The 144,179-nt window shown below is 42.5% G+C and overlaps 1 protein-coding gene and 3 long non-coding RNA genes across 7 annotated transcripts; 3 read left to right on the top strand and 1 right to left on the bottom strand.

The window, feature by feature from the left end:
• Positions 1 to 22,829: 22,829 nt before the first annotated feature.
• On the bottom strand, positions 22,830 to 80,223 carry LOC134807841 (uncharacterized). Its single transcript, XR_010149219.1, has 5 exons — positions 79,909 to 80,223; positions 73,343 to 73,456; positions 38,896 to 38,968; positions 24,471 to 24,665; positions 22,830 to 23,371 (listed from the first exon to the last, which is right to left on the bottom strand). It is a non-coding gene; the product is annotated as an uncharacterized LOC134807841 (long non-coding RNA).
• A 1,076-nt stretch (positions 80,224 to 81,299) lies between these two features.
• Positions 81,300 to 90,320, top strand: SOX11 (SRY-box transcription factor 11). The gene has a single exon (XM_009441951.5). The coding sequence runs from the start codon at positions 81,656 to 81,658 to the stop codon at positions 82,979 to 82,981; it is 1,326 nt and encodes a 441-aa protein (XP_009440226.2). The 5' UTR covers positions 81,300 to 81,655; the 3' UTR covers positions 82,982 to 90,320.
• A 7,534-nt stretch (positions 90,321 to 97,854) lies between these two features.
• LOC107972122 (uncharacterized) lies at positions 97,855 to 120,033 on the top strand. 4 transcript variants are annotated; one of them, XR_008546154.1, is made up of 4 exons: positions 97,855 to 97,952; positions 117,766 to 117,831; positions 118,407 to 118,900; positions 119,899 to 120,033. It is a non-coding gene; the product is annotated as an uncharacterized LOC107972122 (long non-coding RNA). The 4 variants fall into 4 exon arrangements; XR_001714923.2 differs by lacking the exon at positions 97,855 to 97,952 and adding an exon at positions 116,145 to 116,259; XR_001714924.3 differs by having other exon boundaries at positions 97,878 to 97,952; positions 118,407 to 120,033.
• Positions 120,034 to 127,138: 7,105 nt separating this feature from the next.
• On the top strand, positions 127,139 to 142,254 carry LOC134807840 (uncharacterized). Its single transcript, XR_010149218.1, has 3 exons — positions 127,139 to 127,316; positions 132,073 to 132,258; positions 142,031 to 142,254. It is a non-coding gene; the product is annotated as an uncharacterized LOC134807840 (long non-coding RNA).
• Positions 142,255 to 144,179: the final 1,925 nt, after the last annotated feature.

Below are 144,179 nucleotides of genomic sequence, written 5' to 3'. Positions count from 1 at the left end.
TGGTGTCCAAGAAAGCACTTTTAAAAATGAAATATAAAGCCATGTACATTAAAAACTTAAAAAGCTTCTAAATTCTAAAAGGTAGAAATTAGACATGAACTGTATTTTCAAAGCCATGCTCAATTGTGGAGGGGGAGACCCCACAGTGTGACGTTTCTAAGTCATAGACAAGAGAGCAGAAATATGAGAAAGATTTGTTGTCTCCCAGAGAGCAGATATTTCTTTTAATTTTTCATTTTGATTCAACTAAGATCTTCCCAAATGTGTTTTTGGTGAAGTGGTTTGAACATTTAAGGTTTCTCATTTTGCAAGACTAACCAATTATCATTTTTTAAATTAAAAAAAAAGTTCTAGGACAGTTGAAATAGAAGAGTTATATTTCAAGAATCTTCTGTCTCTACTTTCTGGGCTGCTCCCTCCCCCTTACATTGCATTGGTGACATAAGTGATTGGATGTGGTCATTGGTGGGGCTGGAGGCAGGGAGGAGAGGAAGACTCTAGAGTTACAATTGACTTTACGAGTTTTAATCTAAAATTATTTTTAAAAAATGGTAGTGCCATTTTCTAAATATCCCACACTGAAAGAACAGGTTTGGGGAGAGTGGGGGATTTTGAGTTCATTTTGGACGTGCTAGTTTTGAGGTACCTGTGAGGCACATCACTGAAGATGCTGAAGTGGCTGTTAGAGATTCAGGGCAGAGCTGGGAATAATCTAGCTCGGAGTCTCATGCTGGAGGGCACCAGAAGGCAGCAGGTCAGTAAGGACATTGGCGTGGGTGATGGTACTCAGGGAAGGTCCCAAGTTATTAGGAAAATCAAGATGCTCCCAAGGACTCCAACATTTAAATGAAAGGACAGAGAAGACAATGTTTCCAGGAGAATGGTCTAGCAAATAACCCATGCTGAGGGTTTGTCTTAGTTGTTCTGGATTGCTATAACAAAGCTGTCATAGACTGGGTAGCTTAAACAACACACTGATTTCTAACAGTTCTGAGAGCTGGAAAGTCTAAGATGAAAGTCCCTGCCAATTGGGTTCCTGGGGAGAATTCTTCTTCTGGTTTACGGAGGGTAATTACCTTCTCCCCTTCTTGCTGTGTACCTATATGTCAGAGAGAGAGAAAAATTACCTCTCTCTTACTGCTTATTAAAAGGGCACTAATCCCATTCACAAAGGCTGCACCCTTATGTCCTAATCACCTCCCAGAGTCCCTGTATTAGTCAGCATTAACCAGAGGGACAGAACCTAGAAGATATATATCTATATAAAAAGAATTTTATTAGGCTCACACAATTACAAGGTAAAGTCCCATGATAGGCCGTCTGCAAGCTGGGGAGAGAAGCTGGTAGCATGGCTCAGTCCAAGTCCAAAAGCTTCAAAACCAGGGAGCTGAAAGTGCAGCTCCCAGTCCAGGCCCCAGGAGGCTGCTGGTTCAAGTCCCAGAGTCCAAAGGCCAAGGAACCCGGAGTCTGATGTCCAAGGGCAGAAAAAGAGGAAGCAAGCGTTTGGCATAGGGAGGAAAAAAGAGAGACAGGAGACTCGGCAAGCTGTGTCTTCTTCCCCTTCTCCCACCTGCTTTGTTCTAGCCTCAGTGGCAGCCGATTGAATGGTATTCACTCACACCAAGGGTAGGTCTTCCTCTTCCAGTCCACTGATGCAAACAGCAATCTCCTCTGGCAACACCCTCCCAGACACACCCAGAAACAATACTTTACCAGCCATGTAGGCATCCTGCAATACAGCCAAGCTGACACCTAATATTAACCATCATAGTCTCCACCACCTAATGCCACCTCATTGGACATCAGGGCTTCAGCATATGAATTTGCAGGGAGTGGCACAAGCTTTCAGTCCATAGCAGGGATTCAGGAGATGATGGTGCCAAAATGTTACTGAAACTCAGTGCTGTAGAAGTCTTTGACAATGCAAGAGAAAACAGTTGGTGGTATGGCTAGGGTGGGGCACAGCAAGCTGAGGTGAGGACGCGTGTGGACCATGAAGGATGGAGAAGACAGAATTCATTTCAGGCTGCTCAGCTGAGAGGCATGGGAAAGATTGGTTGAAAGCTGGAAGGGGACATTGGATTTAGAGATATAACAACATGTTGTTAAAGATAGGAAATATTTGAGCATGTATGAGTGCTCACTCAGAGGAAAAGGGAGGGTTATCAAAGTAGAGAATAAAGACAATGATGAAGAAAATAAAAATTCTGGGAGACTCAAAAGAAGAGGCTGACTTAGGCAGGAGATTGGTCCAAGATGGCAGAGGACACCTGGAGTCATGTGGGGAAGAAATAGTGACAGGGTGTCCTAGACACACAGCGCCTTCACATTCAAGTTCCCGCTCTGCCACTTTCTAGCAGCAATTGTTGGGAGCTGAGTTGGGCTCCCCAAGAGATGTTGAAGTCCTAACCCAGAGTATCTCAGAGTGTGACCTTATTTGGAAATAGGGTCTCTGCAGATGATCAAGTTAAGAGGAGATTATTAGGATGGGCCCTTAGCAGATATGAGCATGTCCTTATAAAAAGGAGAAATTTAGACACAGACATGTGTGGACGAAGGCTTTAGGAAGACACGGGGAAGTCAGCCATCTACAGGCCAAGGAACACCTGAGGGACCAGAAGCTAGGAGAGAAGCAAGGAACAGACCCCTCAGAGCCTGCAGAAGGAATTGACCCGGCCAACACCGTCATCCCAGACGTCCGGCTTCTGGAACTGGGAGACAATACGTTTCTATCTTTTAAGCTACCAGTGTGTGATACTTTGTAATGTCAGCTCCAGAAAACTATAGTAATCTTGGTTCTTCATTTAAAATTAAGTCATTCCTAAATTTGAAGGATTTCTGTAGAGGTTAAATAAGGTACTATATGAAAAGTATTTAGTAGGCACTCAATAAAAGTTTCCCATGAATCTCATTCAGGTTTGGGTGATAATTATAAATGTCTCCCATTAAACATCTATAATTAAAGCCTTTATTGTTAATTATATTAATTATCCTAATAGGAACAGCTGGGGAAACAATCACAACACTCATTTAGCAAAACAGTTCTGGGTCACACTTCAATTGGCAGGAGCAGGGCTATTTCAGCTTTGTGCTGTTACTGCAGTACTCTCCGCCACGGTGCTTGCTGGATCTTGGCTGAAACAACAGCAAGGGGAAGTGAGGTGAAGCCCAGCCCAGCTGCAGAGGGGGCTTCCTGAGAAAAGGGGCTTAAATCACTTCACGCCAGGGTATCCACGAGATACGAGGAACATGGAGACCTTGTCTTTGGGGGCTCAAATATGGCAATGGTGAATCCCCAAGTATTAAGAAGTTGTATTTTTCTTAAGAGACAGGGTCTTCCTCTGTTGCCTAGGCTGGAGTGCAGTGGTGTGATTGTAGTTCACTGCACCCTTGACCTCCCAGGTTCAAGTGATCCTCCTGCCTCAGCCTCTCAATTAGATGGAACCACAGGTGCATTCCACCATGCCCAGCTACTTATTTTATTTTTTGTAGAGATAGGGTCTCACTATGTTGCCCAGGTAGGTCTCAAATTCCTGGTCTCAAATGATTCTCCTGCCTCAGTCTTCCAAAGCTCTCTAATTAAATGCATGAGCTACTGGACCCAGCCAAGTAGCTGTATTTTTATCAGAAAGAAGCAGCAATAGAGGATGTTCTCACAAAGTGAGCCTTGCCAACATAAGAACCATATTATGTATGTTTGGCTTGTAACATTTTCTGGTTCTCATTGAGCAAAATGATATCTACTAGCCTACTTGGCACAGAGTAGGAATAATGAATTGTATTGGCTGACATTTGTAAAGTGTTGGCTATGTGCCAGGCATTGTTCTAACACACACACACACTCGCACACACACTCACACACACATGTTTATGTGCTTTGTTAATCCTTACAACACTATGAAAAAAATCATTTATTATCCCCATGATACGGTTTGGTTGTGTCCCCACCCAAATCTCACCTTGAATTTCAATTCCCATAATTCCCACGTATCGTGGATGGGACCCATGGGGAGCTAATTGAATCATGGGGGTGGTCACCCTCATGCTGTTCTTGTGATAGTGAATGAGTTCTCAGGAGATCTGATGGTTTTATGAGGGGCTTTTCCTCCTTTTGCTCAGCATTTCTCCTTGCTGCCGCCATGTGAAGATGGAGCTGTTTGCTTCCTCTTCCACAGTGATTGCAAGTTTCCTGAGGCCTCCCAGCCATGTTGAACTGTGAGTCAATTAAACCTCTTTTCTTTATAAATTACCCAATCTCTGGTATGTCTTTATTAGCGCTGTGAGAACAGACTAACACCATTTTATAGATGAGAAAAGATAGGCACAGAGTTACTTAGGTAACTGCCCATGGTCCATGGTCATATAGATAATAAGCAGCATTTGGTAGTTTAATTCTTCTTTACCATTTCCCATGAAAATTGAATCTGGAAAACCACTAACTGTTGGGAGAAATAGGGGAGGGAAGATAGATTTGGATTCCTTGGGTTTGAGGTGTCTGCAGGATTTTAGTGAAGATAGCCAGCCAGAAGGTGATTATATAAGTCTGTCATCGAGAAAAGATGCCAAGAACCCAGCCTGGATATACAGATTTGTTTAGCCATTAGGAAAGTTAAGAAGCACATAAAAAGACAAATGGGATGGAAACAGACACTCTCTGGGAACTTCAAACGCATCCTTAAGATCTGGAAGTAGAGGGCTACAAAGGGAGAGAGAGAATACATTAATTAAAACACGCACACAAAGCTGAGATGCTGGAACAATAATTGATCCATATGTGAAAAACATTTTAAGAGCCCTGATTTTAAAGTTTGAAAGGCAAAGCATTACAGCATTTTAAAGAAAATCTAGGAGAATATTTTTATGACTGCTGGGATATGGAAGTCTTTTTTAAACAAGACTTTAAAAATCCAATCTATAAATTAAATACATGGTAAGTTTGACTCTATTAAAATTGAAATGAATATCATAAACAAAGTTATAAGAACAAGCCACAGACAGAATGAAAATATTTGGAACTCAGAAAGCATGAAAGAAGTTAATAACCAAAACGTATGAAGAACTACTATAAACACGTAAGATAAGTAACCAAAATGAAAAATGCAAATAGAAAGGAGAATTTGAACAGCTAAAAGACATGGTGAAATTCTCAGCCTCATAAGAAAACAGAGAAATATAGACTAAAACCATGTCCTTTCAAAACTATAAAATGAGGAAAAATGTAAAGGTTTGATAATTTCAAAAGTTGAAGAAAATACGTAGCAAAGGGAACTCTCATACATTACTATTTGGTAGGTAAATTGGTAGAGCTAATTTGAAAAATAAGTTTGCTTTTTCTAATAAAGCAAAAAATGTATGGATACAATGACCTAAAATCATGCCACTGCATGTATAAAACTTAGAAAAGGTGATATATTGGGTTAGGGAGACACATAAAGACTGTCTGTATGGTGTCTGAAATAGCAAAACGCTAGGAGCCATCTAAATGTCCAGCAAACTAACAATTAATAAATATTAACGTGAACTCTTCATACAATGTTATGCTATATAGCAATTAAAATTCATTGACTAGAACTCCATATAGTACCAAAGATGCCCCACAAAAATATAATGCTGAATTAAGAAGCAAGATGAGATGCATATGTACAGTATGAATTCACGACATAAAGTTATAATTATATTAAATAATACCTGTTATTTATAAATATACTCATGATTAGTTCACATTTACAAACATGCATAGGAGAAGGAACAAAAATTCAGAAAAATAGTCAACTCCGAGAGGGATGAAAATGGGACTGAGGGTTAAAGACATGGCAAAAGTCAAACCAGAATGGGTCATAAAAGACATTCCTTTTGACAAACGGAATGGGGCCACAGCTTGAAAGGGAAAGGAAATAGTGAAAAGTCAGCTCTTCCAAGAGGAAAGATCAGCTCCTCTTCTCTCCAGTATGGAGGCTTTAAGCATGAGAGAAATAGTCACCACTTCCTCAAGAAATGCTACTGCCCTTTGCCAGAACACTACCAAAATATCTGTACAAATGTACGATGTCTCCAAAGTGATTTGTACCACATGGGGAGGGGAATGTATATGGGATAAGGAGAAGACAGTGGGGAAAAAACAACTGAATATCCATGAATATCCAACATAGGAATATCCCAGTTGGATATTGCATGGAAGAAGGTTCCGAAGAGGAGGGAAATAAGAAATGGAGTCAAATAACACACAGGAATGGCATCGGTTTGCCCTGAGATAAGCAGAAGGAAGCAGAGAGGTCATGAGTTATTATGAAATATTGAGGTGGAGGAAGAAAAGAGTTGAAGGGAGGGAGGGAATTCACCTTTAGTAACTTCTGTGATCCATGAAATAAGTTAAGGATTACACTGAGAGTGTGAAGGTCAGTGATTCAGTTAATGTCAAGAGAAGTCTCAAAAACTTGGTGCAGCCAGTTCGGGGAATAGGTAACTAACAAGGAATCCACCACTGAAGGCCAAATTGAGTTTGAAAGTTTAAAAATCAGTCATGGAGCTCATGCACACATCTGTGCTGGGCTTGGCAGTTGAGCAGCAGGGCTGGTTTGATCTAAAGACGGAGCTTGGCAATACTGTGTAGACGGGCATGGGGAAGCACAGATGATGGTGGCTACAGTCCCTGTGATTCGATTATCCCGCTTTCCCGCGAATGTCCAGATGTACTGGCTGATCATGAAATTATTTAGCCCTTTCTCAGAATCTAGCTATACGCTGGGCTCAGTGACCTTGTTAGGCAGCTGGTGGAGAAAGCTGTCTTGGTGGTCTCCTGAAAGGAATCTCCCATTTATGCTTTGGAATACCAGATTCTCCTGTTTTTTCCTCCTAATCTGTTCTGGTTTTGCCATCATATCGGATTCTAAACTGGTGGGTTGGATCTGCTGTGGATTCACTCTTTACACCTCTGCCTGCCTCGACTAATACTCTTCCTTGTACCACTTCTCCTTGAGTCACAGAAAAATATTTTTGTAGAATCGTTTATATTTAGGAATACAAATGGAGGTAGCTCTGAGATGGGGCATAGCACAATTTGACTCGCTTGGAAACATCATTAACAGCTGCAAGCATCAATTTCCAGGCAAATTTCCAGGCAAAACATCCAGTGTAAAAAGTTGCTGGGCAGGACTCTTTTAGAGAAAAAGGAGAGACAGAGTAGGGAGGATAAACTTTATTTGTTTGTTTGTAATGAGGGAGACAAAGTACCCAGAGCCATCAGAAAAGGCCATGGCTATTCAGCCATCAAAGTTCAAGGATTCCCACAGGGTCATGACTCTGATTTGAAACACAAATACACCAAGGATGAGTATCATGCTAGTTATAATTTTACTGAGTCTCAGTTAAGCAGTTCATACTTAAAAGACAGGGAGTTCATATTTAAAAGACAGAAGAAGGACCTGCGTCTTGGAGATGATATGCTTTATTAAGAGGTGGAGACAAATCTTTACAGTCAAGCTCCTGTTCTTCTATCTGCTTCATAAGACCAAATTCCACCCATTCTAACAGGGCTTCGAGTCCACAAACTTGCCTTGAGCCCCTGCTGTGCGTCAGGCATGGACTTATTTGTGTTGTTCTGTCAGTCTGGTGGAATTCCTCCAGCTTTGCTAGAATAGCTTCTTCTAGAACAAACCAGCAATTGTTTATCCATTCAAAATGTTCTGAGACCGATAACTTGCATTGGGAAACAAGGCTTCTGATATACAAATTAAATATCTCATGTGACATTACTGAAATTCTGAAAAGAATAACTGACTAATCTCAAATTAGTTCTTCTACCTTTATCAATGATGGGAATCTGATTCAATTGCTTTGCTGGCAAACAATATAGTTTTCCTTCATGGACTATTTTCAAAGAGCTCATAACATTAAGAAACTCATTTGCTACTTTATCAAGACCCCTATGGAGTCAATTTATACAATGCACTTGAATAGCTTCCCATTTCATGAGAAATGTTAGACTAAATTTTTAATAAATATCTTTTATTATCACAACAGATATTCGTACTGCATTTGTGTTGGTGTATTTATGCTTATAAAATGTGAATCTGATCGGTGATGTTGAAACAAAACCATTATGTTGTATGGATTATAATTATTTTTTCATAAACCCAATCCTATAAATGCATGGATTTGAACATTATTGGACTGATTAATTGGCAGTTCTTTCAAAATTTGGCCTCGATTTATTCAGTCATTTGAGTTCTATCCATTTTTGTGCTTGTGTTTCTAAAATTAAGTGTCTTAACATTTTCTTGGCCTCTTTTTAAATTTAATTTGAAGTCTTATATATTTTACTGCCTTGATGCATCCAGTGAATATTCAGCCAAGATTTTAACCTCATTTCTCACTTCATGAAAAAAAAAGATGATGTCAACTGGGTGGGCACAGTAGAGTGTAGCAGTAATCCCAGCCACTCCAGAGGCTGAGGCAGGAGTATCACTTTAGCCCAGAAGTTCGGGGCTGTAATGAGCTATGATTTTTGCTGCTGTACTGTAACCTGGGCAACACAGCAAAACGTTGTCTCTAAATCTTTTTTTTTTTTTTTTTTTTTGAGACCGAGTCTTGCTCTGTCACCAGGCTGGAGTGCAGTGGCGCAATCTCGGCTCACTGCAACCTCTGCCTCCTGGGTTCAAGTGATTCTTCTACCTCAGCCTCCAGAGTAGCTGGGACTACAGGTGCATGCCACCATGCCCAGCTAATTTTTTTTTGTAGTTTTAGTAGAGATGGGGTTTCACCATGTTGGCCAGGATGGTCTCGATCTCCTGACCTCGTGATCCACCCGCCTTGGCTTCCCAAAGTGCTGGGATTACAGGCGTGAGCCACCGCATCCTGCCTATTTTTTTTAATTATAAAATAATTAAATAAAATAAAACGTTAAAAATTTAAAGATGTTATAATCTTTCATAAGAAGTATAATATGTTGAACCTGGAGGGAAAAAACTCTCATTCAATTCTCATAGTAGAAACAGACCTGATGTCTAGGAAAGATTTTTGAAGCCTGAGTCTTAAATAGTAAGAGAGCAAAACTTAGACCCTAAAATCATTCTCCTGGTGTAGTGGTCTTTCTATTACGCTCGTAAGGATTATTTACATTTTTAAATACTCTTGCTTTGTATGCAGAGTATTTAATCTCTTCTATATTTGGTGATGAACTCAGCTTTTCTGTTGAAATATTCTAAGTTAGATATTTCAAAGTCTCTCTCAGTCCCCTCCCCTTATCTCCATCCTTTACTTTTTTCTCATCCCGTGCCCAAATGCACGACCAGAGTCTTTTTCAACCTCACTCCAGCTAAAGGAGTCCACCTGTGGCCCAGGGTGTGCCATCACCAGAGATGATGGGGGCAGGGTAGGTAGGGTGGAGGCAGGTAATTGACATTGTTATGAAATTGACTGTTTACTTATGTATCTCTAAGAATGCACCTTCTTAGAGAGAGCAAGCCCTGTCCTATCCCCCATTAGATATTCAGTGTCCAGCAGAGTATGAATATGAATAAATTTGTAGAATAAATTCATTAAGTCCTTGCTGATATCATGCAATTGTTGTATTTTCTTTCAGTAATTTTGTGATATTTGAAAGAATATTTATCCACTTGAGCGTGAGCTTTAAGAGGTTACTTGATTAACTGAAGGCTCCGTGGAACAGCCCTGTATTAGACAAAGCCTATGTTCTCTTCAATACCCCACACAACCTCCTAACATAACACATAGATGTCAATGAGCCTTTTTCCAAGGCCCATTTAAGGTCTTAGCTCATTACCATTCTTTGGCAAAGTCTGTCAGTCTGTCTTCATATTTACTATGTAGAATAACAATTCACTTTTTGTGTAAGGGCATTGCCTTAATGCAAATGTTAACAAAAATAACAAGAAAGAATGATGTAGAAGCTATCAGTTCAAGAATCAGCTCCTTAAAAAGACTGTTTCGGGTCCAGTTCAGAATTGGAGAATAAATACACACATTTGTTCTCTACCTTTCAAAAACCTCCACTGAAATAAAAGCTTAGGATCCCTCAAAGAGTGGATTGGATAGGTGGGGTTTATAGTAAACAAGAGTTAAGGGATTTCTGCCAATTTCTGGAAGGAAATGGGAGAAGATAGTAAGCTGAAACAAGCAAAGCAGCTCAAAAGCTTTAAAAGGAAGGCAGGCAACCTAGCCATTGGAATTCAGGGAGGCCCTGGGTTCAGAATTAGAAAGTAGGAGAGAGGTTGATATTTAGAAGTAGGACTGGAAATAAGAGATTAGTTAATAGTGTACAAATGAGTCAACCACACCACTGGACACACTCATCCTTCCTCAGTAGCCCAAGTCCATTCAGGTGGTTGGCAGCATTCAGTTCCTTGCAGTTATAGGACCGATATCCTCATTTCTTCTTTGGCTGCGTGGTGAGAGCAGCTCTGTGCTTTTACAAGCCTTTACAGGTAGCCTGCAGGAGAGAGGATGTTATCATGGAGCCACACACACACAAAAATGCTGAAAACGACTGTTCTTGGAGAGTAAATATATGAGGACTAATATATACTTCACAATAAAAGTTTTCAAAAATAAAATTTTTAAAAATCTCCCAGACCTTAAAATGAAATTAAAAATACAAAAGAAAACTCAGACAAAATCAATGTAAGAGACAGATATCAAACTGATAAAGATCCTAGAAAAAAGTAAAGAAAATAAAACAGAGAGCAAGAAATAGCAGAATAAATAGTAGAATGACAAAAATAACAGAAGAAACTTCCTCCAGGCTGAAGAGTGACCAGAATCTTCAAATGAAAATTTCCACCAAAAGCTAAACACACTTAATTCAATAGCAACAAAGATACACAAGGATTAAAAAGAAAAATTCTAAAACTTGGGCCGGGCACGGTGGCTCATGCCTGTAATTCCAGCACTTTGGGAGGTCGAGGCTGGCAGATCACAAGGTCAGGAGTTCCAGACCAGCCTGACCAACATGGTGAAACCTCATCTCTGCTAAAAATACAAAAATTAGCCAGGTGTGTTGGCGCATGCCTGTAATCCCAGCTACTCAGGAGGCTGAGGCAGGAGAATTGCTTGAACCCGGGAGGCAGGGATTGCAGTGAGCTGAGATTGTGCCATTGCACTCCAGCCTGGCAAAAGAGAGAGACTGAAACTCGGTCTTAAAAAAAAAAAAGAAAGAAAGAAAAGAAAGAAAAATTCTAAAATTTTCCAGAAAGAAATAATCAAGTCACCTGCAGACAGAAATAAGACTGACATCAAATTTCTTATTAACAATATTTGATAACAAAGGACAAACATACAATGCCTCTAAAATACTGTAGGAAAATGATTTTCAACATAGAATTTATACCCACTGAGGTATCAATTACATTTGAGGACAAAACCAAAATATTTCCAGATACGTAAAGACGTGGAAAGTGTACCTTCCACGCAGCATTTGTTTTTTAGGGAGTTGCATTGAAAAATATACTTCAGTAAAACAATAGAGAAGCCCAACAAAGAGTAAAAAGAAGACATACAAGGAGATTCTAAAAATAGTTGACTCTGCTCAGGAAATGAAAGAGAAGTCCCAGACGACTGCTAAGATGCTGCCTGGGAGCAGCAAGATAATAAAAGACAAAAAGGAGATCTGGAGGTAGAAAGGTAACTTGCTAAAATAACAAGTGTGTTTAAGAGTTTGAAAAATATGTAGGGTAGAATAATAAACAACACTGCAATAAAAAAAGGAAAACAAAATTCTGTATGAAATGAATGGTTCCATTATGAAGAAAACTGATAGGATGATTTCATGCAATGCCAATGGACGACAATTTATTGGGTGGCTTAGAGCGTCTTGAGAGTATGCCTGTGGCAAAGAAAATGTGAGCCTAGCATCGTCCTTAGCCTAGCATTGAACGGTGTTTACACGGTCATATAATACTGATGTCGTTTATTGGTTTTCAAAGTTTAAAGTTGGCAGATAGGCAGAAGTGAGTGCCACTAGTAGAAATGTTGAAAATTTACATGTGAAACTGACAGACAATAGAACCCAGACTAGGAGGAGGGTTGGGGAAGGCTAGATCCAATAAGAATTTTCTAAAGTAGGGAGTCAAGAGATATTGTCAAATATTGATAGGACATCAAAAGGAAATCTAAATATGTTCTAAAGCCAAAAGGCAACCAATGAAAATGATGATGATGTATGAAAGTATTGACAGGTGATAGGGAAGACCAAGTAGCGTTGGTGAGGTAAGTCCTCATCTTTCACGTCCAGAAACAAAGAAATAGAAGTATAATAATATGACTGGAATGAGAAGGAAATTCACCACAGAGCCAAAAATAGAAACTCCTAGTACTAGAGCTACACATGGTGGGGGATAGTGGGGTGGCCGTGGCCAGAGGCATGTCCTGATCATCCAACTTTATTGTGCTTTTGTAATTCACAATTGCAAAAATATGGAACCAGTCCAAATGTCCATCAATTAATAAGGGCATGAGGAAATTGTGGTGAGTGAGTGTGTGTGTGTGACACACACACACGCAATGGAATATATGTGTATATATATATGCAATGGAATATATATATGCAATGGAATACCACTCGTCCATAAAATGGAACAAAATAAAGGCATTCACAGCAACCTGGGTGGAATTGGAGACCATTATTCTAAGCAAAGTAACTCAGGAATGGAAAATCAAACATCGTATGTTCTCACTCAGAAGTGGGAGCTAAGCTATGAGGATGCAAAGGCATAAGAATGATACAGTGGACTTTGGGGACTCAGGGGAAAGGATGGGGGAGGAGGAGTGATAAAAGAATACACCTTGGGTACAATGTACACTGCTCAGGTGATGGGTGCACCAAAATCTCAGAAATCATCACTAAAGAACTTATTCATGTAACCAAACACCACCTGTTCCCCAAAAACCTATTGTAATTAAATAAAAATAAAAGATAAAGTTACAGTCCCACCAAAAAAAAAAAAAAACACTTTTTATGCTTTTGCTGTGTAATTATAGGTTCTTGTTTTGACAAAAAAAATTGAAAAGAGACTAATCTGAGTGATCAGTTGGTGTCCCTAAATGAATCTATGGAGCCTTGGGGAAACAAGGGTTGTTGTTGTGTAATAGAAAGGAAAGTTGCATTTCAGGTTTTTTCTGACAGTAACAAGGAGTGTGACATTGAGAAAGTCCCTTAAAGTATCTTGCTGAGAATTTTGTTAGCTGCGAAATTCATTGCTTGTAATATATTGACAGTCTATACATAACAACTTAGAAGGCATTCAGGAAATTGGCACACAGCAGAAAATGACCTCCCAATCGAGTTATTTATTATTTATTTATTTATGTATTTATTTTGAGACAGAGTTTCCATCTTTTTGCCCAGGCTAGAGTGCAATGACACAATCTTGGCTCACTGCAACCTACGCCTCCTGGATTCAAGTGATTCTCCTGTCTCAGCCTCCCAAGTAGCTGGGATTACAGGCACACACCACCACACCTGGCTAATTTTTGTATTTTTAGTAGAGATGGTGTTTGACCATGTTGGCCAGGCTGATCTCAAACTCCTGACCTCAGGTGATCCACCCACCTTAGCATCCCAAATAGCTGGGATTACAGGCATGATCCACTGCGCCCGGCCAAGTCAAGTTATTTAAATAACACTAGTCTCATTCAGAAGGCCCACAGTGTGTTTTCATGTCACCTCCTCTCCCTTCTTTGTCAGAAAAAAATGGAAGAGCACGTGGATATTTTGAGATGAGAAGAGATGCGTTCACCACCTTCACCTCCTTGTAGGCTTGTTATTAAGAGAAAGGGAACAAAGGAGTCTCACTTATGTAAGATGACCTTACATAAGAAGAAGAAATTCGAGTTGGTGAAAAGAAAGAAATTCAATTTCGGCCGGGCGCGGTGGTTGACGCCTGTAATTCCAACACTTTGGGAGGCCGAGGCAGGCGGATCACGAGGTCAGGAGATCAAGACCATCGTGGCTAACACGGTGAAACCCCGTCTCTACTAAAAAATACAAAAAAAATAGTTAGGTGTCGTGGCGGGTGCCTGTAGTCCCAGTTACTCGGGAAGCTGAGGCAGGAGAATGGCGTGAACCTGGGAGGCGGAGGTTGCAGTGAGCCGAGATCGCGCCACTGCACTCCAGCCTGGGGGACAGAGCGAGACTCCGTCTCAAAAAAAAAAAAAAAAAAAAAAGAATTCAATTTCAACAGTCTAATATCCTGGCATGCAAGAGAGAAACTCTAAGACTGTCTCAACTGTAGAAATGTTCAGGGGGAAAAAAAATAGATGATTATTTATTCTGGTTCATTCATTGTCTCGTTGAGTTTGTCAGATGCCAGATGAGGTGCCTTACATGTGTTCATAACCTCAAGACATAAAAGGGAAGAAATTTTAGAATGATTCAATGATATCACTGTTTTGCCTAATAAGCAAGTAATTCAGTAAGAGACACTTATTAACAAATCTAAGAATAAAGCTTCCTTTTTAATCACAAAACTGCCTTTCTTCACATTATCTTTCTTTACATTCTTTGACAAAGTACCTCAACCCATCAATATTGTCTGTCTTATCCAAACTGAAGGATTATAATCCAGATTTAAGAAAATATCTACCAAAATAATGACACCATTGACCATGTACTCAGTATCTGCTGGGTATAGGGCACAACAAATATCTCTCGAGTTAGAACCAGGCCCTGTGCTGAGGCCTCCACTCCTCTCTAGCTCATGTGCACTGAGCAGCGAGTGCCACTGGCTCCTTGAAAGCTGCTCAGGCACCACTGTTTTTAATTCCCACGAGAGGTGCTGTGTGCACCCCAGTGGACAGATGAGGGAATGGAGAGCAGGTGGATACCCTTGGGTAGAGAGCCACACACGGTTGGATCCAGCTCTAGAAGGACTGACCCCTTCTCTACCCAACTCGAGAAAGCCCACTGTCAATGATCTCAACCTCTACTTTATGTCTCCTATTTCTGGAACAGAAATGACCTCATGCATATTTCAAATTCTCCAGCTTTTCCTTGCCTTTCCTCCATCTTGTCACTATTCAGATAAGAAAATGATATATACATATATGTTAATCATGTTCACTTAATTTCCTAGATGTAATTAAGTATAAATTTCAGGCAAAATGTTAACTTGAATATATTTTTATGTTAAAACTTTTCCATATTTCATTCACTTATCATTAAGAAAGCAAAACCTTTGCACAAAATATTGTGCTAGCCTTTGCCAGGAGACAGAAATGAGGAGTCATGGGCTGTGTTCTTCAGGAGCGTTGAGTTCTCCCGACAGTGGGAGAATACACAGGTAAGCCCAATAGAAAGCAAAAGTCAGGGCCGGGCATGGTGGCTTATGTCTGTAATCCCAACACTTTAGGAGGCCGAGGTGGGCAGATAACTTGAGGTCAGGAGTTCGAGACCAGCATGGCCAACATGGTGAAACCTCATCTCTACTAAAAAAAACCACACACACACACAAAAATTAGCTGGGCGTGGTGGGATATACCTATAATCCCAGCTACTTGGGAGGCTGAGGGAGGAGAATCACTTGAACAAAGGAGGCAAGGGTTGCAGGAGGCGGTGATTGTGCCACTGCACTCCAGCCTGGGTGACAGAGCAAGACTCTTGTCTCAGAAACAAGCACACAAACAAAAAGCAAAAGTCAGATGACTGAGGCAGTGATGATTGCCACATCCTGTGCAGGGCAGCCTCTGGGATTTGTCTCAAAACACACTCGATCTAGTGCTTGACGTCCATTGAGATGGATGCTATAGGCAGTTACATAAGATCTTTGAGCCTCAGTTTCCTTATCTCTGAAGTGAGAAAAGTAATATTGATATTGTTAAAAAGGCATGAGATTTAGATATAAGTAAAATACTTGCATTTTACTTAGTACCTACTTAATCTTCATGAGTGAGTCAAAGATAGCAAGTAGAATTAGGCAGGGTTGTGGGGATGGGGAGAGGCAAGCTGTGCTAAAGACAGGGGAAATGGGCAGATAGAATGCAGGGCTAAACACAGATACCTACAACCTGCAGCAGAGGCAACTTACTGAGCTTAACATAGAGAATACGAGTCACTTTAAAATGTACAGCTCTATGTTACTTTTCACCCCACAATAAAATCGGTCCTTACCTAGAAAAAAAGTAAAGATAAAAATGAAAGAAAAGAGGGGTGGGGAAAGTAACATACAGGTGTACACATTCAGACCTTTGGCATGCTTACATCAGAGGAAGAACACTTTTGCAAGTTTTCTTGGCACAACGAATGGTAATAATTTTTTAAGTCTATTGTGTCTGTCATCTATTCATATATTCTGAAACTGCTGACCTCTCATTGACAACAGTATGCCTCTTTTTCTAAGATTAGAAATTTTAAAATGTAATTGCTGATAATAAACAATGGACATTATGCTAAGTGAAGTGAGCCAGTCAAAAAAACAAACAAACAAACAAACAAACAAATAAATACTACATGATTCAACTCATTTTAGGTTGGTGCGAAGTTATTGTGGTTTTTGCCATTAAAAGTAATATAAAGTACCTGGAATAGTCAAATGTATAGCAAGAGAAAATAGAATGGTGCTTGCCAGGGGCTGGAGGGAAGGAGAAATGGGGTTGTTGTTCAGTGGGTGCAGGGTTTGAATTTTGCAAGATGAAAGGGTTCTGTGGCTGGATGGTGGTGATGGCTTCACAGCACTGTCAACGTGCATGATGCCACTGACCTGCGCACATCTTAAGTGGTTAATGATAAATTTTATGTCATAGGTATTTTTTCACAGTTGAAAACACTTTTAAAAACCATTCTTGCTAGTATTTAAAGAACTGCAAAATAAAAAAGAGACATTTTTAAAGTGTGAAGTGGTGTGCACAGGTTCATCGTCTAGGTGTGTACTCATGAAAACAAATCTCTTGTGTTGCAGATAGCGCTCGTTAAGGTTGATTTCTGCATATCAGTGAGAGTTCAATGATCTTACATTCAACATAAATATGACAACTTTACAAACATCCCCCCTTTCATCCACTGAGTGAGTTTATCAGGAAAACCCAACAAAATCCTTCCAGGCCTCCCGGGGGGAAGGTACACAGTCCCCTGCTCTGGAGGAGGACATGGAAGCTCACGCTGGTTAAGGGAGTTTTCCAAAGTCACCAGCAGCAGGGAATCTTCTGAAACTGCTGACAAGTCCGTGCTTTTCCCACATCCACTTACATTATTTAGGCAAGACCCACTTGGGAAGCTATTTCTTCAAGGCATGATCGGGACTAGGTTCAGGATGGTAGAGCAGGGCTGTTTTTGAAAGGCGGTCTCTTTCTCTTTGCACCAAGCTTTCCGTAAGTGTGTGGGTGACCCTCCCAACTTCCTCCTCTGTCCCACAACCACCGCCCTCGCTGCTTCTCTCAGCTGCTCTCCCCGACACCTGGATGACTCCTCTTGGATACCTGGGGGCTGGCATTGTGGGAGGCAGCCGACGCCAGTGCTGCTGGGATCCCTGCCCACACCCAGCAGTTGCCTGGAGATGGAGGTATGCCAGGTATGTGGGCCAACAGCTGCAGAGTTGCCACTGACAGGCCGGAGGAGGATTCTTTGTCAGTGACCGCACCAGCCCGAGCCCCTGCCAGCTGTCCCACTCAGTATGCCCTGGCTTCCAGGGCCCCAGCCAAGGAAGGGTGTGGACATGTGATACAGTGGTGGCCACAAGGCAGGGGTCAAGGGGAAGGCAGGCCGATACTAGCAACAGAGGAAATGACACTTCAGAAGCGTCCTCTCTTACAAACAAGAGCAACTGTGTGTGTCCCAGTGAGTATGGGAAGCTCAGTCTCCTAACATCATTCAAGGGTCTCCAAGTGACTGTGCATACAATTTTAAAAATATCACCGAACTTGTTTTTCTTACCCCAGCCATTTTTTATAACCATCTAGGGAATGGGTTGGTTGACTCTAAAGAGCCAGGAACTAAAGAAAAGATAATCATGGAAACTTCAGGTTTTCCAGAATCTTGCATATTTCCCTCCTGTTTCCCTATTATAATTTACATTTAAAATGGAGAGATATGCAGTTTAAGCCAAATGTTTTGAATCATGAAAACAAGTGAAACTCTTTTGCCTGTTCATGATAAACCTTCAAATTTGGTGACTTCTTTCCACCAAGGCAAGATAGGTTTCACTGGGGGGAACTGAACTGGTGTGGTGTTTTCTGCCTTCAGCCATCTGTGTGTACACTGTGACAATATGGTTCTGTGCTGGATGAGACGCCTACTATTTTTTCATTTCACTAAAGAGCCTCAAGTTGCTCAGCTACAACCTGGAGGAAGTGTTTGAAAGCTGATTTTCTGATGCCCAGCCCCAGGCCTCCTTTTCCACCGCACAATATCAGACCTGCTTTTCTCTAAATCAGAATTAGGCACGCCAATCCAGATGAAAGAGCCCTGTCGTTGAAATGCCTTTCTTTGGCCCACACTAAGTATAATTTCTGCTCCCATTTGAACTCAAATATCACATTTATATTTTAACAGCTGCTGCTCTCTAAGCAAACTGATTCACATAGAAAATCCAGGATTGTGACTACTTATTTTTTCCTCTCTACACATGAAACAGATTCCCTGGAAACACAGTTATCTTAAGTAGCTGGAATTGTCTAACTTCGGTTACTTTATTATTTACAAATCAGCCAGGTGAGAACAAGAAACTGAAAAGCAGGAAACAAGATAGGCAGAGAAACAAAGGGCTTGATCGGAAGAGCAGCAAGATGCCTGAGCAGGCCCACCGGGTTCTCAGGGCTGCAGCAAAAATCAAAGAACAGTCGTGGTCTCAGGACTCGCCATAGATCAGACCACAGCTTCCAACCATGCCACAGGCTGTCTGTGTGTTCCCTGCACACCGTTCATTTTTTTCCTTCTATTTTAATGATCTGAAACCAAGTTTGGGCCATGTGTAGACAGGCCATTCGGAGGAGGCTTCGGGAAGGAGGGTGCATCTGAGACTAGTTGTAAAAGAGGAGGAGGATTTCCACAATCGCTCAAAGGAAAGGGGCATTTCAGAAAGAGAGAAGAGCACGTTCACGTGAGCCCAGGTAGGAGCATGGGGCACACGCATGAAACTTCCTGATGCTGGAGTTCATGCGCATGGTGGACGCAGGCTTGGCAGCCCGCAAGGCAGAAGGGGAGATGGTGCAGGAACAGTGGCTGCTCCAGGAAACTTGAGCTCCATTCTGCAGGCTCAAGGAGAGATGGAGTAAGAGGAAGGACTCCTTGGGTGCATTGTTCATGGGAGGACAAATTAGAAAGGGGGTTATCTCATGGCAGGCAGCCACTTCCAAGTAGGGAAGTTGGAGAACTTGTTGTCAGGTGGAAGAAAAGAGAAGACCCTTGAAAAGTCATCCAGGAACGGGTGTGCACACACATAGAGTGTGTCCCTCGTGTCGTAATTCTGATCCAGGTCCTTGACTTAACTGCATTGCCATTAAGCTTGTGAAAGGAGGGGAAAGCCGATACCAGACATTGGTTATATGTCCAATATCTGTTTGACTCTTTGTTAGAGGTATTACCTACGTTATTTTACAATACTCTAAAAGCAATTCTACAAAGCCCATTGGTATTTTACAGAAATGAAATCTGAAAATGAAGAGGGTCAAGTAAACTAAGAAGTCTACGCATAACTAAGAAGTGGGGCTGCCTGACCCCAACCCTGCACTCTTGGCTCTTTATGACTTCACTTGTGAGCATACTGAACTCAAAGTGTTCTGGATGTCTCCAGGTAGAGGGCTCTAGGAGGCAGCTGAGTACGTGAGTCTGGAACTTAGGAGAGTTCCAAGCAGGGCTGTGGGTGTGGGATGGGGTGCATGGGAAGGAGGTTGTCAAAGCAAAGCAATGCACAGCTGCTTAGGGAGGGGGCACAGGAGAGTGGCCTGGCCCTTCTTAGATCATTGTCAACTCAACTTGTCTAAATGGCTTTTATGACCTCAGTTATCACCTGTATTAATTCTGGCCTATGGTATTTTGCAGCTCTTCGGGAAATAGTGGTCCTTTGTTTCTGACAAAGTTCTTCTTAAAGGGTTTATTGTCTTATTTACTAGGAATCATGGGGAATAGAGTGTTACACAATGTAATTTTTTCCCTAACAAATAAAGCTTATTTTTATAAATTCCAGGGCTTTTAATTTGAATCATGCTTAACTATTTTTCTATATTTTATTACATTGTTTGCTTCCTCCCTAAAGACAGTATATTTTAGTATTTTCACAGAAAAATGAGAAGCCCTCATTATGAACATACCTGATTAAATTGAGCATTTCCAAGTGATATCCACATCATTGCGCAAGTGTTATGAGGCCACAGGATGAACTACTGCCCCCTGAATGATGCTAGAATGCTGTGCCTTTATTTATTTCATTGGACAACTCATTCAACATATATTTATCAAGTGACTCCTATAAGAGTAACTAAAATAGAATTTCCTGCTTTTGTAGACCTTACACTATAGTTGATTCCATAGTGTCTAGTGTTTCATGAAATTATACAAAATTTCACTAAATCTAAAATACCATTGGTAATGACATACACTTTTTAATGCACTAATATTAAATAATGCTGAAATTAAGTTATGCTTATCTAATGTAAGATACATTGCAATTTCAGATACTAAAATTTGAACAAGTAGACAAACATTTCTCTTGAAATCAGTGAAATCTATATCTAAATCCCTTAGAATAGGGTTAGCACATAGTATTCCAGGAAAGCAAAGCTCTAATTATTATTGTTGGATTGTACCCAGATTATGTTACTATTTAAGTTTCTACTTTATGTAAAGCACTTTTTCATATGGATATTCTTTATCCTAACAATAGTCCATTTGTTACACCAGAAGTAACACCAGATACTTCTGAATAATAATGGCAGTTAAATCTGTGGTTTTGTGGAATTTTGCTTATATACGTCACTGTTGATTCAAACAATATAGCAGCTCTAAGAACATCTGTGCCTCCAGCCTCTGCATTTCAACCATGAGAGCGTCATTTCTCTCCATGATGCTTAAATTAAAAATCTAAATATTTGGTAAATTTTACGCTTTTCTAGAATATGTTTTATTAATATTATATTCTAGAAAAAAAAAATAATGTTCTTAGCCTGAGAAAGATTTTACAGAAAAGCTTTAGTAAACATTATACTTCATAATGTACCTGTACTACACTAAATGTATAATGTAGTTATACTAAAGAGTGAACTATATTATCTTTGAGTTTAGGAATAAGATGAGTAAATATGTAAATGTAATAATGAGAAACTATTAAAATGCAGTAGTTTCAATATGATTTTTTAAATAGAAAATCCAAAAATTTGTACATGAATTAAATTAATAAACAAATTCAATGAGTTTACTAGATACAAAATTCATTGTCCAAAGGAATTGTATTTCTTTACACCAGCAATAATGTTAAAAATAATAATTTATAAAATTAACTTCATATTTCATGAAAAGTATAAAATTTAAGAATAAATTTAAAAATAGTGTACGAAGTCTTTATATACAATAATATAAAACTTTTGTACAATAATAACATCAAAATGAAGGGTGATATGTATGTTCATAGGCTAAATGTCTCACTTTTATAATAATGTTAATTCTCCTCAAACATATTTATATTATGCTTGAGTTTGACAAAATTATATAGGTTTGACAAAATTCCAATAAATTCCCAATACATGTTGTGGAGCTTATAAACTATATAATAAAGGCCAAAACAGTCCTTAAGAAAAACAAGTTGAGAAGACTTGACATATCATGAATGATTTGAAATTTACAAATTTCAGAATTTTTCCCATTGTAATATAAGCATGTAATACTATCACATTTCCCCAAATGGCTACTTTAAGTGCATCCTACAAATTGTGATATATTCTGTTTTTGTTTTCATCTTCGTTCTCTTTGAAATACTTTCTAAGTTCATCTGTGACTTCCTCCTTGACTCAGGAATTTTTAGAAGTGTGTTGTTTCATTTCAGAACATTTGGAAATTATGTATTTCTAGTTTCATTTAGTTGTGCTTAGAGATCATACTGTGTATGATTTCTATTCTTTTTAATGTACTGAGACATGTTTATATAGCCCAGATTATCATCAATTTTAGTGAATGTTTTAAATGTGCAGTTGATAACAATGTCTTTTATATTGCTGTTTAGTGGACTGTTTTAGAAAAGTCAATCAGGTAAATTTGATTAAGAGTATTGTTTTTCTTCTATCCTTTTGCTGGTTTCTTATCTCATTCTATTAGTTACTGAAAAAAATGGGTTAGAATCTACAATCTCCAACAATAATGGGATATATCCATTTCTTTTTTCTGTTGTATATTTCTTCTTTGTATATTTTAAAGCTTTATTGTTGGGCAATATTTGGTATTGTTGTGTCTTCTTGTTGAATTGACCCTTCTAACATCATGAAATGTTACGCAATTCTGGTAACATTTCTTATTGTAAAACTTACTATTTCTGTCCAAATCTATGCCCTGTCCCTTTATAAAATAATGATGATAACAAATAATACATAATATTTATTGTTTTTTTATCTCCCATTTTTAAAAATTCTGGGGGTTTAGATTATTTGAATTTATATAATTATTGATAAAACTAAAATCAAATCCACCATCTTTCTATTTGTTTTCTACTTGTTCCATCTTACTTCTTAATTTTATTTTTATTTTTAAAATTTTTATTTCATCTAGAGTTTACAATACACATCTTTAACTTATCACAGCTCTATGTAGAGTATAAAGAATGTACAGCAGGAGAAGTCAGTTTTTCTCTTCTGTCTTTGCACTACCGTTATCATACATTTTACTTCAAACACATACATTTAACATGTGCCACAAATCCTATAACACTTTATTGTTTTTGCTTTAAATAATCAATTATCTTTTAAGGAGAAAAAACAAAAATTTTTTACATAATTTTTATATATTTCTGGGACTCTTAATTTCTTTTTTTATAGATCAAATTTTCCTTCTGGTATTATATTTCTTTTACTAAAGAAATTTTCTTTAACACTTACGTAGTGCAAATGTGCTAATAAAGAATTAGCTCAGTATTTGTTCTGAAAAGTCTTTTTCTTTTTGGAAGACATTTTGCTGGTTAAAGACTTCTAGGTTGGCAAAAATGTTTTTAAGTACTTTAAAGAACAGCTCTATAGTTCCTGGCCATTTTTTTCTTACTTGCATAGATTCCGATGAGGAGTCTGCAGTATTCTTGTTTGTATGTAGTGGGTTTTCCCCTCATGAGCTGTTCTGCCCCTCTCTCTCGGTTCTCTTCTTCTGGCACTCCAATTACATATACATTCAACTCCTTGACGCTTTCCCAAGTGCAGTGCTGGAGACTGAAGATTTAACTGCAGTGAGCTTGGACTGTGAGGATTGAAGCGGAGCCAAAAACTGACAGACAGTTAGTAATCATTGCAGATGTCTGCCGAACAATTGCAAGGTAGCAGGCAGTATTCTACTTTTCACCTGTATAATTCTGACTTATCCTCAAGATTTATCTTGAAATTTTCCAGAAAGCCTTCCTATACCATCCTTTCTCACCCTAACCTCTACCTCACCTCTCACACTAGGTTAGGTAGCCCTCTTTTTTAGTTTGACTGCACACTGGGTTTCCAGTGTTTTTAAATCTACTACTCTTTATTCTATTAGATCTTTTTATTTTTAATCTCCATGGCTAGGCTGTGAATTCCGTGAGGGCAAAGACTATGACTATTGTCTTGTGTCATAGTCAAACGACCTCTCCTTTGCCCAGGGTGTGTTACATTCTCAATGTGTATTTCATGAAAGAATGGATGAATAAATGGTGTCTCCCACTAGACTGTGAGTTCCTCAGAGGCAGAAATTACACTTTTCCCATGTTTTCGTGACCCTGGTTCAATATATATGATTGATGAAAAAGAGCGTTTCAGCAATTACAGTTTTTGTTTGTTCGGTTTTTGTTTTTTGTTGTTTTGAGACAGGGTCTTGCTCTGTCTCCCAGGCTGGAGTGTAGTGGCACTATCTCAGCTCACTGCAACCTCTGCCTCCAGGATTCAAGCGATTCTTGTGTCTCAGCCTCTCAAGTAGCTGGGATTACAGACGCAAGCCACCATGCCTGGCTAATTTTTGTATTTTCAGTAGAGATGGGGTTTCGCCATGTTGGCCAGGCTGGTCTCTGACTCCTGACCTCAAGTGATCTGCCCGCCTTGGTCTCCCAAAGTTCTGGGATTACACTAAACTCATGGGAGGCAGAGAAGCAACAGCTAACAGAAGTGGGGAGGAGGCACTGTAACAATTACATTGAGGGCCATCTTTGTTTAACATCAGAAGATTACAGGATAAAATTATTTGTCATGTAGTGAGCCAGGGGTAGAAATCCTGTTTTAAAACTGATTTTCCGTGGCTTCAGCAAATCATAGAATTGTCAGAGCAATTACCCAAAGCTCCAGTGGAAAGGAAGAGTCAGTCTTGTTTGCATACTTGCCTGGCCTAGATCTTTTCATGATCTTTCTGCCACCATGTTGCTGAAGAAATCTTCACTCCCTTTGCCTGTGTGTGTTTGGGATGGAATTACTGAAATCATTCCTGAATTCTGCTTACGTGAAATGTTACTCCATGTGGTTTTAATTCCATGAAGATATTTCCTCCAGTGTATGTGAGTTATATAGGTTGGGAATAACTAGAAAAAGAGATGACTGGGTTAGAAGCAGGAAAGAAAAGGAAATAAAATACAACAAAACAAAGCACAAAGCAGGCAGAACAGGCAGAGGTCCTGCAAAAGGGCTTTGGGCAATGGAGGGGAGTGCTGAGAGCCAGACGATGCCTGGACATGCATTAGAGGCGGTGAGTGCAGGTCTTTGGGGAATCTTCCTCTGTCCCTGTAGTCACACTGTCCATCAAAGGTGGCAGACAGGCCAGGCACAGTGGCTCACGCCTGTAATCCCAGCACTTTGGGAGCCCAAGGCAGGCGGATCACCTGAGGTCAGGAGTTCGAGACCAGCCTGGCCAACATGGTGAAACCATGTCTCCACTAAAAATACAAAAATTAGCCAGGCATGGTGGTGCACGTCTGTAATCCCAGCTACTCGGGAGGCTGAGGTATGAGAATTGCTTGAACCCAAGAGCTGGAAGTTGCAGTAAGCTGAGATAGCGCCACTGCACTCCAGCCTGCGGGATAGAGTGAGACTCTGTCTCCAAAAAAAAAAAAAAAAAAGTGGGGGACAGACAGACCTTCACTCCATCAACTCAACCAGGAATCTTGTGGAGAAACCCCCTAAGAAGAAAAAAAAAAAGCAAAGGAACATGTCTCTCAGTGGGTGTATTAACCACGAGGAATGAAAATGAATGTACAAGAGTCTAGTTGGAACAGACAGAAGGGGAGATCCCGAGAAGATTCTTCCAGCAAAAGATATTAATAGGAAATGGGCTTCAGAGAACCCAGTACATGAAGATGTGCAAAATGCCTTGTATAGCCTTTTTTAGTTTGCCTTTATTGCTGTATTGTAATAGATATTAAAATAGATATTTATGAATGTCTTCAGGGTGAGTCACAGCTCTTGTTTCCCAGCCCTCCCTTTCTCAAGTCTTCCATTCCTCCATTGCAAGTTTTCCAGCACAGATATTTTCAGAAGCTAGATTCCTGTATTGGGGAAGTTGTTCTGCACTTTAATCACTGACTGGTACCTTCACAAGGGGAGAGATTGTAACTCGGGGAGCTAATGTAAAGAGAAGCTGTACCATTCAACATATGTATATGAATGTTGTCATTTTTACTTTACATGCATTTATTTGCTTACAGAAAATTGCACAGTGCAGCAAATCTATAAAAAGTCAAGCTTTATTGTCAAGAAGCTTAGAGTGACCAAAGACAAAGGGAGACCCATAATATGCTCATTACTGCTTACACTTTTAACTCGAGCTAATCATATTCTTATGTTCGCCACATGTACACATTAAAGAAAATGTCAGTAATTACTGAAGAATTTAACATAATGAATCCATGTAAAAACAAGGTTTTAATTACAGCATTTACACAGGTTACAAACTCTAACGTGCCTTTGTATAAGAGACAATCAGATCCATACATTTTGTTTTCTAAGCCATTTTGGGGAGAAAAAAAAAACAGCCCTTGATATTTGAGTCATGCGAATACTCTGGGGTTCCAAGATAGTACTCTTGCATTTTTCAACAAGGTCTTTTTCCTCACTATGGAGAAAGCGTCAGTCTCAGAGTTCACGGTGTGTAGTCACATCACTGAGAAATGTGCATGCATCTGACCTCACACTGGGATACTTCTCCCTGTGTGACCAGTTCCAAAGACCTCTTCTCAGTTTAGTTCCAGGACAAGCTAAAGTGAAATGTTGACTTTCAGTTTCATCAACTGCTGATGTTGACCACACTCCAACGATGGAAAGAATTTGAGGTCATCAGCAGTTACTGGGCCATGGAGCCTATTTTCCTCAGGAATCCAAGAGAATCAAACCCTCAGTATGGACCAAGAAGCAATATGGACTTATCTGATCTACAAGATGAAAAGTATTCAAAATTGGCTTTAAAAAATAGCCAATTTTGTTCTGGAAATAAATTGTGAGAATTTCTATATCTATTTCTATTATCTTAAAAAGTAGGCAAATATCTAAGTGTTACTAATATTGAACATGTAGACTGATTCTGGACTCCTCACTCAGGCTGCATGTCAGAGATTTGCATAGCAAGTGAAGTCACTGGTTTCCTGAGAAATGTGGGCCCTGCAGAGGGCAGAGGAGTTCCCACAGCCCCACTCACAGGATCTCTTGCAGCTATTGTTAAATGGCACAGTCATCTGAACCATGGCAAGTGAATTCAAGGATTAAATTGTCTACTTTTGACTAAACTAACTTCACAAAAGGTTAAGTGGGTTAAAAAATTTCCTACAAAGAAATACCAAATTTAGATAATATGATAATTCAAGAACAATAAAATATCAGAGCTACATTTCTTCAATTAGTTGTATATACTCTTGTCAACCACGTAGCAAAGTTTAAAACAATGGCAAGGAGTCAGCCAAAAATTCTACATTATCATCAGGAAAGCATTTTGAAACATAGGTTATATCCATTGTCATCAATGTCAACTCACTCTAAGTGCATATTCTAACTCAAGATTTGAAGTTGATGATAGTATTCAGGAAACACGTACGATTTGATTACTCATGCTCAAAGCCATGTGATATTGAACCAGCCACTTTACAAAATTTAATTAAACTTAATGATGAAAATTAAAAGTCCCTCTGAAAGATCTTATCAAAGAGCAAAAGACAAAAGCCACTTACTATTGGGGGAAATGTGTTCCTTATAATATGCAAGCTTATTTTCCCATCATTTTGATCAAAACAGAAGAAAAAATATATGAAAACACATAATAACAAGCTTAATAAATAAAACATGCAAAAATATGGTGTGTTACTTATTTTAACATGAATTTCTATGTATTTACAGTTATCTGAAACAAATATAAAATAGTTTGGATCCTTGTGATCGGTCACAAACTTAGAAAGCCTGCCCTTTACATGCAGCAAACTTTTAAAATTTTTGCACATAACAAACTTTTAACTGATTAAAGTAATGCCACTCTAGTTATTTATGAAATACATCAAAAAGGCCGGGCATAGTGGCTCACACCTGTAATCCCAGCACTTTGGAAGGCCGAAGCGGGCAGATCATGAGGTCAGGAAATGGAGACCATCCTGGCTAACATGGTGAAACCCAGTCTCTACTAAAAAATACAAAAAATTAGCTAGGCGTGGTGGTGGGCGCCTGTAGTCCCAGCTACTTGGGAGGCTGAGGCAGGAGAATGGTGTGAACCCAGGAGGTGGAGCTTGCAGTGAATTGAGATCATGCCTCTGCACTCCAGCCTGGGCAACAGAGCAAGACTCCATCTCAGAAAAAAAAGAAAAGAAAAAGAAAAAGAAATACATCACAACGTAGATGGTATTTTATTTGGATTGATAGATTTATCATTTATAAATGCTTTTTTCTGTAGTATTCATTTTGTCCATAAAGCACAAAGATGCTAAATCATATACAAATTCTTCCAGGTACTTGTCTAAGTGCATTGATTTTTGTTTTCTAACTATGTAGAAAGTTAAATTCATCAGTTGCTTTACCAGACGGACCCATTTCAGGTCTCTTAACTACCCTCACCTATGTGAGCAGAAGGATTCAGGGGATCCTTGGTGGACTGCTGAAGAATGAAGCATGTGCACCCACTTTACTTCTACACTTTGGCAGCTGTAGAACAGAGACAATGGTGGTGCATGATACATCCTTGTATCTGGGAATTAATTCCTTTCCGAGGTGTATACTACTTAGCTTTGTGACTAAAATCTACAGGCTTCAGTTTCCTAGTCTTGCTAAATGGGAAACATGTTAATATCTATGATTGTAGCACATCACAAGTAAAGATAAATGAGAAAATGTATGCTTTGGCTGGGCATGGTGGCTCACACCTCTAATCCTAGCACTTTGGGAGGCCGAGGCAGGTAGATCGTGAGGCCAAGAGATTGTGACCATTCTGGCCAACATGGTGAAACCCTGTCTCTACTGAAAGTACAAAAATTAGCTGGGTGTGGGGGCGGGTGCCTATAGTCCCAGCTACTTGGGAGGCTGAGGCAGGAGACTCACTTGAACCTGGGAGGCGGAGGTTGCAGTGAGCCAAGATCACGCCACTGCACTCCAGCCTGGCGACAGAGCGTCACTTCGTCTCAAAAAAAGAAACCAAAAAAAAAAAAAAAAAAAAAACAACAACAACAACAACAAAAAGGACAATGTATGCTTTGTAAACTTTAAGTCTGGGAGATGGCTAACATTATGGGGGAAGACTTGGCCAAGACAGCCCAGAAACCACAAGGTGAATAATAGCACCCAGAACAGAAGGTCCACCATGAAGATAAGGACTTAATCTATCAGGAGGGATTAAATGTAACCGTCAAGAGTAGGCTTGATGGAGGAGGGTGAATCTGAATGGAGCCTTGAGCTACAGTGGGGTTTACAGCACAGGCAAATCCTGGTGACTGCATGCTAGATGAAAGGAATTGGACAAATGAAATAACTGAGGCAAGAGAGGTCGGGCATGTTCAAATGCGTATCTGTATTGCATAGATAGCTTATGAATGAAGTAGAGCCAGAAAAAACATACTAGGCTCAGATTACGGAACATGTTTAATGCTAGGCTAAGAACTGTGTTCTATTATATATGCAAAGAGGATCCATGATCGCTTTTTGAGCAGAAAAATCACCCAACTTAATGTGATGTTTTAGGAAGATACTTGGGTAGCAATGTGGAAGAGGCACTGAAGCAAGCAGATTGAAGGCAGATGCTACGTATAAGACCATAAAGCTTTTGCACTGGATTTGATCAGTTGCAGTGAAGGCTTGAGTTTGGATGGTGGTCTTGGGAAAGTTCAAAAAAAAAAAAGGAGAGGAGGGGTCATAACTGAAAGCCATTTTATCATGACTAAGAAGTCAAACATGTTAATAACCTCAAGAGATATTGGAACAATCAGAAAATATTCCTCTTTTGTGCATCCATTCTTTTATTAAGAAAAGCTTAACTGAGCTTGAGATATTTATAGAAAAGGCCAGTACCATGAGGAAGGAGATGTGTTCCTAGAACACGTTTAAAATGATGGTGTTCTTTAATTTTAAAATATGATGGAGGATAGTTTTCGAATTTTGTGTCGCAGTTTTTGCAAAGTTACTGAAGTTTCCAAATTCTAAAACCACATGGTAGTCTGCCAGCTACACATGGAGCAAATAACCTGCCCTGATGCTCCCCACTTGTAATCCAGCCAGCAAGCCCTGTCTCTCCATTCCCAAGGCTGTGTTCACAGACAGCATTGACCAAAACCAGCCAGTTCCCCCCAAACCCCTGCTGCACAGTATCTGACAGATATCAGTGATGGCTTATCTTCACTTGTCTTTCAACCCCTCTTTATTCTCTACCCCTCTTTATGCACCCCAAAAGTGCCAATATCTCTATAAATAGCATGACTCTGGCTTTCCTGGGCTTGAACTTCCATGTGGATTTGGCTGATGGAGATCAATGTAAGGTGATGGGATGCCCAGAAGACAGAGAGTTGGGGGTAATTTTCTCCCACTCCTTTTCTGCAGTGGGAACTGCAGTGATGGCAACAGTATTCTCTCCACGAAAACACTCCCTGCCTCCTGCTATGGTTTCAATATTTGTGTCCCTCCAAAATTCATGTTGAAACTTCATCCTCGGTGTGACAGAATTAAGATGTGAGGCCTTGAGGAGGTGATTATATACCCTTATAACAGCACTCTAGGGGACTAGCTAGATCCTGTTTGCTTTTATATTCCTTCTGCAATGTGAGGACACAGCAAGAGTCGTCATCTTGGAAGCAGAAAGCAACCCTCTCCAGCCCCCAGATCTGCTGGCACCTTGATCTTGGACCCACAACTGTGAGAAATATGTTTTTTTTTCAATAGACTACATAGCCTCCATGTCCATGCTCTGTTAATGCAGAACAAACAGATTAAGACATCCCACAGTTTGGGCATTGACCAGTGCCCTCTTTGCCCACCTTTGCTGCTGGTAGCCTGTCTTGCAGATACCCAGTGGCTTTACAGAAGGGGAGGTGGCTTCCTGGAGGTTCTTGCACAGTGTGAGCTGAGAGATGGCATGCTGCAGGCCTGGAGCACTCCTCTCCAGCATGCAGAATGACTGTGGAGCAATGACCAATGTATGACTCTGTCTCTTGTGTGACCATGTGCTCCAGTGTTCCCAGGACATAATAATAATAATTTCTAACATAATTATTAACAACAACCACTTTCACCGTCAAAAGTGACCTGACTTAGATAACTGAATTGTAAGTTCACTCCACCTTTTCCACAAAGCCAGAATACTAGAACATACGGTCAGAAAACAAAAGGGTGAAATTGGGTATGACCTCCCTCAGTCTTACACTGATGGGATCTGTATTTTTCATTCTTAATTCCTTATACTCAGTGTGTTGTGAAGTCCTAGGGCCAAGGGAAGAATTTTGCATCAGGAAACATTGTCCTGGTTTCATTCAATGAGAATCTGAGACTGTTCTATAATCATGTTGGGCTTTTCATGTTACGAGATAGAGAATTCCTATTTTGAACTGGCATTTTACAGTGCCCAAAGGATGTTGGAGTGTTTGTATACAATGGGAGCAAAGAAGATTACATCTAGAACATGGGCAATTTACTGGGGCTCCTTAATTCACTAGTGTCCAAAGATAATGGTTAGTGGGAAACTGTAGCTGTAAAGGATTTGCAGTCTATTGGAATGAAAATTTTGGTCATACTACTAGTTTAAAATTTCTGATAGGGCAAGGTGTTGGTAGAAGGTAAAGGGAGCATTGATAGGTGATTTGAAAAAATAAAAAAGAGGAGCTGACTATCAACATAGAACATAGACCAACAGCAGAGGCAGAACCTATATCAGCTATTGTTTACTTGTGCTGATTAATGCCTTCCTTCCCTTTATCATGCTGCCTGATCTGAAGAGTACTGGTGGAACTAACATTACAACCTAGGTTCCAGGTAGGGGTATGACTGAGTTGATACCAGCCCACCACCATACAGTGGCAGGTGCCCTTTGTAAGTAAGGAGGATAGTAAATGTTATCCTCCTTACTTTACCATTGCACTGCTAAGTAGGCTTTTATTTTGCTGTGTTTGCCACCTTTAAAATTTATCCTTCGCATCATAGTCATAACAAGTGAGGTAATTAATGAGGCTTCCTTACCTTCACTATCTTTCTTCACCTTTGACATGGTAAAGTGTATTATTTCTATGTTATTGGGGCATATGACATTTCCAGCCTATTCTGTAACCCTAATCCACATTTGGCTTCAGTCTACAGTAAAATACATTCAATACTTACAACTTTTTTTTTTTGCTGTATTTTACCAAAGCATCTTCCTTTAATTGGTTGTTATTGTTTTCCTTCCTTCTGTAACTAAATGTATTGCCCTTTTTCTCCACATACCCATGTTTTTGTTCTCTCAAAAACATTAATGAAAATATTTTTTCCTGAATTCTTGCTTGATAAAAACCGCAACAAATTGTAATATATCATGTCTACATAGTAAGACTAGCTTGGCTGCACATAAAAATCCTTGGTTGGCATTGAGAGTCTTGTTGGTCTTCCCTCATTACCATCCAGCTTCAGTACAGCTAGGGGAGCCAGGACAGCCTTCTTCATTTCTCCTGTGAGTGACTTATTCTTTTTTTCTGGCTGCCCAATAGATACCTTATTTTTTTAAGTCCAATACCTTCATTAAGATGTGGTTCACTTTTTGCCTGTCATGAATGGATATACCTTGCTTCTGATGTGCCCTTTTGAAAGGTAGATTCAAGTCTTCATGCATTGCACAGAAGTGTTCTTTAATTATAATTTTGAAGCATTCGTTCTGTCTCTTTTGGTTTCTTCTTTGGATGTTCCAGTAACGTATGTGTTCAATCCATTTGTCTGTCTTCCATAGTTCTCATTTTCTCTGTAATACTTGAGTTTTGCTTTTCAAATGTTTGCTTAGATAATTTTTGTATAAATGGTATCTATTTCCTTTTATTTTTGTAATATACTACTAAATGGTTTGGGTTTTCCTAGATAACTACAGAGGTTCAGAGAGAGAATTAAGACAACCTTCTGGGCCTCACACAAGAATGGCTCTTTCCAACTGGGCTGTCACAGAGACAGACTGCTTCCTACAAGTATGGCTCCTCTGGTGATTCTCTGTGTGGTTGAATCTCCCTTGTTCCTCCCTTGAACAAAACTGGGTCCAGGAGGGGACTTCTTCTGGTAGACTGTGTACCCTGGTTCCCACTCCTGTGGTTAAAAAAAGGGGTATAAGTTTTGAACATGGAAGTGAACTCCCAAATTTTCAGGGAGTACATTTTGTTGGTGTTTTCTGAGATTATCAGCCATTGACCTCACTACCTCCATACTTCATTTACTCCCATGTGGCTTGTGCCTGATTCCAACTAGATTTAGTCATCTCTACATATGTTTTGAAATCTTTGGATTCTAACTTTTTCTAGTTTCACTAAGGATATATTTGGTTCTTTTTTTCTCCATTTTCCTTGTTGCTTTTTTATGTGTTCTGGAATAATATGAGGAAAAATGCTGACTTTTACAGCCTGTGTATACAACTACCTCTACAGAAAACTTTAAGATATATTAGTTCTTTATATTCACACAATAACTTTGCAAATAGTCCTAGTGTACAAAGCTTATTCCGATATTGCTGTGTTTTTAAACAAACATATATACATATATGCTGTGATAGTTGATGTTGAGTGTCAACCTGATTGGATTGAAGGATGCAAAGTATTGTTCCTGGGCATGTCTGTGAGGGTGTTGCCAAAGGAGATTAACATTTAAGTCAGTGGATTGGGAGAGGCAGACCCTCCTTCTATCTGGGTGGGCACCATCTAATCAGCTGTCAGCACAGCTAGAATAAAGCAGGCAGAAGAAGATGGAAGAACAGACTTGCTGAGTCTTCTGGCTTTCATCTTTCTCCTGTGCTGGAAGCATCCTGGTCTCAAACATCAGACTCCAAGTTCTTCAGCTTTTAGACTCTTGGACTTACACCAGTGATTTTTCAGGGGCTCTCGGGCCTTTGGCCACAGACTGAAGACTGCATTGTTTACTTCCCAACTTTTGAGGTTTTGGGACTCGGACTGATCCACCACTGGCTTCCTTGCTCCTCAACGTGCAGATGGCCTATCATGGGAATTTATCTTGTAATCATGTGAATTGATTCTCTTTAATAAACCCCCTTTTATATGTACATCTATTCTATCAGTTCTGTCCCTCTAGAGAACTCTGACTAATACACATATATACACATATGTGGTCATGCAGACATGTATACATGCATGCACACATATGTGACCACACGAACATGCATACACATATGTGATCTTTGCCATTGTGGATGGCTAGGATGATTTTTCTCAGGAAAGTTATCTGTGTTATTAGAAAAATAGCCCTGGTTCTCATCCTAAAGTCATAAAAATCAGGAGGTAACTCAGTGAAAGGAGACACACACACACACACACGATGTTATATGTATAAGGGATTTAATATTTTATATATATAATCAAATCCTTGAAATTGCCCTTTGTATTAATCAGAGTTCTTTATAGAAACAGAATCAAGAGTATGTGTGTGTGTGCGCGCGCGTGTGTGTGTATATATATACACATATATATTTAATACGTGTGTGTGTGTGTATATATATATATATATATAGACAGAGAGAGAGGGAAAGAAGGAGAGAGAGGGAGTTTATTATAAGAAATTGGCTCATGTGATTATGGGGGCTGAAAGTCTCACGATCTGCCATCTGCAGCTGGAGACCCAGGAAAGGCAGTGATGTAGTTGAGAGAACCAAAGTGTCGATGGTATAAGACCCAGTCAAGAACAGCACAGGGGGCTGATGTGTCAGCTCAAGCAGTGAGGCAGAGGGTGAAGTCACCCTTCCTGTGCTTTCTGTTCTATTCGGGTCTCAATGAATCGGATAATGCCCACTCACACGGTGGAGGGCCACCTGCTTTACTCAGTCTGCTGATTCAAACGCTAATCTCATACAGAAACAGCCTCACAGGCATAGCCAGGACCCATGTTTAGTCTGGGCACCTCATGTCTAAGTGAATTTGACACAAAAATTATCCATCATACCCAGAGTTCTTAATGAAAGTTTCAGTGACTGAGGCCAGTCCTGGGCCGCTAATGTTCGTCCAATATTGCGTCTAGTTTTACCATCCCTTCCGTTTGCCAGAAATAGAAACAGAAAATGTTCTACATGTTTGCACCACCAAATAATGAATAAGCAATCAAATGCCATTTTGATTATTGACCTTCTAGCTTTTACAAAACACAAAACTTGCACAAATAAAGATACTACTGGAAGCCAAGGAACCTAGAGACACATGCAAATTCTCTTTATCTCTGCTCGATGCGTAAAGTATTCCTATTTAAGAGTAAATTTCCTCTTGTTTCAGTGAAAGATATTTTTAACTGATATTTTTACCTTCAGCAAACACATAAACGGTGAAAGTTATCCCAAACATTGCCATTTTCAATTTCCAAAGGAGCTTATGCTAATTTCAGAGGCATCTCTATGGTTTATATGTATATTTAATATATAAGGCAGGTCCTACCATCTCCATTTTACAGAAGAAGAAACTGAAGTTCGAAAGATCAACAAGCTTTCCTGAAGTCACAGGGCATGAGAGTAAAGGAGTAGAATTTTCAACCTAAGTTTATATGATTCTAAAATTTTCCACTACCATGCTGCTAAAAGAAATTACTCAACTAGTTCTTCCTGTTCAGGTAAGTCAGTTCAGACTTTGCTAATTCTGAATAAAGAGGACAGAAGTTATGTGCTGTAACTATTTGACATAGACTGTGTTAGATTAGAGATGAGAGGCAAAAATCTGACCCTAGTATATTTGCTTTCATTGATTCCAATGTCATCTTTAGGTTTTTGTATATTTCTTTCTGATTTTAACATATGATCCTTTATTTTCTTCTTACTTTCCTGCATTCCTCCTTTCTCTGTCAAATTGTTTTCCTCTTCCTCCTCTTTTAAAAATTCTCAAAATTTGACTATAAATTGCTTTTTCTTCTTTGCTACTTTTCACAACTCTTTCATTGCCACAAGGCGTTCAGGTAGAAAAAAAGGCCGAGGTAGTCTGCAGTGTGCTAGCTATTTACCCAATTGACCCACCATATCTTTTATATAAACAAATAAATTAACAAGTTATGTAAATAATTTATATTCAAATATTCAGAAGTGTCTTAGACATGTTTAATATGCTACCAGTAAACTCCTTTTAGGAGGAGACCACATGCAGCTTTAGAATAGAAAATAGAAGAAAGGAAAAAAATAAACAAATGAAGGTTTTTCTCTGCAGTCTTTATGCAAGCAACGACTTATTTCTTAAACTCTCCCCTTTGTGGCTATCACTCAAAGAAAATAAAGAAGAAAAGCTACTGGCTTTCTAGTTTAAATCACAGTCTCATTATTCTGTAGGTGAATGGGGAGGGGGATTGGAATCGTAGGTCCGAGTGGGCAGTAACTTGAAGTCAATGGAGATACATACAAAACAGAAGCACAATCACGATCCAGCAGTTCTGGAGCTGCTAACTTTTTCTGCCTTTTTCTAAATGTCCAATAATAAGGTTCTAATGGAGACTGAAGATCCATCACCTGCTCCACATCTCCAGGGGGCCCATGTGTGCATTGCAGTGCAGGTCATACATGCTTCTTTCCCCTCCCATGGCAAGGGGAATACTGAATGATGACAACTCACATGTGTAGCCCAAGGGCTTTGCTACAGTTTACTGAGGACTAGTGCACGATACATTCTTTGAGTGTTATAATAACATTAAGTCAATGCACGAATTATAATCCCTATTTCACAAGTACAAAAACACATTCAAAGAAATTAAATTCCTTGCTCACCAAACAGTTATTGACAAAAAATACAACATTTATGTTTCTTTTGAAAAATATTATAAAGATTCTCAAATTGTCTAACCAATCATATTATCCGTATTTGTCTCTTCTCAAGTTGCTAATAAAGACATACCCAAGACTGGGACATTTATAAAGGAAAAAGGTTTAATTGACTCACAGTTCGGCATGGCTGTGGAGGCCTCAGGAAACTTACAATCATGGCAGAAGTGGAAGCAAATATGTCCTTCTTCACATGGTGGCAGCAAAGAGAGGTGGGAAAAAGGAGGGAAAAGCCCCTTATAAAACCATCAGATCTCATGAAAACTCACTTACTATCAGGAGAACAGCATGGAGGTAACTGTTCCCATGATAAAATCACCTTCCACCAGGTCCCTCCCATGTCAGGTGGGGATTATGGGAACTACAGTTCAAGATGAGATTTGGGTGGAGACGTAGCCAAACATATCGTTATCTTGATAAGATATTGCTTTGGATTGAATTGTGTCCCTGCAAAAATCTTATGTATAAAAGTTCTGATCCCTGATGTGACTGTTTCTGAAGACAGGCAGGGCCTTTAGTAGGCACTTAAGGTCAAATTAGGTCATATGGGTGGGACCTCAGTCTACTAGGATTGGTGGCTTTATACTGAAAGAAAGAGACAGATGTTTTTCCCCTTGACCTCACATGTATAAAGGCCACATAAGGAAAAAGCAGCCCACGCCGGTAAGAGGCCCCAACAGACGCCAAACCCTTCCAGCTTCATGATCTTGGACTTCCCTGCCCCCAAAACTGTAACAGAATGAAATTCTGCTGCTTATGCCATCCAGTCTGTGGCATTTAGTTACGCCAGCCTGCACTGGCTAATGCAGATATTCAGAATCAAATGAGTCATCCCAAGCAATTTCTTAGTATATACAGCACAGATTTTACCTTCTAAACTCACCCTTGTCTTTGCCTTTTTTTTGTTTTTTTGTTTTTTTGTTTTTTTTTTTTTGAGACGGAGTCTCACTCTGTCGCCCAGGCTGGAGTGCAGTGACGCGATCTCGGCTCACTGCAAGCTCCGCCTCCCGGGTTCACGCCATTCTCCTGCCTCAGCCTCCCGAGTAGCTGGGACTACAGGCGCCCGCCACCACGCCCGGCTAATTTTTTATATTTTTAGTAGAGACGGGGTTTCACCGTGTTAGCCAGGATGGTCTCGATCTCCTGACCTCGTGATCCGCACGCCTCAGCCTCCCAAAGTGCTGGGACTACAGGCATGAACCACCACGCCTGGCCAGTTTTTCTTAATTATTAAATAATCTTTCATTGATTTAAGAAATATTTTCATATGGTTCCTATTCAGTCCCAGGCATTGTTTTTTTGTGCTGGAGACAATGTGTTAATAAAAGCTGTCCAGCCTTGTTTGTACATCATGACATTTATATTTGACAAATCCTCTACTTAGATATGTATCACCTCCATAATTTTTTGGAACACATAAATTTTTTGAACCAAATGGAATAAAGAGCTAGGTATATATGTATAATGAATATATTTGAAACTTTGTACTTTGCTTTACAATTTGCAAAAGAACATCATATACAGTGTTGTATTTGAGTCTCCTTTAAGCCCTATTAAGAAGAAATTTTTCTAGTTCTGCTGTTCAGTGAAGAAAATGAGCAAAAAAAGGTGCAGCAACTTCCCAATATCCCATATTTACAAACATAAAGGAGTGGGACTTTAATGTAGACTCTTGGTGTCCAAGTTTGTGCTCTTTATGCTTCATGGCACCAGGTAAAGTGCAGTGAGCACAGGGAATGTGCCCCCTCAGGAGCCAGCTAAGACCTTCTGGGGGCTTCTCCTGGAAGTACAGAGTCTGCGACCCCCATCCTAAATACACAAGCATTGGCATCACTGTCTCACAGTAAAACAAAACAAAACAAAACAAACAAAAAAAAAACAAAGAAAAAAACAAATACAATCTGTTCAGCAGAGTAATTGTACATAACACAAAAGAACTTCTGAGAAAAACACGGAACGCATATTGAAATCAGAGGCTCAGTCATGTGAAAATAAAAGGTCTTGTTGGGTGCCTAAGTCTTGTCTTTGCTAACAGCTGTTTTCGTGCAATACCAGTAAACCCAGCCAAAGGCATTCTTTTGAGCGACTACAAGAAGACTCCTATACACTTCAATTTTCCAGCAATCCATAAAATTGAAACATAAAAATAGGATTCTATTTCTCTTGTTCATTCTATATCTTACCAGTACTTATATTTGCATATGTATAGAAACTCAAGGTTTACAAAGCATATTCACAGTCTTTATTTTATTTGATGCTCCACGAAATGTTGCAAGGGACTCAGACAAAGTCCTGTTTGTACTATGTTACAGGTGAGGATGCTGACATGTAGAGAGGCAAGTACTTACCTGATCACGTTGTCTTGGCATGATGAAGACTCACTTAAACCCATGATCTCATGTCTTCCCTTAAACGGATGCACTGAAATACAGTCAGGTAAAATAAAGAGTTAGGGGCACATTTTAAAATACATTTAAGGTGCATCAAAGATTTAAACCAATCACTTGTAACATCTCTATTTGTCAAACTCATTGGTGATCATTGGCATTTAGAGAGACCCAGGACAATCGCAAGATTCTAAATAATTTTCAAACCATAGTAGAGGATACTTTGTTTACTGTTATTTATGTATTAAATCTCTTTTAATATACTATAGCTTTATAAGAACAGATAATCCATTTTTGGAATAAATTTGTGTTTTAATTGGCCAAAGAGTTAAATCCATTTTTTCTAGATCCTCTGGATAATTGGGAATTGGTAGTAAAAAGCAATTGCATTTTTCCAATAAAATAATATGCTCAGTTGTTCAAACCCACATTCTTGATAAAAACAACTAGAAATTCTGGATAAGATAGAAGAAAAAGAAGATTTTGGAGCAACAAAGAGCATACAAGATGGTAAGGAATTACAAGACCAAAATCTAAGTGATGTCTTGATCTCAGAAAAGAAAGCTAAATGTTGAATTCCCTTTGGCCCTTGGATAATTCATGAAAGCAGTGAATTTGAGCTTCAGTTTTTCAGTCTCTGTGGAGTGATATGGAAGAAGGAAAAAATCTCAAGTTCCCAGCAACACGCATGTGATCATAGAAGACTTTCCCCCTATGAAACAAGACCTCCAAAGAGCTATAATTTCACAATAAGCATAAACCAAAAGTAAACCCACACTACCCTACTCCTGCTTCCATGTGTCGTCAAGGAAGTGTTCGTTGGTGCTGAACAAAGCATGGGGAAAATGCTGCTGTTGCATAAATTACAATCTCAAAAACTCAAGCTATAAATTTAGTTTAAAACAGTTCACAATACCTAATAGAAACAAATGTGCAGTTCCTCCTCATCCTGAAAGAATTTCCACAATAATATTCCAAGGAAAATAATGCACTCACAGTATATGTATGTATCACCTATATGATGTATATAGCTGATAGATAAGTACATATGTATCATATATATATATATACACATATATATATATACATATAACCATTACAGAGAACTAGAAGAAATAGTGGAGAAAGAAACAGTTCTACAAAGACCCTAGATTTAAAAATAATCAGGGAAAAATGTTGTAAAACAACTCTTCTCAAAATGTACAAAGCTAGAACACACTTGAAACAATCTCAGCAAAAGAAAGCTGTCAAATATGCAGCCATAAAAATGGATGAGTTCACGTCCTTTGTAGGGACATAGATGAAGCTGGAAACCATCATTCTCAGCAAACTATCGCGAGGACAGAAAACCAAACACTGCATGTTCTCACTCATAGGTGGGTACTGAACAATGATAACACTTGGACACAGAAAGGGGAACATCACACACCAGGGCCTGTCGTTGGGTAGGGGGACGTGGGAGGGATACCATTAGGAGATATACCTAATGTAAATGACAAGTTAATGGGTGCAGCACGACAACATGGCACATGTATACATATGTAACAAATCTGCACGTTGTGCACATGTACCCTAGAGCTTAAAGTATAATAATAATAATAATAACAATAATAATGAAAGAAAGCTGTTAAAAATGACCAGCATGGAATCTCTCTTCCCCACTGTCAGACAACATTTCAGTGGTCCCTGTAACTATTGCTCTGGTCCTGAATAAAATCTTTCTCGCCATGCTTGAAAAAAAAAAAACAGAATTGCAAAATATGCCTCTGACAAAGGACTAATATCAAGAATCTACAAGGACCTCAAAGAATTCAAGAAGAAAAAAATAACCCCATTAAAAACTGGGCAAAGGACATGAACAGACATTTTTCAAAAAAAAATGCAAGCGGCCAACAAACACATGAAAAAATACTCAGAATCACTAATCATTAAAGAAATGCTCATTAAAACCACAATGAGATATCATCTTACATCAGTCAGAATGGCTGTTATTAAAAAGTTGAAAAAAGAAAAAAACAGAGGTTGACTTGGATGCAGAGCAAAGAGAGAACTCTTATACACTATTGGTGGGAATATAAATTAGTTCAAGCTCTATGGAAAACAGTATGAAGATATCTCACAGAACTGAAAACAGAACTACCATTTGACCCAGAAATATTCATAACTGGACACCTACCCAAAGGAGAACAAATCATTATAGGACAATACCATGACAATAGCAAAGTCATGGAACCAACCTAAGTCTAACCTACGGGTCCATCAATAATTGATTGGATAAAGAAAATGTGATATATATACACACCATGAAATACTACACCACCATAAAAAAGAATGAAATCATGTCCTTGGAAGCAACATGGATGGAGGTGGAGACCATTATCCTAAGTGAATTAACTCAGAAACAGAAAATAAAATACTGCATGTTCTCACCTACAAGTGGAAGCTAAACAATTGGTACACATGGGCATAAAGATGGAAATAATAGACACTGAGGTTTCCCAAAGGGGAGAGGATGTGAGTGTTGAAAAACTACCTATTAGGTACAATATTCATTATTTGGGTAATGGGTGAACTAGAAGCCCAATCCCCACCAGTATGCAATATACCCATTTAACAAACATTCACATGGACCCACTGAATCTAAAATAAAATAAATATTTTTTAAATGACTGGAATGTGTGAAAAAGGAAACAAAGAACATTTCTAAAATAGAAAGATGCAAAAAATAAATTTTTAAATGCAAGGGCTGTTCACTATTTTGTAGTAGCTAAAGTAGGTATTAGTGAATCCAAAGATCAGTCAGAAGAAATTATGCAGAATGCATCACAGCAAAACAGAGGCAGTGAGACATTTTACCATATTTTTACTTGGATTCCTAAACAAAGAGGAGAAAGAACATAGAACAGAGAAAATGTTTGTAAGTAATATTTTAAGATAATGACTGATTTCCTACATCAAAAGAAAGCCAACGGGAAGTTCCTGAATCTATAGAGGGTACACAAACATAAAACTACACTTGAACATGTCATGGTGAGTTGGACGAACCAAAAACAATAGTAAAACCAAAGAACAACCACACACATGCATAAATCCACAAGGTAGTGAATAAAACAGCTTACTTTCAAGGCGGCAGAATGGCATTGACCACTAACTACCCAACAGAAATGATGAAAGATGGATGCCAGAAGAATGAGATCACCAAAGTGCTAATAAAAAATAATTGCCAACCTAGAATTTCTAGGACCCACTTTTTAAGAGTAGGATGAAATGCAGACATTCCTGGGCAAACAAAAAAAGAGAGTTTATCTGCAGCATATCCTCAGAAAAGGATGTAATTAAATCAGAGAAAAAGATGAGGATCAAGAAGGTAGGAAACATGAAAAAATCATGACAAATAGTTTTTGCCATTAAGAAAAAGATGTAACTAATTAATTCCACAAAACAAGTCAAGAATAACTCGTGAATTAGAGAGAGCAGAAATGGAGTTGCCATCTTCAAAGGTACTCGTTTTCAGGAGATGTATACAATTTTGGGAAAAACTTGTATTTGAAAAGTTAAGTATGCATTTTGCAATTTTCAGAGAGTGAAAGAATAGCAACAAAATACTTATAAACTAGGAAAGGAAAAATCTTGAATAAGAAAATAATCTGTACCAAAAAAGCCACATTTAAGTACTATGTTTATTTTGTTAAATTAATTTAAATTTTAAAAATTTATCTTCACTCTATGCAATAATATTTGTGAAATTTTGACTCTGGTGTGTAAATTAACTTGTTTACTGTGTTGAATCCTTTGTCATTTTTGTAATACTTTGATTATCTCCATCTAAATATTCAAACATCACCTCTTAACATAACCAGTGGTACACTTTCCATGATTTAGATATGGTGATCTGACTAGAGTTGAAACTTGAGAGAAGCTAGCCTCAATAACAGGACCCAGGGATAACCATCTAGTTCTCCAGCGAAGGGCCTTAAGCCCTCTGGGGGTCCACATTGTTGGTTACTCACTAATCAAAGATGTGCCCCGCCCCTAGTTTTCTCCTCCCTGACTCAAGTTCATGTCATTCAACTCTCTGCCTGGTTCACGGGCTCATGGTATTCTGCCCTACTCCTGCTGCTTGGCTATCCACCAGTTACCAAAAGCTGAAGTTGATGCAACCACGTGAAATTTCTACAAGACACTCCCCTCTTTGGGCTCCCATCACATTGTCACTACTGCCAGATGTCATCATCGTGAGAGAATCAGTGGTGGTCCACAGGAGCATCTTGTTGTCCCTCCCTAAATGATCCCAGCACCACTCTCCTCCCAAAATCAATGCTCCCAACCACAATACCCCCCTTGGCTTCACTTGTGTTCCCAGCAAGCCATCAAAACTAGCAACAAGGCTCTCTCTAGGAGACTATAAATATATATGTTTTCCTTTTTTCTGTCTTTAAATGGTGAGTTAACACAAACAGACCTACGTACACCAGACCCCAAGGTATCAATCTGGATCCCTTCACAGGATCCTTTGAAATTTTCCATTCACAGAACCAAGAAAAAAAAGCAAACTCTGAAGCCCAGCCCTTCCCTCCTCTATTCCGGAGCAGACAGCTGATGGGATGCAAATGGGGCTGCTGAGCTTCAGGGTGGAAATGGAAGCCAGTGCCTTGTGCTCCTTGTGATGTGAAACGTGTTGCAGCTGCGCAGAGAAACAAGAGTTTTCACTGGACACAGTGCAAGGAGCAAGCAGGATGCCCTTCATGGATAGAAGCTGCATCTGTCTATACTTCAACCATTCAATCAACAAACATTTCATGATCATCGGTTACTGCTATGAAAGGTAGATGCTGAGGGTAAAACAAGGAACAAGATGAGAATGCCCCACTCCCATATGGCACATGTAAAAGCATAAAAGTCTATCTGAATCATTTTTGAAACAGAAGGCCCATGACATTGCCTGCTGAGTCCACATTGGCTCTTGTTTGTGGATACCAGCACATATTAAAATTATCTGAAATATTCAGTTGTGAGCCCCCTCCCCTGATATGGTTAGGCTTCGTGTCCCCACCCAGATCTCATCTTGAATTGTAATCCCCATAATCCCTATTTGTCAAAGGAGAGACCAGGTGGAGGTAATTGAATCATGGGGATGGTTTCCCCCATGCTGTTCTCATGATAGTGAGTGAGTTCTCCCAAGATCGGATGGTTTTATAAAGGGCTTCTTCCCCTTTGCTTAGCACTTCTCCTTTCTGCCACCTTGTGTAGAAGGTGCCTTGCTTCCCCTTCACCTTCCACCATGATTGTAAGTTTCCTGAGGCCTCCCCAGCCATGCTGAACTGTGAGTCAATTAAACCTCTTTCTTTTATAAATTACCCAGTCTCAGGCAGTTCTTTATTGCAGTATGAAAATGGACTAATACAGTGAGAAAAAAATAGCTCTGGAGGGCTGGGTTACATTCAGGACATGTACTAAATATTTTAATGCGTTTTTTTAGCAAGCATGTAAAATGTCTCCCCCAAGGCTTTAAGCTCTCTTTCTACTTCCCTAAAAGTTTCCCCATCAAAATAGGAAATAAATATTGAAGCTAGAAAAGGCTTGTCCCCTTCAAAGTAAGTAAACGCACGCTTCATGACAGGCATATCTTTCTTCAGACAGTGGGGGAGGACCCTTAATTCTTTCACCTAAGAAAAAAAAAGTTACAAAACAGCAACCTATGGAAACAAAAACATGGAATCAATGCATCTCCTGAAATAACTTCTCTGTAGTCCTGAGGGTGGTGTTTTGTTTGGCTTGTTCTCCTTCCCACCTTTTTATACCCCCCAAGGATCCTCCTCATTCTGTTGTAGCCAGGGCTCCTAGAGAAGGCTGTCAACATTGAAGGGCCCAGATCCCTTCTACCAGTTTTTCTTGTGCTTCCTATGTGCTTGTAACTGTGAATCTCTTGCTTTTCAAACAACTCTTCTGCCTTTTGTATGGGTATACATTAAAGGGGAAAATCAGGGCCTCTTCACACTACTCTGGCAAAATCAACCTGAACTGCTAGATTATAGGTCTTGGCATCTGGAGCTGCCTGCTTGAGCCCTGGCAGGTCTGGAGGCTTGGGGCTCTTTCATTGACTCAGGAAATATTTCTGCTTCCCACCCAGGACTTCTGTTGTCTCTTCCTCCCTTCTCCTCCCCTGCTCTCAGGACTCTTAGATGTAGCCCAGGTTTGCTTCCACACAGTTGACATTGGCGGTGCACGGTCTTCTCCCCTCTGCGCCCTCAGATCTCCACGCCTGTGCCTATGACACGTGCCACCTGCACCTGTGTTGCCAAGCCTGGCTCCTCATCCGTGGCCACTCCTGCCCCCACAACCTGCCAGTTCTGCCTCCTTTTTGCCTGCCTCCTGCCTATCTTTACTTCACTGATTTCTTTGGCTGGAAAATATTTCTACAACTTCCCCTCCCACACTCACCTGGGGCTATGACATTGTTGTGGGCACTGGTTGGGCCTCTCCCCTGCCACCTAACAAGGACATCCTACAGGCCCAGGAGGGCATTATCTGTGGTTTTGAATTTCTAATGTCTCTAACTGTACTGGCCCAGAGAGGACCTCAAATATGGAAAACTGAAGTGATTGCTTTCTGCACGCGTTATCTATGCACCCATGCATAACTCACACAAACTTACTGAATCTTCATTTACTCTTCTGTAAAAGGGGAGTAATCAAAGAAATGCACTTTACTAACAACAAGAGGATAGCACAGTTTATCTTTTAAACTGATAAAGATGTTCTGAAATAATAATCTATGTTTTCAAGGGTACAGGACTTTGGTAGTTACACCATGACAGTAAAGATGCATATTTTAGGAACTTGGTGGAGGATAATTTGACAATACACATCTACATGTTTACATTGTACATACCTTTGACTGACACTCCACTGTTAGAAATTTGTGCTAAGGAAATAATCAGACCTACAACATAAGCACTTAGCTATAGGAATACTGGTCAAAGAATTGTTGCTCATACTCAAAAATTAGAAACAATCTAAATATGCAATAAGAAAATATTTAAAATAAATTATATTGCATTCATCTGATGTAATATTATACAGACATTTAGAAAGCTCTTGTAGTCAAAGGATAAGTAGGTTACCTTTGGCATATTCAATGAGTAAAACTGATACTAAGTTGATATACCCATTGTGATATAATTTTCTTTGGTTCTTAAATATTTTTATATACCTAAGGAAAAAGATTAAAAGCTTATGAAACCAAAATATTCACAGTTTGGTTATCACAGTCTAGTGTGATTATGGGTAATTTTTATTGTTTTAATTTCATATTTTTCTATTCAAATTTCCATTGCTTGTTTAATTAAAAAATACTTTTAAATAATATTATAAAATGACCATCACAGAAAAAAATATCATTAGGCAATATTGCCATGACTATAGACCTTTCTCCCTACAACTGTTGTTTCTAAATGCCATGAAGGAATTTAAACTCTCAAGCTATTTCTGGCCTGGGCAGTGCTGAGCTATATCTTACTCTCTGTAGGAGGATGAGTGTGTGAGCTCCGTGGTATTTAGGAACCCAGATATCATTCATTTGCAGCCTCTCCATCAGCACGAAGTCCACGTTTGCACTGTGACAGGAATTTCAAATATGAGTTATTTCTTATTACTTGTGTATTGGGTTTCAAAAATGCACAAGCTTCCCTCCGCATGCATTTAAAGAACCTCTTTCAAGATATCTTGCACCCAAAAAGGATCAGGAGCTCAAAGTGCCCATTAATAAAGAGAAACTATCCATATCCATGACACTTTCAGGTTTAAAATACTTTTCACATAAATGTAAAGACAAAATTAAAAATTAATGTCTATTCAAATTGAATGTAGTAACTCTGTCCACAGAAGGACGTGGACAGGCCACACTCAGAAGAGGCTTAGTTCTCCAGTAGGACGCGGAGCTCCCAGTCTCAGTGACCTCACAGGCCATGGGCTCCACTGTGAGGCACATCTGTCCCACACCAACTCCCTGTTTTCCTGACAAGGAAGCTAAAGTTTTGAATGAGTCCAAAATCACATAGAGAGGAATCAGGAGGATGTCCTTCTGTCTCCAAAACCATGCTCACTCTAAAGATGGGGAAATTAAATTAGAGCATGCATTAGTAAAATGTATTGAATATTACTGGCAATAATTACACATTTCCATCCCTCGAAGAAAGCCATGTCTCATCCATATGCAAAACTGACACCATTAGGAGAAAAACGTGATTAAGCCAAATTATACTATGGGATGATTGTCATGATACATAACCAAGTACCTCTGCATCACCAATGCCAATCTCAGGGCAGGGAGCCATGAGGCTACACACAGGGCAAGTCCCACAGTGGAAACCCCCTTGATAACCCCTATCATTGAATCCTACCCCAAACTACCCCTGCAAGACTCTGCTTGCCTCCTGTCCCTGTACCCACCTCCAAACTCTTCCCATTGCCCTGGCCAGCACTGAGCTTCTTTGCAGTTCTTCCTCAGCCCTGCACCCTTCGGGCTAGAACTTTCCTTCCTCTACTTCTTTCCTTCCTGAGGCTCCAAAGAGCCCTTGTTACAATATTAGATACTAATAGCAATGTCTGAGGGAAGCCACATGTATGGCATGCCACAATAGAGAAAATAAATTGAGATAATAAACTTAGGCCAGACGTGGTGGCTCACGCCTGTAATCCCAGCACTTTGGGAGGCCGAGGCGGGAGGATCACAAGGTCACGAGATCGAGACCATCCTGGCTAACACAGTGAAACCCTGTCTTTACTAAAAATACAAAAAATTAGCCAGGCGTGGTGGAGGCTGCCTGTAGTCCCAGCTACTCGGGAGGCTGGGGTGGGAAAATGGCATGAATCTGGGAGGGGGAGCTTGCAGTGAACGGAGATCACGCCACTGCACTCCAGCCTGGGCAACAGAGCGAGACTCCATCTCAAAATAATCATAATCATAATCATAAAGTTAAAGCAACAGAAATCTCTAAATGCCCTTAAAAATCATAAAATCAGTGCACTAAGTTGCATATTTTGCTTTTTAGGAAGTGCCTCAAACCCTTATTCGGAAACTATATATTTTTACTTTAATTGCAATGTTTTAGGTCCTCATTTTCCCCTTTAATGTTTAACGTAATTGCATTGAACCTTATAGTCCTGTTGTGGAAAAAAAAAGCAATTCTTTACCTTTCTTTTGTCTATAATACATATGATGTGTATACGAATTTTTATAGATAGCTGGATCTGAAATTTTGTGAGGCAATACTATTTTAATAGTTGTGCTAAAATCTTTCTACAGATTTCGTTTCTTTACAAATTTTACTTCAGTTAATTCTCATAGTATTATTTCATACTATATAAAAAAAATGCATATATTTCATATTACATATTCAAATACACATATGTATATGCTATTGGGGAGTGTGTATAAAATAAAAAATATAAAAATTACTCCCAGTATTATTTCTTATTTAATAGCATATATAAATGCATTTTTCCTATTTATATATATTTTTATATTTAAATTACCATTTTTTGTTGCTGAGATAACTGGCTACCCATATACAGATTAAAACTGAACCCCTTCAGGCCAGACGTGGTGGCTCACACCTGTAATCCCAGCACTTTGGGAGGCCAAGGCGGATGGATCACAAGGTCAGGAGATGGAGACCATACTGGCTAACACGTTGAAACCCTGTCTCTACTAAAAATACAAAAAATTAGCCGGGCATGGTGGCGGGTGCCTGTAATCCCAGCTACTTGGTAGGCTGAGGCAGGAGAATGGCATGAACCCGGGAGGCGGAGCTTGCAGTGAGCCGAGATAACGCCACTGCACTCCAGCCTGGGTGACACAGTGAGACTCCAACTCAAAAAAAAAAAAAAAAAAACTGAACCCCTTCCTTACACAATATACAAAAACTAATTCAAGTTGAATTAGAGACTTAAATGTAAAACCCAAAACTATGAATACCCTAGAAGACAATCTAGGCAATACCATTCAGCACATAGGCATGAGCAAAGATTTCATGATGAAGACACCAAAAGCAATTGCAGCGAAAGAAAAAATTGACAAATAAGACCTAATTAAACTAAAGAGCTTCTGCACAGCAAAAGAAGCTATCAACAGAGTAAACAGACAACTTACAGAATGGGAGAAAATATTTATACACTATGTATCCATCAAAAGTCTATTATACAGCATCTATAAAGAACTTAAACAATTTTACAAGAAATCAAACAACCCCATTAAAATGCAAGCAAAGGACATGAAAAGACACTTTTCAAAAAAAGACATACATGTGGCCAACAATCAGGTGACAAAAAGCGCAACGTCACTGATCATTAGAGAACTGCAGGTCAAACCACAGTGAGATATACCATCTCACACCAGTCAGAATGGCTGTTACTAAAAAGTCAAAAAAATAACAGATGCTGGCAAGGCTGTGGAGAAAAAGGAATGCTTATATACTGTTGGTAGGAGTGTAAATTAATTCAACATAAAATTATGTCTTGTTACATGGGCTACAGAGTAAGTGTTGTGTTAGTAGGCAGGAAAACAACATCAGGGCCCTTGCACACCTACGTTTTAGACCAGGTGCACTGTCAATGAGCAGTAATGTTTTGGAAGGAATCTATTTCTCAGAGCAGCAGGTGTCAACAGTGGGCTTATAATATTCAGTAAACTATGCTGTAAACAGATGTGCTGTCATATAGGCTTTTTGTTCCATTTACAGAGGACAAGCAGAGTTGGTTTAGCATAATCCTTAAGGAACCCTAGGGTTTTCAGAATGTTAAATGAGCCTCGGTTTCAACTTACAGTCACCAGATGCATTAGCCCCTAACAAAAGAGTCAGCCTGTCCTTTGAAGATTTGAAGCCTTGTATTGACTTCTCCTCTCTAGCTACTAAAGACTTAGATGTTATCTTCTTCCAAAAGTAGACTGCTTCATCGACACTGAAAATCTGTTGTTTATGTAGCCACCTTCACCAATTATCTTATGTAGATCTCCTGGATAACTTGCCACAGCTTCTGCATTAGCACTTGCTATTTCACCTTGCACTTTTATGTTCTGGGAAGAGATTCATTCCTTAAACCTCATGAACCAACCTCTGCTAGCTTCGAACATTTCTTCTGTGGCTTCCTCACCTCTTTCAGCCTTCATAGAATTGAAGAAAGATAGGGCCTTGCTCTGGATTAGGCTTTGGTTTAAGGTACATGTGTTAGGCCATTGCTGTAAAGAAATACTTGACGATAGGAAATTTATGAAGAAAAGAGATTTAATTGGCTCATGGTTCTGCAGGCTGTACAGGAAGCATAACACTGGCACCTGCTTCTAGGGAGGTGTCAGAAAGCTTATATTTATGGCAGAAGGTGAATGGGGACTAGGCTGATCACATAGAGCAGAAGCAAGAGAGTGGTATGGGAGGTGTCATATAAACAACAAGATCTCATAAGAAGTCACTATCACCAAGGAGAGCACCAATGGGATGGTGCTAAAACATTCATGAGAAATCTGCTCCCATGATCCAGTCACCTCCTCCCAGGCCCCACCTCCAACACTGGGGATTACAATATTCAACATGAGACTGCATCTTCAACATGAGGCTGGGGCAGGGACACACACCCAAACTATAACAGGAAGGCTGAGGCTTGTTTGATCTTCCATCCAGGACACTAGAACTTGCTTCATGTCAGCAATGAGGCTGTTTCACTTTCTTATCGTTCCTGTGTTCACTGGAGTAACATTCTTAGTTTCCCCCAAGAATTTTTTTCCTTTGCATCCAGGTGCAGAAGCACATGCCTGTAGTCCAGGCTACTTGGGAGGCTGAGGAGGGAAGATCACTTGAGCCCAGGAATTTTAGGCTGGCCTGGACAACATAGCAAGACTCTATCTCAAAAACAAAAAAAAAGTAACTTTTTCTTTTTATTCAAAACTTGGCTATTTGCCACAAGAGGCCTAGCCTTTGCTCTCTCGGATTTCAACATGGCTTCCTCACTAAGCTCATCATTTCTAGCTTTTGATTTAAAGTGAGAGACATGCGACTCTTCCTTTCACTTGAAGACTTAGAGGCAACCATAGAATATCGATTGGCCTGATTTTAGTATTGCTGTGTTTCAACAAATAGGGAGGCCCAAGGGAAGGGAGGGAAATGGGGGAACAGCCTGTAAGTGGACCAGTCACAATGCACAGATTTATCAATTACACTTGCTGAATGCCACCTGCATAGTTTGTTGTGCCCCAAAACAATAACAATAATAACATCAAAGATCACTGATCACAGATATGCTATGACAGACACGATCATAATGAAAGAGCTGGAAATATTGCAAGAATTACCAAAATGTGACACAGAGACAAGAAGTGAGTCCATGCTTTTAGAAAACTGGTGAGAATAGACTTGCTCAAAACAGGGTTGCCACAAACCTCCAATTTGTAAAAAGGAAAAAAAATGCAGTATCTACAATACACAATCAAGTGAAGCACACTAGAACAAGGTATTCCTGTAAGAACTGAAATCTGTAGTTTACATGAGGGTTAACTCTTTTTGTATTACATTCCATGGATTTGACAAACGGATAATGTCCATCATTATAGTACCACCGAGACAATTCACTGCCCCACAAACCTTCTGTGCTCCATCTCTTCCTCCCTCCTTCTCCCCTACTCCCTGGTAACCATACATCTTTCTAGTGTCTCTAGCCTCTTCCAGAACATCCTATAGTTGGAATCATACAGTGGGTAGCCTTTTCAGATTGGTTTCTTTCACTTAGTACAATGCATTTAAGAGTCCCCATGTCTTTTGGCCGTTTGCTAGTTCATTTATTTTTATCACTGAATACTATTCCATGGTGTGGATGTGCCACAGTTTGTCTATCCATTTACCTATTGAAGGGCATCATGGTTGTTTTCAATTTGGGGCAATTATAAATAAAACTGCTATAAACATTCATGCACAGGTTTTTGTATGAACAAAATAATTCAGCTCCTTTGGGTAAATACACAGGAGTGATGGAAAGGTAGAGCACAAGGGATTTTTAGTACAGTGAAACTATTGTATCATATTGTAATGGTGCATACCTGACATTTTGCATTTGTCAAAACCCACAGAATGTACTGTACAACACAGAGGGAATCCTATCAGAAACTATGTTACATTCGTAATAATGTGACGATATTGGTTTATCAATTGCAACAAATGTGCCACAGCAACGCAAGGAGAAACCATGTCTTGAGAAGGATATGGGAACTCTCTGTGATACTATTCCATTTTTCTATAAGTTCTATAAACTTAAAGCTGCTCTAAAAATAGGGTCTATTAATTTTAGAAACTCGTATGTGAAGTTGCTAGTCCAAGAAACTCAAATATGAGATCTTTTCTTGTAACTGATGCCAATAATAGATTCTGTCCATCCTCATCATTAATGATTCCCAAAATGTACACCTGATAGAAGAATCAGGCTGAAGCAAAACCATGAGAAAGCTTCGCTGAGATACTCTCTTCCTTTTGACAGTCCCTTAGTTCTAAAAACTTTGGTGACTTTGATAATGTCCCTCCTTTCTCCTTTACTGCAATTGATTTAATTGCTAAAAATAAAATATTCCAACATTTATAAAAAACCTACCAAGTACCAAAGACTGTTAGGTGATTTATGCGTGTTATCTCTGACTCTTATGACAACATTTCAAATTCAGTGACGTTACCACCACTTGACAGGTTGAAAAACTGAACCAAAGAAATTGAGGACTGTGCCCAGGGTTATGTTGCTAGCAGAGGACAATTGAAGAAAGTAAGCCCAACTCTGATTACGAAACCTTCCTAATATCTCCACAAAACCTAAGGACCCAATGCCTTTCAGCCTTATCTCAAATGGCATTATTTGACTTAGGAGCCAGTGAGCATATAAATATGAAAAATACCACAAAGCTAGCATGTCTTGTTCATAAAGCCATAGAAACTAGAGAGCAAACTTCTCATGTTATACTTATGGAAAACCCAGAAATATTAGTTATGTGGGTTGTCCAACACTCCAAAGGTGCTCGGGAGGACTGGCAAGATGGGAGCTCAATTTCCTTGATACTAAACCCATTGTTTTTCCCATGAAGTAACTGGCCTCTCTAGAGACCTCACCATCACCACAATCATCTTTCAGGTTTACAGTGAGCTACCTAGTCAGGCTTGAACTTTCGTTTGGTTCCACATTTAAAAATAATATTTTACATCCCTCTAAAGCAACCACCTCTTCTGAAATAACAGAAAAAGAGAAAGGATTTGCAGACCATTCTTTAGAGACCATAAATTTCCACTGAAGTATTAACACAATCTAGTAGGTCATATTATAGTCAATTGTGCAGAAGAAGAAAACTTATTCAACAACATTATTTAATGGCATTTTGATGTGCTATTTGCTAGACACAATGATGAATGCAAGGATTGAGCAATAAAGTGGTATGGAAAGCAAACAGCTCTCCTGTGATGTTTACTTCCCAGGTGTAAATGAGCTCAGTGCTCACAAATGATTTGCCTTGACATTGGAATCCAACTGGAGTCTGGAATTACTGTAACTGTTTTCGGCTTGGGTGATTTAATCAGCAAATCTTCAATAGTGTACTATGCATGTACTGAACTGATTCCAGACTGCGCAGCCTGATTTATACACACTACTTGCAGACAACCATTTGTGGGAGGCTCACTAGCATCTGTTCGCCTGCGTCTTTATAAGGCAGATGCCCGTGGTAATGTGTCAGAACAATTGAAGTCTATGCTTTATATCTGTAAACCCAAACAAAGAGACATACGAAGAGATGCTTCGAGGGACGGGATTTTTGTTGGTGGTGGTGTTTTATGAGTTTTAAATAAATCTAAAATCATTCATTCACTTATTTAACAAATATTTCTGTGCACTTACTCTATGATCAAGCATTGTGATAGGCCCACAGAAGTAAGGGCAGAAGGCAGAGAAAATGAGAGGAAGTTAAGAAGTGGCTCCTCCAAGCATAGAATAAAAGTGTCAGGTCATATCAATCAGTTGAACACAATCCAAAAAAGAGAAGCCTCAAAACATTAGGACCCCTGATCACCATTGGAATGTGGGTTTCTCACATCTGTGTGGTGGTAGGAGGCATTCAAAATATTCACGGAGATTTATTATTCTCTGGTCACTGTGTTCTTTTTTTTTAATTTTATTTTACTTTAAATTCTGGGATACATGTGCAGAATGTGCAGGTTTGTTACATAGGGATACATGTGCCATGGTGGTTTGCTGCAGCTATGAGGGTTGCTGTATTTTATACTCACTGCTCCCAACCCTGATTTTCATGCTATTTTGTAGATGAAATGCCCCACTCCCAGCCTCCTAGAAGAGATATATCAGGGTCCACAGAAGGACAGAGCCTGCCAGGCCCCTCCTGGCTTTGAGTTCTGAGGTCCTAATGCCCTAGAGAAACATCGGAGACAGGAGACAAAATGTTTCAGGAAACGGGGTTTGACAAGAGTGGCTTTCTCTTTTCTCCTGATCATGCTACATGCCCACTGTTAGGAAGATTCTCTAAGGTTTAGAAAGGGAAGAGAAAAGGTGGGAGTGGAGTTATGGACAGTGGAAGATCCTGTGCCTCGATTTCTAGCAGAAACCCCGCAGATGCACCAAAGCCAAGACAGGGATTAACTCGAAATTGGATCGCAGGAGACGGGGCTTTGGACAGCGTTAACAAGATGTTCGTGCTTTGGTGTTGCACAGAGAGGCAGGAAGATCCCACTTGTGTGGCACCTGGTATAGGAGAGAGTGACCATCCCTGGGGGCATAAGGGGAAACACAGAGGCAATCGCTGGTGGCTGACAGCAGGACTGAGTGTAATCATGACGGTCTCAGCGGACAGGGCTTGTCAGCTTAAGTGACTTCAGGACTGGATACATCTTCCCCCAATGTCTTACAACATTTGCCCATAGACCCAGCCATAGGGAGAAAGAGGATCCTAAATATCTGAGATTAAATTTATGCCAGCTTAGTTAAATGGAAAACTCAAAACAAAAATTACCTTGAATTATGGAAAAGCAAGAAGAAATTTGTATTTCTTGGAGCATCTCTGGTATGGAGTGAGACAAAAAGCTATTACACCTGACGGGTAAGTTTTAGGGAACTCCAAAAAATTAAAGTTTCAAGTCTTTTTTCCATCCCAAAATTGAAGAAAAAAAAAGATATCGTTAAAAAAAATCCCTTCTGTAAAAAAATTTTGAGAAGTATCCTCCCTATCCCTTTAAACAGCTCAAAAAAAGGAAAACAGCAGTGGAAACAATTTCAGATAGAATCAGAGTTTTGGAAGAGGGTGTCATCCTGAAAAGTGCTTGGCTTTGCAGACTCCTATCGATGGAACCAGCCCCGGGCCTTTCCCTGACCAGCTGCCCACATAACCCACTGCAGGTGGCTCTGTCCTCACTGTGATGCAGCTGGGCAGTGAGCTTTGCCCTGAAAAGGTCCTGTGTGGACCCAGACCCCCTCCACATGCTCCACCCACTCCTCTGAGGACACCTGTGGGCAGAGGCTCACAGGAGTCAGGGGCCTCTCTCTGTACAGGAACTCCAGCATCACTCAGGATTCTTACATTACAGAAACAGAACCAGCGGGATAATAGAGACAGACATGGTGGGGGAACTTATTTTTAAAGGAATTGGCTCACATGACTGTGGGGTCAGCCAGTCTGAAAAGTGCAGGGCAGGCTGGAGACCCAGGGAAGAGCTGTTACCATCAAGGTCACCTGAAGGCAGAGTCCCCTCTTCTCCAGGGACCTCAGTCTTTTCCTTTCAACGCCTTCAAATGATGGGAAGCTCATCTGCTTTACCCAGAGTCCACTGATATAAATGTTAATTACATCTGAAAAATGCCTTCCCAGCCACATTTAGTCTGGTGTTTGACCAAACATCTGGAAACCATGGCCTAGCCAAGTTGAAGCAATGCAATGAGGCACCGTGGCGTGGAGACAGAGCTGGAGCCCCTGCTGCTGCTCTTGGTCACAGCCACAGCAACACTCACTATCCCCATGCTCTACTTCCTCTCTAGACCCTCCCCCTGCTCAGCCCTGCCTGCTGGCCTCAGTAACTCACCTCCCTCCTCACACCCTCATCAGCCTCCAGCCACACCCCTTCTCAGACCAGGGTTACTCTCTGTCCGCAGTTAGGATCCCATTTAGCGAGGGAGCATCATGGGGTGCCCAGGTAGATCCCTAGGAGTACAAGGGTCTCCTCCTGTCCCCACCCTAAAGCCCTGTGAGCCACATTTGCAAGAGACCCTTCAACCATCAGCCCTGGCCTATGGAGGAGAGAGTACCCCCACACTTGCAGCAATGCTAGTGCCACTCGCTCCTGGAAACTGATGGTCCTGGGCCTTCCCATGGAGCAGAAGGATGCACAACCTTCCTGCCATGCAGTCCAGTGTCGTGCTCCCAAAGATTATTTCCAAATGACAATAATGGTGGTAGTGGTCATAACGATGATAATGGGTGTGATGAAGAATAAAGAAATTAGCTCCCATTCAGGTGAGACATGGTGGCTCATGCCTGTAATACCAGCACTTTGAGAAGCCAAAGAGGGAGATCACTTGAGGTCAGGAGTTCGAGACCAGCCTGGCCAAAATGGTGAAACCCTGTCTCCACTAAAAATACAAAAATTAGCTGGGCGTGGTGGTGTGTTCCTGTAGTCCTAGCTACTTGGGAGGCTGAGGCAAGGGAATCACTTAAAACCGGGAAGTGGAGGTTGCAGTGAGCTGAGATTATACCGTGGCACTCCAGCTTGGGTGACAGAGTAAGAGTCCATTTGAAGAGAAAGAAGGAAACAAAGAAAGAGAGAAAGAGAAAGAAAAGGAAGAAAGAAAGGAAGAAAGAAAGAAAGAAAGAAAGAAAGAAAGAAAGAAAGAAAGAAAGAAAGAAAGAAAGAAAGGAAAAGAAAAGAAAAGAAAAGAAAGAAAGTTAGTTCCCATTCAGGTATATTTGCTTGCTTTCAAAATTCAAGAATTAACTAGAATAAGCATACTGAGGCCTGACACAGATGTAAGGCCATACACAGGCCTTACTTTCCACTTTGAAGGAAAGTACGTTATTTTCATTAAGGCCAGTTTGTCAGATAACCTCAGGTATGTGAAATTTAACTCCAGTTTACTCACCAAAAAAGAGACGTCAAGTAAATGCAATAGGAACAATATAAAATGACTGTGACCTCTTTCTGGAAGATCACACGTTAACATGTAGACAATTTTACCCAACAACTTTGATATTCTTTAAACCTAAATGTTTCTTTATGAAGAGAGCCTTGACACAGACCTGGAGCTATCTGGGGAGCCCACAGAACCCTCAAGAGCTGACAACAGTCAACATAAGCTACGCAATGACATTGTCATAAAACCCGTGGTAAATTTTGATAGCAATGATAAAAGATTATTCCAAATCTTCTACCCTTACGTAGTAATTAGTATTAAAGGGTTTCCTAGGTTGGTAGGTTTTTTCTGTGGTAGATTTAATTTACAGATGGTTTGCTAAAACGAAAAGCAGACATACATTGAAAATCTATAAATGCATTTGTAGGTAATGAATTGAAGCTGCTCCTAATTAGTAAAGGACGAAAAATGCAGAAGGCGGAAGGATTTCCTTGGCCTTGGACAAAAGCATCTGAATCCATTTTACTTCCTTTAAGATGCGTGTGCCATGCTTTCAGAGCTCTTTGCAAGGGTTGATATCAGAGCTGTGGATTGGAGGTTCTGCACCTCCCCAGGATTATACCTGTTTGTGTCCTTGACAGCTACTGGAAAATCATACAGTCCTGCAAATCCCATGAAAGAGGAATTTAAACACTTGTGCTATTAGGAGCAGCCGTTTTGTTAGAACACCACCAAGAAAATCTTTTTTTTTATTCCTGTGTCCCCATTTACAAAGAGGCAAATGATTAAATTTGCTTCACCGAATTAAACTTATCCAGCTTCCTGCTGGGTGCCGGGGAGCGTTTCTGGAATACCACCTGCAGGGCAGCTGCTCTTTTCTACATGGCCTGAATATCATTAAATGGCATCAGACTCCTGACATGCTGTTGGAAATTTTGGCTTGCCACAGGGCTACTCTGGGTTGTGGGGAAACGGCAAAGGCGTAACAGCCACTTTCTGGGCAGACACAAACACCCCCAGTGGTTTGGTAGAAAAGCCAGTGAGGAATCCAGTGAAAAACCTGCCATGAGGATGACTTTGAAAGGAAAGAAAGAGAGAGGGAGGGAGAGAAAGAGGGAGGAAAGAAGAGAGAGAGGTGAGAGAAGGAAGAAAGGAAGAAGGAAAGGAGGGAAAAGGGAGGGGAAAAGGGAGGAAGGGAGGGACGGAGGGAAGGATGAGAAATAGACCCATTCTTCTCTTGCTCTGAAGGTCACAAGAAGTGGTGGTCCCTATTTGTATGTTAATATACCTGATTTCATCTTTTTTTTTTTTTTTTTTTGAGATGGAGTGTCACTTTGAGATGGAGTAGCCCAGGCTGGAGTGCAGTGGCATGATCTCGGCTCACTGCAACCTCCACCTCCCGGGTTCACACCATTCTCCTGCCTCAGCCTCCCGAGTAGTTGGGACTACAGGTGCCTGGCACCACGCCCAGATAATTTTTTTGTGTTTTTAGTAGAAACAGGGTTTCACCGTGTTAGCCAGGATGGTCTCGATCTCCTGACCTCGTGATCCACCCACCTCGGCCTCCCAAAGTGCTGGGATTACAGGCATGAGCCACTGCACCCAGCCTTGATTTCATCTTATGGTAATACTTCGAGATGCCATCAAAGTATCCAACGAGTGGAAAATGTGTTGTAAATATCCCATTTGTGTTTATCTTCATTCAATATTCAGCTCCCCTACGAGTCCTGTGTGTATTTCAGCATCCCAGCCTCACTGGCGATCTAGGCACATGTTTCTATGGGAACAGAGGCCTTGGTTTTAAGTCCAACACAAATCTCTGGCATGATGGTGGGCCATGAGCTCCCTGCCCACAGGATGCTGTGATTTTAGTTTAGCATAATGCTGACCATACACACTTACAGCCGAGAGTATGGAAGAAGACCACACATCAGAATCTCACAGAGTCTCATAACATGTTACAATTATCCATTTGCTATCTCATAATCTCAGTTAATGAAGATCCTTGTTACTAAGACATTCAATTTACCAGGGGGAGAAATGGCTGCACTTGAATTGCAATAGAACAGAAGGGCTATAAATAAGCAAGTGCATGCTAGGACTTGGTAAGAAAAAAAAACAGCAAACCGATCTAAGACAAGAAAACCACCAAGGTTCTCAGTAGTAAAGTGTGACTGCATTCACCCTAAAATAGTCGACAGTGTGATTGATGGTCAAAATTCCATACCCTTAGGATATTAAAATGCACTCAATCATTAAGAACAGAAAAATGTGTACTTACATTCACTGTGCTATAATTATCAGCAAAATACACTAAATAGGCAATATCTAAAATGTATGTAATAAGAGGATTGTTCAGGTCCTGCTAATTTTTAGTTTTATTAACATTTATATTTCATTCATTGTGGTGGTCACAAAACCGTATTCCATAAATGTGAAATGATCAAGGGATGAGAGGGTAATTGCACCAGGAACTGATGCAGGAAAACCAGGGCACAATCATTACTGTCCATGAATTTACTTTAGACCAGGAGACAAATTTAAATATTTACTGATATTTGACAACATGACTCCTTTGATTTTGTAAAATATTAAGTACAGATGATTCTTACCTAGTACTGAATAAAGAGCACCCAGGGGCCTCCTTAAATTGAAAATAATACTCTTTCCACCTTCCCCATCTGTTGAAATCCTACTCATCATTCAAAGCCAAGATCAAATATCATTTGCTTTTTGAAGCTTTCCTTGGCCGCCTAGTCAGCACGAATCACTGCCTTCCTTGTCTTCCCCAGCAAGTTGTTACGAACCTTCCTATGCAAACACTCCCACCGTAGGACAGATACACTTAGCCATCTGCATCCCCGACTCTCCTAGATTGTGAAATCCTTGCAGATGAGAACCAAACTTTTTGAAAATGCTGCTCTTCCTTCATCTACTAGACAGCATCCTGAACTTGGTAGATATTCAATAAACTTTTGTTAAAATGAGTTTTCATATGGGCTCTGGAGCCAGGAAAATTTGAAATTGAGTCAGGCTTTACCACATGTTAGCTGTGTGACATTAGTAAAGTGACTCAACTCCTCTGAGTCTTAGTTTCCTTATCATTAAAGTCGAATTTCTAATCCTGACTCTATTAGGTTACCATGAGGACTAAGGGAGACAAATGAAAAAAGCCTCATATGTATTAGGCTTAAGAACTTCTTCCTTTTCCTTTCTCTTTACTCTTGTCTCAAGGTGGTACAGTTTAGGAAGATCTCCATGTCTGTTCACACCTGCTACCATAAAGAAATCAACAGTTTCATCTTCTGAAGGAATTGCAGTCTCTCTTTCTCTCTTTCTTTCTCTTTCCCTCCCTCCCTCCCTCCCTCCCTCCCTCCCTCCCTCCCTTCCTTCCTTCCTTCCTTCCTTCCTTCCTTCCTTCCTTTCTTTGACAGGGTCTCACTCTGTTCCCCAGGCTAGAGTGCAGTGGTGTAATCACAATCCCAGCTGACTGCAGCCTCAATCTCGTGAGTTCAAGCAATCTTTCCACCTCAGCCTCCTGAGTAGCTGCGACTACAAGCATCCACACCACCACACAGGGATAATTTCTTTCTTTCTTTTTTTTTTTTTTTTTTTTTGATAGAAACAGGGTTTCGCTATGTTACCCAGGTCAATCTCAGACTTCTGGGCTCAAGCAGTATGCCCACCTCAGCTTCTCAAAGTACTAAGATTATAGGTGTGAGCCACTGCACCTGGACTGTTTTTGTTTGTTTGTTTTTTAATGGAAGTTTTTCTTTTCTATAAAGTCAGGGAAGTTGAAAAGAGTTTATATTACCATAAAAGAAATTTCTCGGCCAGTTTTAAGGAATCACTCTTCTTCCATGGCCTCTACGATTCTCACCTATGACAAAATATAGAGACAGGCGCAGCCTGTCTCAAGAATATTGGACTTCACAGTAGAGACACAGTGTTCTAAAGCAAACATCTAAATAGTCCTGATTGTAACAAAAAGGGAAGACTGGATGGGCAAGTGAGGTTTGAAAGGTGATTTCTGTTCACACTGAGTTGTGAGGCTTTCTCTGCTCTCCACTGACCCAGCAGATTTACCCAGAATCACCAATAGAGTAACTCTGCATTTCTGTTCCTTTCTAGAGAATTCAACCTCAACGCTCTGCTTATGTAAAAATAGTGCAAGGTACACCCTCCACCAAGGAGTCCCTATAACTTTCGTTCCTCAGACATGGTTCAAACCAGACCACGGGGGAGCAGCACCCTACATGCCACTGCGTTGACCTCTTGGATTTCCGTTTCACTGTTGTGCAAGATAATTATGCCATGGACTCACTCACACTGAAATATTAGGAGAAACAGAGGCACTTGACCTTGGATTTACTTTTTCGAACTAGCATGGCAGCTGCTCTTAGCAAAAGTGTTTTCTCATTAACAGATTTCCCAGGGAAAACAATTCTCCCATGTCAGTAGCAAGAATCACTCTTCTGCGGGAGCACCGGTTTATTTGATGCTCTGGTTGCCGGGCATCGAGGAGAAGGTAGTGCCCCCCATTTTCTGCTCTGGCTTCTGGCTAATGCTGAGCCACAGGTTTGGCCTCCTGCTAATCCTGGGCCTCAGAGAACACGTTTTAGGGACCACACTTAACGATTGTTATATGGTCTTCTTCTAACCTTATTTTTTCTTTGTCCAGAATTTCTCGCTTTTTTATTTTCATCTATTATTAATTCCACTTTGATGATACGGAAACGTATCTTTTCCTTTAGCCACCAGTGTTTAGGTGGAGCGCCCGCCGGCAGGCTCGGGGCTCAGCTGGGAGGGCAGCTCTGGAAGCGGCCTGGAAAGGAAGGCCCAGTTCTTCTGGGGCCTGGGTTGGATTGTGTCCTCAGTTGTGAGGACGGTGGGAATCTAGGAAACGTGTTGGAGCAGGGCAATGACTCCCGGGAGATCTTTGGTTTCAGGAAGGGTGGCTTGGGGTGCTCCTCAGTAGTGAACACGCACAGGAGGCCCCGGGGAGCGGTGGGACGCACCTCCTGATTGAGCGGGTGAGAGCGAGGCCAGGGCCTCTGCATTTCTGGGAAGCTGCCAGATGGTGTCAACGCTGCGGGGGGCCGAATCCTATCTGAATAGCAAGGGCGCAGCCTGAGTGAGGAAGAGACTAGCGGCAAACAGATTGGACAGAAGCGGCTTCAGGACACGGGGCAGTCACAGCTTGATCAACCGCCCCTGTAACCGGGTGGGGCATCCCCGCCCTCCGCTGCCCTGGAAGGAGCCCTCGGCTGGGTCAGGGCCGCGGGAGCCCTGGCCAGGAGCCACCTCCGCCAGGCGCGGCCGCTCCCGGGGGCTCCTCCTGGGTCCCCAGCGCCCACGCCCCGCCCCACCTGGCTCCGCTGCACCTGCAGCCACAGCGCCCGCCCGGGACCCCTGCCCCTCCACGGCCGCGCGGGCCGGGCGGAGGATGGCACTGCAGGTGGCGAGGCTGCTGCACTGGGCTTCCGAGGAGGTCTGGGGAAGGAGGCAGCTGGCAGAAGGAAAGCCAGACGGCGGCGGCAGCAGCTTAATAAGGGGGGTCTCCAGAGAACTGTGGTCCAGGCAGGTGGCTGGGAGCCCGGTGAGCCCTTTCAGAGAAGGGGGAGCGCTGCTGTCTCAAAGAGCAGCTGAGCCAAAAACAGAGGGGCCGGGGGTGGGGGACAGAGGGGTCATCACTGCCTGGACAGAGCTGCGTCCTGCGCAGGACCGGCAGCCCGAGGCGGAGACCAAGGGGGCCGGCAGGGACTCCTGGCCTTGCGTCTTGGGAGAGCGCACGTTGGCCTGCGCTACACACACTTCACAGTTGCGCTGAAACAGAGTCGGGTTTTCTGTACAGGAGATAAAATGACGGTAGTGTGTGTGTTTTTTGAAAGAGCTGTTAAAAAGCTAAGTTCTTCTCATTTCAGTGAGAGTTCCCCCTTGGATTGTTTGTGCGTGTATTCAATTCAGCCGCTGAAATCCCTGTGATTTTTAAAGCCCATTCCTTCCAAAATGAGTCATCCTGAATGACATGTGGAATACTTAGCATAAAGATCTATACTTGCGTAGTAACTTACAGTGGTAGATCCTTTCTTTCCTTCCTTCCTTCTTTCTTTCTCTTTCTTTCTTTTTTCTTTCTTTCTTTCTTTTTTCCCTTTCTTTCTTCCTTTCTCTCCCTTTCTTTCTTTGTTTGCCTTTCTTTCTTTCAAAAATTTGTTACTAATGTTCTTTCCATTCCTTTTCTGCTTCTCTGTCTTTTTCTTTCTTTCTTGTGTGAAAGGCATAGAGGCAACTAGCTAAGACAGTGAAATTCAAATCTCTATTTTTTCTTTCTCTTCTTTCTTTCTTCCTTCCTTTCTTCCTTTTTTTCTTCCCTTCTTTCTTTCTCAACTATTGTCCGAACATTAAATGCCAGTTATGTATCCCATGGAGATCTCCCTTGAGATTTAACCTCAACAGCTACTCTCATTTTCCATGAGCTGTTGGGTCATGTAACCCTAGTTGAAGGACTGCATGAGTCTCATTCCTAGGAAATAATTCCCTGGGATTTACTGTTACATGAACACCAACACATTGGTAAGTATTAATTCTTTAACGTTTCTATTTAAAGAAAACATTACTCAAATGCCAGAAAAGGTTTAGTTGTATTGATTTGGATTCGAGAGCTGGTGAAAACATTGAGATTCCTCTGGACATGCATGTAGTATATCGCTGTGGGACTAGGACAGATTAATGACACTGCAAAAAAGCAAATGTCTGCCAAACTTGGAATGTGGATACACCAAACGTGGGAAAATAAGTGTAACAGTCCTGGACACAGTGTCTATCTAGTAGTTTAAATGATCTGCAAAATGGTACTCACTTTCCCAGGCCTCACCCCCACCTAATCCTACTCCAATCTATCCTACCTCAGGAAATCTTTAATTTGGGATAACTCTACTGAATCCTACATAGACATTACTGTTAAAAACATCAAGAAAGAGCAAAAAATCTCCCCATCATGCTTGCCACTGTATCAAAAGGAAACAAACTAATTGACTTACTTATGCAAAAGCTGGCCTGGGGAGGATCTCTTGAGCCCAGGAGTTCAAGACCAGCCTGCATAAAATGGCAAGAGCCTATCTCTACAAATATATATGTATATGAGCTTGGCGTGGTGCCATACACCTGTGGTCCCAGCTACATAGGAGGCTGAGGCAGTAGGATTGCTTGAGTCCAGGAGGTCAAGGCTGCAAGTGGGGTGTGTCTGTGCCACCACACTCCAGCCTAAGTGACAGAGTGACACTCTCTCTCAAAAAAGGAGCCTGGGGGAGTGTGGGGCAGCACTGATAGACTCAAATTCATTAACATGCACTGAGAAATTCATCCTACTTTTTAAAAGCATATGTATAGGTATGGAATTTGTACACAAACATTTCCCAACCTGGATCTTAAACCCTCTTGTTGCCCATTTAAAAACACGCAGACACATGCATGCTGATCCTACGTACTTAAGCATAAATGAGGGTCTTTTGAAAATTAAGGAACAAATAGTACTTCCTTGCATTTTCTAGATTATGCTGTACTTTACAACACTCTTACAAGCAGTTTTCACCTAGGCCTTTATGCAAATCTAGAGAAAGACAATGAAGATTTTATCACTCCAGTTTTATAGATAAAGAGTCTCAAAGCAATTATATCACCTTCACAAGGTCAACTGCCATAAAAAATAATGACATGATTGGAATGCTACTTTGTTTCGGGTGCACTTTTGTCACTTCATGATTCTTGGACACAGGCTGTCAGAAAAGACATTAAGGACAAATAGTGCCTGGAGTCGAGCTGAGGTTTTTTTTTTTTTCTTTGAGGAAGAAAAGGGGGCTGTGTAGGTGCAGTGGATGCCCGTAGCCCAGCTACTCCGGAGGCTGAGGCTGGAGCTTAAGCTCAGGAGTTTGAGGTCAGCCTGGGCAACATAGTAAGACCCCATCTCTAGAGAAACAATTTTTTTAAAGAAAACAAAAAAGTGGGAAAGTAAAAAATATCAAGTACATTTCCTTTCAAAATGAGCATATCTGCTTTGTGGAAAATACTGGAAAGTAATTCTTAAATGAAGGTATTCTCTAAAATATCCTATAGAGTTTCTTTTTAATTGCTATATTCATGTTTAACATGTTCTATATGTGTATGTGTTTCACCCAACAGAATTATGAGTTCTGTGAGGCACGAATTCTGAGTTTTCCCCTCTATGTCCCCACCACTGAAACCAATGTCTGTCACATAATACATGACTCTACATGTGGGTTGAACTGAAGTAGAAACCATGTTTTTTCGTTAATTTTCCGAACATGGTGGCTGGGACAGAACACACATTTAATAAGCATTTATTTAACAAATAAATAAGTGAATGAATGATTAAAGGATATTGATACTCCCTATCAGAAAATACTAAGACACATAGTGATCTGAAATAATATACAGATAAATGGTTCTCTTTTCTTGTTTAATGTGGAATATGCTGTAAATAATCAAAATATCCTAGATTCTTGAACAAATCCTATTGGAATGACAGTAGCAAGGATTGAACCCATTCCAAACAAGATTGACTCTTAATGGAATTATAAAAATCAGTAGGAACTATATCTCTTAAGCAAAAGTGGTCATTTTGTCCTAGTGGCATAAGCAGGAGCCTTCCACGTACACAACATCCAGCAGGGAGTCCAAGCCTGCAGTGAGCATATGATTTTGGATCTGCACTGCGATCTTCTCATCATCACATGTTTTATGGACAGAAACAAGTATTACATCAAATATACTGACTGAGTCCCTGGAGACAGCAATGGAACAGAACTCCCTCAGCTGGCATGCAGGTGAAGGAGAGATTTGTGTTTGTCTAAGATGGAGGTACTGTGAAGTTTGGAGTCACATTGACTTTCTTCCAACTCCAACTTTAGTTAAAGGTGGAAGTGACCACAGACGCTGAAGGACAACATTCATCATCTGTGAGGTATTCTGTATTTACTGTATCATTTATTGATGATCCTGTATTTTCTGTCAACTCTCCATATAGCTGAAATTGCAAAACTTTACAAATAACATAAACAGGACAGAGAGTAAAATGGGCATGGCTTAGGCATCATGCGTAGCATGGCAGTCCAGCATAGTTAGTCATGCCAAGACTGTTCCCTGCTGGCCTTGCCTCAACCCCTGCCACTCCCTGTATAGCGAGGGGCCCCACACTTTGCAATTACTGCTACTGGAATTCCATGCTGTTGGAATTCCATGTCTTATTTTCAACTAGGCCCCTAGCCTATCCAGAAAACATTTCCAAAGTGATACTAGCAGTTAATTTTTTTCTCCTTCCCTTCCACCTCTAGTTTCCAGAAATATTCAAAGATCTCTACATAATAAAAACAAAATACTCATGTCTGTAGAAGAAATGGCTAAAATGCTTTCTTTCCTGGGTTCTACCACAGTTAGCAAAGTGTCTCGGTCCATTTTTGTAAACATGGTTTATAATCACACAGAAGCTTCATAAAATATTTTTGTATCCTATTTTCAACCTCACAGTCTCCTTAGATGTAAGTAGGAGGTATGGAGCCATTTTCTCAATGATAAATGAAGGTTCTGAGCCATAAACTCCTGATGGAAAATTCAGTGTACTAAATACTCTGTAGTGTACCCATATGTTTCAGAGTGCAGGGTGCATGAAAATGTGCCTATAATTTGGTCAATATCAAACCCCCCAAAACAGTGCTTATGTTCTCTAACTGTGTCCTACTGGTTAATAAAGAACATTGTAAAAAGATTACGTGGTCTGCTTCTTTTTTAAATAAGCAACCTACTTACCATACATTGTCTTTGGATTTAAGACAGCTCAGTTCTTTGTGTGAGGGCAGTTTGCATCGTTCTCATATTTGCGTTTCGGGAAAATATGATCAAGTGTAGACTTATGTCAGTGGAGTAGGAGTGTTTCTACCTAGCATAAGCTTGGTCTTCAATATGTAGTAGAGAACAGCTCCCTAACCATTTTTGTGTGGGGCATAATATTATTCTACAGAGTTGTTGCAATCAGCATTAACATAGTCAACAAGCTTCAGCTGAGGTAGTTGTGCAAGTAAATGTATGACCAGGAAATACTATAAATATCTTTCCTTTTATACTTCAGATCCTATTCTTCACAGTTAGAACCAGAAATAGACACACTAATATTCCAATCCTGTTCTCATTTATTTACCCAGGCTAGCATTAGCTATCCCCTTGCCCTCTGGTTACAAGAGGTGAAATAGAGGCATGCTACATGGTATTAGGACAGGCAGAGATAAACCCTGGGAAGAATATCAAATATGCATGAACAAATCATACAACTCCTCCAAGAGCTGGAATGAGAGAAATGAAGGAAAACATGTACCTAGCTTTGGAGAATCCTAAAAGACACTTAAAAACTGAGAAGAAATTGGAACTATTGCCTCTCTGAGGTAAGGAATGCCACCCTGCAGTAGATCAGATGTCTATTCATTCCCTGGCTCTGGGGAGCACATTGAGTTGAGGGTGGAGGATGTGAGCCTGCCCTACCTCCCTGTCGAGCCTATACACAAACTCATCTGGGATGCATCTGCCCATCACACAGAGTCATACTTGCTGTGAGATGTCCTCAAATTGCCCACTATCAGGGTCCCAGAAATTCTTTCAAATTCTGTAATTACATGTTTCAATACATATATTTGTATATATCTTTATGGTTTTAGGGGCTCCCAGGAATCTTGTTTCCTAAGTGATGGAGAAAACTCCTTGGAAAACTCATTCTAAGGGAAAGAGATTCAAGGTGCTGAAGCTCTGTTGTTGGAAAATATACTAGGACTGGGGTAAACTAATGCATGTAAGTACAATACATTTTGTGTTACACTAGATTTTCTTCTGGACCAACCCCTATAGACCCGTGCAAGAGGGAAAAAAAGCCTGAAAAAGTGAATGTTGATTCACTAAAATGTTGATAAGACATTGAAAGCATCACACTGCATTACATGGGAAAATAACAACTAAATTCCAGGGTAAGAGTGGTATTGAGATACCCAGCACAGTGGCTGGGCAGTGGGTGCGGTCACCATATAGGGCAGGAACGGAATTGTGAGACAGAGAAGGGGGAGAGCCTGTGTTCCTTTCTTTTTCTTAACTCTTCTTTTTTTTTTTCCTTTTCTTCCCACTCCCTCAAAGTGACTTTAAACTTGGGTTTCCTTCTTCATGTCTTCATGACTCCATTTGTTCATTTAGCCAAGCACTAGTGAATGCCGCACAGTACCCAGCACTTAGCTAACCTCAGGATACACGCAGACCAACAAAACATGCCTCTACCTTTAGGAAAACTCACAGTCAATAGCAAAGGCTTCTTTTCAGCCCTAATATCATTTTATAACTCTATATATAACACCCGCAGTAATGGTGACAACAATGTTGGTGAACTAAAATACGCATTGTCTTGTGTTTGTCAGCGCTTCCTGCCTGCAAAATATACCAGGGAATGGGCTAGAGGAACTTCACTGTGTCACAGCATCTTAGCACTAAAGCAAGTCTTGTTTTTGAAACTTTTATTTTAAGTTCAGGACTGCATGTGCAGGTGTGTTATGTAGGTAAACTCTTGTGTCATGAGGGTTGTTGTACAGATTATTTTATCACCCAAGTATTAAACCTACTACTCATTAGTTATTTTTCCTGATTCTCTCCCTCCTCCTCGCATCCCCCATCCTTCAATAGGCCCCAGTGTGTGCTGTTCCCCTATATGAGTTCATGTGTTCTCCTCATTTAGCTCCCACTTATGAGTGAGAGCGTGTGGTATTTGGTTTTTTTTTTCCTGCATTTGTTTGCTAAGGATGATGGCCTCCAGCTCCAACCATGTCCCTCACTTTTAGATGGCTGCATAGTGTTCTGTGGTGTGTATGTACCATATTATCTTTATCCAGTCTATCACTGAGGTCTTTGCTGTTGAGAATAGTGCTGCAGTGGATATACACGTTCATGTATCTTTATAATAGAATGATTCATATTCCTTTGGGTATATATGCAGTAATGGGATTGCTGGGTCGAGCAGTCTTTCTGTCTTTAGGTCTTTCAGGAATCACCACACTGTCTTCCACAATGGCTGAACTAATTTACACTCCCACCAACAATTTATTAGTACTAATTTTTCTCTGCAACCTTGTCAGCATATGCTATTTTTTTTTGTTTTGACTCTTTAATAATGCCATTCAGATTGGTGTGAGATAGTATTTCATTGTTGTTTTGATTTGCGTTTCTCTGACGATCAGTGATGTTGAGCTTTTTTCATGATTGTTGGCTGCATGTATGTCTTCTTTTGAATCATGTCTGTTCATGTTCTTTGCCCACTTTTTAATAGGGCTTGGTTTTTTTTTTTTCTTGTAAATTTGTTTAAGTTTCTTATAGATGCTGGATACTAGACCTTTGCTGGATGCATAGTTTGCAAAACTTCTTCCATTCTGTAGGTTGTCTGTTTACTCTGTTGATAGATTCTTTTGCTGTGTAAAGCTCTTTCATTTAATTAGATCCTATTTGTCTATTTTTTCTTTTGTTGCAATTGCTTTTGTCATCTTTGTCATGTAATATTTGCCTGTTCCTATATTCAAGATGGCATTGCTTAAGTTGTCCTCCGGGTTTTTATAGTTTTGGGTTTTTCATTTAAGTCTTTAATCCATCTTGAGTTAATTTTTGTATATGGTGTAAGGAAGTGGTCCAGCTTCAATCTTCTGCATATAGCTAGCCAGTTATGCCAACACCATTATTTGAATAGGGAACCCTTTCCCTGTTGCTTGTTTTTGTCAGGTTTGTTGAAAATCAGATGATTATAGGTTTGCAGCCTTATTTGTGGGTTCTCTATTCTGTTCCATTGGTCTATGTGTCTGTTTTTGTACAGGCCCCATGCTGTTTTAGTTATTGTAGCCCTGTAGTATAGTTTGAAGTCAGGTGGCATGATGCCTTTGGTTTTGTTCCTTTTATAGCAAGTCTTTATAAATTACCTGGAGGAATCACTTGCACTGGTTGGGAATGCGCTTTATGACATTCTTCAGTCCCCCTAATGCCTCTGTAGGATCTTCCATAAGGTTTACACATGTCAAAGTGAATAGATTTGGTCCCTGGGAACATGGGGTATAAATGTGATAAATGCTATAATAAAGGCATGCATGCAGTGCTACAGGGGTTGAAGTGATGAAGCAACAATTCTGCCTAAAATAGGAGGCTTGGTCAGAAAATGTAACTTTAAGAATGTTGTGTGCGTACACTCTCAGCGCACCATACCTCAATGATCTTTCCCTTACTGCAGCACAAAGACAAGGGAGTGAGACATTATTCCTTCTACACACACTTTACAGCCCCGCCTTACTTAAGTTAATGAAGTTATCACCTTTGAACTGAATAAGATGTTAAACTGTACTCTTCAATTTCTCACAGAATGTTGCCTGAGACCCAAAGCCAAAAGGGGTAATGCAGTGCCTAGGCATTTTGAAGCTGTGACCACTATGCACAGCAATAAAATCCTTCTATGTATGTGGTCACTGGACCTTCCCTCATCCACATCTATCATTGACTTATTGCCTATAAAAGAGGGACTATTCCTAAGAGCCTATATTTGGAAACAACCTAAGTGTTCATCAACAGATAAATGGGTAAAGAAAATGTGGTACATATACACCATGGAATACTATGCAGCCATAAAAAAATGGAATCATGTCCTTTGCAGTAACATGGATGGAACTGGAGAACATATGTTAAGTGAAATAAGCCCAGCACAAAAAGACAAATTTCACATGTTCTCACTCATTTGTGGGAGCTAAAAATTAAAACAATTGAACTCATGGAGATAGAGAATAGAAGGTTACCAGAGGCTGGGAAGTGTAGCAGGGGTAGGGGAGAGTGAAGATGGTTAATGAGCACAAAAATATAGTTAGATAGAACTAATAAGATCCAGTGTTTGATAGCACAACAGGGTGACTACAGCCAACAATAACTTATTGTACATTTTAAAATAACTAAAAGAGTGGCACTGGTATATTCTTAACCAAAAGAAATGATCTGTGCTTGAGGCGATGGGCACTCTATTTACCCTGATGTGATTGTTATGCATTGTATGCCTGTATCAAAACATCTTATGTACCTCATAAATTATACACCTACTATGTACCCACCAAAATTAAAAAATCAAAAAACATTAAAAAGTATGTAAAAAAAGAGGGGTTTATGGTTTGGGGACTTCTTTTCTGTATTAGTTTGCTAGGGCTGCAGTAATAAATTAACACACACTGGCTGGTTTAAGCAAAATAAATGTATTCTTTCCCAGTTCTGGAGCATGAGATCGCAGTGTTGTCGGGGTGAGTTTTCCTGGGGCTGTGAGGGAGGATCCCCACCAGGCCTCTCTCCTGGGCTTATTAATGGCCGTCTTCTATCTCTTTACTTTACCCTCCTTCCACGCATGGTTCTCTGTGTCTACATTTCCACTTTTTTTTTTTAATTGCAACAGTGTCTTGCTCTGTTGCCCAGGTTGGAGGGCAGTGGTGTGTTCTTAGCTAACTGCAACCCCTACCTCCCGGGCTCCAGCAATCCTCCCATTTCAGCCTCCAGAATAGCTGAGATGACAAGCTCACGTCACCACGCTTGACTAATTTGTGTGTGTGTGTGTGTGTGTGTTTTTAGTAGAAACGGGTTTTCACAATGCTGCCCAGGCTGGTCTCTAACTCCTGAGCTCAAGTGATCCTCCCACCTCAGCCTCCCAAAGTGCTGGGATTACAGGTGTGCACCACTGCACCAGGCCCATTTCCCATTTTTATATTGTGTTTGGACCCACCCCACTGGCCTGGTTTTAAATTGATCATCTGCAAAGGACCTCTCTCCAAATAAGCTCCCACTCTGAGGTATTCAGGAATTACACCTCAAAGTATTTATTTTGAGAAACATAATTCAACTCATAATAGCCCATTATCTGACCCTTAAAGATTCATGTCCTTCTTATATGAAAAATATATTTACCACATCCCAACATCCCCAAAAGCCTGAATGCAGTCCAGCGTGAAGCCTAAGTCCAAAACCTCGTCTAAATATCTCATCAAATATGAGTGCAACTCAGGCTTTGATTCATCCTTCAGCAAAATTCCCTTTCAGCTGTGGATCTGTGAGACTAGACTGCATATCTACTTCTAAAATACAATGATGGAACAGGCATCGAATAGACATTTCCATTCCATAAGGGGGAGATCAGAAGAGAAAAAAAAAAAAGGATTACAAATCCCAAACAAGTCCCAAACCTATCAGGGAAAATTCCCTTCAATTCCAGACCTCAGAAGAATCTTTTCTGGCTAGATTCTCTGCCCTCTGGTCCTCCAACCCTTTCATTGTCCCCTCACCAACCCTTGGGGACTTGGTGTGGGAGTCAAGACTCATCAGCAGCAAGCTGTGGGCTTTCAACTTGGTGGGGAGTGCAGAGGAGATTGGGACACACAGAGACTGGAGCAAAACTCTCGCCTGAACACATGGAGGCTGGGGCCTGGCCAGAGCTGCCCTGGAAGGAGAGCGAGCAGTGGCCTCTCCCACAGTCGGGTGGTGCAAACACTCCGGATATGTCCCTGAAGCAGAGGCATGTGACGGAAGGAAGTGGAACAGAGCCACCCTGGAATGACCTTGTCAGAGCAGGCCTTGTTGTAAGTGACTATATCAAGGGCGTCAAGCAAGGGTGTTCACACCTAGGAAGGGCACCCAAAATGGAACCTCAAGGATCATCTGGAGACGCAATTCCCCACAACAGAGAAGGTGGCCCTGCTGCGATGGGTTCATTCTTATAACGACCCATCAAGGAGGCCCAGCAGCTGGAATCCTGGCATGTCAAGAGGCATTCAGCAGCCAAGTGAGAAGCACACAGCATCGGCTACATGAAGATACACTTTGCCCCTTTCTCTTCTGAGCCCTTCCCATCTCCTTGTTCCCCAGCAGCCAGAAGGCAGGACGGGGAGGCAGGAGTGTAAAACACCAGAAGTGCCACCTTGCCTCTAACTCACAGTCAGCCCAAGCTAGACCTGAGGGGGGATCTCTAGGCTGGTGGGAAGAGAATCACAGAGCTGTGTCCTGATCACACTGCACTTCATCCAGCCTGTCAAGTGCACCATTTACACACCCAAGCACAGATCCAAATGGTACTCGGGACCAAAGGAAAATCTTGTTAATTTTTATTGTAACATGGACTCTCCGCTGCTGTGGGAGAAAAAAATAATGAGGAATCTGATACTCACCCAGGTTAAAAGAGCATTACTGGGACTGAAGTAGGCTGTGGATATCTGTAGGCAACTTGGATTGCTTTATGTGCCTTTCTTACATTCCACATTTCTATGGGAAATATGTGCTGTCTTTAAATGGAGGAAGAGAAAACAATAAATACCACAAAGTACCAAAGTCACAACTAAATAACTATACTTTAACATATAATGAACCCACAGACTTAAGAGAATGGAACCAAAATAATTTTCCCCAGTTTACGATTCTGTAGCAGTGACATTTTTCGTCCTGGAAAAGCTACGTAAGGTTCAGCGCAGAAGTGACCTTGGAAGCCACCTAGTCCAAAATGTTCGTGCTAGAGGTGAGGATTTTAAGGGCCAAGGTGATCAGCCCCTGTTCCTAAGGTCACGTGGCTGATTTATGTTAGGATGGGTGCAGGAGACAGTCTCCCTGGCTCAGACCCCTCTTCCCTCACAGGTGTGTCTCTCTAAGGCGCTACTCACCTGTTAATAGAAGCCTGGGTCCTCTTGCCACCCATCCTCCCCTCCTCCCCCTTGTCTGCAAATGCCCTTTGATTTCGCACAGCAGCTAAAAGCTACCCTAATGATGACCACAAATTGGTAGAATTTTTAGTGAATGCCCTCTCCAAGGAATGGTCACTGTATTTCTTGTTCGTGTTATGATTACTTAGAATTTAATGGTTACCTGTGCTTCACACATCTCTGCCTATACCTTACATTATTTGGAATAACACAAGTAATGTAAGTGTTTTCAAAGCTGACAGACAGAGACAGAGTACAGAAAGAGCTATTGATGCATCGAGGGCCAGAAAGAAAAACAACAGCAGACACCTAAGTTCAAGAGTCAATTACAGCAAAATGTAGTTGATTACAGGGCTCATGGGTGGCGGGAAGTGGGTAAAGCAACCCGGCCACACAGCTTGGTGATTTAGAAAGAGTCCTGGCTAGGGCTTTCCCTCAGCCTATCAAGGTGGAGGGGAGAAGCTGCACCTGACAAAGCCGATGACTCCCTGTTCCCGGTGAGGCCTATCCACAGACACCCTCCTCCTGCACTTGTGCTTATCAAATCCCAGAAATCTACCGGACACGTGTTTGCCTGAGTTACCAGCTCTCCCCATCCCCTCTTGTCTGTATCATCGAAAACAATGACACATTCATAGCTATTCACATGGATGTTTTCTCTAGCTAAGAAGTGATTAAGACAAACAAATCAGGATAATAGCCATGTTTTGAAGAAACCAGATTTGGCAAATTTTAAAATTGTGCTTTCAAAATTGACTATTCATTTCTTTTTATATTACACTTCCAAACACACACATACACACTTACAATCACACATTTGGAACCATACATGTCTTCTTTGATGTATAAGACAAAGATGCTGATATAAAGGGAGCAATGTCTCCAGGAGACACTGGCCCCTCTCCCTGCATGTGTAGACTGCAACTCTAGGACTTGCACTCCAGCACTGGTGCAGGCTCTGTCTCTGTCTTTGATTTAGATGTGAGAGGGCAGGAGCCATCTCCCCACCCCAGCCTCTAAAGCCCCCCGCTCTCTTGTTTGGAGCTGAGAGAGCAGGCCACATTGGGTGATAGTGCAGCTTGCTCAACAAAAAAAATAACTGTTTTGGGGGAAATTATTTAACTTCATTTAAAAATTCCCTGAGTTTTCTAGTTAAATGTCTTTTTTAGAGCATATTCCTCCCACTAAAAAATGGTTGAATAAATATATTTTTAATAAAAATAAGGTTTGTTTAAACTGTAAAAGATAGGAAGTTCTAGCCAATGCCTAGTTAACAGGAACAGTGTGAACATGTGAAACAGTGTGATCTGAAACCACAGACATCCCTCTTGGAGTTAGCTCCAATGTTGCATGTGTATATTCTGTGTGTGTACATCTGTGTGTGTGTGTGTGTGTGTTCATTTGTGTGCTGGGTCATGATGTAAAAATCCATTTCATATGTCAGATCATAGTCAAAATAAGTTTGAAGCCCCTGCCCTGTGCTATCCTGCCCTACTGACACTCTGTGTTTCCCTTAATTGTGACAAAGATGAAACTACAGAGGCAAAAAGAGAAGAGTCATGCCTTGCTTGTGTTGCAAAGGGATGTGGATTTTGTCCTAATGGTGAAGGGCGTCCTGAGCATGACGCTGGCAAGTCCCATGGTCCCTGTTGCATGTTGGAATGAATAGTCTGTCTGCAGAGTGGAAACAGGGACATCAGTTTGGTGTCCATTACTAAAAAATGTGTACAGCACAGAGGAAAGCTGAAACATACACACTGATGGTCAAAACATGCAGGAGGAAGTGAACTCAGGAGTGACTTGGGTAGGAGAATTGACTGAGCTTACTGGGGTATGTGAGCAAATATGAAAATCTCTTCATAACTTACACAATAGTTACGGTATGCCAGGAACCCTTTCAGGCACAGAAGAAGAAATATTAAAATAATAAAGACTACATTTGTAAACGTTCTACTGTGCGCAGCACTGTTCTAAGCACTTCATATGTATTTAATCGTTATAGCAATTCTAACAAATCAAGCAGGACCTGGACTGTGTCTCTGCACGCATGAGTGTGTGTGTGTGTGTGTGTGTGTGTGTGCGTGCGCACATGATGGAATGGTTACTGGTATCCCATTTTATAGACTGGAAAACGAAGGCACAGGAATAGTTAAATAACTTGTGTAAAAGACACTATCAAGAAAATGAGAAAACAAGCCACAGACTAGGGGAAGTTATTTGCAAAAGACATGTCTGATAAAAGACTGTTACCCAAAATATACAAAGAAGTCTTAAAGCTTCACAATAAGCACACGAAAAACCTGATTTAAAAAAATGGGCCAAACACCTGAAGAGATATATCACTAAAGAAGATATACTGAGGGCAAGTAAACATTCGGAAAGACAGTCCATCTCATATGCCACTAGGGAAATGTAAATTACAACAAAAATGAGATAGCACTTCAGACCGAGTAGAATGGCTACAATCTAAAATAGTGACAACAGCAAATTCTGACGAAGATGTAGAATAGTAGAAGCTCTCATTCATTGCTGTTGGGAATGCAAAATGGGACAGCCACTTTGTAAGACCGTTTGAAAGTTTCTTATGAAATTATACAACCTCTTACTACACGATAGAGCAGTATCACTCTTTGGTATTTACCCAAGCAAGTTGAACACTTACATCTACACACAAAGCTGCACAAGGATGCTTATAACAGATTTTATTCATCATTGCCAAAACATGGAAGCAGCCATGATGTCCTTCTGTAGGAGGATGGATAAACTGTGGTATATTCAGACAATGGAATGTTATGTATTGCCAAAAAGAAATGAGCTATGAAGCCATAAAAAGACATGGAAGAACATAAAATGTATATTGTTAAGTTAAGGAAGCCAATCTGAAAAAGCTACATAGTGTATGGTTCCATGTATTTGACATTCTGGAAAAGGCAAAACTATTGCCATAGTAAAATAATCAGTTGTTGCCAAGGGCATGGAGGGGTGAAGGATGAATAGGTGGGTGGAGGCCAGATGATTAGGGCCATGAAAATAATCTGCATGACACTATAACAATGGATACCTGCCATTATACATTTATCCAAATCCACAGAATGTACAACACCAAGAGTGAGCCTAATGTGGACTACGCATGTTGGATGATTATGATGTGTCATTGTGGACGCACTGATCGTAACACATGTACCACTGAGTGGGGGTGGTTGTGTATGTGTGGGGATAGACACTATGTGGAAGGCTCTGCATTTTCCATTCATGTTTGCTGTGAACCTCAAACTGCTCTAGAAAATAAAGTCCATTTAAAAAAATAGAATATATATCTCATATGAATAATTTCAAAAGACATGAATTTTGGAGGCAGTACGTTTGTGGAATTCTCTGGGCATTGATAACTAAAAGTCAAGCGCTCCATGATGAGAGCCACGGGGGAAAAAGAAAAGATAGTGGAACCAGAATTTTCAATCCAGGGCAGAATGCTTCTGAGCCGTAACTCTGAACACCTAAGCCAGTGTTTTTCAGACTTCAATGGTGCCTCATTAATAGTGGGTTTTAACTAACATTTACAGAAATGGAATGGAATGGGATAGAATAAAAAAGAGTGTGAATTGCACATAAAAGAGAGATACTGAATTGTGACGCTTTGGTTTCTGCTTTATATGTGTATAGCATGAGTACTGGGTCATGATGTAAAAAGGTGTTTTATAAAATAGGTCATGATGAAAATAAATTTCTAAGCCGCTGCCCTGTGCTGTACTGCCCAACTGCTCTGGCTTTAATGGATCACACTCTGCAGTGGTCAATTCAGAGAATAAATGAGTGAAAAGATTAACAACATTATTTTAGCTATTGAAGTATGTTCTGATGAGCCAAACAGGGTAACAGCATCCACTGGTTCATTGTGTGTGGATGTGTGTGTGTGTGTGTGTGTGTGTGTGTTCAAGGTAGGATTGTTCGATCTATACTCATTACCAGGTCTGAGGAACACTTAAGAAGGAATAAGAAGGAATGTCCAGTAGACAGAAGATATCCAGATCCAAATTCAAGATTTAAGGCTGAAGCTGAGGTAAATAGATACAGCTAACAATGAGGAGTGAACTCATTTCAGGAGAATAGGTAAAGGGAGAAAAAAGGGAAGGATCCTACCTTATAACTTCATTTCAGAGATGGGGAATGCATGTGATTGCAATACTTCTAAAAATGGTGGTCAATCCATCAGATAAGTCAAATATTTACCCAGTGATATTTTTAGCATATTATTTGCTTAGAAAAATGCTTCTTTCCTGAGAAAAAGGGACACTTCTTACTCTGGCTGTGTTATAATTTTGAGAGATATCGTGAAATATCTTATCTCTTTATGTAATAGTCCTTTTACGTGAAGTTTTCTTTGTAAAGATGGAATTATGAAAAGGTAAAAATCACCATAAAAATAGAGTCATTTGTGACTCTAATCAGATGTGACTCTTAAGATTCTGAACATTATGTATCCAACAATGTTTATGGTTAACAAACAAACTACAAATCTTGCTTATAAATAAGTATATAGACAGACACACACAAAAATGAAGTGAATATTGGCTCTAAAAAGATAACCAATGATCCTAATTATGATATACATTCAGTGGCTTAAAAAACAGTAGACATATTTCCATTTTACTAAATTAGGTTTTCAAGAGGTGCATTATTAAAGGCTATATTTTCTATTTGGTAGCTTAAAATTTCTCTAAATAGTTGGTTACTGTTAATGGCGCAAACATCTGTTTTCAGAAGTAACTATTATTCCTGTAAGAAGCATGCGTACTCTCAAACATGTTCCCATATTTTTTTTAAAATGCTATACTTATTTAAAAATTTTCCCTTAGGGAGCAAAAATAAAGTATACAGATTATCATTTTTTTCATTCCTCACTCGACTACGTCTAACAACATTAAGTATGTGGGGTGAGTCCATGCTGCAAAATAGCAATCTAGTTAATCTCTTGTGAAAATTGCCTGGCCTCTCCTATATGACAGGGGGGATTCAGCTGTAGCACCCGCCTGTGCTGCCTTCAGTGCCTGCTTTAGCAATCCCAATCTTTGCTTTATCTTCTCCAACAAATGGCTCATGTTGCCTTGAACAGAAATTATATTTCTTGTTCGAAAGAGCAGATTTTAACTTTTATTTCCTCTAAAAAGATCGCAGCGCTATGAGAAGAAAATCTATTATTTTTCACTCCTACTATATTCAGATCATTCTCATTTTAAAGCTAAGCATGATTTTTGCTATAGCGTAAAGATAGCAAATCAATATGGAATTTGCCAAAGATTTTCAAATGCATTCTCTTTCCGAGGCCAAAATGGTAGGTGCCCTCACACTTTGCAAGCAAATAATGAAGCTGAGCTGAAATATTTCAATCCTTTTCTCTAGAGTGTGGATTTGTCCTGCAGTTGTGGGGAGGTGGGTGTAGATTCACCTTGTGCTCCTCCCCACCTTCCCTCCCTTGGTGTTCCCAATAGCTGAAAAACGTGTGAGCTGTAAGAGAAAAACAAGACCTAGTGCTCGCCGTGCGGGAGTGAAGATGAGTTTTCACACACTGCCTTGGATTTTATACATCTCCAGACTTTAAGTCACCCAGTATGAATGACTGTAAATTCTTTTGGTTCCTATGGCCCTGGAAAGAATAAATTGCCAGCATTATCAAGATTTAAGTTGGTCTGAATATTCCAAGTATTCGATGCAGTGTTTTTCTTTAGGATGAGTCGGGGAAGTGGGGGACGGGGGCGGGAATGGGTTATCGCAATGGCGGTAATTTTTTCAAATCATGATCTGTGAAAAACACGGTATTATTTTATGATATTAGAATCCTCAGAGAAGATCCAGTACTTAAGAAATGTAGTATTATTTGCAGGAGGGCACCTGAAAGGAAGCAGATTTGGATAATTTTCCCAGTCCTACACGGCTGATTTCTCTGGTGAAGGGATCCGGGCAGTGTCTTAGGAACTGCTCAAAGTTCCCAGATACCCAGTGCTGGGGGGTGTGGAGAAGGCGAGCGTGGCGACAGACCATACCTAGGAAGCGGCGATTTTCTTTAATTGCCCCCAGAATATCCGTAGAGGTAGTAGGGACTCAATAAAGAAACACAAAGGAGACGAACACGGCACGATCGCCGGGGTCCGCGGCTGCTCTGCGAGGCCCAGCGCGCCCCAGGTCGCGGCTCCCCGGCCGCCAGCGCACCTTTCCATCTCCAGGGAAAATATTTAGACGGGAAACTCGAGTGCACCTTATTTTCTCTTTGGTTTATGAGTGACCCAGAAGGCTTCTAGCTCACAATCGCACGATTTCAGGACGAGGCTGCCGGAGAAGCGCTGGCGACCAAGGATGGGGGAAGGACAAAGAGGAAGAGGAGGCCTGGGAAGGAGAAAGGAGCGGCGGAGGGGCGGGGAGACGACGGGGCGGGGAGAGGAGGGGCGGGGAGCAGAGGGAGAAGGGAAGGAGGGCGCCGGGCCCCTCGCAGGGACGCCGGGCGGGGCGCGGGCGTGCTGGAGCCTGCGGGACCCAGACCCCGCTCCGGAGCCAGCCCTGGGAGTGGCCAGCTTGAACCCGAGGGCCCCGCAGACCGTTACTCCGGCCCCCGCCCGGGGCGGGGCGCGCGGGGGCGCGGCGCAGCCCAACCCGCACAGCCGCGTCCCCAAACACCACCGAGGAGGGAAAACAGACGGAGAAAAAGGACAAAACAGAAAAATGCAAAACGGGGGAGGGAGCTTACCGCCTCTCGAGCTTTAAATTGATTTATTTGCCTTACAAAAAGGGAGAAAGGGAAAAGGAGAGCAGAGCCCACGTGCCGGGAAGGTTGTTGTCTTCAAGCGCCACCTTCCGTCGGCCAGGGCCGCCGCGGGGCTACCGGGCGGGCTCGGGGCGGCGACGCGGGGGAGCGGCCGAGCCCCGCGAGGGGCTCGCCGGGGAGCAGCTGCGCCCACCCCGGGGCAGGCCGGGCGCGGCTGACCGCGAGCCGGGCGGAGGCCGCCGTCTCAGGCTGGGCGCGTGCCCGAGTATGTGCACCCGGGGAGTGAGCGCGCGCCGTCCGCTGTCGCCGTCGGGCCTCCCGGGGACTGGGCACAAAGGCGCGCGGGGCCTCTCCCGGGACCCGGTCCTCGGTTAGCGCCGGCGCCCGAACCATCCCGGTTCGCCCCGGGCCGCCCGCTCCCCGTGGTGCCGCGCGCCGCTTCCGAGCATCCCGGGAACAGGCGCATCTGTGCACACACGCGGATTTTTTAAAAATAACATATTTCTAGACATGCCTCCTCTCCCCCCACCCCCATCTTTGCAAAGCAGCCCGGAGGGCGGGGTGGAGGGGCGGGGCCTCCGAGTTAATAAAGGAAGATGGGCGGAGCCGGCCCCCAGCCATTGGCTAGCTGGGGGAGTGATGTCACCCATATGACACCCTGATAACTAGTTGAGAGAGAGACCTCAACTTTTTGCAGAAGGAGCGCGCGCGCCTGGGAGAGCTCGGGGTCCGGCGCTTGCGGTAGGAGCCACGAGCCGGAGAGAGGGGTCCCGGGCTGCCTCGACCGCCGTCGCCACCGCCTCTCCTGTCGCGACCGCAGCTCCCACCGCGCCGGCGGCCGTCGCCGCCGAAGCCACCACAGCCGCTGTGTGCAGCCTGGAAGGGGGGGCGGGGGGGAGGGGGGGAGCCGCGAAAGCGGGGTGCCGAGGACTTTGCAACTTGCCCAGGAAGGTGGAGGGGTGGGAGGGGGAGGGGGACCTCCGCACGAGACCCAGCGGCCCGGGTTGGAGCGTCCAGCCCTGCAGCGGATCATGGTGCAGCAGGCGGAGAGCTTGGAAGCGGAGAGCAACCTGCCCCGGGAGGCGCTGGACACGGAGGAGGGCGAATTCATGGCTTGCAGCCCGGTGGCCCTGGACGAGAGCGACCCAGACTGGTGCAAGACGGCGTCGGGCCACATCAAGCGGCCGATGAACGCGTTCATGGTATGGTCCAAGATCGAACGCAGGAAGATCATGGAGCAGTCTCCGGACATGCACAACGCCGAGATCTCCAAGAGGCTGGGCAAGCGCTGGAAAATGCTGAAGGACAGCGAGAAGATCCCGTTCATCCGGGAGGCGGAGCGGCTGCGGCTCAAGCACATGGCCGACTACCCCGACTACAAGTACCGGCCCCGGAAAAAGCCCAAAATGGACCCCTCGGCCAAGCCCAGCGCCAGCCAGAGCCCAGAGAAGAGCGCGGCCGGCGGCGGCGGCGGGAGCGCGGGCGGAGGCGCGGGCGGTGCCAAGACCTCCAAGGGCTCCAGCAAGAAATGCGGCAAGCTCAAGGCCCCCGCGGCCGCCGGCGCCAAGGCGGGCGCGGGCAAGGCGGCCCAGTCCGGGGACTACGGGGGCGCGGGCGACGACTACGTGCTGGGCAGCCTGCGCGTGAGCGGCTCGGGCGGCGGCGGCGCGGGCAAGACGGTCAAGTGCGTGTTTCTGGATGAGGACGACGACGACGACGACGACGAGGAGGAGCTGCAGCTGCAGATCAAACAGGAGCCGGACGAGGAGGACGAGGAACCACCGCACCAGCAGCTCCTGCAGCCGCCGGGGCAGCAGCCGTCGCAGCTGCTGAGACGCTACAACGTCGCCAAAGTGCCCGCCAGCCCTACGCTGAGCAGCTCGGCGGAGTCCCCCGAGGGAGCGAGCCTCTACGACGAGGTGCGGGCCGGCGCAACCTCGGGCGCCGGGGGCGGCAGCCGCCTCTACTACAGCTTCAAGAACATCACCAAGCAGCACCCGCCGCCGCTCGCGCAGCCCGCGCTGTCGCCCGCGTCCTCGCGCTCGGTGTCCACCTCCTCGTCCAGCAGCAGCGGCAGCAGCAGCGGCAGCAGCGGCGAGGACGCCGACGACCTGATGTTCGACCTGAGCTTGAATTTCTCCCAAAGCGCGCACAGCGCCAGCGAGCAGCAGCTGGGGGGCGGCGCGGCGGCCGGGAACCTGTCCCTGTCGCTGGTGGATAAGGATTTGGATTCGTTCAGCGAGGGCAGCCTGGGCTCCCACTTCGAGTTCCCCGACTACTGCACGCCGGAGCTGAGCGAGATGATCGCGGGGGACTGGCTGGAGGCGAACTTCTCCGACCTGGTGTTCACATATTGAAAGGCGCCCGCTGCTCGCTCTTTCTCTCGGAGGGTGCAGAGCTGGGTTCCTTGGGAGGAAGTTGTAGTGGTGATGATGATGATGATGATAATGATGATGATGATGGTGGTGTTGATGGTGGCGGTGGTAGGGTGGAGGGGAGAGAAGAAGATGCTGATGATATTGATAAGATGTCGTGACGCAAAGAAATTGGAAAACATGATGAAAATTTTGGTGGAGTTAAAGTGAAATGAGTAGTTTTTAAACATTTTTCCTGTCCTTTTTTTGTCCCCCCTCCCTTCCTTTATCGTGTCTCAAGGTAGTTGCATACCTAGTCTGGAGTTGTGATTTTTTTCCCAAAAAATGTGTTTTTGTAATTACTATTTCTTTTTCCTGAAATTCGTGATTGCAACAAAGGCAGAGGGGGCGGGGCGGGGGAGGGGAGGTAGGACCCGCTCCGGAAGGCGCTGTTTGAAGCTTGTCGGTCTTTGAAGTCTGGAAGACGTCTGCAGAGGACCCTTTTGGCAGCACAACTGTTACTCTAGGGAGTTGGTGGAGATATTTTTTTTTTTTTCTTAAGAGAACTTAAAGAACTGGTGATTTTTTTTTAACAAAAAAAGGGACCATTACAACTTTTGTTAATTTAATTTTTTTTTTTTTTTTTTTTTTTTTTTTTTTGGAGGGAGAAAACTGATGTCTTCTATGCATCCGATTCTTAACAAAACTGCAGGGAGCTTGAAAAAATGCAGACTGTACAAACGCTTACAAAAAAAAAAAAACTGTGAACTGACTTAAGATCAGAGTTTACTTTTCAGATCAAATTGTTTATGGTTTTACAAATGTGATTTCTACTTGCCAACTTTTTTTTTGTAACTTGTTCCCTTATACCTCCTTGATTGAATACCAGACAGCCTAGACCTCAGTACAAAAGGTATTGAAACATTTTTGATACATAACAGACCTCAGTCTTTTTTAAAAATTAATATATTTTCAGGCGTATTTTTGTACAGTGAAAAGGGAACATTCTTGCTGTGTTTTTTCAGTAAGACTTTCAGGCACTTCTTCCCTTTTGATTTCTTTTTTTTCCTCTGTTTTTTAGCATGCAAGTATGTTGGTACGTTATGTCCTGGTTTAAAAAGGATTAAAATTTTAAAATAATCCTTGCATCTAAAGGCCTTGTGGTTTAAAAAAAAAAAGCAAACTTTTTTTTGTACAGCTATAGTAGAGATTTGTTCAATATTTGTAGGTAAAGATTTATTGAAAATGGTGATATAGACCTCAGAGCTGTTATCTTAGTTTAAAGATTGTATATGTACTGTACTATAGTAGGACTTTATGTATCTCATACGCTGTGATGTGGATGGGGCCCCAGATGGAAGGTTTGAAACTGGATTCTCGATTTTTAGCAAAAAAGAAAAAAAAAAGGCACATAGTTTAAAAAGTTTCTCATTTTGTGCAATATAATCTAAATAAAGTACAGACCATCTGCATATTTTGTAGCAAATGGTGGCAAAGCAGACTCAATGCACTGTCGACATCATTGCTTGTTTTTTGTTTTTTTTTTTTTTTTTGTGCTGGAAGTCTGTATCTTGACAATTTTAATAAATCAGCTGGAACTGATAGAAACTCGCATCGCCAATAGTCTCTATGGAAGTCAAACTGGAGGTTCTGCTGTCGCAGAGCATTCGGTGGTGAGGCTGTTGTGTGCGCGGATGAGGGGAGGTGGCAGGAGAGAATTCTACATTTAGGGGGTTAGGCTGAAAAGTGTTCAATTAGCAGGCTGATTTCTTTTTCCTCTTTCGCTAGTTGTGAAAGACAGGGGAAGGGTGTTCTTTCTCTCTGCCCTCCCTTTCCATCTCCAGCTCCCCATTTCCTTTCTCACCTCCTCCTCCACTCCCTGCCTCTTCTCCCCACCCATCCTGGCGGGCGGGCTGCGCGGAGGCTCGGGAGCTGGCCGGGGAGGGGCGGATGGAGGGGCCTGGGTTGCCAGCTCGCTTGGTCGGGGTCCTGTTCGCTGGGGCTTGTGTGTTCTCTGCGGCGGGCCGCGTCCCTGCTGAGCCTCGCGGTGACAGCCGCCTTTGGCAGCGAGGGCTCGGGGCACTTCTATCCCCGCCTCTCAAAGGGTGGGGACAGCCGTTACCAGATTTGAATTTTTTCTGTTCTTTATTTTTAACGCTGCATCTTCGCGTGTGCTCAGAGGTGGTTGTTGGCGGAGAACGCCGCCGCAGTGTTTGACCTCTAGCGGTGAAGGGGGAAGGGGAAGAGGAAAGGAGAGAAGTGGTCGGTGTCTGTTTCCTTCTGTCCCCCGGGGCCGTGGAGCTGTCGGAGGGAAGGAGGACGATGCAGGGCCGCACGGGGCGCGGGGCGCGGCGGGACCCAGGCTACGAGCGGGAGGGAGGCGGGAGTCGGGGGAAGACGCGGCAGGCCGGCCGAGGGCACCCCGAGGAACATGGCATGGCCTCTGTGCGATCCGAGTCGCGGTCTCCGGGGTGCCTGGGAGGGCCGAACCACTGGTGAGGGCGTGGGGAGCAGGGGGTGGCAGAGGGCACCCGGGCGGTAGCCCGGGACGCACAAGGCAGAGCCCTGACGCTCCGGGTCCCCGTGCCTGGCTCTTCTTGCCTCGCCACCGCGTGCTCCTGGGCGCGCCCCGCCGCGGGCCCTTGAGGCGCGCGGAGACACCAGCGCTGGCTTCCCGGGCCCGCGGGCCGGGGAGGGAAGCCTCGGGGCTGCGGGGTGAGAGGAAGAAAGCAAACCCGGGGAGCAGGCGGCTGCCGCACCCGCGCACCTCGGGCCCTCACCACGCCCTCCCCGCGCGCCGGCTCAGGGGCTGCCCCGGAATCAGCTCCCCGGGGCCGCCGCAACAAAGGTGGATCCGCATCTTGATTGTTCTCCGGGAGCCTCCTGGGGGCTCCGGCGGCGGCGCGGGCGCGACCCATCCCGCTGGCGCTCCCCGCTCGCTGAGCACCGTTTGCCTGTCCACACCCCCTCGCTCCCCACCATTTTTTCCTGACCGGCCTGTGTCCCCGAGCCCTCGCGGCAGGCCCGAGCAGGCGATCGCGGCCGGGCACGCGCGCCCCGGGCTCCCGCCCCCCTTCCGAGCATCCGCCGCCTCTTTTCTGCTGGGTCCGGGAGGAGGGAGGCTGGGAGGCCGCTCGGGGCCCAGCGTGCCAGCCCCGGAGTTCAGCCTCCCGAGCTGCGGCGCCCGCAGCGGAGGAGGTTTGCAGTGGCTGATTGAAACTCACTGCAAAATCACCACGACTCTTTCACCTACTGAAATGATTGACCGAGGTTTGGCCTTCCATTTTTACTGAGATTTGGCGAGACCGAATGGAAGCGTCCGCACAGTAACTGCAGCTGCTAGGCCAGAGGGGCCCCGGCGCCCTTCCCGCCTCCCCTCCCGCTTGCTTTTGCCTTACTAGATCTTACCACCACCCCACCCCCGGGCCCCCGACTGAGAACTCGGGCCTCTCACCCGCCCCCCAGCCTCCCGCTCTGGGCGAGCCTCCTCCCCAGCCCCCACCCCTGGGATGCGAAGCTAGTGCAGATGGACAGGTTTCTTTTCTGTGGCTTTTTCCTTTCGATAAACCATCAGATTTCAGTAGTACATTTGGGAAAAGAAGGGGCTGATGGCGTTAACCAGGTTCTCAATATAGAACTGGATTTCTGGAGTTGTTTACCTTACCCCACACCCCCTCAACATGTAGACTAATGCAGCCATTGGTGGTACATTTATTTTAGCCACGAATAATTGAACCAGCGGTTTACAATTGACACTTGCTCCGTGCTGGTGATTTTATGTGGCAGCCCTCTGCTGCAGTTCCGAAACTTGTTGGCAACGTAAAGCCATTGATAGGCTGATCTATGTATTTTGAAAACCCGAAAACTTGGCATGTATTTTCTGTTTTAATCATAGATGAATCTTGGACATTTTCTGTGGTGAGGTGGAAACTTTAAGTAAATTAGTAAAGTAATAATTTGGCTTCAGAATGGGAAGAGATAGTCAAGATTTTTTTTTTTAAAGCCATGTGGCCTAACTTGATACAAAAATAAAAGTAATTGTTTGGCAATCTAAATTTAAAACCTGTTAGAACTCAGGACAGGCGCTTCAATGCGCTTTTTAACAATATTTAAGGCTGTTTTGATGAGTGCGTTGTGAGAATCATCTTAATGAATTCTTTATTGAATGTCTAAAACATAATATAATACACACGGTATTCTTGCCACTGGATAGTCTTCAATAAAAGTTTAATTGATTTTTTTTTGTTGTTGGTCTCTTAAGTAAGTCTTATTTTTAACTAAGCATTGACAGAATATCTTAAAATGGTAACCTGGGGGTGGGGGGTGGGTGCTTTGTGCACGGCAGCCTAGCCAGTGGGGATCCTGCTGTTTATTATAAGTAGTTCACAGACTCTGATGGCATTTTGGCAAGCTTTCCATCTTTAAGAAATTGAACCAGCATTCTCTTATTAATTCTTTAAACTGTGGAAGTAATTTCCAGTTCTTACACTCTGATATGCATCCCTTTTATTTAAAAAAAAATGCTAATAAAAGGCAGTGTACTTAAACTGTGCTTTGCAAATATTATGTATGTTATGAATGACTACAGACACTGGGCAAATTATTTGTAGAATGATTATCCTTTAGCTAGAGAAAGAAATCATTACAACTCTTTTGGGCAGAGATGTTTCTTTTTAATGTTAATCAAGGGGAAGTGATTTAAATATGCATAAATGTAGCAGTCAGGGTGATTTAGTTGCTTTTTTCATGAAAGAAAAAGACTCAAAAGACAAGACTTATTTTTCTCTTCTGGGACTTGAAATCATAATCATCTGATACTAGTACAGTACAAGAAATTTACATTTGTTTTTTACTTCAGAATTTAAGTGACTTTTGCCCAAGGAATTTGAGAAATAAGGCAAATAAGTTGCTCTATTTTAAAGTAGTCATTCAATATAAATATATTATATCAATCTTAACTTTTTTATTCTCTGATATGATTAATAATATGTATATTCTTACTTTTCTTCTAATGGGCATATGTATCCTTGTGGACACTTTGAGAGAGGTTTTCTTGGACTCTCCCATTTATAGAATCTTTATACTCTTTTACTGTGTGGTTCCCTGCTTTTAACAGATTTCTGAGGCAAATATATTTGTGCTTTTTTCTTATGTAGGAAGACCAGCGAAAATAGTTTACTGAGTTGTCAATTTTATCAGTAGATAAGAAACTTTCTTTATTACAGTTTCAGGGAAGATTTTTTCAGGATATTTCTCAGTTATTCTAAGGGCCAAATTTTGTAAAATTTCCATTAGGAATGTCAGTTTCAAATACCCTTTGTATAGCCTAAGCCTGTGAGGATAACAAGAATGAGCCTTACCTATCCTAACACAGGGATTTACAAGTTCCCAAAGTAACCGTCTCCATGTAACTCTTGACATACTTTTCTGAGATTTGGCTTATTTTTATTATTGGTTCTTTCTCACTGTTCATTCTATTTGATTTATTCTACAACATCCCCTTTTATTTGATGATCTGGAAAATTCTGCTCTTTGATAACAACTCAGGATTTTTTTGTTCAGTTTTGGGTTTTGCCCCTTCCTGTGGAGCCTACGTTTTCAACCACAATAAAGATGAAACAAAATTTATGAAACTGAGCTCTCTTCCATTTTACTTACTGCTGGCTTTTTTTTTTCCTTGATTCCTACCATACCTTCGTTTTTTTCATTGTATTTTTTTAACACTACCTATATCCATTAGCTGCCTAATTAGTTTTATCTGTTCCATGTGGATGCAGTGAGTTTATAAGAGAATTTCACAAACAAGTAGTTTTTTAGTGAACTTAAAATAAACAGAATTTTAAAGGAGACCTATTTTTATACTCAATAAAAGCACAAAAGTGCAGAAAGTATAAAACGGCTTACAAAGGGAGACACAAGTTCATAATGTTCCATGTATAAAAGTAATAACTTTATTGGGTAGAGATATTCTTACAAGATCTAGCACCTCTGCCAGTGCACAGATAGGACTGTTTTAAGTGATTTGGGAACTTCTGGTTGCCTGCAGTTGTGAACAGAGAACTTCTCTACAGAGAAACAAACCACTAAAAGCAATATGACCGAGTTGAGATGTGGTTTCCAATGAGCAATTGGTGAATTTAAGCAACCTGGATGTGCATATGTGGAGGCTCCCGTCTCACTGTTTGATCAAACTTCTTTTATGTAGTCACGTAGACTTGATTTTTTCTGCTGTGAAAATGAAAAAATAAAGCAATATGACAAAAAGTTTAAAAATGCATAAAAAATAGGATTTCCTCTAGGCTCCTCGAAGAGATTTTTTAAATATGATGCTTGTCTTACTTTCTTAGACACGTTACATTTCCCCTTCCAAAAAAAAAAAAAAAAAAAAAAAGGACAACTGGAAGTAATTTATCATATAAAGAATTTTGATCAAATAGATATTGACAAAGGGCCCTCTGTCACATTTTTCTTCATCCAGCTTTTGTTCAAAAACAGTATGCCTCCTCCCTTGAATCACATAGGGAGAAACGTTATACTCCATTCTCATTAATTTCCCATTTTGTCTACTTTTACTCTTGTACATACGTTGTGGGTTTAAGAGTCTTTTGCATTTGTTCTGTGACACCTTTTTTTGAATTGACTGTTTTAAAACGGAGGCCTATTTTTTCCGGTTTGGGACTCCTAGTGGTTATGGCATCCCATAATGCTTCGTGACGGCCACCAGGACAGAACCACCTGATGTTTTAGAGCAGTTTTCAGCATGACACTGTTAACAAGTGTGTATTTTCCAAGGCCACATGAAACTTACTTTCTTAGCCACTCCAGGTTTGGGAGCAGAAAAGCTGAAAAACCCTTTTGTGTAGAAGTCTGAGTGGTTTGTGGGGGGGACCTTTTTTAGAGTTTGCATGCCAGCGCACGACCTATTGCTGTGAAACAGAGAGAAGGTAAAGCTACCTGAGGCAGTGCGCTGGAGGATGAAGTGTTTGATAGCACTAGGGGGGAAAGAAAATGCATGGCAAAGTTTCGTCTTCTCGTAGACTATCTAGCATGCAGAGTGTAGTGTGTTGAAACGGTGTATGACATTGCTGTATCAAAGTTGTAAAATTAAGCATTATTTATTGAAAACTATGTATTTTTTTGTAAAAACCTGATCACATAGAGAGTATCAGTGGCTTGTGCTTGTGCTTCGATCGAACCAGCTTCTTGACCCACCCCCCCTTGGTATGCAGTGTTAATGCTCAGGGTTGAAAATAGTACACTCCAATGTCTCTTTTGCAAGAGTTTTTCACAGAGGATTACATTTGTTCAAAAGACTCTAATAAAATTGTGTGATCAATCTTCACTTGTGGTTTTTATGTGACTTTTTTCTAGTTTTGCATTTGATAACTGCTGTTTAATTCTGAAAATGTTGTCTCAAACCAGATGTCAGGGACAGGCTTGAAGATTCCTGATGTCTCAGCACCCAGCACGGCTGTCAGCCTCGGCAGGAGGAAGACCACGGAAAGTGAGTTTTCTGGGCAGGTTGGAGAGCTGCTGACAGTGGGAATGAGCATGGTGATTACATCTCAACATATTAAACTGGCTGATAGAGCGAATAAAACCACAGACAAAGTGTAGAGGGGTAGATTAACATGTTTTGTCAGAAATGTCTGAAGTAGAAAATGAAGGAAAAATATCAGGGGCAGTTGCTGCTATTGAATTCAATGCCAGCAAACTCCATTCCTCGGTGTCTTTTTTTTTTTTCCTATAAACAATTTACAGTGTAAATGTATTTTGACATAGAAATCATTCTGTATTGAGATTCTTGATATAAAATGCTTTTATGAGAGCCTGTAAGTGATCCTTGGAATTCTTATCAGATTTTTTAAAAGATGTGTTTACATGGTGAGTGTGTGTTGCATATTAAATTTGGTTTTGTAGAAACGTTTGTGTTGTATTGTAAAAAAATCTCAAAGTGCACAATTAACACAGCTGCTCTTAGGTTCTTGGTTATGTCAATTTCCACTACAGACCAAAGAACAAACATCGGACCTATCTATGGCAACTTTTTCTAATAATTACATCATTTATTCAATGTCTTGGCCTCATTTCAGAATATTTTTGAATGTCTTTCATCTTGGTAGGATTTTATTTTTATTTACCTTTTGAAGGAAACAAAACATAGACCCTGTAGAATTTTTATCTAGCAAAGAAGTTCCTTGCAATGAACACTAATAGATCCTCAATATGTGTCAAATTCCCCATTGGGACTCCTTGTACTATTTGCTATACAATTTGCCTTTCAGTGATGTGGTGTTTTTCTTAAATAGATTTTTTTTTTCTAAAATTTAATAAATTTATTGACACCTGTGGTTAAAATGTCACTGATACAATTTTTAAGAAAACGTAAAATGTTGAAACATTGATCTTCTCCCAGTAAATCTAGGAGTGAAAGGAAGAGTTGAAGGGATCTTTCCTTCAGTGATAGCTTATCTATAGATGTCCTAAATATAGTCTACGCTCACACAATGTCATGATCCAAATATGGATAGTAATAGCCTTGTCAGAGAATATGTTGGTTCTCCTCAAAAGTAAATTCTTTCATAAAATGAATAGCTTGGTGAACTTGGAAAAATTGAATCCTGATTATAACATTGGTCAGAGCACATACTATTTCATTAAAAAGGCCATTCTTTCGGTGTGTTGAGAACATGGAGAGTAGAAAGAGGTCCTAGCAGAGCAGCTCATCATGCCACTTTATATTGAGTCTTTTGATAGCACTGAATTGCAAAGCTACACATTTTGTGACCTACCATCAGACAACTGAATCTAACCATTAAAGGCAGTACATGAGAAAAAAGTTAGGAGAGATAAGATTTTTTGAACCTTTAAAGATTTCTTTCTGTTAAATAGTCACCAAGGTGCGTTTAGCCTGTGTTTAAATACCATAGGTGCCAATCATTTCTGCCATCCTTATTCTGTTCTGAAGGATTTTGCAAACTCACATTTCCAGCTGGACTAAATGACCATGTTCCACCCAGTGCCCCTTGGCTACTAACCAAACAGCAGCTCATGGACAATAGGCTTGCTCAGAACCTGGGACTCACTCAGTCTGTCCTAAGATTTGAACTGCACTAATAACCAGACTCCTCAGTCCCAGATTTGCAGTTAAGAAACACACACACAGGCCTAGTTCTTGGTGAGAGTGGAGTTAGGAGGCCAAGAGGAACTCTGAAGCTTGAGGTAGCCGTAGCCACCACAAGCTGAAATGAGGAGGTTGGAAACATGAGGAAAACCTAGAAAGCAGAGAAATCATAAGGGAGAACCACAGGAGCCCTGAGAGGAGGAATCTGGGGTATCTGGGAGAGGCGGGCTTTGGCAGCCCTCTGCCCCAGCTCCATGGGGTTTCCTGCAGCAGATCTGTGGCCAAGCTGCTGGCAGACTGGGAGGTATTTGGCTCTTCCTTGTTACTAACAAAAACATATTTTTTTGTTTGAATGGCAACAAAGCCAGACAAAAAATTACATTCCCTTTCCTCCCTTGCAGAGATAGATGACCATGTGACCAGGAAAACCCCTCTACAAGGAGGCATACATAGTGGGTATGCACCTTTCTGCATTTGTTTCTTCCTTCCATCTGGGATGTAGGTGAGATGGTTTGAGCTGCAGGTGTGATCTTATGATCAGGAAAGAGGAAAAAGAAATTTCAGATTCCTTGACCAGCCATGACAAACTTGAGCCACTGAATCACTGCCAACTGCTGCGTTGTGTTTGAGTAAGCTACGGTTACTTGGATGTAAGTGTAGCCAAACCAAAACTCTAAAAAACTTCTATTTTCCTGAGATTATTTGAGTGGATTTGTGTTTCTCTTCCCCCATTGAGTAAAACTACAAAGAGTTTAAATAGCTGAAGAGGGAGGAGGATGTTTTAAACACTGTATTGGTATTAAAATATTAATACATGGGGAGACTTTAGTGAAACTCACAAAAGTTGATGAAAATATTTTTTAAAAAGGTAAAGAGAAAAAGAAAGAAATGTCAAGAATTTGTACAATCACAAATAGGACACCAGATTTCCACTTACATTTTATGTTTATTTTATATAAATATTTTGATTAAGATTTGTTTGAGAATTGCTTATACATTTGCAGAGCTTCTCAGCTTGGTGATGATACAAGATCACTCTTTGTCTTCACATCTCAAGCATTTCCTGATTCCATTGCCAGCATGTACCTCTTCTAGGTGAATAGTTGCTCACTAATCTAATCCTGTCAGATTAAATTAATCTTCACTTGATTCGGTAGATGGCATCTTCAAAATGAAGGGGCCCTCAGATACTATTTACTCCCATTTTTTCCCAACAGTTAAAAATTTTGGTTTTCCAACTCATAGAATAGTGCAAGCAATAGACATTGAACACCAGGAAGGGTGAGAGGGCAGGAGAGGGATGAGGGGTGAGAAATTACTTATTGGGCACAATGTACATTATTTGGGAGATGGTTACAATAAAAGCCCAGGCTTTACAACTACACAATATTTCTATGTAACAAAACTGCACTGGTACCCCTTAAATTTATACAAAATAAATAAGACATGGAAGGCCAATGTAAGCATGCTTTCTTGAAAAAAGAAAGAATATCAAAGTAATATATTTAGAGTGGTGAATTGAGAACCTGAAGAAAGAGCCAGAAAAAAAAAATTATTAACAAGGTGGCTATAAAAAGCAAACAAAAAGCTAAAAAGTCTGGGATCATTTAGTTTAAAGATAAACATCTCTACTCAAATGACCCCTGAGTGCATCACTGTGTTAGATAATGTTACAAAGATCAGTGTTTATAATATTGACACTAACTTCTCAGAAGATGCTTGCATCGTGTTCATTATGGCCTATTTACGGAGGCAGGGAAGTATGAAATCTTGCTTAAGTATTCTACCGGACATTTTAAATGGAACAAAAAGTTTAGGAAGAATCACTTTTGGCAAAACCCTCTCACTTGAGAATATTCTCTAAATGAACGTATTTTTGGTCCAAGAGCTAGCAGAAGATAACACAGGGAAGGAGCTTTGCTTTGTGGGCACTAAAGAGGTAGAATAGAATACTCCAGTGAAGTCACCCCATGTGACTGAGATCCTACAATTCAGTCCGAGTCTGCATAATCCAGAGGATGGAGCAGAGGCAGATGAGATGGCTACAAAACTGATGGGAATGAGGAGTGCCAGCCCAGCCCCAAGAAGGAAGGCTGGGGTGGCGGAGCCAAGGAGGCCGGGATGGAGGATCCAGGGAGGCTGGTGTGGAGGAGCTGAGAAGGGGTGGAGGAGCTGGGTGGCTGGGGTGGAGGAGCTGAGAAGGGGTGAAGGAGCTAGGGAGGCCAGGGTGGAAGAGTTGAGACCTAGGTGGAGGAGCTGGGGAGGCTGGGGTGAAGGAGCTGGGAGGCTGGGGTGGAGAAGCTGGGGGTACCAGGTTGGAAGAACAGGGGAGGCAGGGATGTAGAAGCTGTGAGGACCAGGGTGGAGGAGCTAGGGGAGTAGGGGTGGAGGAACAGGAAGGCAAGGGTGGAGGAGCAGGTGAGAAAGGGGTGGAGGAATAGGGGATGCCAGGGTGGAGGAGTTGAGGAGAATGGGATGGAGGAGCAGGGGAGACCAGGGTGGAGGAGCTGACAAGGGGTGGAGTTGGGGAGGCTGGGGTGGAGGAGCAGGTGAGGAAAGGGTGGAGGAATAGGAGATGCCAGGGTGGAGGAGTTGAGGAGAATGGGGTGGAGGAGCAGGGGAAGCAGGGGTAGAGGAGCTGGGGTGGCCGAGGTGGAGGAGCAGGGGAGGCCAGGGTGGAGGAGCCGAGAAGGGGTGGAGTTGGGGAGGCTGGGGTGGAGGAGCTGGGGTGGCTGGGGTGGAGAAGCTGGGGGGGCCAGGGTGGAGGAACTGAGAAGGGGTGGAGGAGCAGGGGAGGCCAGGGTGGAAGAGCCGAGAAGGGGTGGAGTTGGGGAGGCTGGGGTGGCTGGGGTGGAGAAGCTGGGGAGGCTGGGGTGAAGGAGTTGGGGGGACTTGGATGGAGGAGCAAGGGAGGCAGGGGTGGAGGACCTGAGAAGGGGTGGAGTTTGGGAGGCTGGGGAGGAGGAGCTGGGAGGCCAGGGTGAAGGAGTTGAACAGGCCAGGGTGGAGGAGTTGAAGAGACCATGGTGGAGGAGCTGGGGAGGCCGGGGTGGAGGAGTTGTGGAGACTTGGGTGGAGGAGCAGGGGAGGAAGGGGTGGAGGAACAGGGAGGCAGGGGTGGAGCTGGGGGCACCGGGGTGGAGGAGCTCGGGAGGTCAGGGTGGAAGAGTTGAGACCTAGCTGGAGGAGCTGGGGTGAAGGAGCTGGGAGGCTGGGGTGGAGGAGCTGGGAGACCAGGGTGGAGGAGTTGAGGAAGCCGGGGTGGAGGAATTGGGGAGGCTGGAGTGGAGGAGCAGGGGAGAAAGGGGTGGAAGAAAAGGGGAAGAAGGGGTGGAGGAGGAGGGGAGGCAGGGGTGGAGCTGGGGGGACCGGGGTGGAGGAGTTGAGGAGGCTGGGGTAGAGGAACAGGTAGTCTGGGGTGGAGGAGCTGGGAGGCCAGGGTGGAGGAGTTGAGGAGACTGGGGTGGAGGAGCAGGGAGGCTGGGGTTGAGGAGCAGGGGAGGCCAGGGTGGAAGAGCTGAGAAGGGGTGGAGTTGGGGAGGCTGGGGTGGAGAAGCTGGGGAGGCTGGGGTGAAGGAGTTGGGGGGACTTGGATGGAGGAGCAAGGGAGGCAGGGGTGGAGGACCTGAGAAGGGGTGGAGTTTGGGAGGCTGGGGAGGAGGAGCTGGGAGGCCAGGGTGAAAGAGTTGAACAGGCCAGGGTGGAGGAGTTGAAGAGACCATGGTGGAGGAGCTGGGGAGGCGGGGGTGGAGGAGTTGTGGAGACTTGGGTGGAGGAGCAGGGGAGGAAGGGGTGGAGGAACAAGGAGGCAGGGGTGGAGCTGGGGGCACCGGGGTGGAGGAGCTGGGGAGGTCAGGGTGGAAGAGTTGAGACCTAGCTGGAGGAGCTGGGGTGAAGGAGCTGGGAGGCTGGGGTGGAGGAGCTGGGAGACCAGGGTGGAGGAGTTGAGGAAGCCGGGGTGGAGGAATTGGGGAGGCTGGAGTGGAGGAGCAGGGGAGAAAGGGGTGGAGGAAAAGGGGAAGAAGGGGTGGAGGAGGAGGGGAGGCAGGGGTGGAGGAGCTGGGAGGCCAGGGTGGAGGAGTTGAGGAGACTGGGGTGGAGGAGCAGGGAGGCTGGGGTTGAGGAGCAGGGTCAGTCTTTCCTGGGGGTGGCGGCTGGGGCAGCCACACCGGGTAGGACACACTGGGTAGAGGTGGTGGCGGAAGGATGAATTCAACGTGAGTAAAACATGGAATGTGGTTGCGTTTGGAGTAAGGGAAGAACTGGTGTCTGTGAGTCTGATGGCGAGCTGGGCAGGTGTGACCTGGAAGGGCGGGCAGGTGTGCCAGGGCGCCCCGGAGGGAGCCAGGGGCCACTCGCTGGACACTGAACGTGCTGGTTGTGCCTGGGACGATCCTGGGCAGCGCCCCTCCCTGCCTGCGCGGGTCCCGTGGACGGGGCCCTCCTCTCTCCGTGCGTCCTGTCGCTGTCAGGGCATCGGTGGTCGCGGGAGGTCTTGGGTGTTCATGGGGGTCACGCGGCAAAGGCCTCTGGTGCCCGGAGGAGCCTGGGCTCTGAGGCCTGAAGGACTTGGTTTCCGGAATTCCTTCCGCTACTTTCCACCGCGGGACTCTGGAGCTTTGCTAACCTGCCCCGTGCTTGGGTCTCCTCTAGGTCAAGGAGAGGGTGTGGACTGGAGGAAATCTAAGTCCGTGGAGACGTAGCCCTCTGGCTCTAACCTGTGAGGACGGGGTTCCCCCGCCTCGTGGACTCTGCTCTGCAGAGCCTGGGACCCTGGCAGGTGCTTCGGATGAAGGAGCCGGGAGGAGCCGACTGGCTTTCCTTCCCGCCTGGATCCGCGAAAGCGTGTGGTCGGGACTCCGAGCGCGGAACCCTCAAGGGGCAGAAGAGGCCCCGTGGGGAACGCGCACCGTGTCAGGGCTGGCACCAGCTCCGTTCTGGAAAAGAAATTGCGACGAAAAGAGACGGCAGCCGTGACCTCTGCTCTGTATTTCCTTCCTCTTCGGAGAGGAAGATGGAATTTAGTAGTTTACTGAGGGGCGGGAGATCCTGGCTAGCGCAGTGTAGCCATCGTTTTCGGCTCTGACACACTCGAGGGCTGTCATTCACATGTGTAATAGATACGAATTCGGAAAGATCCAGTGGAAAGAATACTGCAACAACTTCTCGCAATTACTTCAATAATTCGCAATTGCTCTGTTAACATCGTATCAGGAATGGTGGGTCACTTTGGACTCTTGTGTAGATAAGATAGACTAAGGGTTAAAGGACGTTCAGCCTCCCACCCACCAAGAAACACACAGGAGAAAGAGTGAGAGGAAGGGCTGGAAGTGATTTTAAATACACTGTGATTGCTAAAGCAAGGCAATCATCTCCAAACTGTGGTCTGCTTCAATTACTAGTTAGAAATGATTTGTGAAAGACCTCATAGAAGACTGCCCACACCACGATGCATTGAGAAATTGTTTTCTAGTACAGTGGTCTTTGAAAGCAATTGCTACCGTCCTCAGAAACTGTGCAGGATCATGTATAGGGATGAAGAAAAACACAAATTGGAGTGCTTTATTTGTACTTCTTTTCCAGCTTACAAAAAATAAAGATATTATCCTTCATTAACATTTAATGACTAGATTAACAGTTGTACATGTGTATGATTTTTAAAATAATACATATATTAGGGATACCTGCTTAAAAGACTTAACAGATAGAATTGCCTGATGAGACTAGATTCCAAGCCTCTGTTCTGGAATACAGAGCAGATTCTATGCTATACTGGAAGGGCAGTGGATGAAGAATCCGAAGAATGGCTTTCAATTCTGGTGAGCCGCCAGGTCAGCTGTGCAGTATTAGGTAACTTGATTTACCTTTCTGGTCCTTTGTTTTCTCACGCATAAATTGGTGGCTGAACTAGATCATATTGGAGGTTTCTTTCAGGTCCAATAAATAATGCAATAGCCACTACTTATTTGCACTCAGAGTGCCGGCTTGGAGGCACCAGTATAAATTCAGCTTCCACATCTGGGAGGGAGAGCGAATGAAGAGATAGGGCAAGACAGTGAGACTGGGGCCTGTGGAAACAGGGGAAGGCAAATTTCAACTAAGGATATTCACATTCAAAACATTTAAAACACCCGGTGGTTCAAACTGAATGTCAATTGGCCCCCTTATCTTGTTGCTTTGGGGATGGTCAGTGGTTTTGAAGTCACTGGTTACTCTGCTCCTGGACAGAGCTATTGTGAACTTTACAATAGGGAGAAGAGAAGCAATTGTCTTCCAGGACAGCAAATTTTCAAACTCAAGTTTGAGGTAATTTAAAAAAAAAAAAAGCTTCTTTTTATATCGTTATTTCAGTTAACAAACTTCTTTAACTGAGAGAGCATACCAATATTATAGCATTAATAAGATACTATAATGTTTCATAAAACAGAAATCTCATTTCTAAATGTACCAAACAAACATCAAAATCACACAATCAAAAGTACAGATTTCTGAGTCTACTTCCCAGAATACAGATTCCATATGTTTGAAAAAAAGCCTGGAGTCTATATCTTTAACCAATGCATTCAACTAACTCAAAGGCTGTTCAGCCACAGACCAGTGGCTGCCAATCATAGCTCTTAAGTCAGTGAAGGAATGACACACACACAATCCTTTTGTCAAAAATCAGTTTCTTTGAGCCAAAAAATAAGTTTTCTATTAATAAGCACAATCTGCCTCACCCCCTCTATAGCTTTGGTCATGCCTCATTCTACAAAATTTTGTTGTGCGTGAAGCTTTGGGTGTTGTTGAGCACACGCAGATGAAAGACAGTTCCCGTCTCCAGGGGCTTGTAGTAGCCAGATGTGTGAGAGCCGAGTTTGAGAGGCCATCTGCAATGCTCACCTGCACACTGAGAGCTGGCACTGGGGTGAACAAGCCTCCAGCCCAGGAAGGCAGCCCCGGCTGGGGAGGCAGGAATAATGCCTGAGTCTTGAAGGTGCGTGGAAGGAAAAGGACAGAGGTGGGCTTTCCAGGCAGCAACTGGCAAGAAGTTGGAGACCTTGAATATGGCCCTGGAACTGTACATTGTTTGCTCTTCCTGGGCCGCAGAGTGGGGGAATAGCAAGGCACCATGCAGATAGCCAGGACATATGTGCTGGTTGCATCCTTGGTCTTGTTCTGACACAGGACACTTGTGTGTAGAGCTGGATCCCTGCTTTTTAAGTCTCTTCTTTTAACTGGCCTCTGTGATCAGACCTGAGACCCATGTTTTACAGATGTGGTCTGAGAGTTGGGGTAAACCAAGTCATATGAAATGCACACCTGGATTTTTCCATTGCTGGCTCACTGACTAACAGTGCTGTACTGGGGGAAAAGCTGAGAAAATAAAGAAAAATGGGAAACCCCAGAGGCCTGTGAATAATCTGAGCAAACCTGAAGGTTGAATAAACCTCTGATACAGAAATGGACCTCTCAGTCCATTTTCTCATCTGCAAAGTGGGGCAATCACACTGCATACGCCAGACACTGACACTGTAAGGCACAGCCACAAACACAACCGCAGTTTCTTAATAATGGCCAACTAGTCATGTCACTCAAGCTTTGTGTGTTTGGAATTTTCCCCACCTGTGAAATAGGGATCATCATCCTTGTCTCACAGGGCTGTTCTGTCGCATAATTAATTAACATTTGTAAAGCTTTTTGAGACCTCCTGACTTACATTAACTCTATTAAAACTGGCGAAGCATGATACGAAGCACTACAACTAAGGACTAAAGGAAAGGGGAGAAATGGAGCCATTCATTTTGGGACAGACAACATGTTTCATGCTTTAACATGCAAAGTGAAGCAGAAACTGAAGATGGTTCTGCAAGAGATGACAAAGAAGACAATGAAAAGGACGCTTGCCACATAGTTGTAGGGAGCAGATTAAAAACAAACAAACAAACTAGCCCCTCTATAATTATATCAATTCTGGAAGATTATTTCTTCCAGATTGTTGATGGAAGACTTCTCAGAATTGGAATGTCAATACAGGCACGTCAAAGAGATAGGAAGAACAGGAGGAGGTGATATTGCACATCAAAATGATTTACCATGCTAATGAGATACAATTTGTCAGTGACAGTGGTGTTTATACACTTCAGACAAAAAGAAGAATGAAAAACACACGTGCACTTCCCACACGAGACTGTCACCCATTGACTTGGAGTACACACAAACATACACCCAACAAGAACAGAAGGTGGCTTCAGAAGAACCAAAGCCCACAACATGCATGTTGAAGTCCAAGGTCAATAGGAAATTATGTAAAATGGAAAAACATGCAAGGAATTGGCCAGGCACAGAGAACAGAGTTAACTCCGTCACACAGGAACCCAGATGAGTGACGTCATCAAGACCCTTTCCGTATGGCTCCATTGCCGGGGTGGTTCCACGTGGACACTCAGATGGCAGACGTTGCTCAGCTGGCACAGACAGTAGCTGGGGAGGGTAAGAAACAGGACAACACAAAGAAATACAGGAGGCCACAGAAGTAACTTCCTGCTGATAGGAGCCACCATTTCCCCAATCAAATTCCACTGACACAATTACTCTTTAGGGCAGCTCCGTTAGAAGGTTTATTCATCAGGGTTCTCCAAAAAAATAGAATCCATGGGATGTGCATGCATACAGAAAGAGATTTCATTTAAGGAATTGGTTCACTTGGTTGTGGAGGCTTGGTAAGCAAGTCCAAAATTGGATGGGGGAGAAGTCCAGGGTGGGGACAGGGGAAAGAGGGGCAGTTTGAGTCTGAACACCATTTGCTGTGGGACCAGAAGGAGCTGAGCTTGCAGATGAAGTCCAAAGACAGGCTGCCAGAAGGATCTTCTCTTCCTTAGGGGAGCCAGTCTAATCTGCTTTATTCAAAGTCCACCTATTTAAATGTGGGTTTCATCTCAAACACTATTACAGACACATTTAGAATAATGTTTCACCAGCCAAGGTGATGCATAAAATAAACCATCACCTGAGGTGAGAGACCTGTTATTAAAAGAAGGATACCGGCCAGGCACATTTTGGGAGGCTGAGACAGGAGAATTGCTTGAGCCCAGGAGCTCAGGACCAGCCTAGGCAACATAATGAGACCTCTTCTTTACAAATAATTTAAAAATTAGCCAGACTTGGTGGCCCATGCCTGTAATCCCAGCTACCCAGGAGGCTGAAGCAGAAGGATCATTTGAGGCCAGGAGGTTGAGGCTGCAGTGAGCCCTGATCACGCCACTGCACTCCAGCCTGGGTGACAGAGTGAGACCCAAGACCCTACCATAAAAAGAGAGAGAGAAAGAAAGAAAAAGAAAGAGACTTTGCTGAATCTCCTTCTTCAAAACAAACTAACAAAGAAACCAGCCCTCAGTAAAGTCTAATAAAAAAAGAAAGATATAAATGTGAAAAGGATCTATCCCTAGAACATTTGGAATTCTGCCTGAAAGAGGAGGTGATGTGATATAAATATTTCCAAATCTTTTTGGATCTGTTGTAGCCACTTGGGAAGCAGTATGTATGATACTCCCTAACCTGGCATTCAAGCTTCTGCTACCTGGTACCAAATCATTTCCCCAAAGTCAACTTGTTTTTACTGTCATTTTGGGAAAGCACTCATTCTGTGACATCTGTCTGTATTTATTGCCCCTTGCAATATAATCCCCTGCTTCTTTTTTGCCCCTTTTTCTTTATGCATCTCTTCAGGGCCTGGGCAGGTAGGATGCTGTTGTAGAAAGAAGCATGACAGGGAAACAATCATGATGACACTTACTGGGTGTCAGGCATCACTCTTTGTGGGTTCACATTAAATAGCTTGTTTAGTGTTTACTGCAATCCAGCAAAGAAGGAGTTGTTATTCTTCCAATTTTGCAGAGAAGGACTCAATAATTTGCTGGAGGTCCCAAAGTGTATAAGTCCATTCTCTCACTGCTGTAAAGAAATACCTGAGACTGGGTAATTTATAAAGAAGAGAGGTTTAATTGACTCATGGTTCTGCAGCTTGTACAGGAAGCATGACAGCATCAGCTTCTGGGGCGGCCTCAGAGAGCTTTTACTCATGGCAGAAGGCCAAGTGGGAACAGGTGTCTTCACACAGCCAAAGCAAGAGGACGAGAGAGAGAGAGAGAGAGGAGGGGGCACATGTTTTTAAAATGACAGATCTCACGAGCACTCAGTTACTTCACAAGAACAGTATCAGTAGTGAAATTTGCCCCCATGAGCCAATCACCTCCCACCTGGCCTCACCTCCAACACTGAGGATTATAATTCAACCTGAGATTTGGGTGGTGACACAGATTAGACAATATCCCACAGCTAGTCAATGGCACAGCTAGGGATTGGACCTAGGCAGTCTGGCTTCTGCAGACTTACTTAGAGTCCAACTTTCTCCCTAACATGAACTAATGCTATTCGGTGACTTTGGACAGAATTAATTCTGCAATTCTATAGTTTGGAGAGTTGGACTGTAGAAGATTCTAAATCCCATATTTTTCTGAAGCTATCTGTGGTGGATATTGTGACCACAAGCTGAACATCTACTCCCCTCCACTAAGTAATTCCAACCACTAACCTCTCCACCTTCTTTCTACACACCTTGCGAGGCTGTGGTATTTGGCCTTTGCCAGAATTATTAGTATAACACCATCCACTGTCTACAGCATTGGTCCGAACTAGGCAGGCAACCTGATTCGGGCCAAGGAGGGAAGCTTGCTCACCCCTTCTGGATGGTAAAGTGGGAATTTTTGAAGCCTGGAGTGGCTGCATCCATTTGGCTATCAGAGGGAAGCCAGATTGAAGTGAATCTAATGCCCTAAGTGGCAAACAAGAAAAACCAGATGAGTGTTGACATCATTAGGCCTCCAGGGCAAAGGAAACTGAAGCCACCTACTTCTAAACTTCTTGGGTGAGCCTGTATGTCCCAGCTCTTGGCTCAGCCAGTTTGAGTTGGGCTTGCTATTGAGAGAATTCCAATGAATCCTAATCACTCAACCTGTGGTGATCTCTACTTTTTCTTAGAGCCTTATTAACTATTTAACCCATCATTAATTTGGTATAATTATATATTGCCATTTACCATGGATGGTGGTATTTACCACTAGGTGTTTCATATCAGAATCATGCCTTATTCTGTCATGTAAATTGCAAACTAAGATTCTTTATTTCTTCCAAGAATCTATAATAGTAGTTACTTATTAATTGTTGTAAGAATGAGTTTTGGAGACCACCGAATATAATCAAACCATCTTTTCCTAAATAAATCTAGGGTAGCAAGTAAGATCAATGGGGTAGCATTGGTTTTAATATGTGCGATTTTAAAATTCAGGTAATTCTATCCAACCTTAAGGACCGGATGGGGATAGAAATGTCACCGGTTGTTAAAACAGAATCTTACAATTAGACAATAGTCTCAAGCTTGGGCCTGAGTTATTTGGGCCAGTTATACCAATAACAATAAAAGCTACAATATCCTAAATGTCTTCAATGTACCAAACATATACATATACAAATACAGTGTACCAAACATATACATATATATGTATATATTATCTCTGTAGCTATTTTCCTATCTTCACAAAACTGGTATTACTTACTTTTATGAGCAAGCCGCATAGCCTGACTAGCCCATGGCAGTACAGATAATTACATGGCAGAACCAATACCCAAACCTACAACCTCTCAGTTCTACAACATGTGTTTCATCTACTAGACCACACCAGCACTGCACATGCCCTAATTGATAATCTACCTGTTGTGATGATATTACTTCCTTCTTTAAAACTTTCTATGGCTGTGATTTGGGAGGGCATTTGTATTTTCAAGTTCTTAAACAAGTATTTGTGGCATGAATGGATGAGCTGAGAAGTACCATATTTTGCCTTTCGTTTACATGAAGGTAAATCCCCCCAGAAAGAGATTATGAGGTTTGTTTTTCTTCGGAGAGAAGCTGCTATTGCAAGATTTACCTAACAACTGCTAAAAGATGCATGCCTTCCAGAATGTGTGTATGATGCTGACAGCTGTCTACTTCAGCACTTCATTTTCCAGGAAGGAACAACCAAGAACTTTTAGAGAAAATATTGGGAAATCCAGATTGGACCCTCATTTCTATTTTCAAACACTAAATATCTAGAATGACAGCTCCACTATTTCTAACTGGTCTACCCTTGAAAACCCCAAACAGAAAAAAAGTTTGGCAGTTTTTTAAATAGTAGTTTAAGTTTTATATATATTATATCATATATATATATATAAATATATATTTTATATATATATATTTTTTCTCCTGAGAGGTAAGGTTTCAAATAATCTAAGAAAGCAAAACAATTATAGCCCTATTGCAGTGATGGATTGTGGTTCTATTAGCTCTGGGGTTTTGTTGGTGGTCATGGTGGTGATTTTTCTTTTCGTTTGTAAAGGCTTCTAATATTATATGTAATGGATTTTAGTAGTTAATTTTTTAAAGAAAATATGCAAAAAAAATGTGTTGTATTTCCTAAATAGAGAACTATTAATATATTAACGTAGCTATAAATTTACTGTACCATAGATAGAAAAGTAATATTGAATACATTATGTAGGTAAATAACAAAGTAAGACAATATGATGGCTTACAATAGAAAAATAAAAATACTAATGGTTATGCACATAATTCTATTTGAACTTCTCTAATTATTCCACACAGAAGTCATAGGAAACAGCAGACACAGCATTGAGTAATGGCTGGATACTGAATGCGACTCTTGCTACTTTTGATATATTTGGCTTTCCCATTAGTGAGATTCAACAAATGCTAATAAAATATTTATTAGCTATTACTTTTCCTGACCTATTAGTGGAGTTCACTAATGGACTCAGGCTTCCTAATTGGAGAGCTGTATATCTCTCTAGCATCTAAGCCAGTGCCGCTCGTGCATGGGGTGTCTGCAATATTTTCTGAACTACAAGTTCATATGAGTTTCCAGGTCACATTTGGTACTGAACTGAATGCTGTCATGAAGCCCACTCACCTCGTCACTCCAGTGGCAAGAAGTAGAAATCAATTCTGGTTAACAAATGGAAAACAAAAGTTATTCGAGACGTGTGGATCACTTGAGGTCAGCAGTTCGAGACCAGCCTGGCCAACATGGTGAAACCCCGTCTCTAGTAAAAATGTTAAAAAATTAGCCAGATGTGGTGGCAGGTGCCTGTAATCCCAGCTACTTGGGAGTTTGAGGCAGCAGAATCACTGGAACCTGGGTGGCAGAGGTTACACTGAACTGAGATCACACCATTGCACTCCAGCCTGGGTGACAATGAGACTCTGTCTCAACAAAACAAAACAAACAAGCAAACAAACAGAAAAGCCAGAAAACAAAGTTATTGAACAATAGAAACTTTAGGAAGTCTGCAGATCCTGGTATGGAAACAAGGAGGAGTCCAGATACAGCCACCACCGCTCCAGAAAATCCTGCCACAAAAGCAGTTCTATGGGCCACCCTGGCTGCTGTGACAGTCCCCAGTGCCACAGCTGGAACCCTCTGTGTCAGGACTAGATACAGACCCTTACCTAGTCCTTGCAGCGGTCACTACCTTGGAAATGTGGTGTCACTGCACCCTCCACCACCATGGAATTCCTCCACAGGTCTGATCCACATTCAGAATAAGTGCAGCGGATTGGCTGGGAACCTGGTCTTTTTTTCAGCTTCTAATAGTGATAGGCGGGCTTTTCCCTCCTCCTTCAACACTACCCCCACCCAATACTTACAAGGTAGGGAATTTCCTAAAGCTAGGAAGAGGATTTTAATGCAAGAGGATTATAATGCTGGGAGAAATAAAAAACAAATAGACAAATGTTGTATGTATATGTTTGTACCTGTGTGTATGTGCACATATATGAACTCAGACATTCACGTGATCACACATATATAATTTATGCTATCAAAAATATATGTTATTTATATGTAATTTATGCTATCATATATTTTATATATTATACATACCATATGTATATTATATATGTAATATATATCTCATATATGTATATTATATATGTAATATATATCTCATATATGTATATATATATTTCCCAGGCTTCTGAATCAGTTTTATTTTGTATTTGTAAAAAAACACAGAAGCTCTGCTTTCCGGATGGTCCAGTAAAGTTTAACACCAGAAATCTCTTATGAAACTCTTGTATTATTTGAGGTACCTTTGAAGGAAGAAAATACAACTAAAGAAAATTTATGTTGTTATTTTTTATATACATACATTATAGAGTATTTCAGAATACAGGAAATAATAACACAGAAAATAAAAAGGTCACGCAATTACATCCTCAGCATCAACCATGGTTAAAGATTGATATAGTTCTTGTTCCTTCTCTAAACACATGCAAACATGCACACCTATATAAGCAGTATTTTAAAAAATTTGCAGCATGCTAAATATGCTTTGGCATCCCTTCTTTAGTCACTCACTATTATACAGGAGGCTTTTGATATTACTATTTTTTCTTCAAAAATAATCTCAAAAGATTAATGTAATATGTTTACACTATCATGTAATTAATCTTTCCCCTGTTACTAGGCATGTAACATAGTTTTTGCAGATGGGTGTTTTTTAATGGAATTCAACCAGAATGTCTTTGTGTTGTTAAGCATAGAATATCTGCACCTACCAGCCCTAGAAAGTACCTGTATTCCCGGCCAATGAGAGCAGGGCTTGCTTTAGCTACCTTTTTTTTTTTTTGAGAGAGAGTCTCCCTTTGTCACCCATGCTGGAGTGCAATGGCACAATCTTGGCTCACTGAAACCTCTGTCTCCCTGGTTTAAATAATTCTCCTGCCTCAGCCTCCCAAATAGCTGGGATTACAGGTGCCTGCCACCATGTCCAGCTAATCTTTGTATTTTCAGTAAAGACAGGGTTTCATCGTGTTGGCCAAGCTGGTCTCAAACTCCTGACCTCAGGTGATCCACTCATCTTGGCCTCCCAAAGTGCTGGGACTACAGGCGTGAGCCACCACACCCAGCCTACTTTTGCTAGATCTTATACTGTTGTGCTTGAGCCACAGGCATTTAGGTCAACGTAAATTGATTAAATTATTTTTTAGCCTGTTAACACAATCAGGAGGAATACAGAAATAAAACAAATGAATACAGTTTATAGTTAATTTGAGGAAGACAAGTGTTCATTCTGTGGCTCCAAAAGTAATGTACACATTACGTTGTTGTTATTATTATTATTATTATTATTATTATTATTATTTGAGATGGAGTCTTGCTCTTTCACCCAGGCTGGAGTGCAGCAGCACAATCTCAGCTCACTGCAACCTCCGTCTCCCAGGTTCAAGTGGTTCTCCTGCCTCAGCCTCCCAAGAAGTTGGGACTACAGGCACATGTCACTACACTAGGCTAATTTCTGTATTTTCAGTAGAGACAGGGTTTCGCCATGTTGGCCATGCTGGTCTTGAACTCCTGACCTCAGGTGATCCACCTGCCTCGGGTGCTGAGATTACAGGCATACACATTGCATTTATAAGAACGCTGGAGGAGAGCACAGGCATGACCGGAGCACACCACGGGAGGGCAAGACTCCACCCAGGGGTCTGGGACGTGATCCTTGAGGCTGGACCCCAAGTTTGTACAAACTTGTTTTAAACCCTAGTTCTGCCCGATAGCCCCCTGATAAGTCCCTACATGACTCTGAGTCTTTGTGAAACACTTTAGAAAGCAGGCGCTGAGGAAGACCACAGTCTCTGGGTCTGCGATTCCCATGCGCAGAGCCGCTGGGGCAGGAGGGCCACCAGCGCTCCTTCCTGGGAGCCAGTTCGGGCCACTGCCGCCAAGGCCTTCAAGCTGCTTTGTCAGGGCACGTCAGTGTGTGAGGAGTCACAAACCGTGAATTTGACCCTTGCAGACACAAGAAATAATTGGCTGGACACCTTTTAGTGGAAAACATGTGTTTTCAATGTTTCCAGGGAACGAAATGCTTACAAGCAGCAAACAAGCTGGAAGGTGGGTTTATATTGACAAGTTCTCCCACCAACATGGCGCTTCTCGGGAAGTTCCTCCTGAGACCTCAACTGTGGAAGAACAACCTAGACCCTGGAAGAGGATGCTGCTTTCCCGCCTTCCTCACTTGCACAAGCCTCTGGCTAGTTGAAACCGACAAAGCAGTCTGTCCCTCATAACCTCATTAACATGATCTGTAGGAGAGCTCCTCCGTGTCTCCTGAATGATATATTTACTCTGATCTTAGAAGAGACCTACCCATCCTCCCTGTGTCCTTCAGGCAGAGCATTTTTACTGTGCGCCTCTTTGTGACGAGATCATCACAAGATTCTGGGGAAACAACAGTGAGCACAATGGACAAAGCCCTTCTTTTGGAACTAGCTTAAGAGACACTCAATGAACAAGGAAATGTGTATCTATTGGTGTAAAAACTGTACGTTTGGATGGGGTATAGAGAAGGTTTGTGTGGGAAGGATAAACTCACATAGAATGGGCAGAGAAGGTCCCTATGCCCAGATGTCATGTGGGCAGAGCAGGAATGAAGGATGGGTCCAAGCCATGGAAATAGTTGCCAGAACCAGGAAGAAGAACAGCAGGTGCAAAGGTCCTGGGGTGGGGGTGCACATGGCACAGATGAGCAGCAGCAAGGGAGGTGCTGCCGCATGACGTAGCAAGACAGGAGATGGGATGTGGCTGCTGGGGAAGAAAAAGGACAGTGAAGAAGGAGGTTGAGCAAGGAGCTAGAAAAACTAACGCGGACATGAGGACGAAGCAAAGATAGTCATTTTAGGACATTTGGTCTAAGCCAGAACTGTCTCTCACACCTCAAGGCCATCTGCAGGGATTTCACTATATACAGTATGATAGTTGATGCTTATATGATCACCCCAAGTTGTTAACATGAGTTTATGTTTATATTCAGCATTCCATTTATTTTCATTCCAAACACCTTTATTGAGCCCTTGGTACATGGGAGACCTTATGTCAGACAGTGGGAATGGAAAGATGAGAAATTTAGCGTCATCAACCTTCCAGAGTTCATAATCTAGCTAGAGAGAAATATGCATAGCTATGTACCCTGATTATGAAAACAAGAAAATGCTTCGTGTATTTAAAAAGCTCTCTATCTAAAATGATTTCACTTACATTTAAATAACTTAATACTAAAAGGGGAATCTCGAGTTGCTGAAAATTCACTGATATGGAAATCTTCAAACCCAACTATGCCAGGAAAAAAAAAAAAACAGACTTGTGTATACATACCCACAGTTCTGTGCATAAACCACTAAACGTGACATTAAAATCACATCTGAATAATAGCTCCAAACTGATCAAATTCATATGTTGAAATCTTAACCCAAAGTAACTTGGAACATGACCTTATCTGGAAATAGGGTCATTACAGATGTGACTATTTAACACGACGTCATAAAGGAGTAGGATGGGCCCTAATGCAATATGGCTGGTGTCCTTATATAATAAAAGGAGACATTTACACATAGAGGCACAACCCAGGAAGAGCACCATGTGAAGATGAAGGCAGAGATGGGCTTCAAGTATCTATCTACAAGCCAAGGAGCCCCAAAGGCTGCAAGCCAGGAGCAAAGCCTGGAACAGAGTCTCTGTTACAGTTTCAGAAAGAATCAATCCTGCCAACACCTTGATCTCAAATTCCCAGCCTCCAGATCTTCAAAACAATACATTTCTGTTGGTTAAGCCACTCCTTTTGGGGTACTTGTTACAGCAGCCGTAGAGAACTCATACAGCATGTTTACCAGCTCTCGGTTCATTTGCAGACATAAAGGCACCCTCCCAATTAAGTACCTCCAACTGCACACCTCCTTTTTCTCCAAAATCCGACAGAAATGACAGTATGTACTTAGGGTATCCATCCATAAGGGTGGAACACTGAGAGACAAAGCACTAGGGGGCTGGAGATTTTGTCACATTTTTAGACAACCAAAAAGGAACTACTGAGAGCCTAAGCCGCTTAGGGAGAGCTCACCCCAGAACCCCAGGAAAGAAGGCTGCTGTACAAGTGCTGCCTCATCAAGCACAGCACGGATATTTTCCTGAGAACAGCTTCTCAGCTTGGAAAAGTTTTAAAAGTCTGCTATGCAGTGATGAGTCATGTGCAAATGATATCAAACAGTTGGGCTTGTCATATCCAGGAACTGGTTTAAGACATAGAGACTGAATGACAACTCAAACCAGTGTCAGAAATATACCCTTTCTGCCACTCCCAGTGCATTTTCCCCCAAGACAATGTCTATCCGCAGTGACAGCTGGAGTGTCTGAGGGAGCGATTTGTATATCCGGCGGAGATGGAGGAGTGCAGTGCAGGGAGATGGAGGTGGCTGGGTGAGGGATCGTGTGGCTGCCTTCACCTCGGCAGCCTGGCACAGGGAGTATGTGAAAAAACTTGACAACATCCACAGGAGAAGCAGGAGCTGCACCATAAATAAATTATTTCACAAAGTGAAGAAGTGGTCACGGGAGCAGCATGGCTTATGATACAATATTTACCTTCTTACCTGTGTCAACATGCCAGAGTTGCTTCCTCCCTTGTGAAAACCACGACAGCCCCCCTCAAAAAAAATAGCATGCTATTCTAAAGTAAATGTATTTTAAACTTTTTTTTCTAAAATATTAAGTGAAACAAAAAGCTGTCAGTTTCTTTTGGATGTTAGTTTTCTAATCTGCAGCACAGAGTTTGCAGGAAGAAAGTCCACGAAGCTGGGGCTTTCTAAATGTCTGCCACATGGGAAAGTTACCTGAACCAGTCAGGACACACTAGGTTGTTCTTGATGATGGAGAAGTAAACTCCAGGAAACAAACACCACCCCTGAATTCCCAATGGCCGAAAACCACAAAGGTGGATTTATCGCTCGTGTCTCCCGTCTGTCATCAGTCAGGGACACGATTCCACACATCTCTCTAAGGCCCAGCCTACTCTTTGAAGAGGCAGAGGGAAAGAGTTGTAGAAAGTCTGGAATCAGCAACAAGGATACTGGCTTAGAAATTATGTCATGTCTTCTCACAGCCATGGGCTCAAACCTGTTACATGGCCCCCCAACAGCCACAGTCGTCCAGGAAGTATGACTCTACGGGCAGAAAGTGAAAAGCTGCACATATTTACAGAAAAGCATTCAGGATTAATACATTGTTTAGGTAATGTCTATTCTATGCAGTGAAAAATTGCAATTAACAAATGCATTATGGCTTGGCGCAGTGGCTCACGCCTGTAATCCCAGCACTTTGGGAGGCTGAGGTTGGTGGACCACCTGAGGTCGGGAGTTCGAGACCAGCCTGACCAACATGGAGAAACCCCCTTCTCTACTAAAAATACAGAATTAACCAGCTGTGGTGGCGCATGCCTGTAGTCCCAGCTACTTGGGAGGCTGAGGCAGGAGAATCGCTTGAACCTGGAAAGCAGAGGTTGCAGTGAGCCGAGATCACGCCATTGCACTCCAGCCTTGGCAAAGAGTGAAACCCCGTCTGAAGAAAAACAAAACAAACAAAAAAACACAAATGCATTATGTAATACTAATAAGCAGGTAAGATTCTATAGGCAAGTTGGTTTTATGCAAACATCATAATTTTCTTTGTTTTCCATCTCTGAACACAATTTCTCTATTAAGCTCTTGTTTTGCATTTTGGTAGCACTTAATATTGGAAATTAGGGTCGGTTTAGTCAAATAGATATTTATTTTGCTCAGGGTTTTCTATAAATTGCAGTGACGAATTGGATTTAGTGGTAAGGGATACAAATTCCCCAGGAATAGACGTAAGACCGGGAGGGTGTTTTCTGAAGTGTTCATTGCACTGTGGACTGGAGGCACCTATCCACCATGCTGCTGACAGTTGCTGGAGTGTGGGAGTCCTCATCTCATCCCGATCATGCCTTGTTCTCAGCGCCATTGAAAGGGAAAACAGTTTACTCCATTTTTGATAAGCTGAGGATGCTTTCAGAATGCTGGAGATGAGATCAACCCCGCCACCAAGCATCACTTCTCCTTCACAGTGCTCACAGCTGGCTGGTGGTCATGAGAGAACGTTGGCCCCTTGCTAGCTTCAGCCTGGTTGATGGGGCTAGGCTGTGGGGCAGAGGGGTGGGACTTGGGGGGATGGGGATGGGGATCGGGAGTGAGTGGCTTGGTCTCCTGGAGGTGGTTGCACACTCACTCTGCAAGTATTTCTGCAAATCTAGACATTATTAGCCTAGAAAAGCCAAAAATTGACTGCTTATGTTTCTATGTTTACATTTCTTTAATAACAACTCTACTCTGAAGACAGTAAAAGTCAATTTATAATTTGAATGGAAAGGTTGGCAAGGTCAAAAGGCATTATACCACTGCATGGATTAATCCTTGAAAATATTATCCAGACAAACATGTAGACACATCCCAGGAAATGTGTAATCTCAGTAGAAGATTTTCCTATGTGACAACTGCAAAATCTTGGGATTCCTATAGGCCTAAGATCCAATCTCTAGTCAGCCATTTACTAGCTACTAAAGATTGGGCAAAATATTTCACCTGAGACTTATTTTCCTTGAAAATATTTGGTGTAGGCTAGCACTGGCACAGAATAGATATTCACTGAAGAGCAGTGATCCATCTCTGTGGTATGATAGGAAATTTGGTGGTATCCAATCTGTACTTTACAAAGGAAATGTAACAGAAATTAATCATTAAAAACCATTGGCTGACAAGTTCTTCTGTATTGGTGTAAATATATAAACAGGACAATTTAAAAATCACTGACATGATGTGACATCTGGGGTTTGCTTCAAAATGATCCAGGTGCTGAGCTATTACTGAGGCTAGAATAGCTGGGAATTATTGATTATTGAAGCTGGATGATGGAAACATGGCTTCACTGGCTCTATTTTTGTGTATGTTTGAAAATTTCTATGATAAATGTTTCAAATCCCTGGTCCACATGCCATATTTGAAGCCAAATAGGCAAGGTGTTTTATATTTATGAGTATGTTGAATAGAATGACTTTCATAAAATATCACCTCTTTAATTCCACTCTCCCCACATGGTCTCTTCTCACAGAATTTACCTAGCATTTGGATAACTTAACAAAAAATATAGTTATATTAAAGGTGACTTTGTTAGATAAAATTCAGGGCAACTTTCACTTTAAAATACATATTTTTTAAGTCTAATGAATACTACACTTATGTATATTGTTATTTTTATTACATGTCTGTTTATTAGAGAGACGACATATAACTATGTACGAGATGTATTAGACATATATATTTACAATAATATATCTGGCATATTTTATTAGAACTTACCTTGAATAGCATTAGAGGCTAGTCATATTATAAGATTCTTTATGTACATTATCTCATGTCACCCCACCATGCACTTTTGCCACGATAATGGGAATATTCTGATATTCCAGGTAAGAGAACCAAGGAACAGAAGAGCTAAATGAGTAGCTTGAGGACACTCAGTTAGTAAATGACGTTGTGCCCAGGTCTCTTCAGCCCAAGCTCTCTCCATTCCGATGTGGCCAACACAGCTGTTCATGAGCCACTTAGAAGACATCCTTAAGTATAAATCTATGAATGAGATCATCCAATTAGGTCGACACTGAGAATAACGTCTTAGAATCAGATTTAGGAGTTGTGATGGGGAAGTGTGCTGTCTGGCTGGTCTGAGTGCTGATTTTTAAGCTGCCAGGCCTGGGTGCATCAAGAGTTGCGCTGCCCGGGGGTTAATCAGAGCTCCCGGCTGTTCTGCATGGAGTGTACGGGTATCCGGGCACGAGGGGTGGCCCACGCTTAAGGGCTCTTGGTATTCAGTGCTCCACAGAGGGTTTCCTGCAAGCCACCTAAGCATAAGGGGATTCCTTCAGAGGCAGCTCGACCCTAAATCAAGAGAACAGCAGGCAGGCTTGCTGCTGACCATCTATGGGCAACCTGGCTACCCTCTGGCAGTCTTAACCCTTGGACTTAGGTCCTCTGCAACTGCATTCATCACTTGTGTTTATGTGTTTGTACAACTGCTTACATCGATTACAGGGTTCATGTCCCTTCTGTTTAAACTACTTTTTTGGAGGCTGTGGCCCTGTCTCATTAATCTCAGTGTCCCTAGCACCTCACATTAGGCCTATCAGATGATTGGCGCTCAGCAAATGTTTGCTGCATGAAGTTGGTGCATGGCACCTTCTGTGTTAAGCTTCTCCAGTCCGCCCAACTACACTGTGTGCAGCCGTGGAGATTCCAGCCCAAAATGTTAATAACAAACTGCATCAACTATTTTATAAAGTGGTGTAGTGTATCCGGTAAGTCAGAGGAGGGATGGATTGTGTGTGTGTGTGTGTGTGCAGATGTGTATGTGCAAGTGTGTGTGCCTGTGTGTGAAACGCATTACCTTGCAGTTTGGAAGGCCTGGGTCCTGCTCTGTGGTCCCTAGCTAATCATTTAAGCTATTCTGGGCCTCAACCTCCTTATGTGTAGTTATTTGTGGTGGAGTGATTAAGAGCTAAGGCTCTAGGCCTAGAAAGAGAAGTCCAGGTTTGAATCCTGCTGACACTACCTGGCCCTTGGGCAAGTTACTAAGCCTCCCTCTGCCTCAGTTTCCTCATTTGTGAAAAGTGAATAACAGTCTGTCTCCCAGCAGGTTCTTGTGAGGATTAAAGAAGATAAAAAATACAAAATGCTGAGCCTGATGTCTGACACAGAGTAAGGATTTCCCATTGTTGGGCTTCTCACTACTCTAATCTCAGGACATGCTGTGGCACCTGAACAAGATAATATAGGTGTGCATGATGGGTGTTTTTGAGACAGGGTCTCACTCTGTTGCCCAGGCTGGAGTGTAGTGGTGCCAACACAGCTCACTGCAGCTGACCCTCCTGGCTCAAGCAGTCCTCCCACCTCAGCCTCCCTCATAGCTGGAACTACAGGCACGCACCACCACGCCTGGCTAACTTTTAATCTTTTTGTAGAGATGGGGTTTTACTACATTGCCCAGGCTGGTCTCAAACTCCTGGGCTCAAGTGATCCTCCTGACTCAGCCTCCCAAAATGCTGGAATTGCAGGCGTGAGCCGCTGCGCTCTGCTAGGTGTGAACAATTTTTAAAAGGAGTACTACTAAAGGAAAAGGTATTAATATATATGTAAAGAATCTTATTCCTGGCCTCCATTTTTGCATGATCCTACAGCGCTAGAGAGAGTACAAATATTTTCCATACTAAAAGAGTAAAGTGGTCAATGTAAGTTGTCCATCTAGTAATGAGTAATAGAGTATTCCAGTGATTTAAGGAAAAAAACAAATCCTTGGTTATATTTTTACCTTCACCCCCTTTTAAACAATGTCTTTTATGTGGTATGGACTTAAGTCTCTTTCCCCCAGGAGTCCTCAATCCTTTCGTTTTTCCTCCATCAGCATTCAGAGAATTCCCACTTGAGTCGCAGGAAACAATCACGTCAGTTAGGGAATGTAGAAATGTAAAACAACAATTTAGGAGGCGAAAGGGAGTATCAAGTTAGACAAACTGCAAGGGAAACTGGGGGCAGCAGAGCGACCTGCCAGCGTCCGGGTTGGGAGGGTGTCGGGGGGACCCGGACACCCCGCCCTCCTCCCTGCAGAGCTGTGCGGGCCCTGTGGCATCCATGGAGACCCTGGCTCCGGTTTCACAGGAAGGGAAGGTGTGTGTCACAGCCCCTAATGGATCAGCTACCAATCATTAGCCAAGTCCTTCTCTTACTTTTCTCCTCGGAGAGAACCAAGCTTAGACAATAGCATGGCTTTCGAGGTGGGAAGGACCTCATGAAGGAGACGGAAAAGAGTGACTGCAGATCTTACATGCAGGATCTGGCGGAGCTCAGCTTAAAGCCGTTGCCACCCAGCCATGGGCATTTTCTCCACATTTTGCAGGCATCCTACAACTGAAAACTGGGTCGCAGGCATTTGAATTGGCCCAGAGGACCCCTGCACCGCCTAAGCCCTCCTGGCTTTGTCATGGTTTTCAGAATTAGAGGGGAAGCATGCATAAGAAAGCAGAGGGCGTGGGCTGGAGCTGGGGCTGCCTCCTTCCCAAACACTGACCGCTCCTGTGGGAGACTTGAAAATTCTGAGCGCTCATGGACATATTAGCATACTACAAATATCTAAAGGGGCTTTGAAATATCACTGAGAAGGTCTGTACATTGATTTTCTATATCTTTCATTGCAAATTAGAAGCAAAGGGAAAAAACTTTGGCCACTCCGAAGACCAACTCCAATACCGTTTCTGAGGCCTTGGAAAATAAGTTTAACCCGTCCGGCCCCTCACTCGTTATTTTCACTGTTATAATGGGAATAATGGCAGCATGTTTTGTGATTCATATAGAAAAATATATGCTAATTGTTCTAAATCTTTAAATATATTCACAAATAACATATTCCTTATAGCTAAAGGTCTAATATAATTTGCATTACTCTGTTCTCCTTGTAGAAGTGTTGCTTATTAATTGCAGTACATTAAGAAAACATCAACAAGCATACAGAAAAAATGAAAATCACATGTAATTCTTCAATCCAGAGTTAAGCATCGTAAATACATTGTTTATCCCCCTTATAGTATTTAAGTGAATTTGATGTTAGATAGTACTTGTTATTTTTCATATTTTATTTTATTTTTAATTTGACATTTATTTTAAGTTCAGGGGTTCGTGTGCAGGTTTGTTATATAGGTAAACTTGTGTCATGGGGGCTTGTACAGATTATTTTATTATCCAGGTATTAAGCCTAGTACCCTTTCATTATTTTTCCTGATCCTCTCCTTCCTCGCAACCTCTGTCCTTTTTATCATTTTAAATTCATGGCATTTACAGTTGCCTTAGAACTTTCCATGTGCCAGGCAGTGTTCTAAGTACTTTTCATAGAGTAAGTCATGTCATACTCACTACAACCCTATGAGGTAAGCACTGCTGTTACCATGGCATGAATAAACTGAGGCACAGAAACTTTAAGTAGCTCATCCAAGATTACTAAGCCAGTGGGTAAAGAGGAGAGATTCAAAAGCAGGCATTCTGGAACCAGAATATGTGCTAGGAATCATTAGGCTAGTAACCATTTGGCTTCATTTCTTGGAAGAGGAGGTGGTAAGTTTCTCTTGTATAAATGTTTTTATTAAAGGGAAATTGCAAATTTGATAATGAGTGTCTATCAACATTTAGATGTTCTCATTGGGCAGGCACTGTACTGAATATTTCACATACACACAATATGGTGCATAAAATACGTGGTTCGGTAAGTATTGATTGAGCTGCATTCAAGTTAAATTAAACCTCTCACCCAGGAAAGACCCACAACACACTGAAAGGTCTTCCTCGTGTACAACCAATTCTCCTTTCTGCAGGCCCAATGTATGCTTTTTGTGCTCTATTTTGTCTTGCCTGATAGTTTTATCTTCCATTAACTCTCTCTCCTCTGAATTCTTAGCATATACCACAGACACTGCTTCACTCACAATTTAAAATTTACTTTTTATTTTATTTAAGTGTATGCACATAGTTTAAAAGGGAAGTAAATCTAAACTTTCATAGCAGCATCCCTCAGGGCCCCATTTGTCACTGTAATATTCTGCACAGTCTGTGAAAACGGCATCCCCTCCAGAATCATGAATCGAACCTGGTCATGTCCCTTCATCTCTTTTCATCTAGAATGATTCTTCTCAGGCCACTGATTTGTGGAAGAGAGCAGGTCAGCAGTCCTGTAGAATGTTCCAGGTCAGTGTTGCTTACCTTGTTCCTTTGTCCCCCGTATATCCTACAGACTGTAACACCTATAAACTGAAATTGACTTAACTAAAAGCTTGACTAGACTCAAGTTCACCATCTTAGGAAAAAATAAACTATACATTGTAATTTTATTCTTTTGCAAATGACTTCTTTTTAAGTCTCTTTACATTAATAATTGTATAAAATATCCCTTATAAAATTGCATGTGGCCTCAAAATACCATCATATTTATCCTTTTTATAATCTATGCTGCGTAGCAGATGTGAATATTGTCCTCAGCATTATTTATTAAATCAATGAATGGATGATGGATGGACAAAGAATAGTGAGATGATTGATTTTTTTTAGGGAAAATAGTGTAATTGGTGCATCTAAGCACTCTTTCCTCCCAATATTAGATTATAACCAGCAGTATAATTTGCTTTCAGCTCATTTGAAATGGCATTTAAGAGAATCAGTGATTTGGAAGGTGTCTGCAGAATCTGTTAGCCTATCCCTGGGCCATGTTATAGATTAATACTTATCAACTATTGAAAACTTACCATGTCTTTGGATATTTACAGATAAGCTTTCACATGCCCTTTGGAGAGTCACATCCTATTCTGAGAACCCCCATTGTCTGAGCCAGCCCATGGGGAACACAGGCTTCAGATTCTAAGCCCGGTGGTCTGGGAAGTCCTGGGAAGAGAAGAACTGAGCCACGGTCCCAGGAAGAGAAAAACAGATAGTGGCCAGGCTCCATTTGTGCCCGCCCTGCTCTCCTCATCTCCCATGGATCCATGTTCCTGATCCTCACAGCTCTAGTCGTGTTCTCCACTTTCTGCAGATGGGATTTAAACCCAGGTCTTCTGGGTCCAGCGTTCCTGCTCTTAATCATCCAGGCCTAAGGACACGGGTTGAAAGTCATTCACTGCTGCCTCTGGAGGTTGAGTTGTTTTAAAGTGCTGCGATCTACTAAGTCTTCAGAAATTAGTTGATCCAACCGTAATCTTCTGAGCACATGAGCTTTCTTTTCTTGAAGACTCATTACACTTTCCTTCAGCTTGTTCTTGGCAGGGTGAGTGACTGCCCGTCCTGGAGGCCTCCTCAGAAGCCTCATACCTGGCTCTCCGATGGAGCCCACGGTTCTTCTGTACTTCCTCTCTATGGTTGCTGGGCCTGGAGTGTGGGCTGGACAGGGCAAGGCCTGGATTGTGCTCCTTAAACAAGAAGATAAGCTCATGGTTACCACAGGGATGTTCTGTTTGTGCCCCTGCTAGGGGTTTGCTTGGCTTTGGAAGCCTTTCATGTGCCCCGAATGCTATAAACCCTTGCAATAAATGTGAAGTGTATATAGTTTCTGCTACTTATGGGAGGCATTGAGGGAGTTAAGCACAGTGGCTTTTGTGTCTGCAGATTTGAGCTGAAATTCCTGTTCTGCAGCATAGGGCTTAACAGGTTCACTCCCCTTCCCCATCCTCTCATCCCCCAGGGCTTTACTCTCTCTTCCTTCCACCTGGATAGATGCCCTTCTCATCTTCACACAGCAGAACACTGCTTGTTCTGAGAGCTTGCCCTGCTGATTCTTCTTCCATGAGTCAGAAAGCCCACTTCGCTTATAGGATGAGAACATGGATTTAAAATCAGACAAATCTGGGTTCATACCGTCCTTTTGCTAGCTAGACAATGATTGGAGTTTGTCAGTTTCCTTGAGAAAAAAAGGGATAATGATATTCCTACCTTTTAAAGTTACTGCAGACATTAGGAAAATATAAACATAAAATTATTAGTAGAGATTTGATGAGTAGCCAGTGCTCAGTAATAACTAGGCAATTCTTGATTGTGTCTGAATGAGTTTGTGAGTGTATATGAGAGTGTGTGTATGTGAGTGTCATGCGTGCTCACACATGTGTCTGGTAAAGGGCAGATATTCATATAGCTGCTCAGGTTGGTGGAAATAATTTCTTTTTACTTTTATTCTATCGTTCCTCCCAGGACTGAGTTTCTGGCCTGTCTCACTTTTGACGTCTAATATTGCGTTGGTTAAGAGTGCCTTTTCTCTCCCCCACTCTACAGATATTCAGAAGTAACTGTGAAGTAATTGTGGATGGGATCCATGTCTACTTGGTATGTTTGTGTCCTGAGCATCTGTTGCCAGTGTAATTTCATGACAATCATTAATATGTATTGAATAAAACAATGGATATGTGAGTGGCTGCAGTATCCCCAAGTCATTTTGAACTGTGATTTTTACATGCCAGGGCCATCATCAGAAAATATTTATGTGTTACTTACCTAAGTCAGCACAATGCAGGCCAGTGAATGCTCAAAGAAACTGGAAATTCAGGTCCTGCCCTCTAGCTCACCTCTTAAGGGGTTGGCCCGCCCAAACTCTGTTATCACTGGAAAGATTAATCAGTCAGGATGCAGCTCCCTTATGAAGGTTGATGGAAGAGCAGAGCCTTGTGAACCCAACACCATCTAACAAACAGAATCTGCTGTTGATTTCACTATGCTCCACTGATGATCTTTCCTAAGAACCATCCTCTAGTCAGTTACAGATGCAATGGGTGGTAACAGCTCCCAGCTGCGTGGGGCCAGATCACACCCCAATGGCTAAGGAGAAGGTTTCAAAGCTTTCTTTCACCTCTGCCCAGTGGCTTGTCCATCAGTACCAGGACTTTAAATTCATCAGTCGTAATGAAATCACATTTTTTAAAATAACACAGAATGAGTTGCTTAGAAAATTAAACTGAATTAGTGCCAGGTTTTTGTATTTTGTCCTTGTTTACTGAGCATAGCATTAAATATACAAGCTGATCTCTCAAGCTAATCTTCTTCTTTATCCACAGAAACAGAAAGTAGATTAGCAGTTGCCAGGGACAGAGATAGGGAAGGACTGCTAATGGGTTCAGGGCTTCTTTTGGGGTATTAACATATTCTAAAGCATTCTAAAACTGTTCCTGTGCCCTATATTTACTGAAATATACTGAGAACCACTGACTTGTATGCTTTAAAAGGGTGAATGTTATGGTCTGAATTATATCGCAATATCATTTTTACTTAAGAATAACAATCATGGAACCATGTTTCCATTTCCTGGTTCCCTGTTTCCTCCTCCCCTAGGAGGTGTAAGTCTGAGGAAGGATGTACACTGGATGTGAAAGCCACAGCCGTGGTGACCAGGGACTGGGACCAGGAGTAATAATTTTTTACTTTCTTTCTTTCTTTCTTTTTTTTTTTTTTTAGATGGAGTTTCGCTCTTGTTGCCCAGGCTGGAGTGCAATGGCACAATCTTGGCTCACCGCAACCTCCGCCTCCGGGGTTCAAGCTATTCCTCTGCCTCAGCCTCCCAAGTAGCCGGGATCACAGGCATGCACCACCTCGCCTGGCTAATTTTTTTTTTTTTTTAAGTAGAGATGATATTTCTCCATGTTGATCAGGCTGGTCTTGAACTCCCGACCTCAGGTGATCGCTCACCTCAGCCTCCCAAAGTGCTGGGATTATAAGCGTGAGCCACTGCTCCGAGCCAGGAGTGATGCTTTCTAAACAATTCCACGTGCACGGCAACAGCAGGAAGTGCCCGTTTGTGACATTTCCCTGGGCCAGATAAAGAAAGCATCTGCTTGTGTTGTGTTGTGCCTGTCTCCATTAGAAGGTGTAGCCATAGGACAAAGTACAGGATGTTTGTCATTTCAATCTCAAGCACACCTTGAAACTTGAGATGAAAGTTTGTTGAAAACAGACAACTTACTCATTAAAGCCAGGAAACGCCTTTTTCTCCCAGAGTCACATGCTCTGTCTTGGAGAGTTGGCCTAAAATTACTTAGTGACACTGGCTACTTTTGTTTAAATGCTAAAAATTGTTTACTGAAGATTCACTTGAAGGGTCAAGGGATTAGCAAGACAAATATAGTTAGAAAAATACCTACTCTGTGCTTTTGGATGCAGGGTGCTTTCTGAGAAGTCCCAGAAAGGAAAATTCTATTCTCAGAGGCCAGTGAACTTTAGGAGAAATCAGGCTAGTCACTGGGGCTTCTCTCCCTCGTTTCTATGAAAGATGCAGTCATGGTCCTGAAATAATGCACCCTGTTTCCTTGGGAAACTTTTGCAGAATGAGCATAAAGGTAGATCCAGCATCCCCTTGGGTCTGTTTATGGGAAAAATTCTGTTTTTTCTGGCTTCCTCCAGTGTCCATGTCTAGCTCAGTACTGTGGGACATGGGAGAAAAGCTGAGGATGAGGATCCCTCCCTGAAGGCGTTTACAATCTTAGAAGGGAGATAACATTGAGTTGAAGATCAGAAGAACTCAAAACAATAGGTGGATTTAACAATTATTTTTTCTTTTGCATACCTACCTGTAGCCCCTGTGTAGGGCACATATGTCCTGGCTGTTCCAGCCCTTGGAGGGTGCACGGAGAAGTGGGGCAGGAATCACAAAATGAAACAACTCCATGTTCTGTGAGCCTGGGCGTAGCAGAGTTAAACATGATGATCTGAGTCACGAGGAGGGAGGACGTGGGGATGCCCAGGTAGGATGAGTATAGCATCTGAAAGAATAAAAGGTAGACTGACTTCAAATTATGCTACTAGGCTACAATAACCCAAACAGCATGTTACTTGTACCAAAACAGATATATAGACCAATGGAACAGAACAGAGTCATCGGAAATAATGCCACACATCTACAACCATCTCATCTTGGACAAACCTGACAAAAACAAGCAATGCAGAAAGGATTCCCTATTTAATAAATGGTGTTGGGAAAACTGGCTAGACATATGCAGAAAACGGAAACTGGACCCTTTCCTTACACCTTATACAAAAATTAACTCAGGATGGATTAAAGACTTAAGCATAAGACCTAAAACCATAAAAACCCTAGAAGAAAACCTAGGCAATACCATTCAGGACATAGGCATGGGCAAAGACTTCATGACTAAAACACCAAAAGCAATGGCAACAAAAGCCAAAATTGACCAATGAGATCCAAGTAAACTGAAGAGCTTCTGCAGAGCAAAAGAAACTATCATCAGGGTGAACAGGCAACCTACAGAATGGTAGAAAATTTTTGCCATCTTTCCCTCTGACAAAGGGCTAATATCCAGAATCTACAAGGAACTTAAACAAATTTACAAGAAAAAAACAAACAACCCCATCAAAAAGTGGACAAAGGATATGAACAGACACTTCTCAAAAGAAGACATTTATGTGGCCAACAAACATGAAAAAAAGCTCATCATCACTGGTCATTAGAGAAATGCAAATCAAAACCACAATGAGACACCATCTCTAACCTCCAACCTTGTTAGAATGGCAATCATTAAAAAGTCAGGAAACGACAGTTGCTGGAGAGGATGTGGAGAAATAGGAATGCTTTTACACTGTTGGTGGGAGTGTAAATTAGTTCAACCATTGTGGAAGACAATGTGACAATTCCTCAAGGATCTAGAACCAGAAATACCATTTGACCCAGCAATCCCGTTACTGGGTATATAGCCAAAGGATTATAAGTCATTCTACTAGGAAGATACATGCACACGTATGTTTATTGTACCACTATTCACAATAGTAAGGACTTGAAACCAACCCAAATGCCCATCAATGATAGACTGGATAAAGCAAATGTGGCACATATATACCATGGAATACTATGCAGCCATAAAAAAGGATGAGTTCATGTCCTTTGCAGGGGCACGGATGAAGCTAGAAACTATCATTCTCAGCAAACGAACACAGGAGCAGAAAACCAAACACTGCATGATCTCACTCATAAGTGGGAGTTGAACAATGAGAACACATGGACACAGGGAGGGAAACATCACACACGGGGGCCTGTTGCGGAGTGGGGGGCTAGGGGAGGGAGAGCATTAGAAATACCTAATGTAGATGACGGGTTGATGGGTGCAACAAACCACCGTGGCACATGTATACCCATGTAACAAACCTGCATGTTCTGCACACATATCCCAGAACTTAAAATATAATAAAAAAAGAATAAAAGGTAGAATTTATGGGCTGCAGTATGTCCCCCTTAAAAGATAAGTTCTTACTCTCAGTGAATGTGGCCTTATCTGAAAACAGGGGCTTTGAAGTGATCAAGTTAACATGAGGTCATTAAGTTTTATCCCCTAAACCAATATGACTGGTGTCTTTATGGAAAGAGGAAATCTGGACACAGACACATGCACAGGGAGGACGCCATGTGAAGGTGACAGCAGAGACCGGAATGGTCCTTGCACACACCAAAGACCACCAAAGGTTGCCGGCAAACCACCAGAAGGTGGAAGAGAGGCTGGGAACAGAGTCCCTCTCACAGTCTCAGAAGGAATCAACACTGCTGACACCTCGATCTCAGACTTCCAGCCTCCAGAATTGCTAGACAACACTTTTCTGTTGTTTAAGTCCCTAGGTCTATGCTACTGTGATGTGGAATCCTAGCAAACTGATACAGGGAGGCTTGGATTCTGTCCAGGGAAGACGTCCAGAAGGATGAGAGGGAATGGCCTTCTCCACTTACAGAGGGGCTTCCTTGACCCCAAGCATGGGAAGTGCAGGTGCATGACGGGCCAGACAGGCTTTGTGAATGTCACTGGCTCAGCAGAGCTCAGACAGAGGAGAGCAGCAGCTAGGTCCGGAAGGATGGCCAGAAGTGACAGCACATTCTGAGTCGAATGGGTCTGGGAGGCAATGGGGGGCCTGCGTTGGTTTGTAAACAGGGACTAGAGAAAGTGAAGGGGAAAGCTGGATATTTCATCCGGCAGGGATGGAGAACCCTCTGCAAGCTCTTAGAGCAGCCACGAATGTGGAGGGCAGGTGTGGGGACTTGTAATGTCCAAGAATGTGGCGGGCAGGTGTGGGGCAGGTGTGAGTGCTGTAAGCCCAGGAAACAAGCCGTTCCACATCAATGCTGCTTGTGTAATAATCCAAGTGATTTTATCTGGACCTCCCCACTCCCACTCCCAGCTCGAGGCACCTGGCCTGCCCCTGGGCCCTCACAGTGCCCTGCCACGGGCTTGGGGACGCAGCTGTGTCTGTTCTTTCTGCCAGCCATGGGAGTGTCGGGTGGGAGAAGGACCCTGCTGCCACTTGACCCTTACAAAGTCCAGTGTGGCCTGGTGTGCAGGTCCCAGGCTCTGGGACTCACTGTTCCCTGTTAGCCAGGGTCTGGCTGGAGGTGATCCAGCCCAGGTGTGACTGGGAATCTGTGGCATCTGCCCTGGACGTGTCCTTTGTCATGACGGCCTGCACCCCCAGCAGTCCTGGGTGGCTCCATCACTGTGCTGCTGGCGTGGCTTTTCCTCAGGAAGAACACCTGGATGCATGTCGATGCAGTGACATGTATCAGACGCTGCAGTAGCCCTTATCTAGATGTTCGTTTCATTGCAGTCACTTGGCCCAGTTGTAAATACACCCCCGATACTGCCAACACCAGTTTGTAGGTGAACAAGAGAGGGCAGCTGAGGAAACTGAGCACTCAGTACCTAAAAGGAGCATTCACCAAGCTCCTCAGTGCTCCCACCAAGCGACTGGGAAAGGAAGTGCCCGGGAGCCCGTTGGACTGAAAACCTAGAGGTGTTTGTCTTACGGCAGTGGATTCTTCTCCTCCTTTCTGTTTAGTGTTAGTTTTTTTTTTTAAACCATTTGTTTTTTTGTTTTTGTTTTTGTTTTTTTTTGCTTTTCCGTGTGCAAGTCTTAGAGTATTTTGTAACTGGGGTGAATATTTTAGATATTGATGCTGGGAAAAGACAGTCGGTTGTCCTCGGATATTGGAACAGCTGAAATATTATTATCAAGTCAATGTGCTCCCTTCCTGGGTGTGGCGATAGTCACAGCGGGCCCTCCACTTTCTTCATGAAAATCCAGGCCTATGACTCAGGAGGTAGGAGACTCTCTGCAGAGAGGAACTATACTAAATCAGGGTTCTCCGAAGGCTTCCCTGCGACAACTAGAGTGCTCATTTTCTTCAAAGATTTTAGGGCAAAATGCAGACTGCTTAGCATGGATCCTTTGAATTTCTGGCATGGTCACGTGTGCCTGTGTGTGTGTGTGTGTGTGTGTGTGTGTGTGTGTGTTTAACAAGGCTACTTAAAAAGCTATCTCTCTTACTCGACATGATCGCCTTGTCTCTGTGGTGAACTTCTAGGAAATGTAAATTTGCTTTTCTTTTTTTTTTTTCCTTTTGTGCATGAGAAAGTGGCAACTTTGCAAAAACAAGCCAGGCATCTGTTCACTTTTTGTAGAAACGGAGAAACAATATTGTGATTTTTTTTTTTAAAAAAAAGAGAGAAACTCCCAGCTCCTATAACAATTTTTGTTGAAGAAATATTCATGTTAGAATGACTAGCCATTATTACGCACTAATAAGGTATAACTGTGTGGTGCTAGACATTAAAAATATAAAAGAGTTTTCCCTAAAAGGAACATTTATTTCCAGGAGCAGGAAAACAGCAGCAGGGTTTTATGGTCCCACCGCTCATGCACAGTGTACAGTAAGTGCTACAGAAACATTAGCGTGTAAGTGCCCATTAGCCTCACACAGAAGAATCCAGGGCCCATTACTCAGACTTCTAAAGGCTCAATATTGGATCACTGTTATCAAACTAAGATTAGCTAAAAGTTTACCTGGTACTTCCTTAGAGATGACCTCATCAATTTAATACAAATTTGGCAGATGGGGTATTTTGTTATCCTGATGGCCAATTTTGACTTTTACAGGAAAATGCAGTCTTTGAAATCTTGTCTTAAATATGGGCATGCCATTTTTTTTTTTTGCCTTCTTTAGATACTTTGGGGGTTTGAAGATTTACTCAAGCTAATGACCCACTTTTACTCACAGCATGCATTTGCATTACACAATTAGGCAACATTCACCAAACATTCATCAAACAATATGGAATCTGGACTTTTAGCAAGAGGGGAAAGCAACATCTGGATAAAATTATCAGCTGGATTTAGGGATGAAAACTCGGCTCATTGCTTTCTCAGTTTTACATTATAAAACCAGCCAGGCCCCTGAAGTGAACTGCTCAGGATAATCGTAAGCAGGGGCTTATTATTGCAGAGGCCACTGTACTTTAGAATTTGCTTGAGGATCCATTTATAAATAAATGCCACCTCAAGAGTCCTTTCTCATGGTGCTTTGCAACCATAATTAGACAAGCCGTTTCTGCAGTGGCCTCTACTAATTCACTTGTAAAGAAATTTTTCTCAAATTTTTATACTTACTGAATTCTGTACATTTTATTTCAAAATAAATATATTCATTCATTCATTGTTTTCATCAATCTTTCAGTCTGCAAATGTCCACAAAAGGCTTGTAAGCAGCATGAAATAGTAGACAGACACAGAAACTAATTAATTTCACCACAGTGTGGATAAAGCTGCAACCAAGGTGGATGCAAAGCAGCTGGGAGAGATTTGATTAGCCCGGGAGGGCAGGAGCAACCCAAGAAGGCTTCCAGGGAAGGCTGTGATTAAACCGAATATTAAAGGTTGAGAATGAATGTATTCAGGTCGTCGCTGAAAAAAGGAGAGCTATTCTTAATTGACGAGCATGTTTGGAGAAGTCAATAAGCTGAGATAAAGGAGACAGCACGCTGTTGCAGAAGAATGGTGGTTGATGCTGTCAAACAAATGTACGTTCTGCCGCAAGGTGCTGCTTAGTCTGGCCGAGTGAGCCTGGTCTTCTTATCTGTCAAATGGGAGTAATATCCCCAGTTCACAGGGCGTGGCCGAGGAGGAAATGGAAGTGAGTATAGAAGGGCCTGTTTAGTGCCACATGCAATTATCAAAGGGTAGCAATTGACTTTCTGTGGGACATACCATATAAATCCATAGTCTTGTTTTTATTTTCTTTCCATTCATTTCTCTGATCTTCCTAATACTTCTTTAACTTTGAAAAAAAAAAAGTTAATGTCTAAACCTCACCTGATACACTGACTACGCACTTGGATGCCTTTGGGGATGAAAAAAAATGAGTAGGGGTGGGGAAGGTAAATATTACAATCACATTAGAGGGAACGGCCATTTGTCAGTGTCGAGGCTCCACCTTTCCCTTAAAACATGCAGCTTTCACTCTCCTTGAATGGAGCATGCTGAATGTTATTGCTAGCTACCTTTCAAATATGCACTATTATCACATTTTAAAACATTTTTGACACTGAGGTGTTCTTGAGTAATATTCCAACATAATCTAGTATTCAATATTTAAGGACAAATATTAAGAATGTGTGTTAAATTTTTCAAAACTCAGAAAATCTGTGTTTAAGAGCATATTACATCAGAGTAAAGGATCAATTATGAGTGTTCAGAGCCAATGATAAATCACATGGAATGGTTCACAAATTTATTATTTTTTAAAATATTTTTTTTATGAGAGAATCTCACTCTGTTGCCCAGGCTGGAGTGCAGTGGTGCAATCTTGGCTTGCTGCAACCTCTGCCTCCCGGATTCAAGTGATTCTCATGCCTCAGCCTCCTGAGTGGCGGGATTACAGGTGTGCACCACCACACCCAGCTAATTTTTGTATTTTTAGTAGAGAGAGGGTTTCGCTATGTTGGCCACGCTGGTCTTGAAATCCTGGTCTCAAGTGACCCACTTGCCTTGTCCTCCCAAAGTGCTGGGATTGCATGTGTAAGCCACCGCGCCGAGCCCTGTGGTTCACAAATGTAAATATGAAATACGAAGAATGTTTTTGGCTGTATTCTTTTAAATGCATATCTCTTAGTCTATAGTATCTTCTCCCATGGAAGTTCTCTCTAAGCCTCATGCCATCACAGCAGGGCTCAGAGGCCTTGGCAGTTGAAAATCTTTCTGCTGGTAGCAAGCGTCCCACCCTTATTTTGGAATATGGCTTCTCAAGCAAGTGTAACTTTCCCCTCCAAGGAGCACATGCTGGAGCACGATACGGGGGCTGGTACAAATCAGCATTTGTAAACTGACTTTCAGAGTCCTCCATGTGCCAGAGAATCCTTTCTAGGTCTCAGCACCAAGGCGTGGTGGCTGCTACTGGTGACCTTGTCACTTGATTCTCTTCAACAGTGGCCCAGGTGCTTCTCCTTTAGGTTAAGTGTTGAGTTGTGACTTTGTATTCTTGCCTCCCGACTTCTCTCCCACTCCTGTCACCTCAATGCCTAGATGTGATAAATACATGTTAGGTTCATTAATTAATGGAAAACTAATGAATGCCTAAGACTTGCAATGTACAGTGCATAAAGAGAGTTACCCAGTTGGTGTCTTAGCAGCTAAGGTGATTCAGGGACAGGACTTTGCAATATGTATTACTAAGGGGCATCCAACATCTCCCTGATGTTGCCTTAAAAGACTTGAGAGGTAGTTTAGCCAGTTTCAAAACCTCATTCTACAGTTTCACAAGCATGTAAATGTATTTCTATTCATTAGAAATAAGGGTAGGAGATTGGATCAAGTAGCAAGTTTGAACACATGATTTTATGGTACTATGGAGAGTTTGACTTTTCTTAAATTATCACTATTATCAAAGGAAATGTTCACAGAACTCCACATCCAGGGAGCAGGACTCTATCTCCTGTGCAGACTGGTGGCTGGTCCTCACAGCTGCTGGCCATCTCCCAAGAGTCCCCGGATGGCTCTCACTTCTGTGTCCATGGTAACCTTGCAAAAACATCCCTAATTCTGCCCACCTGTAGAGCTGGCCACCTATCTCCCCATTGTCAACAGATCATTTCGGGTGTGTCACAGTACTTGGAAACCATAAGGTGCAATTTCTATCCACCTATTTTCCCAAAGATGGAAAACTTTTTTTCCCTTTGGGCTTCTTTTGCTCTTGCAGTGGAAACAGCATCTCTCTTCCCGGCTGGGGCTAATTCTTCTATCTGGGTCCAAGCTCCACCCTTCCTGACACCTTTCTGGATTCACTTTTATCTTCCTTTTCTATAATCTTCAACCTTTCCCTGCATACTGGTTCCTTCCTGCCATTAAGCACATATCTCAAGTGTCAGCAAACATAAAAGAAAAAAACTCAAACCTCAAAGTCCCCAGAACACATTCCCTTCTAGTCACCACATTCTCTCTCGTCAGCTTCTCAGACATGTTTACACACTCTGCTCTTTCTTCCTCACCTGACGTCTCACTTCTATCCCCACCCTGAGACACTCTTGCCAAAGTGTTGGAGCTTTCTCTGCGTGTCCAAATCCAAAGGGTACTTTAAAATCCTTATTGTTCTTGGCTGCTGTGAACATTTGGCCGGTGTTTCCACTCTTCCTTTTGACTATGGCCTGCTTATCTAGGGCCTTCTTCTCAGGTCACTTTATTGCTTTTTTGTTTTCTGCTCAGTCTTTAAATGAAGATCTCCTTACCCATTCTGCCTCTGGCTTTTCTTCTCCCTCCGCAATCCCATTTTACTCATAACACGCTTCCCCACAATGTCTTCCCAGCCCAGACCTCTCTTCCTGGGTTCCCCGTGCATGGTTCTACTTGCCCGCTCACGTTCTGCTCTCAAAGTCATCCCCAAACTCAACATAGCCCAATTTGAGCTCATTAGCAACCTCTCTGTCCCCTGAAAAATGTGCCTTTTCTTTATTATCCTCCTTCTCCATAAATGGCACCACTCCTCCCCCGGTGCCCAAGGCAGGGATGAGACCCAGGTGTCATGAAGACAGCCATGGAAGCAAGCTCACCACTCCTATCTCACTCCCCCGCAGGAGATGACCACTGCTGGGAGCCGAGTAGCTGCCCCCAGCTGCTGCCAGGCCTCAGTGTGCTGTGGGCTCACCCTCAGACCATCCCCTCCCTGGTTGCTCCCTCCCTGGTTGCTCCCAGCAATGTCCATGCCCCGTAGGATTCCTCCAATGGGCTTCTTTTTGCTCCAGGACACCCTGCAGCCTGGCCAAGACTGGCTGAGAAATGCTGCTGTTGGAAGCTCTCCAACCCAGCCTCCTTCCATCCTCTGCTTCCGCAGGCAGCAGAGCCTCTGGCATGTGTGAAGGCTCTCCTCCCGGCTCCCACTCCTGCTCTCCTTTATTTCTTGACATCTCTGTGCCACCCTCTTGTTCAGGTTGCAGGCAGATCCTCTCTCCAGACCCTTGAGACCGCCTCTTGCTTTGCTGCCTACCTTTCCTGTGCTGTACAGTGACCTTCCAAATGCAAACCTGACCAAGCCGTGCTCCAGCTTCAGACCCTTAAAAACTCCCCACGACCCTCAGTCCAAACTCCTTCATTAGATTTATGGGAGCCTTCAGGCCTTTGCTGTGTGGCTCCCATTCAGCTTCCTGGCTTTGTCTCTGTAGGCCAGGCTTGCTGCCACATGGTGAACTTGTTTTAGTTGCTCAGAAGCTGAGGATAGGTATTTGCCATTCTCTTTGTCTACAGACTGGCTAGCATCTACTGCAAACTTGTCCCTCGAGTCTTACCTTATTTGTCCATTTCTCCAAAATGCTTCCATCCATGCCACGCGCCCTGCCTGCATTCCACTGGGCTTGATGCTCTTGTTTGAGCTTTCTATAGAACACTGCACTTGATTTTATGTCTTTTCACTTTTCGGGTTGACTTACATCACTTACTCAATTGTCCATCTCCTTTAACAAAATAAGGACAGAGAGGCACTGGCCCGATGCTTCCCTTGCTCATCAACGTATTTTGTGCAGCTCACACAAACCTGGCTCCATGGATATGTGTTATGTAAATGAAGAAATGAGGGAAAAAATAAATGGCTGCTTAAATAGATGGATAAGTGATTAAAAGACTTATTTCTCTAGAGAACCACGAAGGAAGGCAGATGAAGCTGTAAGGACATGGAGAAGCAAAATGCTGCAAATCTATTTTTTGGTGGAGTAGATGATTATGTGGCCAAGTATACTTCAGGCTTAAGAGTAGACAAAGACTCACGCCTGTAATCCCAGCACTTTGGGAGGCCGAGGCGGGCGGATCACGAGGTCAGGAGATCGAGACCATCCTGGCTAACACGGTGAAACCCCGTCTCTACTAAAAATAGAAAAAATTAGCCGGAACCCGGGAGGCGGAGCTTGCAGTGAGCCGAGATCGCGCCACTGCACTCCAGCCTGGGCGACAGAGCGAGACTCCGTCTCAAAAAAAAAAAAAAAAAGAGTAGACAAAGAAACAAAAATATTTCTCTTTCCAGTTTTACATCTCCCAACCCCTAAAACACAGAACCTTTCACTCAGAGAGACTCTCATTCATTGAGCTGTGACTTGAAAGTATACATTATCACTGAGACAGCTATAACATGCATACATTTTTTTAATTTCTCAGGAGTAAACGATCCCAATTGCAGTTTATCTGTGGTTCATCTGGCTTCTTCTCACACCACCTCTGTTGACATGGGAGGCCTGCTGGCCACACATCCAGGAAGTATGAAATCAGCGGGGTTCCTCCCCTTCTTGCTCCAGGGAAGCCTGAGAGGGACTCTGCAGATTGCATTTGGAATCCATCTGCCAGGTAATGCTCTCTAGTCTTTGCCAAGCAGGAGCTGCAAGGTGGGGAACCTTGCTAGACAGAGCTCCTCGTTTTAGGCTGGCTTGTCACTTACAGTAAATCAGTTGAAGGCGGAGCATAAATACAGGCTTTCTTTCCCAGATCCCAACACTGCCTGGTTGCACAAGCCAAAACAAGATGAGGGATTTTTCTCCTTCCTCTCTGACAGGGCAAAACTCCTTTGGAGGTTAGACTCTTGGTATGTGCACACACCCAAAGAAGCCCTTCTTTATGTGAAGTTTTGTGAATTTTCCTGCCCTCTCAAATGTGAGCGATTTTGGCAAAATATTGCGTTTCACCTGGATCATTCTCCTATCATTGTCAGTATAACAGAAAGTGTTGTTTTGTTCCTTTAACAGACTTGTCTATTTTAGTTGTCAAATAGAAACAAACATACACTTGAATGTCACAGCACATTATTCAAAATAAAACTAATAATACACAATTTTAAGTTGTATTTGTCATGGTACCCTTCATGAAGCTCTTGATATTTTTGCTTCATTTGATGGAAGTTTATGGAGTTCCTTCTATAATATGTGCCAGGTCTCATGCAAAGGGGTTTCTCTCTGCTCATGACCAACTTGGAATGGGGGTGTTGTTAAGTGCAGGGTGCAGATGAGACAATTGGGCCTCCATGACCTGACTCTCAGTGTAAGCCTCCTAAGATAGCCTCCCGGAATCCTCTCTCATCCCATACCATCTCTTCCTTATGAGACCTTCCCAAGCAGCTACGTGCCCTGGGTACCTGTTCAATATACTGGGTCTCTCGGTCTCTTTTGAATCCTCTTCAACTGTCATGTTATATTTTTTCTCAAAGCTTCATCTTGGCTCTGGCAGAAGTGATCAGGCTTTCTCAGGAAATCTCCCACAGTCTCCAGGAGAGAAGCTGAGGGTGGAGGCCAGAGATTTATAAGAGGAGGGAATTGAAAAGTGGCAGGCTGTAGGACTGTATTGCCAGTGCACTGGGGCATTCTGATTTGCTGTTTGCAGGATTCTTGTGGCCAAGGCCTGAGCGCTTCAGAAAGTGCAATGTGCCTCCTACCTGCATCAGCATCACCTGGCCTGCTTGTTACAAATCAGATTCCTGGTGCCAGGACCTCTTGGTGAAGATAGGGAGAGGCCTAGGCCTCACCTGCAGCCCAGGCGCCTGTCCAGCCCCTGCCCTGCCACCCTAGTAGTAGAGCATGCAGGCAGGTGAGACAGGTATGTCCTGGTTTGTGACCTGGGTTAGGATTGCCCTCTACTCCTTAGTCTTCTCTTCTCATAAATCTCTGGCCTCCACTCTCAGCCTCTGTCCTGGACACTGTGGGAGATTTCCTGAGAAAGGATTATCACTGCTGCCAGAGCCCAAGATGATGGATGCTTTGGGGAAAAAAAAAAGAGAAAGAAAAGGAAAGAAAAGAAAGAAAGAAAAAGAAAGAAAGAAAGAAAGAAAGAAAGAAAGAAAGAAAGAAAGAAAGAAAGAGAGAAAGAAAGAAAGAAAGATGCTTGAAGAAGAGGATGCAAAAGAGACCGTGTGGGCTTGTGAGAGGCAGAGGCGCTCCTCTGAAACCTGTGAGGAAATCTGAGCTGGAGACAGGAGAAGCCTCAGCCACGGAGGGAGAAGTTTCCACAGGGGTCTCTCATGGTGGCCCCAGGGTGAGGAGAGCCACTGAAGGAGATTCACCTGAGACACCACATCACGAAGGAGGACTGTGGCCATCAGAGGCACTGGGAAGGGAAGCCTGAGAGGGACCAGGCAGATTGCATTGCATAGTGTCAAGGTAGAGGAGCAGCCTGGATTCTCAGGTTACAGAGCTTTGGGCTTTGTGGGCAGGAGCACCTCGGCCTGAAGCCACTTCTGCATGCGCTATCCTCCTATCCTAGGCACTTCCACAGACCTTTCCCAGCCTAAATTTTCACATCCGTGATATTCAGATCACATTTGTTCCTACTCTAAGGTTAGAGTGAGGATTAAAACAGGAAATGCTGGTAGGGACTTGGCAGAATGCTGGGCCCCAACACACCATAGGACATTAAAGAACATTGGCTGGGCTGTTTGTTGCCAGCGAGGGGGTTGTTTGGGACCCAGAAAGCTGCCTGGAGGACTTGATGAGCTCAGAAACTCGTCTGTGATATGAGGCGGATTAAAATGATGGCTAAGGGAAGGAATAAAGCATAGCCTAGGTGCTTACTTTATGGTATTTTCAGGCTAATTTGTTTTGTATGCTGGGGATGACATCTAGATGAGCCTTTCATCAGGGAGAGTTTCTGCATTTTGAATGCTGTTCTAGAGTCAGCTAGAGACAATCCCTGCAAAATAACTTATCTAAAAGCTCTTTCAAACTCCTCCCCGGGCAGCCTCACTATGCTCACCAGAATGCTAGATGTGAATGTGCATTCGGTGAGTACTGGCTGGGCCTGAAACATCGTCTTGTGGGATTCTGGAGACACCAAAATCCAAAGGACAATTTAAAGAGCAAAGAGCCATTGCTACCTTCAATGTTTTGAAGCCTTTGCCACCCTCAATGTTCTTGGCAACCCTATTTGCTTCAAGAGGAAAACAAATAACCAAAATAAACCCAAATGCTAGGAGAACAAGAAACTGTTAGATAAATGTGTCTCACAGATCATAGGAAAGCCCCTTTGGATGAGTGTGGCTTTGTTTTGTTGGTTTCAAATCTCAGCCATTTGCTAGCTGTGTGATTTTGAGCAAGTGGCCTGCACTTCCTGACCTTCATGTATACAATAAGGCTGAACATACCCTCACTTACACTTTCAATCTGCAGATCAAATGGAAGGTTCAGTCCCCCCAACTCCCATCTAGTAAATACTCCAGGGCTTGCAGGTTTTCTTTTGCTTTTCTCTTTTCTTCTCCCCTTTCCTTGAAGATTGGTCAGGAGGAAGGATTTTGTTTTCCAGAAAGGGTTGCAATTGAATTCTGAGCCCACCTCACCTAAGGCTAGCCTTAAAGTTATTTAAATGCAGAAAATTAACATATTTTTTGATTAACTTAACCAACTTTTATAACATACCTGAAAAGAAGAAGGCCCAATACAAAGGGCCAGCTTTGAAGGCATCTTCTGAATGCCACTGAATGTGGTCTTGCTGGATCTGTGAGAGAAGTTCAAAGAAATGAGTATTTTTGTATGGAAAGTGACCTGACCTAGCCTATTTAAAGTTCAAAAGCCAAGTGTGTCAGGAGGACAGATTGCAGGGGCTGTCGGAACGCCCGGGCAGCCACAACTCCACAACTCCTCACAGAAGCACACCTCAGGTGGTTCAGGGATTGGGAGGGAGGCAGAACCATGTTTGGGGCAGACAGGTGAGCTGTGTAAATTCCAGAGCTTATCATGGACTGTAAGGCATGGGTTCTCAGCCTTGTGGATTTCAGAGCAGAAAAATGTGCCGAAGAAGCCGGAGGACAGACATAAAGTTGACTACTCCGCCTTTTGCCAAATAAGAGAATTAAGAAACAAGCTGCCCTCTTTTCATAAAAGAAAAAACTTTCAATGCCGAAAAGCAGAAGGTTACAGTCTTGAAGGACTGGAGTTTAAATGGACCACAATCACTTTGTGAAAAACTCACTCGATTGTTTCTTGCATTTCATTGAACCCCACATCAACTCCACCATGAGTGGCAGCGCCTGGAGCCACAGTTAGGAGGTTGCTTTCCTCTGCTTTTCTCTTTAAGCTATTCTTGGAAGGGCAGCCAGGCTTGGCCCAGTGAACCCTAATAACAGCTTTTTGGTTTGTGGATCCCCAGTTCCATCTCCAGTTCCTTTCTTTGCTCTGGTTCAATACTCTTGGAGAAGAGGGAATGACCGTCTCAGCACAACCTGGGCTGAAGGTTTTCCCAGAGACTCTCAGTGCTAATGCCAGGACACGGTCACCTTCAATTTTTCTCATTTTTAGATAAAGCCCTGAAAATCAGAGAGGTGGGATGATTTGCTGGAGACAGCACCACCCTGGATGGCCAGATGTGGCATCGAAAACACAATCTCCATACACTTGGTTTGATGTTTTGTCCATCCCAGCAGTTGGACTTTCCACGGACGTTTTTCTGTGTCATTTATGAGCCAGCTATCATGAGATGGCCGCATGCATCAGCAACTCACTTGTTTCTAAAATGAACTCACACTCAAGTTCACATAAACTGTTAAGCCCTACATCCAGATAAATATTTTTGAAAAGCTGTACCCTTCTTCATCTGAGTATATCCTGGTTTTTATTATTAACATTAGAGGTTTCAAGGGTTTTCTTAGACACCCCGTCACCTGGCAGTGGAATGTCCTGGAGTAAAGCAGTATGGCCATTGGAATTGGACCCACTTTTAATGCATGATCTTTAACCTCAAATGGGCACGGATAGTGACCCAGCATTTGCCAGGGCCATTCACTCTCCTCTGCTAGACAACTATTTCATACCCCTCCTGCAGATTTGAACATCCTCCTCCATCCTCCACATCAGCAACCAATGATTTCATTTCCTTGTTGGCTGGGAAAAGTGACGCAGCCATGAAAACCTCTCACCAGCTCTCATGGCCCATCTCTCTTCCCTGCCAGGATGTGGATCCTGTTCTTGCAGACAAAAAAGGGCCCACCTTTTACCTGTCTCAGGTGCACCCCTCCTCTGGACCCACCCATCCCTTGGTACCCATCCCAGGACATTGCTGCAGACACTTCTCCCATTTCCTGATCATAAACTTTTTCATCTCCATTGGAGCATTCTCATCAACCCACAAACATCCTTTTCCTTCTGCTCTCTTCAATAAATAATTAAACAATAATAACAACAAGAAAATCATGTTATTTACCCTATTTTCCCTTGAACTACAACCCCATTTAGTTTTACCTTTAAAACAAAACTCCTGAAAAGAGTTGTCTCAATTTACCTTCTCTAGTTCTTCTCTCCTGTTTCCTTTTAAACCTGCTCCCATCAGAGCATCATCCTACAACTGCCTGAAGCTCCTCCAAAGTCACAGTGGCCTCTCACTGCTGAGTCCAAGGGTGGGCTCACCAGCTACATCCTGAGCTTCAGCAGCACTGCCTGGCCCAACCGGCTACTCCTGCCCCCAGGAAAGCTCTTCACCTGGCTTTCCGGGCACCATGTTCCTCTGGTTTTGCCTCTAAGTCAGTGGATGCTTTTCTTAGCATCCTGTGTTGGCTTCTCTCATCTTCTCAACCATTTAGCATTGGAGTGACCCAAAGTTCAACTTTGAACATCTTCTCTTTTACCTGGCTTGTTCTCCTGGTGACCTCATCTGTCTCTACTTGTTTAAATACCTTCAATCTGCTGACAACACCCAACTTTCCATCTCCAGCCCCAGTCTCACCCCCAAAATCCAGTTTCGTATGTTCATTGGCCTAGTAGATATTCTCCCTTGAATTTCTAAGAAACATCTACTTAGCGTGAGCAAAGCTAAATTCCTCGTCTCCCACCCGTGGGCCTTTATCTTCTATGGTCTTCCCCATTTCACTGGTGACAACTCCATCTGTCGAGTGAGTCAAGCCAAACAATAACTTTTGAATCCTCATTTTCTCATACAATATGTGGACAAGCCCTATTGGCTGTACTTGCAATATATATTTTGAAATTCCAATCACTGTCATTCTGGCCCAAGTCACCATTATTGGTCCAAGTCACAGTGATCAATGATCTCCTGCCTGAATTATCCCTGAAGCCTCAGGAATAGGCCCAAGCCCCACACAGCAGGTAGCTGATGTGACCTGTGAGAACACAAGTCAGATTAAGTCATTCTGCTGTTTCAATCCTTTCCTCTCCCTAAAGCTTGAGCTGTAGAATACCCTGCAGCTCCCCCTCTCTGTACCCTGTTGCATCTGAGCCATGTGATGCCCTGCAGCCTTGATCTCTCTGTGTCCTGTTCCATCGTTCCATCTGAGCCATGCAATGCCCTGCAGCCCCGATCTCCCTGTACTTTGTTGCATCTGAGCCATGCAATGCCCTGAATCCCCCAGTCTCTCTATGCCCTGTTGCCTCTGAGCATGTAATGCCCTGCTGCCCTGATCTCTCTGTGCTCCCTTGCATCTGAGCCATGCAATGCCCTGCAGCCCTGCTCTCTCTGTGCCCTGTTGCATCTGAGCATGCAATGCCCTGCAGCCTTGATCTCTCTATGCCCTGTTGCATCTGAGCATGCAATGCCCTGCAGACCTGCTGTCTCTGTGCACTGTTGCATCTGAGCCATGCAATGCCCTGTGGCCCTGATCTCTCTGTGCCCTGTTGCATCTGAGCCATGCAATGCCCTGCGGCCCTGATCTCTCTGTGCCCTGTTCCATCTGAGCCATGTGATGCCCTGCAGCCCCTATCTCTCTGTGCCCTGTTGCATCTGAGCCATGTCATGCCCTGCAGCCCTGATCTCTCTGTGCCTCACTGCATCTCAGCCATGCAATGCCCTGCAGCCCCTAGTCTCTCTGTGCTCCTTGCATCTCTCACATCACATCTTAAGATGCCACCCTTTCTCCATCTGCCCTGGACTCTCTTGCCTTTTTGCTGTGTGCTCTTTGCACCTGTTGGCCACAGGATACCTCAGGGCCTTTACTTCTCTCTCCCTTCTGCCTAGGACTCATTCCCCAGGTGCCCTGTTATCCTACCCCTTTCCTTCAAGTCTGGTGAAATATTTCCTCCTGAGGGAGACCCCACCCACCCTGTGAAGCTGTGGCACTCCCCAGCCCATCCCCTGCTCCCTTTGCCTGCCTTCTTTTCAGCAGTGCTTTCTAACCCTCATTTACTGTATCCTTTCCTTGCTTATTCTCTCCTCCCCACGAGTTTGTAAACTCATGTCTGTATGTATTTCCAGTGCTCTCTTGACTTCCCTAACCCCAGAGCCTAGAACAGGGACTGACACATAGTATTTCTCAGTTAATATTTGTTGGGTGAACTCATTTCCGAGGAATCTGAAAGCATTCAGTGGTGAGCCGCTAGGACCAAAGGTCTGAAACACTGATGAAGCCCAGGCACTGCATTTGCGGAAGGTTTTCCAACAGAATCACAGCACTGGTCTGGTCTCAGAGAAGCAAAATGGGCTAGAGCCGAACTCCCGGCAGGAGAAAGGTCTTCTTCAGGCCTCCTTCCTGCGCTCCAGGGGAAGTCATAGGAACTCATTCAGGTGAAACGCTGAAGTTTCCTTCTTTGCTGAGTTCAGCGGCAGGCTTCTACAATGAAACCGCCCGCAGTGGCCTATCCCGGGTCCTGGACATTTTCTGAGAATAGTCCCATGCTTGGATGGTGGAGTCAGGGCAGGGCACGTCTGTCCTGCTGAGCTGCCATATTCATAATGCAGAGCCTTTGGCTTTCGGCCGGTGGTTGGCACCTGCCCCACTTTGCTTGTCAGACGGTGCTGCCCATCTCTGGCTCAGGGACTTCTTTCACTCTCTTAATTTCCCAACCCATTTGTCACTTTTTGCCTGGGGCAACCCTGTCCCGCAAACAGAGTTTGAAATTGCTCTACAAATGAAATGTTAGCTTAGGCTCCCAATGTTGGCTGCCAGGCTTATCACCCAACATTCTGTACACTTAAGATTTAGAAATTTTTGCCACAAGGAAAGGCCATTTTGAGAAGATTTTTTTTAACTCCTTGACATTTTAAGATCATTTTTTTTAAAATTGCAGAAAATTTGATAAAAATAGCAGTGATTTTCACAAAGTGACGAAATGGGAACCTAAAATTAATTGAATGGAGAAGCAGTTCTCCTCATCTACTCCCCACAACCCACACTCGCAGCAGAGATGCCAGCATGCCTTTCACAAGAGCTACTGCTAACCTTTGAGTCAAATATTCTCGAACATGCCCACAGGTTCTTCTGCTCAACACTAACTTACCATTTTAAGAAAGCCACTAGGGGCGAGGTCGGATAGACTTTATTTTATTGGCAATATGGGAGAGTAGGTAAGCATAGAGTGGGGTCACTTGATTCCAACCCTGGCTTTTCCATTTGCTTGTACTTGAACTTCGGGCAAGCTGTGTGACATCCTCAAGCCTTTACCCAGCTGTAGAATGGAAATAACATTACATACTTCGTAAAGTGGTTGTGATACTTCAATGAAGTAAAACTTGCCTAGTGCCATTTTGAAGTACTTGTTCAATGGATAATTGTCTTTGACTCTCATGTCTGGTTTTAAGTAGCAGCTTCCTTGAGCTCAGGTCTTGGTTTTGCAGAAAGCCTTCACTGAGACTGACAATCTTGCTGGGATTATTGAAGCTACAATAATATCAAAGACAGAGCAATTAACTTCTATTTGTTGATTTGTTCACTCACCCTTTAAACATCAGGGACCTTCTATGTGCAAAGTCTTATGCTAGGTGCTACGGGGTTAGGACACATAACAGACTGGGGTTTTGCCCTCAAGAAGGATGTAACAGGTCCAGGAATATGGCATTCGGTAACTCAAGTTAAGAAGGGATTACATTTGCTGGGAAGATCAGGAAAGGTTGATAAAGGTGGTAGCATCTCAGCTGGGCCTTGAAGAAGGGCTAAAATTGGGAGATGTGACAGGGAAAGAGATTTCCAGTAGTGAAGACAGTGTTAGTACCTTAGTACGTTCAGGTCTGTATTGCTTTAAAATTTCAACAACTTTTTTTATTATAGTAAAATGTACTCAACATGTAATTTACACGTCTTAATCATTTCTAATTGTACTACTCAGTAGCACTAAGTACAATCACATTGTTGTGGAACTGTCATCACCGTTTGTCTCTAGAACTCTTTTCAACATCCCCAACTGAACTCCGATCCCATTAAACAATAATTCCCCACTCCTGTCCCCTCAGTCCCTAGCAACCACTATTCTACTTTCTGTCTTTATGACTTTGACTACTCTAGGTACCTCATATAAGTGTATTTATACAGCATTTTTCTTTTTGTAACTGACTTATTCTACTTAACATAACGTCTTCAAGGTAATCAGAATTTCTTTCCTTTTCATGGCTGAATAATATGAATAGACCACATTTGGGAAATCAGGGGTCCTCGTGCTATTTCTGTCACCTTTTGGCAATGGAATAATGTCCATCTCAACATAATTTTTGTGGTGATTCCTTCATTTGATCTACTAGAACATAACGTCCAGGAGGGCACGGGTGTTTGACAGTTTTGTCCGCCACTGACTCCTAGAGCTCAGAATGGTGGCTGGCACACAGTAGGCACTCAATGCATATTTATTGAAGGAATATTTGTTGAATAAATGGATTTAGCCCTTAAAATAATCCTGTAAGGCAGTTGGCAGAGACATTATTATGCCCTTAGTAGAGGAGAAAACACACTCAGCAAAGTTAAGAAGATTGCTTGGGTCACATGGCCAGCAGGTGTCCAAGGGGCCATGAAACCTTTGTGCTGGGTCTCAGCTCCTCCCTGGTGCACAGTAGGGGCTGCGTGGGGCATCAGAAACAGCAGGGGCTCATTCATAAGCCCGGATGCTCTCCCCTGCTGGCTCTGTGACTTCCAACATGTTGCTTTACTTCTCTGAGATTTAATGTTTGCTTTACAAAATGCAGATTCTAATATAAATTTCCAGAATGTTTTGAGAAATAGAACAGGGTAAAGAATGTACCTGGTTTGTACTAGGCATTTATAATATAGGTAACTATTACCAGTATAGTCATTTTTCATAAAATAATTTTACTTTGGGAAGGCAGTTATTTTTATTTCAGCATGGTGTAATTGAAATAAAACCCAATAACTATTAGACAACCTACTTTTTCTCACCAGCTATTTCATTATCTTGTGTGTCCCCTTGAACAGGTGAACTAGACCCTTGGAGCCTCCATTTCCTCCTCTCTGAAATAGGAACAGGCACGCTTCCCTTGCCTGACTCACGGAGTCTCTCTGGGAATAAAGTCAGAGCATCATCTACATCGTCATGTGCTGCATGAAAACATGGAGGCCATTGTTCTTACTCAATTAGTGGAAATGTAACTTATTTCCCAGACTATGGGGAACACATATTAAAAGAAAGAAGATTCTTCTGTGTTGCCTGCTATTGTTTTCCTCTGATCTGGCAGCTCAGTAGCTGGAATGAGAGCCCCAGGGTGAAGAAAAGCTACCAAGCTACCCAGTACCTTTCAAGTCCAGGCAGCTCATGCGTAGCCAGAACAATGTGCTGTTTGGGGAGGGAACACGAGGGCCTCCTTGCAGGACAAAAATTCCTCCATGAATCTTACCCAGATGGAGTCTTCTTTATTAGGGCTGTTAAATGACAAAACCACCCTATCCCTGAACAGCAGCAACAATACAGCAATCTGGGGAAGGTGCTGTTTGGCTAGAGAGAAGGAAAGGGACATTAACACTCTATGTTGCGTCCAGGAAGCCCCATAAGAGCAACCAACAGAGAGCCCCTGGCTGCTGCACAGAGGAAGGGCGGAGGCGGTAGTGGGGGAGAAGTTAGAGAGTCAGCAACAAAGCCCGGCTGAGAAGTCACGTTTCTTACACTCTAAATTTCACCCTTGTGAAAACTGAATGTGTGGAATTGCTGTTTGCAGTAATGAAACAGAGCATTTTTAAAATACTTTTTACAGATTTAGGGGTTACAGGTGCTGTTGTGTTACATGGATATATTACATAGTGATAAAGTCCGGGCTTTTAGTGTAAGCATCACCTGAGAAGTGTGTGTTGTACCATTCGCTGATTTCTCACCCCTCCACCTTCCTGTTCTGTGTCTTTTATTTCACTCTTTAGGTCCATGTGTGTACATTCTTCAGCTCCCACTTATAAGTGACAACAAGAAGTACTTGACTTTCTGTTCTTGTGTTGCTTCACTTAAGATGATGGCCTCCAGTTCCATCCATGTTGCTGCAAAAGCCATGATTTTGTTCTTTTTTATGCCTGTGTAGTATTCCATGGTCTACGTACACCACATTTGCTTCATCTAATCAGCCCTGATGGACACTTAGGTTGGTTCCATATTTTTGCCATTGTGAATAGTGCTGTGTTAAACATACAAGTACAGGTGTCTTTTCCATATGATTTATTTCTTTTGGGTAGATACTTGGTAGCGGAATTGCTGGATCGAATGGTAGTTCTATCTTTAGTTGTTTGAGAAACCTCCATACCATTTTCCATAGAGGTTGGATTAATTTTATGTTCCCACCAACAATGCAAAAGTGTTCTCTTTTCTCTGTATTCTTGACAACATCTGCTGTTTTTTGACGTTTTAATAAGAGCTATTCTGACTGGTGTAAGATGCTATCTCATTGTGGTTTTAATTCACATTTCTCCAAAAAAAGAGGATTTATTAACAATTTTGGTTGCAACAGGAGGCCAGGGATTTGGTTTCATCAGGTACAAATGAGGGAAAAAGGGGCGTAAAGACCTGGCTCACACTCTGGTCAGTGCCGAGTGCAAAGCTATTGGAGAAGCTTGGGCTGGCAGACATGTTGCTCTTGGGTCCTCACTGGTTTTGTTTAGGCAGTGAGTCTCATGCCACCTATGGAACTTTATTTTTCTTTAACAACCAGGAATCCTGGAGGTACATCTAGGTGAAGGAAGGAAATTATTCTGCAGGAAGAAATTCGAGTACTCTCCAGAGGATGGGGCATTCGCTAAACGTTTTGAAGCATGGCCAGGAGTTCACTGGCCAGAGAAAGGGAGACAAGACTGGAAGAGAGACTCACAGACCCATGGAGCCCAGGGAGGGCAGGAGACCTGCTTTTAGGGGAGGGTATTAGAAGAAGTGGCAGGGGTCTAACCCAGACATTTCTACAAAGGACCAGATCATTTCTTGAAGTACCAATTTGCACTTTGTTTTGTTGTCATAGAATTGTGTAACATAATGAGAGCAACTTTTTTCTTCTCCCCCCACCTTGCACCTGTTTCTTATAAAGACAAATAAGTGTTTGAATCAAAAAGGCCTTGGACAAAATAGAATTTTAACTCAAGGGGAGGGGTTCTGTGT

This window comes from Pan troglodytes, chromosome 12 (assembly GCF_028858775.2).
Source record: "Pan troglodytes isolate AG18354 chromosome 12, NHGRI_mPanTro3-v2.0_pri, whole genome shotgun sequence".
In the NCBI taxonomy this organism is placed as follows: Eukaryota; Metazoa; Chordata; class Mammalia; order Primates; family Hominidae; genus Pan; species Pan troglodytes.
The sequence above is the reverse complement of the archived record's forward strand: the minus strand, read 5'-3'. Positions and strand labels throughout refer to the sequence as shown.

Excerpts from the sequence above, each read along its gene's own strand:
- SOX11 (XM_009441951.5), top strand. The coding sequence starts at position 81,656 with ATGGTGCAGCAGGCGGAGAGCTTGGAAGCGGAGAGCAACCTGCCCCGG.